The sequence below is a fragment of the Plecotus auritus genome (assembly GCF_963455305.1).
Source record: "Plecotus auritus genome assembly, chromosome: 2".
NCBI lineage: Eukaryota > Metazoa > Chordata > Mammalia > Chiroptera > Vespertilionidae > Plecotus > Plecotus auritus.
This window is the reverse complement of record NC_137771.1, coordinates 166,770,486-166,878,576: the sequence shown is the minus strand read 5'-3', so window position 1 is coordinate 166,878,576 and position 108,091 is coordinate 166,770,486. Positions and strand designations below refer to the sequence as shown.

At 41.4% G+C, this 108,091-nt stretch overlaps 3 protein-coding genes and 1 pseudogene across 8 annotated transcripts; 2 read left to right on the top strand and 2 right to left on the bottom strand.

Annotated features, from left to right (window-relative positions):
• Positions 1–8,778: 8,778 nt before the first annotated feature.
• Positions 8,779–37,930, bottom strand: TIMMDC1 (translocase of inner mitochondrial membrane domain containing 1). Of its 3 annotated transcripts, none has more exons than XM_080658357.1 (8): positions 37,910–37,930; positions 32,002–32,224; positions 29,063–29,228; positions 28,233–28,321; positions 27,673–27,740; positions 24,225–24,303; positions 16,061–16,171; positions 8,779–10,862 (listed from the first exon to the last, which is right to left on the bottom strand). In XM_080658357.1, exons 2-8 carry the CDS (start codon positions 32,208–32,210, stop codon positions 10,712–10,714), a joined length of 873 nt encoding a protein of 290 aa, XP_080514483.1. In that variant the 5' UTR covers positions 32,211–32,224; positions 37,910–37,930; the 3' UTR covers positions 8,779–10,711. The 3 variants fall into 3 exon arrangements, with proteins under 3 accessions (XP_080514483.1, XP_080514484.1, XP_080514482.1); XM_080658358.1 differs by lacking the exon at positions 37,910–37,930 and adding an exon at positions 32,323–32,426; XM_080658356.1 differs by lacking the exon at positions 37,910–37,930 and adding an exon at positions 32,329–32,426.
• Positions 34,882–58,106, bottom strand: POGLUT1 (protein O-glucosyltransferase 1). Of its 2 annotated transcripts, none has more exons than XM_080658344.1 (11): positions 57,953–58,106; positions 57,108–57,198; positions 55,625–55,768; positions 51,770–51,905; positions 47,249–47,370; positions 43,748–43,807; positions 42,277–42,376; positions 40,595–40,653; positions 39,152–39,319; positions 37,910–37,966; positions 34,882–37,483 (listed from the first exon to the last, which is right to left on the bottom strand). In XM_080658344.1, exons 1-11 carry the CDS (start codon positions 58,089–58,091, stop codon positions 37,327–37,329), a joined length of 1,233 nt encoding a protein of 410 aa, XP_080514470.1. In that variant the 5' UTR covers positions 58,092–58,106; the 3' UTR covers positions 34,882–37,326. The 2 variants fall into 2 exon arrangements, with proteins under 2 accessions (XP_080514470.1, XP_080514471.1); XM_080658345.1 differs by having other exon boundaries at positions 57,108–57,161; positions 57,953–58,039.
• Positions 58,107–63,808: 5,702 nt separating this feature from the next.
• TMEM39A (transmembrane protein 39A) lies at positions 63,809–107,433 on the top strand. 2 transcript variants are annotated; one of them, XM_080657798.1, is made up of 9 exons: positions 63,809–64,214; positions 65,583–65,769; positions 80,178–80,400; positions 91,490–91,573; positions 95,524–95,678; positions 100,473–100,821; positions 101,604–101,791; positions 103,674–103,794; positions 106,947–107,433. In XM_080657798.1, the coding sequence occupies exons 2-9, from the start codon at positions 65,657–65,659 to the stop codon at positions 107,178–107,180; spliced, it is 1,467 nt and encodes a 488-aa protein (XP_080513924.1). In that variant the 5' UTR covers positions 63,809–64,214; positions 65,583–65,656; the 3' UTR covers positions 107,181–107,433. The 2 variants fall into 2 exon arrangements, with proteins under 2 accessions (XP_080513924.1, XP_080513925.1); XM_080657799.1 differs by having other exon boundaries at positions 63,918–64,214; positions 65,627–65,769; positions 106,947–107,429.
• LOC308242165 (methylosome subunit pICln-like) lies at positions 83,966–85,516 on the top strand (annotated as a pseudogene). The gene has a single exon. The product of its transcript is annotated as a methylosome subunit pICln-like (transcript).
• Positions 107,434–108,091: the final 658 nt, after the last annotated feature.

Genomic DNA, 108,091 nt, shown 5'->3' with positions numbered 1-108,091 from the left:
AGGGCACATTCCTGGGTTGTGGGCTTGCAGTAGGCAGCCAATGGATGTTTTGGGGGCATGTAGTAGGCAGCCAACGGATGTTTTGCTCTCACATTGATGTTTGTCTCTCTCTCTCCTCCCTTCTTCTATAAATCAATAAAAAAAAAATAGATGAAATACCTGAGACATATAACAGGTTATATTTTACAAAAACATTTTATTTTAGTCTTGTAAAAATCTCTACAACATGATCTTTCTATCTCCACTTTATGGGAGAGAAACACAAGGATCTTAGAGGTTAAATGATTTGCTAAAGTCAGACAGAAGAGTAGCAAAACCAGAACTCAAATTGGACATCAGGCTGAGATTTCTTTCATAACACTACAGCAGCCTATACATATTTTCCCCACAGCAATCTCTCAGTTTCTTATCCTGTTTTCTTTTTATTTCAACTTCTTGTTCACTTCTCACTCCTTTCTAGGAAGCCCCCTCCCACCAGGATGATTGTTACTGGACAGGGGGGTTGGCCCTGACTGGGTCTGCCTATGGCCAGCTGGTAGTGTGTGGGTTCCTGACTTCATGCAGGAAAAATTTCACAACAGGAGTCCAGGTGAATTTTAGAGGACATTTATCAAAGCTGGGGACAGTGAAACAAGGAAGGGCCTAGGACAGTGGTCGGCAAACTCATTAGTCAACAGAGCCAAATATCAACAGTACAACGATTGAAATTTCTTTTGAGAGCCAAATTTTTTAAACTTAAACTTCTTCTAACGCCACTTCTTCAAAATAGACTCACCCAGGCCATGGTATTTTGTGGAAGAGCCACACTCAAGGGGCCAAAGAGCCGCATGTGGCTCATGAGCCGCAGTTTGCCAACCACGGGCCTAGGATAACAGGAGAGGGACTAGGTGGGGAAATGAGTCTAGATTGGGCTGCTTTAGCTTAATAAGAAGTCAGAGAAAAGAGGGCCTTGGGAATAGGAACTGCTGCTGCCCATTGCTGCCCTATTTCTTAAAAAAATGACATTGGTATTTTGATGGAGATTGCATTTAATCTGTATATTGCTTTGGGTAATATGCACATATTCACTATGTTGATTCTTTGAATACATGAACATGAAATATCTTTCCATTTCATTGGGTCTTTTTCAATCTCTTTTAATGCCTTATAGTTTTCAATATATAGGTCCTTCACATTCTTTGTTAAATTTATTTCTAGGTATTTTAATCTTTTGGTTGCTATTGCAAAATAAATTTTTTTCATTTCTTTTTCTGAAGTTTTGTTGTTAGTATATAGGAAAGCAGTGGATTTTTGTACAATGATTTTGTACCCTGCAACTCTACTATATTTATTGCTTCTAATAGTTTCTTTGGTGAAGCCTTTAGGGTTTTCTATATACAGAATCATGTCCTCCATAAAAAAAAATGACAATTTTACTTCTTCCTTCCCAATTTGGATGCCTTTTACTTCTTTCTCTTGCCTGGTTGCTCTGACTAGGACTTCCAGCACTATGCTGAATAAGAGTGGTGAGAGTGGACATCCTTGTCTTGCACCTAATCTTACAGGAAAAGCTTTCAGTTTTTCACCATTATGATTAGTTTAGGGTTTGTCATACATGGCTTTTATTATATTGAAGTACTTTCCTTCTATACCCATTTTATTGAGTTTTTAAATCATAAATGGATGTTATATCTTTTCAAATGCTTTTTCTGTAACTATTGATAAGATCATATAATTTTTATCCTTTGTTTTGTTAGTGTGGTGTATTATTGCTTGATTTGTGTGTATTAAAACATCCTTGTGCCTCTGGAATGAACTCTACTTGATTGTAATGTATCATTTTTTAATGTACTGTGTTTCCCCGAAAATAAGACAGTGTCTTATATTAATTTTTGCCCCCAAAGACACGCTAGGTCTTATTTTCAGGGGATGTCTTATTTTTACATGAAGAAGAATATGGTACACATTTATTATTAAATGAAAATAAAGGAAATTTATTACCTGTATATGGTACGGTAGTACGGTAGTTGTCAACACAAACCAGACAAACTGTGAATCCTACAGTATCAAGAATTTACTCATTTATTCAATGACAATCATGTCATCATCTTCTGGAACATCATCATAACAATCCAATTCCTGAATTTCCTGGTGAATTTCTTGTGACTCCATTTCTTTCAGAATCAGTGGACCAAATCTCTCATGTTTAGCAATAGCACTGTCTTTAAATGAGTACTTCTTGTCAAGGTAGCCTGCTCGCAGTGCATTTGCAATGCAACTGTCAGTGATTTTCTCCCATGAATTCTTCACCCAAGTCACAACTTCTTGCAGTTTAGGTTTCACAAAGTTTCCACGCTGATTTCTCTCCATTCTATTTTCAATGTAGTCATTAATTTCCATGCGCAAATTGTCTTTGAATGGCTTGTTTATTGCAATATCAAGAGTCTGGAGATAGGCCGTCATTCCTGCGGGAATCATTATCTGATCTATTTTCTTTCATGAAGAAATGTCTTCATGTCTTTAGCGCAGTGAGTGCTGGCTGCATCCCAGACTAGCAGACCTCTTTGGCTCCCTCGCATAACAAGCATAACAAGCGGCAGCATTAAATCGACCCACTTCCTTATAACTGCTTGTGTGGCCCAGGCTTTTTTAGTTTCAGGAATAAAAACGCCCAAAACACATTCAATCTTTTCCTTCTTGCCCTTAGAAATGATTAAAGGTGGGATTTTAGTGCCATCCAGACGAATTGCCAAAATACAGGAAACACGTGCACTTTCGTAAGCAGTGGAGGGAATATACGCTAAGGAGGCACCCCGCTGTTCAATTGTTGTTTGAGATGATTGGCCCATCAACACTGCAGTTTCATCCATAGCAATCATGTTGGAAAGATTGTATTTAGAGAAGTCAGCATCATCAATAAAGGACTTGAATGCAAGTGCTCGCTTAATAACTTGAGTATCTTCCAACCTAAACAATGTTGTAGATCTTCTTAAAGACAGTTCATTTCGCTGAAGGAAATTATCTAGCCAGTGTTGTGATGCTTTGAAGTCTTCGGGGGCTATGTCAAACTGTGGTGTCATTGCAAGGGCAAATTCTTTTTTTTTTTTTTTTTAATATATTTTATTGATTTTTTACAGAGAGGAAGGGAGAGGGATAGAGAGTTAGAAACATCAATGAGAGAGAAACATCGATCAGCTGCCTCCTGCACACCCCCCACTGGGGATGTGCCCGCAACCAAGGTACATGCCCTTGACCGGAATCGAACCTGGGACCTCTTAGTCTGCAGGCTGACACTCTATCCACTGAGCCAAACCGGTTAGGGCACAAGGGCAAATTCTTGAATCTGAGCCCTATTCACAACCAAAGCCTTTGCTCTCCTGTCAACAACCCATTCACAGATCAGGTCTTCCAGCTCGGAAAATAATGGTTGCCGACCTGATCCACACTTGCGCTTTTTAGCATTTCCCTTGTCCACTTGTTCAATGAGCTTACCATACTCTGCTCGCCATTTTCAGACCAATTGGATACTCAACATCTTCTCTTTGCAGAAAGCAGTAAGATTTTGGCCCCAAGAGTCTTCCACGATTCCTTTCTTGTACTCCATGGAGTAGCTTTTTCTTTTTGAGCTCATTTCTAGGGGTAAAAAAAAGGAATTGGGGTATCAAGGTGGGGGGAGGGGGATCACTCAAAATGACACAGGGGGGATCAGAGGGGGGAATCAAAATGGCACAGGAGAATCAGAGAGGGGATTACCATTTTAGTAACCCCTTTTGATCCTCCTGTGTCATTTTGATTGTCCCCTCTGATCCTCCTGTGTCATTTTAAGTGATCCCCCTCCCCCCACCCCTGTGCCACTGAACACCTTCACCAGACATCCCCCCTACCCCTTTATCAGACATTTACCCCCTGGAGCCTGCCTGGGGACTGTCACTGGACTTGCTGGGGCCTGGATCCGGGCTGGAGCAGGGTCTGCCACTGACTGAGAACCTTCAGTCATCATGAAGGCGGCCGGTAGCATCAGGTAGTGTCACCAGAGACAGACCAGCACTCACCACCTTTGCCGCGTCCAGTCCGCTCTAATCCTTCTGTTCTTCTACACGCATCTGCGAAAGTCTCCTCCTCTCTCCCGCCCCATGCTCACCGCTCACTCCGACCTCCACTCTGCCTCCACACAGCAGTGATGTCAGGACTCTGCGTAAAGTCACTGGTTGCTAGACGCCAGTCGGGGCAGCCCTAGTGACCAGTTTACGGTAAATTAATTTTCATTCTGATACAGAGCCTGGGCCTTATTTTCAGGGGATGCCTTATATTTCACCCAGAAGGAAACCTGTAAGTAGGTCTTATTTTCGGAGGATGTCTTATTTTCGGGGAAACACTGTATTATTGTATTCAATTTACTAGTGTATTGTTTAGGATTTTTGCATCTGTATTCATCAGAGATATTGGTCTATAGTTTCTTTTTTGTTTATTCTCCTCAAGAGGTTTTGTTATCAGGGTTATGTTAGCCCCATAGAATGTGTTAGGTAGTATTGTCTTTTCTTCAATTTTTTGGAAGAGTTTGAGAAGGATAGGTACCAAGTCTTTGAATGTTTGGTAGAATTCACTAGTGATGCCATCTGGTCGTGGACTTTTATTTTTTTGGGAGGTTTTTGATGATTGTTTCAGTTTTCACTGTTGATAAGCCTATTTAGATTTTTCATTTCTTCTTGATGCAGTCTAGGAAGTTTATATATTTCTAGGAACTTATCCATTGTTTTCTAAGTAACTGAATGTGGTTGCATAGTCTTTCCCGGTAATATTCTAGTATGATCCTTTGTATTTCTGTGATGTCTGTGGTGACTTCTCCTCTTTCATTTCTGATTTTGTTTTTATGAGTCTTTTCTCTTTTTTCCTTGGTAAATCTAGCCAGGAGTTTGTCAATTTTATTAATCTTTTCAATGAACCAGCTCTTTATTAATTTTTTTTGTATAGTCTTTTTGCTCTCTATTTCATTCAATTGTACTCTAACTTTTATTTCCTTTCTTCTGCTGACTTTTGAGCTGCTTTTGTTCTTTTTCTAGTTCTTTAAGATGTAATGTTAGGTTATTTGGGATTTCTCTTATTTCTTTAGATAGACCTGTAATGATTTAAACTTCTGGAAGGACAGGAAAAAGGCTTTCTTGTTGTTTTTTGCTGTGGCCTTCTACAATTTATGAGAAGCACTTGGTAATTAAATTCCAAGATTGTTAGTTCCTTTGATTCCAACAGCTCAGTGAGACAAGATAAGCTATTCTCTAGGCTACATTCTTGCATTCCTCCTCCTCCCTGTTTTTAGAACTCAGGGATGATTCACACCAAGGGGTCTCTCGTTAGTAGAAAGTTCCCTTCTTCCCTCTCCTTCAACAGAGCCTCTTTTGAACTCTTCATAATGTTTGCTATAAGCATGTTTTACAGGCTTGGGAAAAATACTGATAAGACACTTCCCTAGGACATCTGCTGGACTATCTCCTGAAAAACAAACAAACTAACTTTTCAAACAAGACCTAGTATCTGCTCAACTTGAGTACCAAATCCTACTCCCTTCCTTGTCACCTAGCAACAGCAGCCATTACTCCTTAAAAGTGGAAGCTACTTTTTGTTTCTTGCCCTGTATTGATTAGCAGTACTTGGCCCTTTCCCTTTGTGGAAAGTAAAATAAACTTCCTCTCTGCATCTCTTCTTTTATTTGTGAATTCTTTCACAGCCCGTGTCATCCACAAAAACCTAACAACTTCCTTCTTGTTACTGTTTTCACTGCATCCCAGAAGTTCTGATATGTTGTACTGTCATTCTCATTTATCTTTATATATCTTTTGATCTCATCTTTTATTTATTTGATCCAGTCATTTTTTAGTAGCATGTTGTTTAATCTCCACATATTTATGGGTTTCTTTTTGCAGTTGATTTCTAATTTCAAGACATCATGAACAGAGAATATGCTTGATATAATTTCAATCCTCTTGAAATAAATCCAATTTATTTGTAGTTTTGTGACCTGACATATGGTTTATCCTTGAGAATGTTCCATGTGTACTGGAGAATGTATAACCTGATATTCTGGGATGAAAGGCTCTCTAAATGTCAATTATGTCCATTTGGTCTTATGACCCAATTGGGCCAGTGTGGCTCCATGACTGAGCATCAACCCAGGAACCAGGAGGTCATGGTTCAATTCCTGGTCAGGACTCATGCCCAGGTTGCAGGCTCTATCACCATTAGGGGGCATGCAAGAGGCAGCCAATCAATGATTTTCTCTCCTCATTGATGTTTCTAACTCTCTTGCCTTCTCCCTTCCTTTCTGAAATCAATAATATATTAATATATATATATATATATATATATATATATATATATATATATATACCAGATTATTATGATCTCTGAATGCATAATAATCTGGCCACTCAGTGTGTGTGTGTGTGTGTGTGTGTGTGTGTGTGTGTGTGTGTGTGTATTAGTGGCCCAGTGCATGAATTCGTCCATGGGTGAGGTCCAGCCAGCCCAGCAGGGGGAGGGGACATGGGCGGTTGGCCAGCCTGCCTGCTGGTCGAATTCCTGGTCAAGGGGACAATTTGCATATTAGCCTTTTATTATATAGGTTATACACTGAGTGGCCAGATTATTATGCGTTCAGAGATCATAATAATCTGGCCACTCAGTGTGTGTGTGTGTGTGTGTGTGTGTGTGTATGTGTGTGTGTGTGTATACACACTAGGGGCCAGGTGCACAAAATTCGTGCACTGGGGAAGGGGGGGGTCCCTCAGCCCAGCCTGCCCCCTCTCATATACTGGGAGCCCTCAGGGGAAGTCCTACTGAGGTGACCGGGCTGATCAGGGGAAGGCACCAGCCCCATCACCCTGCTGCTGCAGCCACTGCCAGTCACCACAGCCACCAAGGCGTTTTCATCAACACGGACTCCAGTCCCTTCACCATGAAAAAATGACAACTTTCTTTAGGCATTTTCAAGATGTGTCTTTCATAGGATATGACATTTCTTTCTTTCTTTTTTTATCCTCACCTGAGGATATGTTTCCATTGATTTTTAGAGAATTTTGAAGAGAAAGGGAAAGACAGAGAGAAACATCAAAGTGAGAGGAACATTTTGATTGGTTGCCTCCTGCATGAGCCCTGACCTGGGCCCCAGCCAGGGAGGAGCCTGCAACCTAGGCACATACCCTTGATCAGAATCGAACCGGACCCTGTGGTCGGCAAGCCTAGGCATAATCCACTGAGTCAAACTGGTTAGGGCAGGACATGACATTTTTTAGCCCTCCAGCAGCGGACCTTCCCTTTTTTTCTCCAGGAGCATAGTGGAAAAACCCTAGATCACCTTTTTGGATTCTTATACCCAAGTTACTAAGAATATTACCAATGGCAAACAGGGAGCTTAGCCAATGAGCGGTCAGAAAAGGTATTTCCTCTGTAGTTCACACCAATCACCTCTGATTTTTGGCTCTGCCCCTGCCAAGGCCTAAAGCCTCAGGGATTGGGCAGAGGCCCCCAGCTCCCTCCCATCGCCAGCACCACCCCTGCCAAGGCCTAAAGCCTCAGGGCCTGGACAGGGGACCCCCAGCTCCCTCCGATCACCTGATCGCCCGGCTCCGCCCCTGCCCAGGCCCCAAGCCTCTGGCCGGGGCTTGGGGCCTGGGCAGGGGACCCCCAGCTCCCTCGGATCACCCGATCACCCGGCTCCACCCTTGCCCAGGAGCCCCCTGGCTCAGGCCCTTCCCAGGTTGCTCAGGACCCATGGGGGCCTACCTTGGAGTGACCTGGGTACTGAGAAAGTTCCAGGGACTCAGGCTGCTGGGTGTCTATGTATGCAAATTAACCTCCATCTTTGTTGGGTTAATTTGTATACTCACTCTGATTGGCTGTGAGCATAGCAGAGGTACGGTCAATTTACATGTTTGTCTATTATTAGGTATGATGATATATATATATAAAATTTTATATATATATATATAAAATTTTTTTTAAAAGTGGGCAGAGGACCTGAAAATACATCTCTCCCAAGAGGACATACAAACAGCCAATAGATATATGAAAAGATGTTCAACCTACTAGCAATTAGGGAAATGCAAATCAAAACTACAATGAGATACCACCTCACATCACTTAGTGTGGTCACTATCAACATGACAAGCAATAACAAGTGTTGGAGAGATTGTGGAGAAAAGGGAACCCTTATTCACTGCTTGTGAGGATGTAGACAGGTACAAACACTATGCAAAGCAATCTGGTGACTCCTCAAAAAATTAAGAATAGACCCAACAGCCAAAACCGGTTTGGCTCAGTGGATAGAGCGTCGGCCTGCGGACTGAAAGGTCCCAGGTTCAATTCCAGTCAAGGGCATGTACCTTGGTTGCGGGCACATCCTCAGTGGGAGGTGTGCAGGAGGCAGCTGATCGATGTTTCTCTCTCATCGATGTTTCTAGCTCTCTATCCCTCTCCCTTCCTCTCTGTGAAATATCAATAAAATATATTAAAAAAAAAAAAAAAAAGAATAGACCCAACAACCCACCTCCTGGGTATACATTGGAAAAAGTAGAAAACATGCATTCGCAAAGATATATGCATCCCTATGTTCATTGCAGCATTATTCACAGTGGCCAAGACATGGAAACAACCAAAGTGTCCCACAGTAGAGAACTGGATAAGAAGATGTGGTACATATACACAATAGAACACTACTCAGCCATAAGGATGAAAAATTGCCATTTGCAATAACATGTATGGACCTTGAGAATATTACGCTAAGTGAAATAAGTCAATCAGAAAAAGCTAAGAACCATATGATTTTACTCATATGTGGGACATAAAACTGAAATTTGTGAACACAAACAGCAGTGTGGTGATTCCCAGAAAGAATGAAATGAGGGGTGAAGGAGGTTCTAATATATTGTGATGGGAGAAGACTTGACTTTGGGTGGTGGGCACACAGTGTAATATACAGATCTTGTAATGTAGAAACCCACACCTGAAATCTATATGATCATATTAACCAATGCCACCCCAATAAATTTAGTAAGAAAAGAAAATCCTATATAATAAAAGCCTAATATGCTAAGTGACTGGTCGGCCATTCAACCAAAGTGTAATATGCTAATGATATCCGAAGGCCGCTCAACTGCTCGCTATGACGTGCACTGAGCACCAGGGGGCAGACGCTCCGACTGGTAGGTTAGCTTGCTGCTGGGACTGAGCGAAACGGGCCCTGGCTGGCCGCGTCCATCCCCAGCCCCGATCGTGCACTGGTGGGGTCCCTCAGGCTGGCCTGTGCCCTCTTGCAATCCGGGACCCCTCGGGGATGTCGGAGAGCTGGTTTTGGCCCAATCCCGCAGGCCAGGCTAAGGGACCCCACTGGTGCACAAATTAGTGCACTGGGCCTCTAGTAAATAAATAAAATACAATGCCCTAAGTGCCAGGACATTGTGCTACATTTTACATACATCATTTCATTTAACATCCATTTTGAGTTAGAAACTCTCATATTTGACAGATGAGAACACTGAGACAAAGTAAAATGGCTTTCCTACAGTCCCAGGGCTCTGAAGCCACATGACTGCTATTCCAAGCCAGTGGTCTTCTTCCAGAGGCAACTGTTTTAGCCAACACACTAGCTGCTTCACAAAGTATTTTCAAAGTAGGAACTATGAGGTCTAACACTAAAACAAAGCACTAGCAATTTTTTCCCTTTGATACAGTTAGTTCAGTCATTTCGCCCCCTCATTGAGTAAAAGTTACAATCCATAGAATAGCTTCCTTCTGAGGCAGCAAGCTTCTGGAGTATAGAGGCTGTGTATCTATACTAAATAACTTTCATAATATAGCATAGACACTTTGTCAGCAATACTGAGAAACAAAATTGGGCTGTTTCTTTAATAATGCTTATTTACTTTTTGTGAAATTTATCCTTTCTTTCAAGTGACATAGAAATCATTTTTTTAAATTGTTTATTAAAACAAAACACTGCACCCTGGTTGGTGTGGCTCTATTGGTTGGAACATGATTCCATACACTGAAAAGTCTCAGGTTCCAGTTTAGGCACATACCTAGATTGCAGGTTCAGTCCCTGGTCGGGGCACACATGGGAGGCAACTGATCAATGTTTCTCTTACATCAATGTTTCTCTCTCTCTAAAAATCAATGAAACTTAAATCATTTCATTTAACATCCATTTTGTTTTGATTTAATCCTTATCTTCAGGCAAGGATTAAAGAAAATCAAAAGCCAAACACTACTACAAATTTAGGCCCATACTGTTACTAGGACCTAAAGGTACTAAGGTTTCACAGACAATTTGCCTTACCTGATTCTTTTCTCTCCTCCTAGAGATTCCAGAATACACTTTTAAAGAGCTACAAGAATACATATACAACCTATAGATTCAACTTTAATCTTTTGAGAAATTTTTAATTTATTGTTGTAAAATTCAGGAAAAAGATCTATTGATCGATCAATATAGATATGTCAAATACATATACTAACCAATACAAATATATGTATGTATTTAAATTTAAGGATAAATAAAGTGAGAGTACAACAGCCCAATTTTTGGTTTTAAAAAAAGGTAAGAGTAAGTCACTGCCTTTATAGGTGCTCGTGCTTACACCTGTCATCAGCTACCCAAGGAGTAGCCTGACTACTGGCATGCAATGGGCATGGCAACACAGCTCCCTTCAACTCTCCAATGAGTTTCAGGTCCAGAACATTTTCAGTCCTTGTCTTGTTTATCTGTTGATGAGGGGTTTCTAGGAAGATTTAGCAGTGTTTCAATTTTCTCAATATCATCCTTGGGTTGATTTTTCTGTAGGCTACTTTCAATTTCTTCAGGGAGGAGCTCAGTAATTTGTAGTCTGGCTTTCCTATAATCAAAGAATGAAAAGGATATATCAAGTACTGTTCTGCTTCTTTAGTTCATAGAACTATTTTTTAAAATATAGCACTTGTCTTATTCTCCCTGCAACTTATGAGCAAACACTGTTCCTTGCACTTCAAATACAATGGCCTTCTTCTCTCTCTAACCTGTTTCACTCACAAGCCAACTAGAATTCACGCATTACCAAGATGAATATTGCTGCTGTGTCAGCAGAATTCTTAGAGGAACAACATGCAGGAGCTGAAGCACCCTAGCGAAGGTGTGAGCCTTGCAACCTGGCTGTCCTCTTGCCCTCAGGGTCAGGGTACATGAGTCCCCTGCCACTCTGTTAAACTCTCTATTGCCAGGCCTTTCAGAAACTGCACAGAGTTGTAACAATGGTAATCCTGGTATAGAAAAATCAGATGGGACAACACTATAGATGTATATATATGAGGAATTAAAATCCAATTTCCAAATAACAGATCAGTTATTATTCTAAACCAAGCATTACTGTCTTCCTTTCTTTAAGTGATTATCAGGGTCACCTATGACTTTCTTTTCAACTCTTTACAATCACACTTGACCATTTCTTCTTCCATATGTCTGTAGCTAGTGTTCTACATTTTCTACTCACGACGGCAATTTTTTAGACTCGCACTTTGTTTGATTCCCCTAGAGAGGTAGACAAAGATTTTTAACTATTTATTAGATTACTACTACTCAGAAATATATATATTTATATACTATACATTTTTGTTACTATTCCCTTCTGCCAAAGCATTCTTTCATTATGATAATTAATAGTTTTTGTTTTTACCCATTATTGAGGTTTTTCATTTCTGAATAACTGATCAACTTCTCTAATTTTCTTTTTTTATTGTAATAAAATTATTTGTTCATATTTTTCCAAATGCTAATTCTTCCATACTTCATATATCAGATTCAAATAGCCAATATAGGAGGAACCAAGATGGCAGCATAAGTAAACACCTATACTTGCTGCCTCTCACAACCACATCAAAATTAAAACTAAAAGGCAGAACAACTACCACCCAGAACAGCAGGAAAGCTGGCTGAGTGGAAGTTCCACAACTAGAGAGGTGAAGAAAGCGCAGTGAGACTGGTAAGAGGCGCGGAGGTGCAGAAAGTGCTGGTACCTGGATGTGCTGCTCTTTTAATCGGGAGGGACATAGAAGCTCCGCTTGCTCTGAACTCCAGTTCCGGGCAAGACTCTGGGGGACCCAGACACATAGAGGGAGAAACTGGACTGTCTGGCATCAGGACAGGAACACGAGGGCGGCTTTCTCTCAGAGGTGCTCACAGCGACCATTGTTCCTGCACAGAGGCACCGGGCACAGAGACCTGGGGACTTCTCCGGTTCAGGGCAGCCACTGCTGTTTGCTCTGCCCTAGTGATTCCCGGAGAACCCATCCCACCCAATTTACAACCCCACCCAAGCTGTGTGCATCAGCTTTTGCATATGAATGGCCTGTCCTTTCTCCGCCTAAAACCTGTCAAAATGCAGCTGGGTCAGAGAGCTCCAGAACTTCCAAAAGAAGGCCCAAAGCTGGGCAGCAGCAGCCTGCCTTGCCTCACAGCTGGGCCTCGTCTGAGCACTTCCAAACCCCATACAAAGAGGAGGAATCTGCAGCTGTCTCTGTAGCTCCTGCTGGGCGGCCCCAGACAGTGGCTGACCTTGCACCTCCCTGGAGATCCAAGAGCCAGTGTACCCAGTGGTCAGAGTGAGACCATACTGGATTACAACTCTTCACATCCATAAGTGACACACTCAAGGGGCAGAGTCAGTGAGCACCAAAGGCCCAATGAAGGAAGTCCTGCCCCATAAGGGTGTCTCCTGCGCAACAGATCTTTCAGCGTAGACACAGCTGGTCGACACAGCTGGTCATCACATCCAATTGGCCTGGAGGTCAATTCCTCCCAGTGATACCAACAGCAATCAAGGCTTAACTACAACAAGACTGTGCAAACAGCCCACAAAGGGGTGCACCAAGAGCATCCACCTCAGGTGACTGGGGAGGCTGTGCCACTGGGCCCTATAGGACACCTACCACACAAGGCCACTCTATCAACTCAAGGAGACTTAGCAGCTACCCAGTACATAGAAACAAACACAGGGAAGCTGCCAAAATGCGGAGACAAAGAAACAAGACACAAATGAAAGAAATGGATGAAAGAAAAATACCTGATATAGAGTTCAAAACCACAGTTATAAGGTTACTCAAGAATCTTTTAGAAACCTCTGAGAAATTTAGTGAGACCCTCAAGGATATGAAAAAGGACCAATCAGAAATTAAGCATACACTGACTGAAATAAAGAATAATATACAGAGATTCAAGAGCAGACGAGAGGATCCCAAGAATCAAGTCAAAGACTTGAAATACGAAGAAGCAAGAAACACTCAACCAGAAAAGCAAAAAGAAAAAAGAATCCAAAAATATGAAGATAGTGTAAGGAGCCTCTGGGACAACTTCAAGCGTACCAACATCCGAATTATGGGAGTGCCAGAAGAGAGAGAGCAAGATATTGAAAACCTATTAGAAGAAATAATGACAGAAAACTTCCCCCACCTGGTGAAAGAAATAGACTTACAAGTCCAGGAAGTGCAGAGAACCCCAAACAAGAGGAATCCAAAGAGGACCACACCAAGACACATCATAATTAAAATGCCAAGGGCAAAAGACAAAGAGAGAATCTTGAAAGCAGCAAGAGAAAAACAGTTAGTTACCTACAAGGGAGCATTCATATGACTGTCAGCTGATTTCTCAACAGAAACTATGCAGGCCAGAAGGGAGTGGCAAGAAATATACAAAGTGATGAATAGTAAGAACCTACAACAAAGATTACTCTACCCAGCAAAACTATCATTTAGAATTGAAGGTCAGACAAAGAGCTTCACAAACAAGAAAAAGCTACAGGAGTTCACCACCACCAAACCAGTATTATATGAAATGCTGAAGGGTATTCTCTAAGAAGAGGAAGAAGAAGAAAAAGGTAAAGATAAAAAATTATGAACAACCAAGTGACAACAGATACATATCTATTAACAAGTGAACCTAAAAATCAAATGAATAAAAAACTTGATGAACAGAACAGACTGGTGAATGTAATAGAATCAGTGGCATGGAAAGGAAGCAGACTGACAATTCTCGGGGGGAAGGGGTTTTGGGGGGGTGCGGGAAGAGGTTGAACAAAGAGCTTACACCTATGGACGAGGTCAGTGTGGGGGAGAGGCCTGGAGTGGGGTGGGAACTGGGTGAAGGGGAGCTATGGGGGGAAAAAAGAGGAACATCTGTAATAACCGGAACAATAAACATTTAAAAAAAAAACAAATAGCCAATATACTTTCCCTATCTTTCCAACTCCTTTCCCAAAGGTTCCTTTTTTAAAAAAGAAGGCTCTTATGATATCTAAGAACTAGAAATGAGGTAATGCTTTCAATTCTTCATAACATTAAATTTTATTTTGGTATTCAGAAGTTTAAGTGCTTTATTCTAGAACCTACATAACTGCATATCCCATTCACCCTCTTAGTATGGAGAAGAGAAAGGAACAAAACAAACATATATTGAATATTGTGGTATGATTCTGCCCCTAGAATGGCTGAGAAAACTGAGGACTTGAAGTTAAAAAAAACATCTAAGATCATAGACTAATTAGTAGTCTACCTAGAAACACTGTTTTCAAGGTTTCATTGTCTCCAAAAATCAATGCTTTTTCTCCTATCGCACCTAAGTCATTAAGATACTGTTGATTGACTAGTTATCAATAATAGGAAAGGAACAAAGGGAAGTCAGGCCAGGCATTATAGGTATGTCATTGGGCAGCTTCACCAGGAAGCTGCAATTTCATACTACCTGGGAGCCAACAAAGGGAAGACAGACACATGCCCAGTAAAGTTAAGGTGGCATAGGGAAGGTATGTCATTCACACCTGGGAACAGAAATCTTTGGCCAGAATGCGCATGGCCATAGCAAGCCCACAAAAATTTGGGAATATATAATCTCCTAAACAAAGGAATTCTCTCTCTTATTTCCTCTCTTGGCTTTCTAGCATTCGCCTGTGTTTCCTCCATAGACATGTGGCCCTGTGGACCCCACATGCAATGGATTGATGGACTGCAGCAGGGAAACACAAATTGAACTGGCCTGATACTGAATTGGACTGTGCAGACATGGAACAGAAACTCTGGAGACTGGTTTTGATTTTAGCTCTACTGAAGCCCAAGCTATACTTCTTCTATGACTGGATTAAGGGAAATGGGACTTTGGAAACTCAGGGGTTTAATTCCATGCTAATAAAAATCACTCATTCTCCTGTGCAAATCTCGGAAAATTCCTTTTCTCGGGATATTGCAAGAAATCCACCCCCACGAAGACCTGGTGGAGATGAAGACCCCCCACTTCCACCTGTAACATTAGGACAACAGATCTACAGAGATTAAGAATTCCCATGTCTGTGTATGTTTAGCAGAAATGGAAGTTGCAAATAAAAACCTGGGAAAAAATGACTGCTTATCTACTCAACTATCAATGCAGCAGGTGCAGCAAATGTCATCTTAGGTACCCAAGAAGCTGAACCCTGAGAACTATTTGTACAAGGAACACTAAATGGCAGCCTGTTATGTTGATCTTACAAAGTACCAGCATGAAGTCTGCTGTCTGTCTGACTACTGGCCCAGGGAATGACTACATGGAACCGATGAAAGTTTTCATCTTCCACAGTGGTATCCAGTCCATGTCCAGCCACCATGTCTACCTAATTCCTCTGCATCCACAGCAAGAAGCAGAATCTTTTAATGTGGAGACTGAACATGTTCTGCATTGTTTATAGATGTATGTGTACACTGGGATACCACCTTTTACATAAAGCCAAGTAAAGTTCACTCACTGCTGTGCATTTTCTTTATATAATTTCCTTGTGCAGTCGAAAATATAGAAAAGAAAAAACATGCAACCAAATGAAATTTACATTTTAACTTAAAAAAAAATGTATCTAAGGAATATCTTTGTCAGATTAAAAATAAAATTAGTGTCTTCCATTTTTCTAATCTCCTTAATTAAAAAGATGAAAAGACCAGGTAGGGTACAAGTTGAAGAACTCAGTAAAAATAAACTTTCCTTTGAGCTGAATGCTTTATGAAAATAGCACTATGAAAGGCCTAGTTTTAGCATGTTCCTTACCACTCTTCCAGTTTCAGCTCTTGGAGTATCTTTTTATCCTTCTGTTTTCTCTCCTGAATCGTCTCACCATAGTACTTCTGGAGTGCCATCAACAGACTTCCGACAGGAGTACTGAGGAAGAAGCAGAGGGGAAGCTTAGGAAAAACAAGCCATTAGATCAGGCAAGATGTAAGCATCTCTGCTAAGACACGAGCAACACTAACTGAGCCACTTGTTCACTGACAGGTACAGGAACATTTGACAATTAAAGTGTCCTTGTTGAATAAAGAAAAAAAAAAAAATCAAGGTAATTTCCTTCATGGTGTGAACAACAGAGAAAAACAATAACAGTAACTTCCTAAAAGTAAGTGATATAAATCTGGACTATAAATTAGCTATTTTTTTTAATGAAAAATTAACCAGGAAAATATATATTTGTGTCAAGCTCTAGTAAGCAGCTATATACTGAAGGTTCCTCAGAATAAAATCAATATCTGGAATGGTACCAGATCCTCTCAGGGGCAGGTATTTTTGGTTGGAGGAGGAATGCTACTAGCTTTTGGGGTTGAAGCCACCAAAACATCCTAAAATTCAAAAGTCCAGCACAAAAATCTCACCCACAATGCCAATAGTTATCTATTAAAAAACGGATTTACATAAAAATTATCACCGTAAGGAAGAGGGTTTCATTCTTGTTTTCTCAAAGAAAAGGAATTTTTTTTTTAACCAAAATGGCAGCATAGGTAAACGCCTGTACTCACCGTCTCCCATAACCACATCAAAATTACAACTAAAATACAGAACAACCATCATTCAGAACTGCCTGAAATTTAGCGGAATAGAAGTCCCACAACTAGAAAAGTAAAGAAGAAAGCACATTGGGATTGGTAGGATGGGCAGAAGCCTGGATGGGTTGGTTCAACACCTACATGTGGTGTGTTTTTTAATCAGGAGGAATATCTCGGCTGCAGAGACCTCCCGTGAGGAGCAAAGAGTCCCAGCCCCAACACCACACCCCTCAGCCCAGAGTTCCAATACTGGGAAGAGAAGTCCCCATAACTTCAGGCTGTAAAAACCGGGCTTGAGGTCAGGTGGGAACCAGGGGGAGAGGGGTAATAGGAGGAAAAAGGGAGACATCTGTAATACTTTCAACAATAAAGGGTTTTTTTTAATGTGTAAAAAGGAGTTTTTGGCTCTGATGTAACTTAAATTTACTCTGGATACAACTTAAGTAGGCTAATTTAAAAAATATTCTTGCTAGGTGGAAATGACCATTGACAGATGAATGATGAAAACATTAATAAAATGGAATGGTATGCAGCCTTAAATAAAGAGATACTGTCATATGCTATAACATGGATGAACTTCAAGGACATTACGTTAAGAAAAATAAGTCAGCCCTGCCTGGTTTGGCTCAGTGGATAGAGCATTAGTCTTCAGACTGAAAGGTCCCCGTCAAGGGCACATGCCCAGGTTGCAGGCTCGATTCCCCAGTAAGGGGCATACAGAAGGCAGCCAATCAATGATTCTCTCTCACTGATATATCTATCTTCCTCTCTCTCCCTTTCTCTCTGAAATCAATAAATACATCTATAATAATAAAAGGGTAATATGCTAACTAGACCAAACATCTTCTGGACATCATTCCAGATGTCCTTCCTGATGAAGCCAGGGCTGGAGGGAAGCCAGCCTGGGTCTTGGGCGCCAGAGGGAAGCTGGTGCTGGCAGCTGGGGGAAGGAAGTCCTACTCTTGCATGAATTTTCATGCAGTGGGCCTCTAGTCTTAATAATCATAATAATAAAAGCATAACATGCTAATTAGACAGGACGGCCAGACAACCTTCCGGACGACATTCCGGACAAAGCTGGGGCTCCAAGGGCTGAGGCAAGCCGCTGCAGCTGCAAGGGCCGAGCCCCGTGCACAAATGTCATGCATTGGGCCTCTAGTATACAGTATACATAAAAAGAAAAATAAGCCAGTTACAAAAAGACAGATATGATTACATTCATATGAAATATCTGAAGTGTTCAAAATCATAGAAACAGAAAACAGAAAGGTAGTTGCCAAGGGCTGAAGGGCAGGTAGAGGGATAATTAGTGTTTAATGGGTACTGACTTCCAGTTTTGCTAGTTTAAAAGTTCTAGAGATCTGTTGTATAACAATGTAAATATACTTAACACCTCTGAACTGTACGATTAAATATGGGTAAGATGGTAACTTGTTTTTTTTCCACAATGAAAATAGTTTAGTTTTGTTGCTAGCTTCAACAATTCTTATATTAAGAACCTGGTATATTAATAATACAACAAAAATGATGTCAGCAATGGATTATGAAATGCTAAATTTAAAAAAAAATGTAGTTAAAAAAAATGATCCATAAATCTACAGTGTTACCTCTTCCTGAAAAGGGGGTGGGAAAAGGGAGTGGGCAGAAGGAGGGGAAGGGAGAACCCTTCTATTCAAGTGAATGCCAACTAAAAAGAACAGAAGAAATGACAGAATAGCTAATGAATGTTTTGTCTTTGTAATAACTGATTACAGCATGGATCATTAAAAATCACTAGAAGTGGCTGAAAGCAGGCTATTCAGACTTTCACCCCCACGGAGTACTTAACCACAATGGGAAAAAGATACCTTTGCAGTAGAAAAATTTATTAGATATCCAATGTGCATGCAGAATTCTAAAAAGGCTCCCTAAATTATCCTACTCTGATACCACAACTGTGAATATGATATTATGCCCATGATTATATTACATTACATGGTAAATTGATTTCACAGACATAATGAAGGTTACTAATCAGTTGAATTTGAGTCTGTCAAAAAGTAGATTATCTGTGTGAACCCTTTCCAAGCAGAGTTTTCTCTGGCTAGTGTTAGAGTGGAAGTCAGAGAGATTTGAAGTATGAGAAGCATTCAATATGCTGGCTGCTAGTTTGAACATGGAGGGATATTGTGAGTTGGAATGTAAATGCCAATAGGGACTTCTGATTTACTGCCACAAGGGTTTTGTCAACAACCTGAATGGTTTGAAAACAGATTCTTCCACAGAGCCTCAAGATAAGAGCCTGCCTGGCCAATACCATGATTTTTTGCCTGTGAAACGTTTAGCAGAGAACTCATTCAAACCTACCCAAACTTCTGATCTATAGAACTATCCTATCTAATAAAAGAGTAATATGCAAATTGACCGTACCTCTGCTACACCCACAAGCCATGCCCACCAGCCAATCAGGAGCGAGTATGCAAATTAACCCAACCAAGATGGCTGCAGCCACAGAGCGAGCAGGAGGCTTGAGTTTCTCCGGCAATGGAGGAAGCCAAGCTTTCCACACACCCTGGCGGGCCTAGGCCTCCCTCAAGGCTACAAAGTTTCAATTACAGAAGATAAATAAATCCCAACAAAACTGGCAGCAGCCACGGAGCTGGAGAGAGCAGGAGGCTTGAGTTGCCCCTGGCAATGGAGGAAGCCAAGCTCCCACAGCCCTGGCCTGCCTTGGCCTCCACTTAAGGCTACAAAGTTTCAATTATAGAAGATAAATAAATCCCAACAAAAATGGCGGCAGCCACAGAGCTGGAGAGAGCAGGAGGCTTGAGTTGCCCCCGGCGATGGAGGAAGCCAAGCTTTCCCCACACCCTGGCCCGCCTAGGCCTCCACTCAAGGCTACAAAGTTTCAATTATAGAAGATAAATAAATCCCAACAAAAATGGCTGCGGCCATGGAGCAAGCAGGAATCTTGGCTCTGCTCAAGGCTAGAAAGTTTCAATTATAGAAGATAAATAAATCCCAGATACCAGGGCCTCCGCTTGGGTCGCCGGGAGGTGTGGCCGGCCTGCAAATCACCACAGGCCCCTCGCCCAGGCCACCCCATGCCCCAAGGGAACCCCCACCCTGATACGGGACACCCTTCAGGGCAAACCAGCTGGCCCCCACCCATGCACCAGGCCTCTATCCTATCTAATAAAAGAGTAATATGCAAATTGACCATCACTCCAACATACAAGATGGCTGCCCCCATGTGGTCAAAGATGGCTGCCCCCATGTGGACACAAGATGGCCACCACAAGATGGCCAGCAGGAGAGGGCAGTTGGGAGGGACCAGGCCTGCAAGGGAGGGCAGTTGTGGGCAATCAGGCCAGCAGGGGAGGGCAGTTGGGGGCGATCAAGCCTGCAGGGGAGGGCAGTTAGGAGTGACCAGGCCAGCAGAGGAGGGAAGTTGGGGGCGACTGGGCCTGCAGGGAAGGGCAGTTGTGGGGGACCCAGGCCTGCAGGGGAGAGCAGTTGGGGGGGGGACCCAGGCCTGCAGGGGAGAGCAGTTGGGGGGGACCAGGCCTGCAGGGGAGGGCAATTAGGGGTGACCAGGCCTGCAGGGGAGGGCAGTTAGGGGTGACCAGGCCTGCAGGAGAGGGAAGTTAGGGGCAAACAGGCTGGCAGGGGAGCAGTTAGGCATCAATCAGGCTGAAAGGGGAGTGGTTATGGAGTGATCAGGCTGGCAGGCAGAAGCGGTTAGGGGCAATCAGGAAGGCAGGCAGGCAAGCAGTTGGGAGCCAGCAGTCCTGGATTGTGAGAGGGATGTCCGATTGCCCATTTAGGCCCGATTCTACTGTGATCAGGCCTAAACGGGCAGTCGGACATCCCTCGAGGGGTCCCAGATTGGAGAGGATGCTGGCTGGGCTGAAGGACACACACACACCCCCAACCCTGTGCACGAATTTCGTGTACCGGGCATCTAGTGATATAATAAATGGAACTGTTCTACATTAAAGGAATCTGAAAAGACACAATTACTAAATGCAAAATACAACTGGATCCTGGGTTTTAAAAAATTTACATACACATATTATTGTAATAATGAAAGACTTTTGAATATAGAACCTATCTTAGATAACTGTATTGCATCAATGCTAAATTATTTAGTGTGATAATTGTACTGTGATATCACTGGACAATGTTCTTTTTTTTTAGGAAACAGCTCACTGGATAGAAGAATCTTCAGTGGATGTGATGTCATGCAAGCCAAGAAAAGACAGAGTTTCAAGACGGTGGAACTAGCCCTGGCTGGGTGGCTCTGTTGGTTGTGTTGTAGGCAGGTGGACAGACATGAGCAGAGCAAGGACGATAGGCCAGGTACAGAAGGTCGCAAGGGCGGAAAGTCCCAGGTGCCTAACAAAGGACAGTTGTAGGGTAGGACTTAGCCCCCAGGGTGACCTTTCTTTCCCTAGCATATCACTGGTCCTGCAGTTTGGACCCCCTAACCTTTCCTCCCTAGAGATAAGATCTAGGCCTCAGTTGTATTTCAGCTCCAGGCCCAGAAAAGCAACAAAACCAACCTCAGGACCAGCTGCATTGAATAATGACCCCCTGCCCTGGTGAAGACCAACCAATCTGTGGACACCTAGACCCTGAAAGGACACACTGGGAAACTGCTGAATATTCTATTATCTTCCCCTGGGACCTCCCCTAAAATCTCCACCCTTAAAACCCTTAGGATGGAGGGCCCAGTGCATTCTCCCTCCCAGGAGCAGGCCCCCTTGCCTTTCCCTTTCCCTTCTCCCTCCCCCTCTCTGCCTCAGGCATGTTACTATTGGCTGCCTCTCTCCCAAGCTCCAAGGGCCCTTCCTTTACCTCTATAACTTGTTTCTGAAGCCAAATTCTTCTAGGCATTACTTCTTCTTCCTCTGCGATTTACCAAATAAATGTTCTCTTACAGTTTGGGTCTTGGCTCTGAATTCTTTTCTAGGCAGAACCCAAGTACTGAGGTTGCTGAACTCAAGTTTGGTCTGACCACAAGGGTCAGAACCTGGTGCTGTTCCCACCACCTAAAACAGTGTCATCCTGTACACCAGGGGTGGGAATTCTTCCAAGGGCCACCTGGACATTTATAACATCACTCTCAGGCCATACAAAATTATAAACTTAAAAATCAGCCTGCTATATTTGGTCAAACATTTAACTAACTCACCCCTAATGCCTCAGCAGGGCCAGACCAAATGATTTCTCAGGCCTTATACAGCCCTTGGTCCAGACGTTCCCCACCTTTGCTGTACACCAAAAAGGTTTCCAGTTCCATTCCTGGTCAGGGCACATACCTAGGTTGTGGGTTCAATCCACAGTTGAGGCACATACAGGAGGCAACCGATCTCTCCCTCTCAATTCAATAAGAAACATATCCTACAGTGATGTGGAAAAAAGGGGCCACATGCTAACCTGACAAGCTCAGGGAATGCCTGTATGGTGGCTGTGCAAACTCAGAGACCTAAAGTAACCACAAAGGATGGTCTGAAATTAAAACTTTAAATAAAAGCAGTTTATGGAGGGTAGTCATGTCCTAGGCCAGTGGTCAGCAAACTGCGGTTCGCGAGCCACATGTGGCTCTTTGGCTCCTTGAGTGTGGCTCTTCCACAAAACACCACGTACGGGCGCGCACATACAGTGCGATTGAAACTTCGTGGCCCACGAGCAGAAGTTGGTTGGTTTTCGGCTCTCAAAAGAAATTTCAATCGTTGTACTGTTCATATTTGGCTCTGTTGACTAATGAGTTTGCTGACCACTGTCCTAGGCAGTTCCTTCCCTGACAAAGGTCAATCTTTACCTTAACTGAGCCTGTCTATTGTCTTGTTGTATCTACGATAACATTTCATTGGAATGTCAAAGTCACTTTCTTTTCTGGACCCCTGAAAGCACAGGCACCATTCTGTGGAGACCACAAATCCCCTCATTGTTACTGAGTTAATTGTTGGCTGTTAACTACCTTGTACCCACCTAAGTAAAAGAAGTATGTCTATCATTTTACTCTTTATCCAATCCCAGAGGTTTCCCCACTTTGCTTCCTCCCACCTCCCTAATCTATTACCAATGGATTTCATATAACCCACTTACGTCTCCTCTTTTGATTATAACGTATAAAACAGGGTGCAATACTGCCATTCTCCGGAGCATTATCTCTATCCGTTGAGATTCTGCTTCCCGGCATTTGTCGACAGTTTGGCTCTAACTCACAGAAATTCTTCACAGGTGTGAATGTTCCTTATGTTGACAGTGAGGATAAAAAAAAAAGATGGTGGAACTAGAAAACAGTGCTGGATACGACCACGAGATTAAAGAGAATGAGAGCCGAGAAAGGTCACTAGATTTGGTGAGCAAATGTGGACTAGTAACTGTGGACAGTCGGAGAGGGCTACTGGTGAAAATAAAGGTGCCTGCGTAGGCGGAAGACCTCACCATCTCCCGCCCTTAGATGGTACTGATGTGGAAATTTCTGCCAGGTCAATTCAGTTCAACCAGTATCTGATGGTCACAGCATGTGGCTAATCAGGGACACCAAAGCCTTGTTCTCAAGCGGCTTCCAAGTTAATTGGGCATACCAGTATTCAAATATGAAGGTAACCAGAGAACACAGACTGAAGGGGGAAACACTAAGGCACTGGCCTCTTCCCTCCCGTTCCACTTCTTCCTCTGACCTGCCACCTTTCCTCTGCTGCTGGTCAGGTGAGGACAAACAGAAATCCTCTGATGGATTAACCTCAGGCTGAAGTGCCCATTGCCAGAAAACCATTCAGCTGACTATTATATAGTATAATTATACCACATTTTGTTTATTTATTGTCACTGAACAATATTCTTATCCTGGGAGATATACACGGATGTATTTAGGGGTGCAGAATTATGAGGTCTCATATGGTTTAATTGAAAAGGAAATATACATACATCCACATATATACAGAGAGATGGACAACAAATATGGCAAAATGTTAACAATTGGTGAATTCAAGTGAAAGGGTATATGGGTGTTCAATGTACTAATTCATTCAATGTACTTTATTGTAAGTTCAGAATTTTTCAAAGTAAAAAGTAAGACATTTTTAAAAATTAATTAAACTAAACAAACAAAACCGAAATTTTTTTAAATAGAATATGCTTAACTTTCTTATTCCTTTTTCCTGCTCCTTATAAGGACCTTTGTTCAAACTATAAATAGTTTCAGATGTTCGTGATATTTAAAGTTTTCACCCAATGAAAACTGGAAGTAAATGAATAATTGGGGTAGAATTATAATTGCACAGTCAAAGCTACTACCAACACAAGACTAGAGATCTTTGTTCTTTAGAAATGAATAAGATGTTTAACAGGCCAGTCATTAATGAAAGTTGTGTTAATTAGAATCAAACCATGTTAACACTTACCCTAGCAAGGCGCCAATTATGCCACCAGCTACGAAGCCAGGCAGGCCTAAATTTATTCTAAAAAGGCTTCCTGTGACAGCTATTTAAACAAACACAGAAAACAAACACAGAAAAACAGCATTATTAAGTCATCTTTAAGCATCAGAATTCTATTTTAAAATTATCCTTCTATAAAAAGGGCGTAAATACCTATAGTAAGCTTTCTGAGCCCAACATTAATATACTACTACAACCTAGATTTTCTGAGTCTAAAATGCCAATATAGCTAGCGTCTCTTCTATTCTACAGGTTCAAAGGAAGAAATGTTCAGTTTACAAAATGAATTCCTCAGGGTGTTCTATGGATCCAACCTCTTCTCATTTTGCTTCATTTTTGTCTGCCTCCCCCTTAAAAATCTGTAATCTCTTCACTTCCACCTTTCATTTCTTCCTTCTTCAAGGAAAGCTTTCCCCAAATAAACAAAAACCCCTGCAGCTTATGCCTTCCCCTACACACCTCTCAGGCAGGCCTGAAACCTCTCAGGCAGGCCTGAAAACGTGCATCTGGCTTACAATGCCACCTGGTGGCCGCTACACATGTACTGTTTTCTTCCCACTAGGATTGTACATCCAAAATGGTCATTCATTTTCCCCTTTTACTATGGACAACACATCTAATGGCATCTGAGGTGACAACGTTTTTAAATATAACACTTGAGTCCTAGCAGGTTTAGCTTAGTGGGTAGAGCATCGGCCTGTGGACTGAAGGGTCCCCGGTTCGATTCCCGTCAAGGGCAAATGCCCAATTTGAGGTAGCCAATCAATGATTCTCTCTATCATTGATGTTTCTATCTCTTTCTCCCTCTCCCTTACTCTCTGAAATCAATAAAAATACATTTTTTTAAAAAAGGAAAGAAAGACAGGTTAAGTAGGGGCTGAACAAAATTAGTTCTGTGAGTGGGGAAAGGTGGGTTCAAGAAGAGGGACCAGCCCTAGCTGGTTTGGCTCAGTGGATAGAGCGTCAGGCTGCAGACCAAGGGGTCCCAGGTTCGATTTTGGTCCAGGGCACGTACCTCGGTTGCAGGCTTCTCCCAGGCCCAGGCCCTGGTTGGGGTGCATGCAGGAGGCAACCAATGTGTTTCTCTCACGTTGATGTTTCTCTCTGTGTTTCCCTCTCTCTTTCACTCTCCCTAAAAATCAATGAAAAAATATCCTCGAGTGAGGATTAACAAAACATAAATAAATAAGAGAGACCAATACATGTAAAGCAAGTATATGCTGGGCTAAGGAAACCCAAGTAGATTCATAAGGCTGAAGCAATAGTGGTGCATTGGGCCAGATCAAGAATCAACATTACAGTGATAAAAAACTGTGGAAGAATCTCAAGCAGAAAAGTATTATAATCATATTCATATTTTAAAACTAAGACAACAGAGGAGGTGGAATGACAAGAGTAGAAATAGGGAAAACCTAATAGCAACAGTAGGGACAAAGAGAAGGTGAGAGAGTCCATATATATTTAAGGAATATAAATGATAGGACTAGAAGTTTGGAAAGAAATAAAGGGAAGAACCATCATTACTTGGTTTCCACTTTTGGAATTTAACAGGGAACATAACAGAAGAACCAAGTATGGAAGTGGGGGGAGGAAGACAAGAGTTTGGTTGCAATATAAACATTTGAGCCTATAGAACATGTAAAATTGTTCACCAGTTCAAAAAGGGCAAGTCCTAGCAGCTTCAATGCTATTAATGTCTATTTCTAATTTCATATTTAAAATTTTTTCATTAAAATGTTAAGTTCAGCCCTAGCCAGTTTGGATAGAGTGGTGGCCTGTGGACTGAAGGGTCCAGGGTTTGATTCCAGTCAAGGGCACATGCCCAGGTTGCGGGTTCAATCCCCGATATGGGACATGCAGGAGGCAGCCAATCAATGATTCTCTCTCATCATTGATGTTTCTCTCTCTCTGAAATTAATAAAAAAATATATTTAAAAAATGTTAAGTTCAAAGTATATATACATGTGTTTGTCTGTGCATGTATAGGACACATAGAGAATGAGAGAGTACACCCAAAATAGAGCACAAATGATAGAGTAAATGGGCTAAAATATTAATAGCTGAGTCCTATACTAAAGGGTACTGATCAAGGTGTTCCTTGAATCATTTTTATTTTTGTAATTTTCTGTAACTTTGAAATTATCTATCTATATATATAAAAGCCTAAGTGACCGAACGACTGGTTGCTATGACACGCACTGACCACCAGGGGCAGACTGCCTCCTGGTGGTCAGTGTGCTCCCACAGCCAACCTCCCATGGCTGGCCAAACTCCCACGGTCCCTCCCCCTGGCTGGCTGGCCCTGATTGGCCCCAATCAGCCCCGATCAGGATTGGGCGAGATGGCCCTGATCACATGCCAGGCTGAGGGACCCCACCCCTGCACGAATTCGTGCACTGGGCCTCTAGTATCCAAATAAAAAGAAAAAAATGTTAAGTGCAATATATGTGGGTTTTTGTATATGAGAGAATGTACATTAAGTTAGTGTCTGGGTATATATGGCAGTTAACTTCATCTACACTTCTGAAAATAATACTTTAATACAGTAAACCCTCCCTATCACAGTTCCACATCTATGGAGTCAATCAACTGCAGATTAAAAATATTTGGGGGGGAAAAAATCCTAGGAAATTCACAAAAGCAAAACTTGAGTTTGCCACACACGGAGCACTAAGTTGAATCCACATGAATGAAGTGATGTGCAGGCATACCCTGCAGCCTTATATGCAAACACTGCGTCATTTTACATAAGGGACTTGAACATTTTCAGATTTTGGTATTCATGGGAAGGGGGGAACCTCAGGAGGATAATGTCCTGGAATCAATCCCACACAGGTACCAAGGGATGGTTGTACTTTTGTTGTTGTTGTAATTATCTACCAGAGATATAGAGCTTTAAAATAAAATCCAAACTCTTACCATGAAAAATCTGGCCCCTTTCTACTGTACCTCACCAATTTCATCTCAAGCCACTCTTACCCTCATTCACTATGTTCCAGTCATATTACCCTGCTTCTGAGAAACATTCCCTCTGCCTAGGCTACACTTCTTCGTAAGTCTTGCTCCTTCCCATTCTTAAGGTTTCAGCTTATGTCACTTCCTCAGAAAGGCCTTCTCTGATCACCCTGTCCACTTTAGATCCCACTGCCCCACCTATTTGGTACTTTCCATCGTAACAACCTGTTTTTCCCATATACATTAGACTGTAACACTCCATGAAAGCTAAGACCTTGTCTGTTTTGTTCACCAAGTATACCAAGGAATAAGCCCAATACTCTCTATACTAGTACATTATGCATGAATGTTGAATAAGCCAACTAAAGAATTCAGCAGCTATGACTTATATGCCCTTACATATTTCCCAAACCATATTTGAGATTGAAAAACATAAACAAGAACAAAAATGTCTTACCTCCTGCGATGATAAAATGGCTTAGGGCATTTTTGTCTCGGTATACATTTAGACCAGTGTTCACTGTGCTGGGAGACGACAGGAAGAGGAAAACAAAATTTGAAGCATAACCCATTTACCTTCTGGAATGCAACTTTCACTAAAGAGATCTGTATTATTTTAGAAGAGCCTATTATATCCATCCCTAGTCCCAGTCTAGGTCCTTAAATGTGTTTCAGATTGCTAATGTATCTATGGGTTTTTAGTTGTACTTTCTTCCGCTGAAGAAGGAACCAAATTTTGGGAATAAATATTCACTTAAAAATAGAAACATAAGGAAGAGTTTTGCAGAATTTCTCTTATTAAGAAACCTTGTATCTATTTTGATACTAGTTGGTACACCTCCATTCATCAATGGGAAAACTACAACTGGACCAATCTTTTACATAGATAGGTAGCAGTTCTTGAGGGAAAGGTATTATGAATCACTTTCATATCGGTGTTCAGTTTTCATAATCCCACTTAAAAGATGTGCTGATAAAAGAATACCAAGACCCTTTGTCACAATTCAGAGAACTTACTTGAATATAGTCACAAACACTGCAGTTCTCCAGCTCCAGCGCCAGCCATATCGGATGAAGCCTCGCGTGGCAGCACGATGTGCAGATTGCTAAAGTTAATAAAAAGGCTGTGAGGTTCCAAGACACCTTGATACTTTCCTTATTCTAAAACTGTGGTGGAGGAATGTCAGCTATGGATTAGACAGGGACATCTAAACAGAAACAATAGAAAATCTGTAGAAATTCAGTATTGTAGCTTAACACAATAAGTGCCCTGTCAGTCACCAGTGACTGACACTATACTTTCCATCTGGAAGACACTATACTTTCCATCTGGAAGACAAAACAGGCTGGGTACTTAACATGTTAAGCAAAAGTCCCATGTGCATCCTATTCTATCAGGAGATAGAAAAGAAACTAAGAATTTGCCAGTGTCAACCAAGTAATCCATTAATTAAATATCACTGAGAATCTATATAGCAAACACCACGACAGCTATAAGATCAGTATTAGATATGATATGTCCCCATCATATCAGAGGCAGAAGGCAGCCTCTAGATGTTCCGCATTCACGATGATGTTTCAGTCTCTCTCTCCTCTAAAAATCCAATAAAATATTTAAATTTAAAAAAAGAAAATAGAACTATTGTGGTGATCTCTTCCAAAGATAAGTGGTCTGCCAGGCCATGTGTTTGCACATTAGCACTAGTACTTCCATTGTTACTAAGGATAGACTTTGTTTCTTTCCTCTGACATCCTAAACCCTCCCAACCTACCACCTAACTGAATAAGTGTAAAGTGAGTTGCTAAATTAGTGTGCCCTCAAATAATTTTAGAATACCAGTACCTACCACAGCATCAAACTGGTTATAATAAACTTCTGCTTGGCTCTGCTCAATGTAGCGCTGTTTAGCATGTATAAAAGCTGGTATTCCCCCATATGCCCAGCCAATGATGCCTCCTGTAATGGCTGCCTTACAAATATCCTCAAGTTCCTTTGAATTTCTCTGCCGTTCACTAAAACATCAACAACAACAAAAGTTTGGGATTAGTATATGTATGCTGCTCTCCAAAAGATAGTATGATCAGAATTATCCCAAAGGCTAACACAACCACATTTTAAATTATGGGCTGAACCAATTAAATCCTCTGATGCATTAAATAGTGCAGTTATAAGTAACTCAAATTTCAGCCAAAACTAATTTATGCTGTTAGAAATTAGGCTAGTGGTTGGTTACTCTTGGGAAGGTAGTGACTGAAAGGGGCACAAGGGGAGCTTCAGGGATGCTGGTAACAAGTCTCTTGGTGTTGGGTTTATAAAAACCCATTGATCAATATACTTATATATTTTTCTAGATGCATATTATACTCCATTAAAAAGGTTTTTGTGGTGGCTTTTTAAATATATTTTTATTGATTTCAGAAAAATGAGAGGGAGAGACAGAAACATCAATGAGAGAGAATCATTGATTGGCTACCTCCTGCCACTGGGGATCGAGCCTGGGTTGTGGGGATCGAACCGTGACCTCCTGGTTCATAGGTTGATGCTCAACCACTGAGCCACTCTGGCCAGGCTAAAAAGGTTTTGTTTGTTTTTTTAATATATTTTATTGATATTTTACAGAGAGGAAGGAAGAGAGATAGAGAGTTAGAAACATCGATGAGAGAGAAACATCGATCAGCTGCCTCCTGCACACCCCCTACTGGGGATGTGCCCGCAACCAAGATACATGCCCTTGACCGGAATCGAACCTGGGACCCTTCAGTCCGCAGGCCGACACTCTATCCACTGAGCCAAACCGGTTAGGGCTAAAAAGGTTTTTTTAAGGTGCTTTTATTTAATTACTATTACAACTCTACTATACCCCCTGGAAAGAGGAAAAATTTGAGTTGGATGTAGAGATCAGTATTTCCCTTTTTTAATTTTAAGCTAACTTTTAAAAATTACACACATATGGAATTTTAGGACAATGAATGCTAGAATGAAACCTTAGATGTATAAGAAAAAAAAATTAAAACCCTATCTTTTTTAATATTTCAGCTTTTATGACTGTTAAGTGACCTGCAGTCAGGTCACAAGCAATGTGAACCTTGGTTTCCTCATCCATGATGGAGGGGAGCATGAAAGTTACACTGGATTATGTTTCACATTTCTTTCAGCTCTAACATTCTATGGTTTATAAAGCTGATCAAAATAACCCTCCTCTGTTATATACTACATAGGCTCTATCGCAAGTATCTCAAGTAAATATTGGAAGGACCGACGAAGGAGAAAGGCTAACTCATCTTTAAAATAAATATGACGGCCAAAACCGGTTTGGCTCAGTGGATAGAGCGTGGGCCTGCGGACTGAAAGGTCCCAGGTTCAATTCCGGTCAAGGGCACGTAACTTGGTTGCGGGCACATCCCCAGTAGGAGGTGTGCAGGAGGCAGCTGATCGATGTTTCTCTCTCATCGATGTTTCTAACTCTCTATCCCTCTTCCTTCCTCTCTGTAAAAAATCAATAAAATATATTTTAAAAAAATAATAAAATAAAATAAATATGACGGCCCTAGCTGGTTTGGTTCAGTGGATAGAGCTGTCACCTGGTGGACCAAAAGGTCCTGGGTTCCATTTCGATCAAGGGCACTCAAGGGCACGTACCTTGGTGGCAGGCTCTTCCCCAGCCCACCCCTAGCTGGGGCTCCTGCAGGAGGCAACCAATCGACGTGTTTCTCTCACATCCATGTTTCTGTCTTTCCCTATCTCTTCCACTCTCCCTAAAAAAGTCAATGGAAAAATATCCTCAGGTTAAGATTAACAAAAAAACAAAAACAAATAAAAATGATGAGCCCAGTGGGAGTGGCTCAGTTGATTGCGTATCATTCTATGCACTGAAAGGTTGCCAGTTCCAGTCAGGGCACACATGGAGGGCTACTGATCAGTGTGTGTGCGTGTGTCTCCCTTCATCTCTCTAAGCATGTCCTCAGGTGAGGATTAAACAACAACAAAAAAGATGATAAAATCTAAACACAAATATAATTCTGCCAACTCCCTTGCCCCAACTACATACCTCTTAGCAACATAATAAAGCTTCAAAGTTAATTTAACCACTTAACACAGTGTAGTATTGTAAAGTACTTCATGAAATGGCAAACTTTTTACTATTAACTGATGAATAGATGAAATGAATCAAAGAATGAATGAAATATCCCGAGTTTTTCAGTAAAAGTAATTCAATTCAAAGGATTATATCTTATTCTGAAACTTTATTTGTTAAGCCAGCTAATACCTTTTATAAAATGATGACTCAAGTGGTGCTATTTTTACACATTCCTTATTTGGCAGAATAAAAATTTTACAACTCTCTGCCTATCTCTCCAACTTCCACCTTTTGGCGGGGAGGGGAGCTTACTGGTCATGAAATAGAGAAGTTTGGGATCAAGTGAAATCCAAAAAAGAATAGTGAAGTGGGATCCTGCAGATATGGGTTCCAGAGTGGATTATGACACTAATTAGTTTGGTCCCATTCTTCTAATCTGTAAAACCAGGATATTATACTAAAACTATATTCCCTTAATATGCCTATAAGCTGATTTATGAGTCTTACCCTTATCATTTGAAAGCTGTCCTGTCATCTACACAACTTCCAAATGGAAATGACAGGTTGCAAGCTGGAGGTGCAAATATTAGAAGCCCAAATCCCATTTAAAAATAAACCACACCACCCTGTGGTCCTTAGCCCCAGGATAACCCAATGTGGCAGGACACTTTCTCCGTAGCCCCGCCCCAGACCCTAAGCACGTTTACTCTTTGGCAAACAGCTCCCGGAGGCGGTCCCATCCAGACTCCAGGTGCTGGGGTTCTGGGACGTATGAAGAAGGTAGCTTCTGGTCCTCCACAAGGACCTCGGAATCGGCGGCTACAGAACTGGTGGCCACGGCTTCCGCAGCAAAGACCCTAGGGAAAGGACCCAGCGCCCAGAGGATGCTCCTCGGCGCCCGCGGCCGCTCCTCCATGGCCGTCCCCGAACCTGCGGACAGACACAAGCTTGGTGATCGGGACGCACGGCCCCTCGGAGACGCCGTGGGAGAACAGTCAGGATAACTGCAAGAATGAGAGGGTGAATACCCGTGCCTGGGTGCGAACTTATCCACGTCACAGGTCCTGACCATCGGTACCCGACCTCACTTTGGAGGTCCTTGGACACACGAGACAGGAAGTCCTGCCCCAACCAGGGCAAAGACCAAGGGGCGGGGCGACGGCGAAAACACTTCCGGTCGAAGGCGGGACGGAACTCAGTAGTCCGGAAGTGAGTTAGCGGCGAGTGGCCACGCTCAGCGCCTCTGGCCCCGCCTCCGGCCCCACCTCCCAGGGCTACAAGGGCCACACGTCCTCGGGTCTCCAGCAGGTTCCAGGCGGCAGATGCGGTCACAGACTGGCGTAATTTAGCGTAAACACCAGGAAACCCACCGAGATCAATAGGGAAGTGCAATATTCAATACAAGTGGAGCACGGAGAGAGGAATTTTGTGTAAATACAAGCCCAACCCCCGCTATCACGGCAGGAGAAGCCTCCTGGGCTAGGTCCATACATACTCCTACAAGTTCTTGTTTCCAGAAAGAACAGAGGCATTGAAGAGAAGTCAGATACGCTGAGATTTCCAGAACACTGTTTTGAATAGTCAGCTTTGGTAGTTCCTCACAAGATGATGCATCTTCCCCCCCGCCCCCCTTTTAGTTCCTATACCTACTGCTTCTCACAAGACATGACAGTTTCTGGAATTTCCAGCAGGTGTGCGTTTGATAGTCCAGCAATAATTTTCCATCAGCGCAGCCTCTGCTAACATATGCTTCAAAGTAAGTTTTTATTAAAATGCACGTCTTAAAACTAGTCTCATCTGGTTTGTGTACTTCCATTTAATCTTTGCTAGCAACCAAATATAATCTCTTATATTTACCAATCCCTGCACTTCCTTTATTCCTTTCTAGATGTAATTCAAAACTTCTACACCCCTTATTAAATAGAATTCTGGAATTTAATAGCTGGTGTATAGAGCAAGAGCAGAGCAGACTTTTTGGACACTTTTCCAGAATCCAGTGTGGGGTCACTGTCAGCCATGATGATATGTCAAGCATCATGATGCCCAGAACTGAGGTAATGGGGTGTAACAAGAATGCCCTTAGGGTGGTCCTGGAATGTCCCAAAACACAAGCCTGAACCCTCAGATAAGGACTTCATCTGGACACTGATATGAGTGGGACCGCCACCCACTGTGGGCTGTAAGAACTCAGAGCTTCCACCATTTGATTTGATGCTCAAGTTTGGCTATACCAGGAGTCACAGTTGGAGCTGGAAAGGACTTCTGCTCCACCAGACCATGTTGCCACTGTAGCCACCTGGCTTGAGCCCTATGCCTGCCTCTCCATCCACAGACGCACCAGTGATCAGGACTTTGCACGGGTGCTTACTATGCTCCTTGCTATGCTTGCTCTATCATGTAAGCTCCCCTTTCTGTGTGTAACCTGTGTGTAACCCTCTTGGCTCCTTGGGGAGGTCTCCTCTAATAAAGCTGGCGTTGTGGAAAGACACAAGCATGTGTGACCCCTTTGGGGAATGCTCCCTTGCTCAATACAGCTGGAATTTTATAGGTAAGTCCAGAGAAATGACTGACTACACTAGCTGAATTAGTGACAGTGCCAGAAAGATTTCTTTGGTGTCTGGGAGACAGGATTAGATTCAGCTCCCATCATAACACTTATTACATTGCATCACTACTTCCTATTGCTGTCTTGGTAAACTAGCTTTGAGGTCAGAGACCACATATATTCATCTCTTTGTGCAGGACCTAACACAGTGTCTGACAGACAAGGTGTTGAACCAAGAATTCAGACCCCCTGACTCCTGGTTCTGGCTCTAGGTAGCTGATTAGCGCATATAGGCTCAGATGGGCATCTGTATAAAGTCCTAAAGCCTGAAAGACCAAGAAAATGGATGTGCAATCTTTATAGTCTACATGTAGAAAAAACTAAATGCTTAAGGTCCTCGATCCAAGAATCATTCTGAGATAAGGGAGGGCTTGGAGTTGTTGGGTAGGTTTTTGGGGCAGATACTAGTGAATTTATACACAACTCATATGTTCCCAGGACTCCCTACCTTGTAGGTACAAAGGAAATCATATTAACCAGAAAATTTCACTATCTCCTTTGGGTAACTGGAGTTTCATTTGTAAGGTTCTCTTTGCCAGCCAGTACCTCAAGAAGTTCCTAGAACCTTGGCCACTGCTTAGTTATTTCATCTCAGCTCCTAAGTATCTGTCATGCTTCCACACTCCTGTTTCTCCAAGCCCCTGGGTTTTACTCTCTTTTACCACCAGGGAAATACGCTCCTTACCCTGTAGTCTGGTTTTTGAAGGGTCTCAGAGCAATGATAAACCAAAATGTGTTATGAACCCTAGCTGGTTTGGCTCAATGGATAGAATGTCTGCCTGCGGACTGAAAGGTCCCAGGTTTGATTCCGGTCAAGGGCACATGCCTGGGTTGCAGGCTCAATCCGTATCCCACTTCATTCAAATAAACTAAATTATACTTTTTCCTTGAAAAAAAAAAAAAGAGTGGCCTTTACCTCACTGAGGAGGAAGGGTAAGTTTGGGACCCAGCTAGTATTAACAACAAACAACCATCAGAAGTTATAGGGATAAAAATTATTTTCAAAAACATACATTTTACATATTGTTACAAACCATCCACATACCATCTACACTGAGGTAAACAGGTAATTATAAAATCTGAGTAACATTTGCTGTATTTAAATACAAAGATGCCCTTAATGACTTTGCAAAGGGCAGATGATAATTTGCATTGTTCCAATTGTTAGTCTCACACAGTCCCCCATTGGAGCCAACAGCCAGGCAATCTGTAAATAGGATCTAGTCAAGCCAACTGTCTTCATCCATACATCCATTCACCAAGTCACCCTTCCAAAAATACTTCAGGGTCTACTCTGTGTGAGGCACTCACTGTACTGGATAATGGAGACATCAAGATGAGTAAAACATGCCAAAACCGGTTTGGCTCAGTGGATAGGGCGTCGGCCTGCGGACTGAAGGGTCCAGGGTTCGATTCCGGTCAAGGGCATGTACCTTGGTTGCAGGCACATCCTCAGTGGGAGGTGTGCAGGAGGCAGCTGATCGATGTTTCTCTCTCATTGATGTTTCTGGCTCTCTATCCCTCTCCCTTCCTCTCTGTGAAATATCAATAAAATATATTTTTTAAAAAAAGAGATGAGTAAAACATGATTCCCACCCATCAAGAAGCTCGCAGAACAGCAGTCAAATAACTACAGTACAATGTGATGTCATATAATATAGGCATGAGCAAAATATTGCTTCTAACTGCCTAGAGCAGTGGTTGGCAAACCGCGGCTCGCGAGCCACATGCTGCTCTTTGGCCCTTGAGTGTGGCTCTTCCACAAAATACCACGGCCTGGGCGAGTCTATTTTGAAGAAGTGGCGTTAGAAGAAGTTTAAAAAATTTGGCTCTCAAAAGAAATTTCAATCATTGTACTGTTGACTAATGAGTTTGGCTCTGTTAACTAATGAGTTTGGCTCTGTTGACTAATGAGTTTGCCGACCACTGTCCTAGAGTAATGAAAGAGAGGCCTCAGAGAAAAGGTGATGCTTGAGCTGGAACTTGAAGGGAAACATTCACAGAAAAATGTACTTTCAGCTCCTAATCCAAAGGACAGAAAATTTTGTTCCTAGTTTAGTAAGAGAAAAAGTAAAATACAGAAAGAATGACCTCATACTGACAAGGCAAAACCATAATATATATAACTCATAAACCTGGAGCTCTTATCACTACACGTATAGCACCTAAGGACACAATCCCCATTAATTTTCCATGCTAAAAAAGTTCAACTTTAAATATTTGGCTTATTCTATGCAATGGTCTTACCAGTGATATTTAACTCCTCTAAGGTCTTTATGCTTAAATTTTTGTGGAAGGGAGTTTAAAAGGCCATTTCTCACAAACAGAATAAAATCCTGATTTTATATGACTGAATCTCACATTTACTCATTTTGAAACCAATTAATACCAATCTGTTCTTAGGAATCAAAGGAAAATAACTAATTTCTCTGAAGAAAGGTTGGGATTAAGAGACAAGGATGGTTCTAAGTCATCAGACTGTATGAGTTTTAATCTAACAATTTTTCTTCATTTTTGATTATTAGCAGGAACATCCTAAGAGATTAAACTAGTATTTAATAGTAAAAAAGGGGAAAAGCAGATCCTGCAAGGCAGTGAGAGTGTGGGCTGCTGCCAATTGAAGGAGGAAAAATATTAGGGATGTGCAAAGAGTGAAGAGTTGCTGTCCTATGCACAGTTCCTTCAGAGTGAGGACTCCTTCCTAACCTGATTAAGAGGTTTATGTATATTTTTTAGAGACCATAAAAAGAAGGGTATGAAGGCACAAAAGGAACTTGAGATCCAATTGCAATTATCATGCAACTGGTCCCTTTCTATATGGCATTATAGAAACCTCCTGAGTACCAAAGAGTTTATGCTTTTACAGAAGGGGATTCCTATGTCATTGCATGGCACAACTACTGCTTCCTTAGACCTTTCAAAAAATAGTCCCCAAGTGCTTTTCACAAACCCTATAGGGCTTCCTACATTAAAATATAGCATCAAAGATCAAGCCTAGAATATCTGCAGAATTGTGGCGATGAGTTGTACTAGTTCCAAATGGTTGAGTTTCTGCTCCAAACAGTGGCACAAAGAACATCATCCCATGGACACAGTCAGGTTCACAGTGATGTATATATAAATGTGGATGACCTGAGGCACAAGCTGTGATTGGTCCTAAGAAAATGAAAGGTAGAATCGGGTACAAAACCCAAATATCATGATTTCTGGTCCTTGTTCAGCCAAAGCGTTGAGCTGCTTCATATCTGTATTATACACGTTTTGGATCTTTCTCGAGACTTGCCCTGGGTGCAGCATGACAAGGAAAACCAGATATTTGTCTTGGTAACAGTATTCAAGGTATAGGTGCTACATTCATGGTAAGCTTCCCACCACGGGATATCTCAGATCTGCTGCCATAGAGAGGACTTTGATCCGATGATGGCTATTAGAGTTCAGTTTTCAAAATTTTGGGAATAATCTGATCATAACCTTTCCTTCTTGTTACATTATAGGACAGGAATTTAGAGTATTCAGTCAACAGGTTCTCCCAGTAACAGGTGATGTCATCCATCCTCAAGTGGTTCATAATAAAATGGCTTCCTCTAGAGACAAGATTAACAAGAACTTTTAAAGCACAGCATTTAATAGTACTAATAGCTTATAATTGAGTGCTTACCTTGTGCCAAGCACTGTTCAGAGTACTTTATATAATTTAACTCTTTTGATCCTCAGAACCAACCCTCTAGCTGTCATATCCACACATGTGCACTTAGCAATAGAACTTTTTTTCTTAAAAGCAGACATATAAACAGCCAGTGCTCAGAAAAAGTACTCAGTTATCTCAATGATTTCAGTCTACTTCTATAAAATATGGGCTTGGGGCATTTGTGAATGTGTGCTTTAATTCAGATTATCTCTGTATAATAAAGATCCAATCCAGTTATCACCATGGTAACACTATTAATATAACTTTAGCTAGGGCAAAATAGGGATGATAAAGTGGAAAAGGAAAAATGAAGAGAACTTACCTTTCAGCGATTTCTTGAGCTATGTCATCATTTGCTTTTACAAAATGCAACAGTTCCCTAAAATGGAAAGGATTATTAGACTCTGAAATATATAACACGCTTATTAGCACTAAATCAGAAATACCATAGATTACAGTTAATCTCTTGGTATGTGGATGGTAGATTTTTTTTTTATTATTTTTATTTATTTTAATTTTTTAAAATATTTTTTATTGATTTTACAGAAAGGAAGGGAGAGTGATAAAGAATTAGAAACATCTGCCAAAACCGGTTTGGCTCAGTGTATAGAGCGTCAGCCTGCGGACTGAAGGGTCCCGGGTTCGATTCCGGTCAAGGGCATGTACCTTGGTTGCGGGCACATCCCCAGTGGGAGGTGTGCAGGAGGCAGCTGATCGATGTTTCTCTCTCATCGATGTTTCTAGCTCTCTATCCCTCTCCCTTCCTCTCTCTGTAAAATATCAATAAAATATATTTAAAAAAAAAAAGAATTAGAAACATCGATGAGAGAGAAACATTGATCAGCTGCCTCCTGCACGCCCCCTACTGGGGATGTGCCTGAAACCAAGGTACATGCCCTTGACCGGAATCGAACCCGGGACCCTTCAGTCCGCAGGCCGATGCTCTATCCACTGAGCCAAACCAGTTAGGGCAGATTTTGGTTTTTTTAAAGGGAAGATATCAGGGTCCCCACAGGAACAAAATAACAATAACAAAAGTCCCCTCACATGCTAAAGGCAATGTGTTCTAGTTTTGGGACATATCTGAGAAAACAGAGAAATGTTCCATAACACACATAAAAAATCCATAGTGAAGAAGACACTTCCCTCCTGTCTCCTGCTCTGGCCCCTTATGTTTTGGGCCCCTCTCCCTACCTCTTTCTAGCTCCTCCCATCATGAGAGGAAATTTTTCTCAGGTTCACTGGGGGCAATTCTCATGCTGTATCAGAAAGTTTCTTAGATAATATAATAATATCCCTATCTCTAGTCTTTGAGAGATTAGAGTTTTTTCACTGCATACTATCTGAATGATACATTTTGAACCAACCACTAGAGCACTTTTTCAAATTAAATCCCACTTACAGCCTAGTTGGATAAAAGTTCAATAATATCTACGTAAACTGAATAAGAAAGAAAAAGCTCTTAATGGAAAAAGTCATCAGGAATAAATGCCTTAAGTGGCTGGGGACTTAGAGGCAGATTACGGGAGTGATTGGAATCTCTGCTTGGGAGAGAGTAGCTTACTGGACATTGGAGAGATCTGTTTTGACTGGGATATAGTGAACCCATGGCTTCAGCTGTGGATAGAAGAATTCCAGCCACTCATCACCAACGTGGAAAACAAGTGAACCACACAGGAAGAGGTGTTTGAACCGGAAACTTGCAGCTACACCTCGAAAATTAAACAGATACCTGAGAAAGAAAGAGCAGAATATACTTGGTACTATATACTTGCTGCCACAAATGATCTTTTCATTTTCTTAATCCCTTCTCCCCTTCTATGAACCCTCTTCCTTCTCCTTCCATTTTGATTTTTCAAGGACACATCAGCATGTCCCTACTGAGTTTATTGTTCCATAAACTCCTTGCTTTTCCAGGGGCTACAGGTTATTCTTATAAATGTCAGGATGAGAGGGAAGGGGGATACTTTCCCCAGGCAGAGCTAGATAGGGCCAGGAGCTGGGTGCTGAGTAGAAAGGATACAAAGGCTCAGATGGAAATGATACCTCATACTTTTCTATAAGCTATCTAGGCCTCATATCTCTAATTCATCATGCCCACCCCCAGCCTTGTTCTCCTCATGAGGTACCCCATCTGGTCTAAAGCATCCCCAGTTCCCTCTTCTTCTGAAGGCTGGAGAGGAAAACCAGGCATGCCTAATCAATCTTCAAAGAAATACCTCCTGTAAAAAAGTCTATCTTAGCCCTAGCCGGTTTTGCTCAGTGGATAGAGCATCAGCCTGCAAACTGAAAGGTCCCAGGTTCGATTCCGGTCAAGGGCACATGCCCGGGTTGTGGGCACGATCCCCAGTGGGGGACTTGCAGGAGGCAGCTGATCCATGACTCTATCTCATCATGGATCTTTCTATCCCTCTCCCCCTCTTCCTTCCTCTCTGAAATCAATAAAAATATATATTTTTAAAAAACCTATCTTAGAAAAAACATTTTCTTTTCAACATGTCTCATGCATGCACCCGTCTCCAACCAGGGTTGCTGCTCCCTAAAGTTCCCACTGTGCACTGTAATCAGCATTCATCTCTCTGAATCCCCCCAGCATCCCGTTCCTGATCTGGTTTTACCTGTTCTTCTAATTCCTAGTCCTGGCACTTAAATATTTTAGTTATATATGCTTTATTCATGTTGACTCTTAAACTGTGCTATTAACCTGATAAATACATCATCTAACTTCAGCTATTGACTGGGTGGGGGGTGGAGAGAGAGAACCTCATCACCCTGATTAGCACACAGGCTCTATGGAAGCAGGGACCATATTTCATTATCTATACAGTTTCCCACAGAACTTAGGCCAGAGCCTTGTGTGCAGCATGTTCTCAGTAAATAACAGTTAAAGGAATGATTGTGACTTTCATAAATCCCAGCTGGGCCCTGGTATTGAAATTCTCACCCAAAGTGCAGCTCTTCCAAAAGCAAAAGGGAAACCAAAAGTCGGGAGTTCAGGAAGTCTTACTTGTATTTGCAGTGATCCACAAGATGGACATCCTTAGCAGCTGGCTTTCCCAAGGTATCCTTTAAGTGAAAAAGAATGGTAGCATTTATTGAAGACCACTGTGCAGCAAGCAAGGCAAACATTTCAAGAACATGATCTCGTTTAAATCTCATAATAAACATACTCTGGAAGCATTATTACCCCATGTTATAGATGAAGAAGCCGAGGCTTTGAGAAGTTAGATTTGTTCAGGGTCACATGCCTTAAGTTGTAGAGGTCATGGCCTATAGCATATTTCACTCTATGTAAACTTGACACACAGGCGGTCACAAGTGGTAGTTGTTGGGCTTAGAGGTGTAAACCACCCACAAATTTTGTTGGCCATGCAAAGTATTTGAAGTAAATATTCAAACCCACTGCTAACACTTATAGGTAGTAGGATAGTCCTTACAAATATCCAGATTTTGGGCTTTTCTTGTAAAGAGAAAGAAGGTCTGGTAAACTGGGCACCTATCCCCCTCGAGAGCAAAGACTGGACCTTGAGCACTCACTCCTATGGCCCCTGGGGCCTCTGTAGCTGAGACCCCCATCTACGCATGTGCAGCCACCCGAGCAGATGGTAAACTCGTTGATGAGGGGAACAAGTCCTGTTTGCTTCTGCGGCTGCACATGCGTAGATGGGGGTCTCAGCTACAGAGGCCCCAGGGGCCATAGGAGTGAGTGCTCAAGGTCCAGTCTTTGCTGAATTAATACATTTTTTTCATATTTTTATTTTTACACAAAGCTTCTTAAACTTCATTTGCACCCATTCAAATAAAACTATGAGATAATAAATATACCCATCTTAAAGATATACTTCTTTTTTCGCACAAGAAGTTTACAATTTTTTCTCATATCACCCTCGTATCACATCATGTGGAAGTTTCAGATGAGTACATTTCAGGCTTAAAGTTCTTTGAATAAGGCCAGAAGTCATAGAGTTAACAGGACAGAGATGGGCTCCAAACCAAAGTCAATCATTGCTGGCTTCACCTTCTAATACTTGGAGAGTTTTAAATAAATCAAGATGCCTGCACCCCATCCCTAGAGATTCTCATTCATTTGAATCATTTTTAAGCTCTCTGGTTGGACAGTATAGTCAGGGTTAAAAAACACTGCTTTAAAACAGGGGTTGGCAGACTACAGTCCATAAGCCAAATCCAGTTTATTATTTGTTTTTGGTATACAACCCATAAACTAAGAATATTTTTACCTTTCAAATGGTTGCAAAAAATCCAAAGGAGAATATTTTGACACATGAAAATTACATAAAATTCAAACTGCAGTGCCATAAAGCTTTATTAGCACACAGCCACGCTCATGTATTTACACGTTGTTTATGGCTGCTCTCATGCTCCAACAATAGACCTCACGACCCACAAAGCCTAAAAAAATTTACCATCTGGCCCTTTACATGAAAAGTTTGTGACCTCTGGTTTAAACCTTCAAAGTACTATAAAATACTACTCAGAATATGGGTCAGGAAAGCAATGTGAGTTTGAAAAATAATAATTTACATGTATGCTAATACTAGTTCATGGAACTTCCTCTACATTCTTCCCATAACAGACAGGAAACCTAATCTGAAATTCTACCCAGGCAGCAATGTTCTTTGAGCGAGAATATTAGCTGCTTTAGTTTCTATTCAGATGATTGGTGATTACTTTCATAGACTTCCAGGCCTGGTTTTTGGTGTACTCTGCATCAACAAGTTTTGGATTTTTCCGAGATAGAAGAATGAGAGGATCTCGTTCTGGACTTGTCCTATAAAAGAAACACATGACATAAAACTATGTGTTCTACACTGTAATACTGTTCCCAATCTCTGGAAGGTAAGCAGTCATTGGACCCAGTGCAGTGATGGTACACACAGGTGAACAACTCACTGGTCACTTTAATAGCAGAGGAGGGGGATATTGGATACTGCAGCCTTAGGTGGTCCTGAGCTGTCCCCACTTTACCCTTCAGGGATGAGGAGAATTTGGTCCTTCTTTGCTTACATCTGGTTTTTAAGATTATGTTGTTTTGGTCACTACAGCCATATCCCAGGGAATGATTTCCCTTTTAGGAGGGTTCATGTAGCCTCTATAATCAATAGTACCTATAGCTTTGTGACTACGTATTCACCACTCACCAAAATAGCTGCGTGACCTTTGTTGTGTGTGCTCTATAAAGTCTAGTATAGTATTTAAATGAAAAAGAAAAGGCTTAAAAACCCTAAGATTATATGGAGAAAAAGTCCTTGCTAGGGTCCAAGTAGCAAGTGATCTTGACATTGGGGGGTGTCATGGACCCCCTGAGAATGTGATATGGACTCCCCTCTCTAGAAAAAAATGCACATATCCCCCTGTAATTTCAAGAAAGTCCTAAAACCTTTGAAGTCCACACATGGATCCCAAGTTAAGAATCTGTGATCTCAAGATCTGAGCATCAGAGAAGTTGATAAGGAACAGTAAGCAGTGGCTGAAGCTCATCTGCACTTGAAGTCCACTGCTCACAGTAAATAGAGGGTGGGATCTCTGACAAGGACTCACTGAGAAAACAAAACCCTCTCTCTTCATAGTCTCTTCTGTCTTCATCTGTTCAACACACATTCATTATGTTTCTATGTGGCAGATGCTGACCTTGACCCTGGGGATACGGAGCTGGACACGGATGGGGTCCTTTCCCAACCTCTTCCCTTTCCTTCTTCCTCTCCATTTTTACAGTCTCAGTGTGTGCTCTCAGCCACTATGTGGCAGCCACATGGTCTAATGAAAAAGGCAGTCAAGGGGTCCATGGATGGTATTAACTGGCAGAGTGACTGGGCAAGGTCATAAACTACTCCTAGGAAACTGATATCTCTCAGGCAAGAAGACAGCCCATCTTTCTGTTCAACGTTATATACTCAATGCCCATCACACTCGTGGCACTCTGTAAATACCTGTTGAGTTAATGGGTGAACTTTGAATTTCAGCTCAATTAAGAGTGATTTGGGCAAATAATTTGAGTTTGTATCTAGTCTAAAATTCTGTGATTCTATGTTTATGTCTTAGTCTTCCTTATGAGATAGAGTTTGCTATATCCTCAAAATTACTTACATTTTACACATTAACTGTAAGAATATCTTTGTAAAATGTCCAAAAATATAATCACCTTGATCCTCGGAAATATGCTGTGGAGTTTTTCTTTTTCCATGGCCACTGTGCTGCTGACCTGAAAATAGATTTTGATTAGTTTCTATGTTTTTTTTCTTAACATTAGAAGGATGTGTTCTAACCATTTCTGAGGATCGTTCAGAGCTTTACATTTTAAAATAAGTCTGAGCCAGGCTATTCAAAAGAAAAATCTCTAAATGGCATTCTGTTCCTTTTTGGTATTACTTCATTCCTCTGGAGGTGTTAGCTCATAATATCTACAAATCTACTGCTCCATTACTAAGTTAATAATGTTGAAGGAAAAGTTCCCAAACACTAAATGACATGTTTAGGGCTATTCAATTCAGAGGATTTCTTCCCTACTTTAAGTAGAGTGCTGTCAATAAATTAACATACAAATAGGACTGCAGAAAATATCAGAAATTGAATTAAGGGCAAGAAAACAAATCATGTTTTGGAGACATAGGAGATGTCATCAGATTTCGTCTGATTTTGCAAAGCACCCTGGCATTCTTGAAACTGTACTAAGTGCTCCACAAACACAAAGTCCCTGAAACTCAGTTCTTGGAACACACGTTACCCCGACCAGCTCTCCTTGCTGAAACTACTGGCTCACAGACACAGCATTCCTAACTTTCTTCGTAGGAGCCCTGCACAGAACTTTTCACAATGTCTTACTCTGAAAAAGGAGGGGAGGGCTCAACTGGAGTTAAAGAGGGATTGCTAGTCTATATTGGTGTAATGAGACTTAGGTTATAAACTTTTTAGGTAGAGATACTTTTCAGACACTGCTCCATGTTTCCTGGCATATCTGCAGCCCTTTTCTGCTGGTTCACCTTTTCCCAGTTCTCTAGCCCCAAACCAACACTTTCTCATGCTCTGCCCCATGTTCCATTCCACCAAAATACAAATACTACAGCACTTGGTTTTTTGTTTTATGGATTTTCCAGTGGAAAAATGATATGTGCTCATTATATAAAATTCTAATGGAAAATCATCAAATAAAAGCACAGAAAGCATTGTCGAATTCCCCTACTCACAGATAAACAAGCAGTTGGATAAACAAGCAAACTATTTAAGTTTCAAGGTAAGAAATAAAATCACATAGCTTGAGATTCTAAATGGAAGGATCTAAGAAATAAAATGGCAATTCTATAATCCTATGTAATAAAAGCCTAATATGCTAAGTGTCCAGTCATCCAGTTGGCTCTTCAACCAATCAAAGCATAATATGCTAATGATATGCTAAGGCCACTCAACCACTCACTATGATGTGCACTGACCACCAGGGAGCACAGTTGACTTGTCAACCAGTAGCTATGATGTGCACTGATCACCAGGGGGCAGACACTCCAACCGGTAGGTTAGCTTACTGCTGGGGTCCAGCAGATCAGGACTGAGTGAGATGGGCCGGACACACCCTAGAGCCCTCCCACAGCCCCTCCCCAGTTGACCAACTTCCCACATACCTCCTGGGCCCCAATAGTGCACCGGTGGGGTCCCTTGGCCTGGCCTGCACCCTCTCACATTCCAGGACCCCTCGGCGGATGTCGGAGAGCTGGTTTTGGCCCGATCCCACAGGCCAGGCAGAGGGACCCTACTGTTGCACGAATTCATGCACCAGGCCTCTAGTCATAAATAAATTCAGTTGAAGAATATAAGAGGAAGTTACCAAAAGAAAAAAATTCATCTAAGATTAGATTTTAAAACATATTCTATCTCATTATAAATTGTTATTAACTTACAAGGGGGGAAATAGTAACTATACAATGAAGGAAATGGATAACACCTTGACCAGGTGATCAAAATCAACATCACTAATGAGGGGTGGATGGATGAAAAATAACTTATGTAGTAAGTAAATACAGTATTTGGACCAGCAATGCATTAACTGAATCTGATCATGAGGAAATAGATAAAACCAAATTGAAGAACATTCTGCAATCTTCAAAATGTCAATGTCATGAAAGAGAAAGATAGACTAAAAAGCTGTTTCAGATCAAAGGAGACTGAAGAGACATAACAACTGCATGCAATATCTGATCTTGGACTGTATCCTGTACTGGAGGGGAAAAGAACTATATAGGGCATTACTGAGACTATAAAGTGTTGTATCAATACTTTTTCCTGAATTTGGTAATTACAGTGTGGTTATAAAAGAAAACACCTTTGCTTTTAGGAAATATGCAACTAAAATATCAAAGGGTTAAGGGTCACACTCTGAAATAGTCCATAAAAAACAAATTATGCGCCCTAGCAGGTTTGGTTCAGTGGACAGAGTGTCGGCCTCAAGACAGAAGAGTCCTGAGTTTGATTCTGGTCAAGGGCACGTACCTTGGTTGCAGGCTTGATCCACAGCCCTGGTTGGGGCGCATGCAGGAAGCAACCAATTAATGTGTCTCTCTTACATAGATGTTTCTCTCTGGTTCTCCCACTCCCTTCCACTCTCTCTAAAAATCAATGGAAAAATATCCTCAGGTAAGGATTAAAAAAACTATTAAGCCCTGACCGGTTTGGCTCAGTGGATAGAGCGTTTGCCTGCAGACTGAAGGGTCTCAGGTTCGATTCTGGTCAAGGGCATGTACCTTGGTTGCGGGCACATCCCCAGTGGGGGGTGTGCAGGAGGCAGCTGATTGATGTTTCTCTCTCATCGACTCTCTGTCCCTCTCCCTTCCTCTCTGTAAAAAATCAATAAAATATATTAAAAAACTATTAAAATTATGCATGTATTATACATACAGTTTAAATGTCCATCAAAAGACATAATAAGCCCAGCCGGTGTGGCTCAGTGGTTGAGCATCGCCCTATGAACCAAGAGGTCACAGTTCAATTTCAGATCGGAGAATATGCCCAGGTTACAGGCTCGATCCCTCATAGGAGGTGTGCAGTAGGCAGCTGATCAATGATTCTCTCTCATCATTGATGTTTCTATCTCTCTCTGTCCATCTCCTTCCCTCTCTTAAATCAATAAAAATATATTTTAAAAAACAAATTCTGAAATGAAGGCAGGATGGGATGGAACCAAAAGGCCAAGGAATGTCTCAACCATGTATAGAGAGGATCATAAGTAAGCTTGTCTTTGAGATACCTATGGGACATTGATGCCCACTCCATCCTACCTAAAGGACTTAGCTCTAAATTATAAAGTGCATTTATGTTCCTCCAAGTAATGTTCTATCCTCCCCCACAACATACTCATTAATTTTTTCCCTCATTATAAAGTAATTCACTCTTAGAGAATCTTAAAAGTATAGAAAAGTTTAAAGAAGAAAAGGCTTCTATAATCTTCCACAGAGGCACTGCTGATAGAGTGGTTTTTCTGTTCTTTTTCCATGGATACATAGATAATTTATACACAGGTAAAATTGCTTTTGTTATACAGTTTTTTTGTCTCTTATTTTTAACTTAAAAGTCATTTTAAAGTAATTGTTTATATGCTAGTGCTTATTTCAAGAAGACCCATAAAGAGGGACAAACATAACCTCCCTGAAGGACCTACCTTACCAGATCTTCTCTGAAGAGGTCCCACCGTCCAAGACCCATAGGATAAATTGGCCAAACAGCGGGCCCCCCTTCCCAAAAGGTCCAAGCAGGATACATGATATCATGGTACTCTGATGTCTTCAACAGAAACAGAAAGGTCATTCTAAATCAGTTGCACAAGAGAGGGAAAAGCAGCCAACTGCATTCATGCCACAGGATCTGGACAAAGGCCTTGCAAGCCCTAGTGCCACATTGTCAAAGATATAGCTTCCCTAGTCTGCGAAGTCTAGACTCCAGACATTAAAGGGCAAATATGAACTTTTCCAGTTCCCCAAAGTTCTGTTTTTCTAGAGGACATCCACTGTCAGGGTTTTTAGTTTAAGGAAATAATATGCACAATTCTGAATGATTACATAGCTCTCTCATCCTTTAACTGCTATTGCACTTGGAGTGTATACTGACTCACCAGTTCTTGGTTATTTCCTAGATGGGTCTTTTGAGAGCAAGAATTAGGAAATACAGTGCAATAGTTAAGAATGTGGGCTTTTGGTCCGAGCTGCCTCTCTGGCCCCAGCCCGCACGGCCTGTGGCCCCCGGCGTGATTGCCCGCAGCTGCCGCCCGCACTCGGGAGCCTCTCGCAGCCATGCGGTGTGCCCGCGTCGCATCCGGTAGTTACCGGCCCCCGGGCTATGGCCTCCGCGGCGGAGCGGTGGGGGGGGGGGGGGGGGGCGCGCTGAGCCTGTCGGCCCGGCGCGTTGCAGCTCAGAAGATAAAATAACAGTCCACTTGCCAAAACCGGTTTGGCTCACTGGATAGAGCGTCCGCCTGCGGACTGAAAGGTCCCAGGTTTGATTCCGGTCAAAGGCAAGTAACCTGGTTGCGGGCACATCCCCAGTAGGTCCCCAGTAGGAGGTGTGCAGGAGGCAGCTGATCGATGTTTCTAACTATCCCTCTTCCTTCCTCTCTGTAAAAAATCAATAAAATATATATAAAATAACAGTCCACTTTTTAAACCGTGACGGTGAAATATTAACAACCAAAGGAAAAATCGGTGACGCTCTGCTAGATGTTGTGATTGAAAATAACCTAGATATTGATGGTTTTGGTGCATGTGAGGGAACCTTGGCTTGCTCTACCTGCCACCTCATCTTTGAAAAGCACGTACACGAGAAATTAGAAGCAATCACTGATGAGGAGAATGGCATGCTTGATCTGGCGTACGAGCTAACAGATAGATCCCAGTTGGGCTGCTAAATCTGTTTGACAAAGTCTATGGACAAAATGATTGTTCAAGTATCGGATGCCATGTCTGATGCCAGACAATCCATCGATATGGGCAAGAACTCCTGAGATAGAATAAATGGGAATATCTTCACAAAATGTTACCTATTTTTAAAATTATTATTTCTTAATTAAATGAGAGCATGGATGAATGGGTTTACTATTAAAAAAAAAAAGAATGTGGGCTTTTGAGACAGATCATCTGAATCTGAATGCTGACACCACCTCTTTTCCTCTCTAGACAAGTTACTTAATCTTTCTATGCCCAGTTTCCTTATCTTTATAATGGGAGAAATAATAACAATAATACTATCTATATAACAGGTTTGTTTTGAATATTAAATGAGTTATACATGTAAAAAGTTTAGAACAGCATCTGACACATACTGGGAACTCACTAAGTGTCAGTGCTACCCAACTCTGTGGCACTGTTGAACTCACATTAGTTGGTCAATAAATTCTTGGTTACTCTATCAGAGTTAGAAGTACTGATGGGCAGAATGGGGTAAGAGGTGTTATCCCACATCTTTTGAAAAAAGTTTGAAACCATTTGTTTCCTTTTTATGGTTACTTCTGTTAAAACTCTGGCCACTCACTGCCGTTGGTTAGAGCATTATCCTGATATGCCAAGTAGCGGTTCAATCCCCAGGGCACATGCAAGCAACCAATGAATGTATAAATAAGTGGAACAACAAATCGATGTTTCTCTTTCTCTCTCTCCCCTCCACCCTGCCCTCTAAAAAGAAAAAAATTTTGGCCACTCATAAACCTCTAACTCTACTGTTTCTTCCATTGGAATTACACATGCAGTATGCTGTTTTCAGTCTCTCAAATACTTAAAAATGTATTTGAGCAGACATAGCTGCTCAATAGAAGATGCACAATTACTATAAAGTTGACAGTCTAAAATGCCTCCTTTGGCCCTAGCCGGTTTGGCTCACTGGATAGAATGTCCACCCACAGACTGAAGGGTCCTGGGTTCGATTCCGGTCAAGGGCACATACCTGGGTTGCAGGCTCGATCCCCGTGCCAGAGGCAACCAAATGATGTGTCTCTCTCACATCGATGTTTCTCTTTCTCTGTCTCTCCCCCTCCCTCCCATTCTCTCTAAAAATCAATGAAAAAAATATCCTTGGATGAGGATTTAAAAGAAAAAAAAACCCTTCTGAGGGAAGTGAAGATGAAAAGGAAGTTAGTATACTGATGGTCATACTTTATTATCCACAGAAACACCGGTAAACAACAAAGTCCTCACTGACTTACATGGGAGCCTCTATTTGCTCTTCTGGAAGGCTTTCATGACAAACAAGGGGACCAAGCACTTTTGAGAACTGAGGCTAAGTCGTGGGAAATGCACACAAATGTGCCTCAGACCACTTGCAATACAGGAAATAAACAAGTTTGGAAGGAAAGTAAACTGTGATAAGAAAAAGTGGGGAGTAAAAAGTCCCTTTGCTTTGGAAAAACCAAATCAGAGATGATGTTCCTTTTCTCAAAGTCCATAGGGTTTTCCTAAACCTACTCTTCCCCATAGAATCTTCCACCCACTCTCTTTTAGTTCCTCCACCCCTGCCCTCAAATGCATTCAAACTCAGTTTCTAGGGATTCAAGGCCCATCACTGCCAATACACCATTTACAAGAACCTGAGCACTGGCAAGACATTAACTGTCTCAAGTTCTACAAGCCCAAGATGTGTTCTAGTACTCCTGTCCTTCCATAACTAGACCCAAAGACCACCCTCTTGCAAATCCCTCTTGGATATCCCAGGCCTATCCCCTCAATGTGCTGCTTGGACACAAACTGTGTGGAGTGATCTAACACATTCGGTTTCACTGATAGCCATGCTGGGCCCCTGGGATACAGTAGCAGATAAGCCAGATGTTACCAAATACTGTGGCTGATGTATATATTATAGGAGCTAAACAAATATTTTTTTTAACCCACTGAACGCTGTGTCTGTAGAAGCAAGTGGCAGACCTTCCCCACACGCCACGCACGTCTATAAAAACAGATGTTTTCGCTGAAACCGGTTTGGCTCAGTGGATAGAGTGTTGGCCTGCGGACTGAAGGGTCCTGGGTTCGATTCCGGTCAAGGGCATGTACATTGGTTGCAGGCACATCCCCAGCGGGAGGTGTGCAGGAGGCAGCTGATCGATGTTTCTCTCTCATCTATGTTTCTAGCTCTCTATCCCTCTTCCTTCCTCTCTGTAAAATATCAATAAAAAATATATTTAAAAAAAAAAAAAAAGATGTTTTCCCTAAGTGGCAGCCCTGACTGACTTTAAAATAATTTTTCGTGAGAATTTTCAGCTGAAAATATTCAAGAACACCCAACTTGTGAGTAATATATTTATTTTTATAATATTCATTGCAAACTGATTTTTTAAATTAAATTCAAAATATCATGGCGTGTGGGGATGGTTTCCGTTTTGGATGCCAGGCATTTAACTGGTTAAATGTGCTCTCTAATTCCAAGCCCAGAGCTTTCTTGGGCCACTCTCTCTCTCTCTCAAGGATTTCTGAGCCCCACCTCCAATGTCCACTAGGTTCTTCAGGCCTCTCTTTCCCTACCCTCTATCACTACCTCTATAGACATTTAAGCAATCTCACATTACTTACAGACCTTCAACCCTATCTCCTCAGTCTCATTGCTCAACTACTGTGAAACTAACAGGGACACAGACCCAGTTCTGTATCTCAGGCCTCATCCTCACCATGACCCATTAGTCTCTGTCACAGGACAATCATCTCCTGCTCATATCCTAGAGCAGGGTGGGGAACTTCTGGCCCACGGGCAGTATAAGGCTCTCAAAATCACTTGGTCTGGCCCTGCCAAGACATTAGGGGTGAATTAATTAAATGTTTGACCAAATATTGCAGGCTAATTTTTAAGTTGAGAATTTTGTATGGCCCATGAATGATGTTATGAATATCCAAATGGCCCAGCCAGTGTGGCTCAGTGGTTGAGCATTGACCTATGAACCAGGAGTTCATGGTTCAATTCCCAGTCAGGGCACATGGCCAGGTTTCGGGCTTGATCCCCAGTGGGGGGTGTGCAGGAAGCAGCCAATCAATGATTCTCTCTCATCATTGATGTTTCGATCTCTCTCTCCCTCTCCCTGTCTCTCTGAAATCAATAAATATATATAAAAATAATAAATAAATATCCAAATGGCCCTTGGCAGAAAAATGATTCCCACCCCTGTCTTAAAGGATCACCCTGCATCCCCTCATATGGCTTTTCCTATACTCACCTTGCTGAAGGAGAAGACTGGAATGGCAGGCTCCATCCATTTAGGAACCTGAGGATAATCTCGTACATTGATCACCATCTCCATGTCAGGAAGGTGCCCGATAACTTCCAAAATAAAGTGTTCCACACCACTGCATCTGTCAAACAGAAATGCCATAGATTCACCAGAGCAGTGCCTGCTCTAGGACAAGGCAGTGTCCCAGGCACACTTTATTTTATTTTATTTTTTAAATATAGTTTATTAGTATGACATTTTTTTTTTTTTTCATTGATTTTTAGGGAGAATGGAAGAGAGAGGGAAAGACAGAGAGAGAAACATCAATGTGAGAGAAACACATCAATTGGTTACCTCCTGCATGAGCCCTGACCAGGGCCTGGGCAGGGAGAGGCTTACAACCAAGGTGCGTGCCCTTGACCAGAATCGAACCCAGGACCCTTTGGTCCACAGGCTGATGCTCTATCCACTGAGCCAAACTGGCTAGGGCCCCAGGCACACTTTAAAAAAATGTTTTTAGGAGAGAAACCAAGATGGCGGTATAGGTAAACACCTAAACTGCTGCCTCGCACAATTTCAAAACTACAACTAAAAGACAAAACAGACATCATCCAGAACCACAGGAAGGCTGGCTGAGTGGAAATTCTACAACTAGAAGGAAAGAGAAAAGCACACTGAGACTCAGAGGAGCTGCAGGAGGCAGAGGTACTGAGATGCGCGCGGAGAGGACTGGCAACTGAGTGCGCAGCTGGCTTTCTCAAGTGGGAGGGAGACAAAAGCTCCCGACTGCGCTGAACTCCAGTTCCGGCGAGACTCTGGGGACCCAGACTCATACGAGGTGAAACTGGACTGTCAGGAAAGAGAAAAGCACACTGAGACTCAGAGGAACTGTGGAAGGCAGAGGTACCGAGGCGCGCGGGTGGAGAGGGCGGGCAACTGAGTACCCAGCTGGCTTTCTCAAGTGGGAGGGAAACAAAAGCTCCCTACTGCACTGAACTCCAGTTCCGGGCAAGACTCTGGGGACCCAGACTCATACAGGGAGAAACTGGACTGTCTGGCAGCGGGCGTAACTCGAGGCCGCCTTTCTCTCAGAGATGCTTGCAGCGATTACCATGGGACACTGAGACATAGGGGCCTATTAGGGCAGGGCTGACGGGAAACCAATGCTGTCTGCTCTGCCCTGAGACTCCGCCCCATTCAAGCTGAGCACAGAGGCTTTTGCAAGTCTTCTCCCATAAGGGTGTCTCCAGCACGGAAGTTCTCCCAGTGTAGACACAGCTGATCCTCACAGCCAATTGGCCTGGAGGTCAATTCCTCCCAGTGACACCAACAACAATCAAGGCTTAACTACAACAAGACTGTGCACACAGTCCACAAAGGGATGCATCAAGTGTGTCCACCTCAGGTAACTGGGGAGGATGAGCCACTGGTCCCTATAGGACACCTACCACACAAAGCCACTCTATCAACTCAGGGAAGCAGCCAAAATGCGGAGACAAAGAAACAGGTCACAAATGAAAGAAATGGAAGAAAGCAAACTACAGGATATAGAGTTCAAAACCACAGTTATAAGGTTTTTCAAGAATTTTCTAGAAAAGGCCGATAAATTTAGTGAGACCCTCAAGGATATGAAAAAGGACCAACTAGAAATTAAGCATACACTGACTGAAATATAAAATATTATACAGAGATCTAACAGCAGACTAGAGGATCGCAAGAATCAAGTCAAAGATTTGAAATACAAAGAAGCGAAAAACACTCAACTGGAAAAGAAAAAAGAAAAAAGAATCCAAAAATATGAAGATAGTGTAAGGAGCCTCTGGGACAACTTCAGGTGTACCAACCTCAGAATTATGGGGGTGCCAGAAGAAAAGAGAGAGCAAGATATTGAAAACCTATTTGAAGAAATAATGACAGAAAACTTCTCCCACCTGGTGAAAGAAATAGACTTACAAGTCCAGGAAGTGCACAGAACCCCAAACAAAAGGAATCCAAAGAGGACCACACCAAGACACATCATAATTAAAATGCCAAGAGCAAAAGACAAAGAAAGAATATTAAAAGCAGCAAGAGAGCCCTAACCGGTATGGCTCAGTGGATAGAGCGTCGGCCTGCGGACTGAAAGGTCCCAAGTTCGATTCCGGTCAAGGGCATGTACCTTGGTTGCGGGCACATCCCCAGTAGGAGCTGTGCAAGAGGCAGCTGATCGATGTTTCTCTCCCATCGATGTTTCTAACTCTCTATCCCTCTTCCTTCCTCTCTGTAACAAATCAATAAAATATATTTAAAAAAAAAAAATAAAAAAAAAATAAAAGCAGCAAGAGAAAAACAGTTAGTTACCTACAAGGGAGCACCCATACGACTGTCAGCTGATTTCTCAACAGAAACTATGCAGGCCAGAAGGGAGTGGCAAGAAATATTCAAAGTGATGAATAGCAAGAACCTACAACCAAGATTACTCTACCCAGCAAAGCTATCATTCAGAATTGAAGGGCAAATAAAGAGTTTCACAGATAAGAAAAAGCTAAAGGAGTTCATCACCACCAAACCAGTATTATATGAAATGCTGAAAGGTATTCTTTAAGAAGAGGAAGAAGAAGAAAAAGGTAAAGATAAAAATTATGAACAACAAATACATATCTATCAACAAGTGAATCTAAAAAGCAAGTGAATAAAAAAATTTGATGAATAGAATAAACTGGTGAATATAATAGAATCAGGGGCATAGAAAGGGAGTGGACTGACAATTCTTGGGGGGAAAGGGGTGTGGGGGGTGCGGGAAGAGACTGGACAAATATCGTACACCTATGGATGAGGACAGTGGGGGGGGGGTAAGGGCAGAGTATTGGGTGGGAACTGGGTGGAGGGGAGTTATGGGGGGAAAAAGAGGAACAATTGTAATAATCTGAACAATAAAGATTTATTAAATTTTTTTAAAAAAGCAACCAGAAAAAAAAATGTTTTTAGCCTCCTGCATGCCCCCTACTGGGGATTGAGCCTGCAACCCTGGCATGTGCCCTGACCAGGACTTGAACTGGTGACCTCTAGGGATGATGCTCAACCAACTGAGCACACTCGCCGGGGCTAGAAGTTTTGTTTTGTTTTTTTTTTTTAAATATATTTTATTGATATTTCACAGAGAGGAAAGGGAGAGGACAGATAGTTAGGAACATCGATGAGAGAGAAACATCGATCAGCTGCCTCCTGCACACCCCCTACTGGGGATGTGCCCGCAACCAAGGTACATGCCCTTGACCGGAATCGAACCTGGGACCTTTCAGTCCGCAGGCTGACGCTCTATCCACTGAGCCAAACCGGTTTCGGCTAGAAGTTTTATTTACTAGTATATAAAAAGACTCCTAAAAGGGAGGTTTATCATTAGTTGTATCATCAGTCCATGACCCTCCTGCTCACCCCCAACTCTCAGCCCACTGATTCATAATTTGTAGCTCCAGATACTCCTCGTGACTTTCCACCATGTTACTGCAAATACTTGGTATCTAGAACAATAGTTGGCTTTTGACAATCGATGCTTTTCCTCCACCTTCAGCACAGCTCACTCCTGCTAGGTCTCATCAGCCTGTGTCCTGCAGCTGCAACATCCAGAGAAAGAAGAGAAGGGACAGAGCAAAGGCCAGAATAGCCAGTGACATGCCCAAGCCTCACAAAGAGAGAAGACAGGCTTTGAGGTAGGAGAAGGGAGAATAGGAATTGGCAAGAAAAATTCCCAGGCGAGAAGAGCTTGTCATGTGAGGAGGAATTGACCTGGGGGGTCCCTTTAATGGGCTTCTCCGTAAGGACAGAATCAAGTAAGCCCCTATGTAATAAGGTCAGAAGATATATTTGCCTCATAACTCTTACCTTGAGGGAAACATGCAGTCATTTTCTCGGTATAATCTGTTCTTAATGATCTGATAGTGAGTTCCCAGCTTCCGTCTGACTACCTCCGCCATCATCTTCCTTGAGATACCTCCTCGGAAAGGAGTCAGATCCTCTTCTATGACACTAGGAAAGAATGGGAATCGTCAAGGAAAGGAGGCCAAGATGGTGGCACCATTCTGCCTACTTTCTTGGGTTTAGGGTTAGTATTAAAGAACACAGTAAGCTGAGGGAAAGAACAGAGATCAGGAACGAGTACCCTTACCCCCAGAAGCACCTTAGAAAATCTAAAACATCACCAACATCAAAGTCACAACGGAAAAAGCAAGTAAATTTCTCTTCTTCCTCCTCCATCTGGATTGCCCCTCCCTTGCCTGATGCATATTCCACCTTCCCTACACAAGCCACATCCGCGTGCTCCCAGTCAATGCATTCCCACTGACATTCCCTCCTCTGAATCCCACAGAAGGTATAGTTTATGCCTTGCAGTCTGACACTGTCTGACTCCCTTGTTCTGGTCTGTCCCTACCCACCCCACCCCAAACCATAGCAGCCTAACAGCAATAACAAAAAATTACACAATTTTTTTTTCTTTTTTTTTTTAACTGATTTTCTTTCTTTTTTCTTTTTTTTTTTAGGGAGAGAGATAGAGAGATGGAAACACTGATGAGCTGACTCCTGCAGGCACCTTACTGGGGATTGAGCCTGCAACCCCGGCATGTACCCTGACTGGGAATTGAACCGGGGACTCTTGGTTCATGGGTTGATGCTCAACCACCGAGCAACACCGGCCGGGCAAATTACACTATCTTGGATTCCTTTTATAAAGTTCAATACATAGTAAGTTTTTAATAAGTATCATAAGCACCAGGTGAATTTTTTGAGGAGCTGTGGAATAACATAATACGGAGCTAAAGGACCCTGATATTCAGCTGATGCGGAATCTGAGACCCAGAGAAGTCAAGTGGCTGGCCATGGGGATAATGAGTGGGAGTTCTGAGACTAGAAGTGGTTATTGCTTTTTGAGTAATCTTTCTTCCACACTCCAGCCCTAAATTGCATACCTTAAAAATAATCAGCAGGAAAGGTATAATTAGATTCATTTATAAATACGTTCATTCCTTCAACAATATTTATTGAGTACTTGCTGAGAGCCACACCAGGGATACCACGGTGGATATGACATAGACCTTGACCTGAAGAAGCTTTCAGTGGGGAAAAGAGACAAGCACAGGTACTGACTCCCACAAGGAGCGAGTGGCAAGGCTGAGACCACCTGAGGCTCTCCTATCCCAAGGCATTTTTATTCCTTAGAAATAGGAAACCACCTCAGGAACCCCATCTGCTTTCACAAACAGGCTTGGCTCTCTGACCACAGCAGCCAAGGCCTCTTAGAGACCTCAGGGGACTTGCTTGTGACAAGAACTAAATCCTCAAAGACAAATAAATCATAGAACTGACTCACCCATGGTAGCAGCTGCAGTTTTGACTTGAACATGGTTCGTAATTCTCCAAAGACCTGTTAATTTGGTCAATAAATACTTTCCATTTTGAACCTTCAAAAAGGAAGTAAACGAAAGTTAACAAAATACCCCTGAGCATTCTTACTTACTAGTGGCAGACAGGCAGAACCAATAGAAGGCCAGAAGTTTTAGACAGCCCGCTTCCCGCTCCACTGGTGGACACGGAAACCTAGGAAGGATTCCTTCTGTAACTCTCCAGCACTCAAGGCAAGTCTGCTCCTGCACTCGGCCCTCAGGTATCCAAGAAACTGGAAATTTCTCCAGCTTAATGCCTGACGCTCAGAAGGCTACGGATATACTGTACTGGTGAGAGTAACACCGATTCCCACCGTTTACTAATCAAACTGAGTCCTAAAAAGAGGATAAGTTAAAAGCCACAGACATGAACCCTCCCTTCATCTCTTCTGGCAATGGTCTGAGAAAACACACACCACACAGAGACACACCCCGTGCACGGGATTTATTCCCCAGTGTGTTTTAGCGGGGTGCAGAGTTGCCAAGCGCGGGCGATGCCTGCTGTGGATGACCAGAGGAATTCCCTCTCCTCCCCACTATCACTCGGAATCCTGAAGAACCGCTTACTCTCCAGGATCCTGAGCAGGAGAGGCAGCGCCAGACACCCACTCTCCGCCCCAAGCCCCCTTCCTTCCCCACCCGCACATCCTGCCGCCCCTGTGCCCGGTGCCCAGCTCTGCGGGTATCGCGGCCACAGCGGAGCAAAGAGGCAGGAGAGCGCCTCTGCAGGGAGCCAGCCCCGGCTCCGCTCGGCCCGCCCGCCCGGGCCCACCTGACTCCTTCTGGCGGCCCTGCACTGGGGACAGGAGCAGCAGCAGCAGCAGCCACAGCCCAAGCGGGCAGCAAGCGCACCGCTCCATCGCCGGGAGCCACTGCGGAATTCCCACGGAAGCGCCGCCCCGCACAAACATGGGAGCTGCACCACGTGCGCGGGGCGCCCCACACAGAGATGGCGGGTGGCCTCCACCTCCCCGCCCCCAGGTTCCAGCCCGGGGCGGTTTCCCTGGACTGCTCGCCTGGAAGCCAGGGCTTCCTTCCCACCGCTCTGTGAACGCGCTGTTCTGCAGGCCGGGTAGTCCTGCGTCTTTGTTTAGAGCCAAGCTATACGGTTCACTATCTAAGGGGACCAAGAGTTTTGCCTTTTGGCATATTGATTTTAAGCTGATTATCAAGAAACAAAAGACTCAGAAAGAACCTTTGTCTGCATAAGCGATTCCGATAGAAAGGCCTGCTCCAGGAAGGGAATCCTAATGTTCGCCTTAGCCTAGTTTGAATTAAGGGTGGTAAATGCAGGGCTTCAGGCAGGGGCCCATTAGCTAGATACCCACCGCGTCCCAATGTTTCTTGAGTTACCTTGTAAGAGTGTGTATTCCACTCTTCCTCAACTACTGGTAAATAGCCCATTCTCACTTCTGAAATCTAAGATTCCTCATCACCCCCACCCCCGCCTTTCTCCTTTGTTTAAAATGCTACATATGTCCAACGTTGCCTCACTATCTTTGGAATTTTCATGCTTATGTGAGTTCCCTATGCACATGTATTAAAATTTTATTTTCTCCTGTTAATCTGTTTCTGTTCGTTTGGTTGTTAGCCCAGCTAGAAAAACGTAGAGGGTGGGAGGGTGGGAAAATTATATATATATATATATATATATATATATATATATATATATATATACACATATATGTGTGTGTGTGTGTGTGTGTGCACGCGCGCGTGTATGTATATATATATCCCACACTATAGTGTATAGCACTGTTAGTTTGTGTATATATATATATCCCACACTATAGTGTATAGCACTGTTAGACCCCAAGGGCTTGCAAATAGTATAGCATAGGTCTCCTCGTAATAGGAAGTGATCAGACAAGGAAAAATATCAGTGGACAACATCATACTGGACAGTATAGCTGTTTAGGTATATATAGTGACCATAAAACTACAAGTTTTAACCATTGTCTAAAGTGTGCATAGTGACTGTTAGGTCCACACCAAAAGGAGCCAGGCCAAGAGATGCTGTGAGAGTTTAAGAAACGTTATTTCATTCTCTCACACCAGTGCGTCGGTGTCAGACCCGAGGGGGTGGTGAGGTTCTCTTATATAGGGTAGAAGTACGCAATATAGGGTCAGGATGTGGGTGCGAGAGTTGGTCAGTTGGAGGGGAGGTCACCAGTTGGTCAAGGGAGTCAAGGGAGGAGAGTGCACAGGTCGATCAGGCGGAAAAAAGTTCTTCTCATCCTGCTTCTGCAGGCACCCGTCGTCTGCTCAAACCTATGGGAACAGCTTATAACAATATAGATTTCAGAAGAGAGATTAGGGATAGTTCATCCTAAGAGTGACAACTTAAGCTCCGCGGAAATACATGGAAGACCAAGATGAGATCTGTGCCCTCAAGGGGTTTAGAACTAGTGGGAAGACAAATAGGATTCCCAGAGATAACTTACAACTTAAGGCAATAACTAAAGGTTCCTGGTTTCAGTTGAAGGAAAGATCAACATGAACTGGACATCTGGAGAAAGGGGTAAGAGAGGTATATTCCAGGTTGAAAAACAAAAAAGGAAATATTGCCATTATAGAATATTGTGCTGGAGACACTAAAAAGGGAAAAGCCATAATCTGCAGAGGGTGGGGGTAGCACTTGGGGTGATGGTAGTAGTGGAGGCAAAACTTAGGATGCATGTTGAAGAATGATGAAAGACAAAATAATGTTGATTAGTTAGGAATAGGCCATGTCACTCACTTTGGGAGAGGAGAAAATAGATCTCCAACACCCTACCATACAAGACTTCTTTGGGAATCCAAATGAAAACTTGAGTCAAAGTTTCTTTTATTTCTAGGAAGGTGTGCAGAACTTCAACATGAATATTCATCAAAAGTACATGACAAGGCAGTGTACTCCATAAATGAACAACACAATAACTTTCATTTTCAAAGTTAGTCTAAGATGAATATACAGGTGTAGGCAAAAGTAGGGCTACAGTACATGAAACAGTTTATTCTTGCATTATTATTTATTATTGTATTATTTTCAATGTGAGCAATGTAAACCTCATTTTGTCCACCCTTGTAGTGGAGAATAATTTTTAAAACTTCAATAAAAGAGCTTTTCTTTTCCACAAGTACAGTTTTCTGTGATCAGAAGAAAATGGAAATCACCTTGCATTACAATGAAAATATTTTCTGCAGCGAGGTTGGGAGTTAAGTGGGCTCTATGCACAGGAGGAATAAGCTGCATGTGAATCCATATAATAGTTTCACTTCCTTAACAGGTAAGGTATTTTATTCTAGTGGTTCCTAGGTATAATAAGTACCAGAATCCTAGGGCTTATGAAAAATCATAAATTTCTAGGTCCTATGCCAGCCACTAAAATGCAAATACTATGGTTTAAAAGATCCTCCATGTTCAAACTCCTAATGGTCTTCAAATTAATTTCATGCCACTAACAAGAAAAAGAATCCTGAGATGTTCTAAGTTAAAATTACAGTGGCTGAAGAGTGAGCGAAAGAGAAACGTTAGCCTGTTAATAGCTGTAGACCAGCTCTGACAAGGCTGCTCATATTCTTATATATCTGTTGGAATTTAGGATTAATTTCCAGGTGGCTATTTCCATGATTATTCACTTTTTTTTTTTCAATTACCAACATTCAATATTATTTTATACTAGAGGCTGGCAATCAGGGCCGATCAGGTTCCTCGCCTCCCCACTTCCCACTCTCTTCCTTCCCTTACTACCCACATCTACCGCCACCCACCCCCAGGTCCCCATCCCAGCCTGGGGCCCGGCCCTGATTGGGCAATCGGGGCCTGCTGGCTGGGAGGAGGGACCGGGAGGTTGGCCAGAAGGCCCCATCAGTGATCGTGACCTGTGGGCTGGGGGAAGCTCCTGCATTGAGCATCTGCCCCCTGGTGGTCAGTGCGTGTCATAGCGACCGGTCGTTCTGCTGTAACACCGCTTAGGCATATATATATATATATATATATATATATATATATATATATATATATATAATTAGTTTCAACTATACAGTATAGTGGTTAGACATATAATTTACGAAGTGATTCTCCCATAAATCCAGTACCCACCAGGCACTATACAGTGATTACAATAACTGTGCTTTCCTTTCTATCTCTATGACTATTTTGTAACTACCAATTTGTACTTCTTAATGCCTTCCCCCTTTTCACTCTGCCTACTAATCCCCTTCCCATCTGTCAACCATCAGTTTGTTCTCTATATCTATGAGTCTATTTCTATTTTATTTTGTTCTTTAGATTCCACATATAAGTGAAATCATATGGTACAGTATTTGTCTTTCTCTGACTTAATTCACTTAGCACAATACCCTCTAGGTCCATCCATGTTGTCACAAATGGATGTTCATTCTTTTTTATGACTGAATAATATTTCATTGTATATTTGTACCTACATCTTTTTTATCCAGACATTTAGGTTGCTTCCATATCTTGGCTATTGTAAATAATGCTGCAGGGGAGGCCCCTTCTAATTGCTAAATGGGATGCTGCCCAATTAATGGAATGCTTAATAAGCCCAATTTCAAAAAAAAAAAAATGCTGCAGTGAACATAGGGGTGCGTATATCTTTTTGAATTAGTGTTTTGGATTTCTTCGGATAATTACCCAGGAGTGGAATTGCTGGGTCACAAGGTAGCTCTATTTTTACATTTTTGAGAACCTTAGATACTGTTTTCTATAATGGCTGCATCAATTTGCCACAATTATCCACTTATTCACACATGAATTTTCCAGTCTGCTGGTTACAGCTCATCCACAGCAGCAGACACTTCTTCCTGGCAGATTCTGCTGAGCTTATCCCAGAACTAACTCTGCTTCCCCTTTTCCCATTCTCTTTATCTACAGCTAATGTAAATCTTTTAGAACAGCTTAAATCTTTCTCCCTGCCCCCATCCCACCACCGCCTTCTTGATGTATAATTTGCAAAATTTTGAGGCAATGGAGTTCATGTCCCAAGACTAGTCTTCTTTTTGGTCAGCAATTTTGGCTTTTTAATAAACCTTTCTTACAAAAGACTTTCAGCTGTGGAAGTTAAATTATTTGTTAACACCACATTTCCCTTTGCTCACCATGATCTAGCTATACAATTTTGTGTTAAGTTTCTCAAACATGGCAAGCTCTAAGCCACCTTAGAATCTCTGCATAACTTTTGTTTTCTATCTAGATTGCTTTTCTCTCCCATCTTTGCATCTTTGGTTCCTTCCCAACATGCTGAAACGTCATTCCTTCAGACAGATATATCCCTTCAAAATAGCACCCTCCTTATTGTCTACCTCACCCCTTTGTTTCCTTCACAACACAATCTCTATTTTACTTACTAATTAAATGTTTCCCTCATTAGAATACAAGCTGCAGGAGGGCAGAGACATATCTGTCTTGTTCACTAACACTATGTCTGGTTCATAATAGTCACTAAATAAATAAGTGGCAAAGGAGTTTCAATGTATCAAGCTAGGAAACTGTTTACAGAACAAATAAAGTATTTGTTGTCTCAGTGGTTGAGCATTGATCTATAAACCAGGAGGTCAAGGTTCAATTCTGGTCAGGGCACATGCCCAGGTTGCGGGCTCCATCCCCAGTAGGGGGTGTGCAGGTGGCAGCCGATCAATGATTCTCTCTCATCATTGATGTTTCTATCCCTCTCCTCCTCTCCCTTTCTCTCTGAAATAAATTTTTTTTAAAAAATGTGCAAAACTCCTTACACCTACAGGTGAATATGATGAAATTATGTGCGTTGGATTTTGTATATTCATGTCTTCTAATTTCAATTTCCTCTGTAAAATAGGAACAATGGTAGTATCAAAGCATTGAGATTTAAATGAAATATATAAAACTACTAATCTGGTATCTGGTGCCAACAAGAACTCTCAATAATGGTTAACTCGGCATTACCCAATACAAAGAATTTTCTTTTAAGGCTCTTAAAATCTCTAGCGTGAGAGATCTCACACAAGTGCTCCTTTTGACACTTTTACTCTTCTAATACCAAACTACTGGCAATTTCTGATTTCATGATGCTGCTGTCCACCTCCTTACCTTATGTGACAATTCCTTTACTAGAAAGCCATTCTCCTACCAACCGTCTGTCCCTTCTGGGAGTCTTGGTTTTAAACCCCAAGCTCTCTGTGAAGCTTTCCTGGGGAGACACCACCCCCCTCCCACGGAACTTATTACGCTGTCTACATGCTATCTCCGGACCTTGGGCAGAATATTAATGTTGCCTTTATTTTAACAAATTGTAATTTTTTGTAGCATTGTAACATTTATTGTTACAATCTGTCTCTTCCGCTGGACTGTGAGCTCTAGTCCTTTACAATAAGAGCACGACTGGATGCTAAAGCAAGACTGTGCGACGTGGACCCCTTTACTCAGCAGTGACGTGACCTTAGTGACGTCTCCCAACCTCCCTCATCTGTAAAAATGGGAGCGACAACTTGCAGAGCTGTTACTTGGAGTCCACGAGATTACAAGAAAGACCCTTAGGGACTGGATCCCTGAGGCCCAACGAGGAGTACATCCGCCGGCGCTGGCGGGGAAGGCGGGACCAAGAGTTCTGCGGAGCAGGCGCGTCCCACTGCGCAGGTGCAGGCAGGCAAGGCTGGGGGCTCTCTCTAGGGGCTGCGGGAGTAGTTCCGGGAGTCAGCTCGCAGCAGGGGCGCCCGGCCGTCGCGAAGCTGACGTCATCGCCGTGCGCTGCCACGTCTGCTCAGCTCTGCGGTAATGGAGGCTGAGGGAGAGTGCTGACGGCACTTGGCTCTGTTTGTAGCTTTAGCTCTGGCTCTGACTCTGCCGCTGACTCAGGGTCTGGGTCTAAGTCTGGGTCTGGCAACTCGAAGCTTGGACATCTTCTTTTCGACTCCGTGGGCTGGACGGCCTGCGGACAAGCACTTGGTTTGGAGCTCCTCAACGCGAGGAGGGAGTTCTCTTGCTTGGGGTCTCTCGTGTAAAGCTGCTGCCTGCTCCCAGGGATCCCGCCCCACCGGCCGGGCCTCCTCCATGCGTGAGTATAACGGAACTGCCGTGCTGTCCGTCTGTCCAAGGCCTGTTTCGGCTCTCCGGGTTGTGGGGCGGGGACCGCTTGTCCCCTCTTTGGGGGCAGGTCTATTGAAGTTTGTAGTCTCTCGCCATCCACCTACCCCCACTGCATCCTCTCGCCTCTTCCATTCCAGGTTTTTTTGCTCCACACCTTTCCCTTTGAGCAAGGACCAACAGTCCCTGCCTACATGCAGCGGTTTGAATAAAGCTATAGGAATAGTGCAGTCTGCAGCAGTGTTTTGAAAGCCAGAAGTTTTTTGTGTTGTTTTTTTTTTTTTTACGGTGTCATTCTTTAGTTTTTAAGTTGTATTGTGTAGTAAACAGATTTTCGTATCCATATTGGAGGAGCCGTGATTTTGCCAGATTGACGAGGACAGTTTCTTTTTCAGTCAGGATCTTCATCTGTGACTTAACTTTTCACTCTTGCAGTTTCAGTAATTTCTAAGAAATGTTACATACGTTTTTCTGGAGTGGGCATCCACTTGCGCTCCTTCCAATGTTTTCACTCTAACGGATGGAGATACCATTTGAACAGTTTTACTTTTACAGAGTTAAAAGGGTCGACTGGTCCATCATTGTCAGTCCTGACAACAACCTCTGTAGGACAGGGAACACTTTTTTTTTTCCTTTCTGATAAAGAAGCGCCTCAGTTAAAGTCAGATAATATGTAACACTTCTGAGCACAGAACCAGATCGCTTGGTAACAAAACGTAACATTTTGGACAGTGCTAATTCTCCTGTATTTCAAGTGCCTTACTGTGTAATATTATATTTGAATTGGAAGTGTTTATATTAGGTGTTTCTTGTAAATTTGTACCTGATTGTAGTATCTTTCATGTGCTATTCCTTACTGGCAAAAGATACAAATTGTGACTTCCCTGCCCTAGCTGGTTTGGCTCAGTGGATAGAGCATCTGCCTACGGACTGAAGGGTCCTGGGCTAGATTCCAGTCAAGGGCACATGCCTTGATCCCTGTGCAGAAGGCAGCCAATCAGTGATTCTCTCTCATCATTGATGTTTCTATCTCTATCTCCCTCTCCCTTCCCCTCTGAAATCAATAAAAATATTTTTAAAAAGCACAAATTGTGACTTCCCTAGTGCTGAACACACCTTAGATCAGAACTTACGCTTTTGATCTGACCTATTAGAGTTTGAGTATTCATTTCATTAGAATAAAGTAGGTAATAGATACTGAGAGCATTTGTTTGAAAATCTGGTTTTACAAGCCCTGTTCACTCAGTTTTTCTGGGTGTTTTCTTACATTGCTTAGTTTAAAAAATAGTAAACTGACATTTAAATGTGTGTCATTTTTGTTTGTTTTGTTATTGTTCAGAGTTGAAACAGGTTGACAGCCATTAACCTGGGTTGCAACTACAGGTGGCACTGGAAGCAGACTGGTTTCCGGACATGCCCGGTGGAAGGAGGGGCCCTAGTCGGCAGCAGCTAAGCCGTTCTGCTTTACCTTCTTTACAGACTTTGGTTGGTGGGGGATGCGGCAATGGAACAGGCCTGAGAAACAGGTAAAGAAGAAATAAGATTATTTGTAATTTGTAATATCCTGTGATCAGTAAGACTCACATAGAAGTCATCATGCTCTTCAGGTATTTGTTTATGAAGATAATTTCCTGACCCTGAAATAGAAATCCTGCCTTGAAAACTGAAAGCTCAGTATTTCAGAATACTTGGGAGGAGGAGAGTTGTGATATGGGGCCCACAAAGTGAAAGCAGTCCAATTCTTAGTTATGGTTCATAATCCAAATTCTAGTCATCACCTTTTTAGCTATTAAAGGAAGAGAGGGGCCCTAACCAGTTTTGTTCAGTGGTTAGATTGTTGGCTCATGGACTGAAGGGTCCTAGATTCGATTCCAGTCAAGGGCATGTACCTGAATTTCAGGCTCGATCCCCGGCCCGGGTCATGTTGTGTGCAGGAGGCAACTCATCAGTATGTCTCTCTCACATTGATGTTTCTCTGTATCTCCCCCTCCTTCCCACTCTCTCTAAAAATCAGTGGAAAAAATATCCTCGGGTGAGGATTAACAAAAATAAATAAATAAATAAATAAATAAATAAATAAATAAAAGAAGGGAGGAATGAATTAAAGCACAAGGCTTTTATTTTTTGGAGGGCAAATTAAAATTGACAGTTTATATGAGATTCTAAAATTGTAAGTCATATTCCACCAAGGGTCCTACAAATTATTCAAAAATTTGTTTGAAATTAATAAACTTTCAGCTGTAACTTAAACATCTTAAGATCTGTGTCATGTCGTATGAGAATAAAGAACATGATTTCTTTGTTTTGTTTTATTAATTCTTACCGAGTATATTTTTTCCATTGATTTTTAGAGAGAGATTGGGAGGGAGGGAGTATGGGAGGGAGTGGAGAGAGAGAAACACTGATGTGAGAGAGAATCATTGATTGGCTGCCTCTTGCACCGCCCCCCCCCCCCCCCCCCCGGCCGGGGGGATCAAGCAGGCAACCTGTGCATATGCCCTGACTGGGAATCGAACCCTGACCTCCTGGTTCATAGGTCTATGCTCAACCACTGAGCCACATCAACCAGGCTTTAATTGATTTTTCTTAGAGAGGGAGAGGAAGGGAGAGGGAGAGAGAAACATCAATTTGTTGTTTCACTTATTTATTCCCCCATTGATTGATTCTTGTATATGCTCAGATCAAACTCACAAGCTTGGTTTGTCGGGTCAGTGCTCTAATCAACTGAGCTACCTGACCAGTGCAGCTCTGCCTCTATATTAACTCCAGCAGTTCTTTGTTCTTCTGCTTGGACTTTGAGGATTCCCCTAGATCCGTGGTCGGCAAACTGTGGCTTGCGAGCCACATGCGGCTCTTTGGCCCCTTGAGTGTGGCTCTTCCACAAAATACCACGGCCTGGGTGAGTCTATTTTGAAGAAGTGGCGTTAGAAGAAGTTTAAGTTTAAAAAATTTGGCTCTCAAAAGAAATTTCAATCGTTGTACTGTTGATATTTGGCTCTGTTGACTAATGAGTTTGCCGACCACTGGTCTAGATAATTATGTTCTCAAATTGTCCCGTGGAATTCCTCCTCAGTGCCTCAGGGGTTGCTATGGAAGTGCTTTGAGGGACGAAAGAGGCTGGAAGGCCTAGCAATCTAGGCTTCAGGTTTCTTAGCCCTCTCTTAATCAGACTAACTCCTTCTATGAGTTTTAAGTATTGGGAGACCATGTAAAATACCTTTTGGGGAGAAAAAATGAAGTGTTCTGCTATTAAAAAAAGAGCTGAAAACCACATTCCTACGTGATTATGCTTGTACTTAAAAAGTGTGCAAGTAGAGTACTGGGAAGAACTAGGAACATTTGGAAATTACCTCTGCTCTTAGGTGATTTTAGCTATGATCATGTTTGCTTTTCTCTGCCTTCCTTGTAGCCCTTTATCCTGGCTTTCGAAGTTCCAATCATGGTTGCCTCGACCTACCATTCTTCATCTGCTCTCCTCCTTTAACATATATTTCTTCAGCAATTAACTGAGGTGGTGGGGAGAAAAACATATTTTTCAACAGATTAGAATAAAGTGAAAGATCATAGTTGTTCATGGTTTGCAAAGTCACTGTTATTGAGTGACTATTTTGTGACATTTTTACCTAAAGAGGTTATTTTGGGAGAAGATATTCTATATTTGTTTCTTGATGGGAAAGAAGCAGCCTAGAATAGTTTATCATATAAGACCTGGGGTAGAGTTATAAAAAATAGGGATAAAAACCAGTGGTAGACAGCCTAGAACAGGGGTGGGCAAACTTTTTGACTCGAGGGCCACAATGGGTTCTTAAACTGCACCGGAGGGCCAGAACAAAAGCATGGATGGAGTGTTTGTGTGAACTAATATAAATTCAAAGTAAAGGAGCGGAGGGGAGAGCAAGAGAACCCTTCGCTCTTTCGGCTCCGCGGGCCGGATAGAACAGCCGAACGGGCCGTATCCGGCCCGTGGGCCGTAGTTTGCCCACGGCTGGCCTAGAATATAGTTTCAGGCAGGATGTATACAAAGACAGGGTCCAGACGGGGAGAACTCTCTTCTGGAGTGTCTGCAGAGTACTGAAGAGAGAAATAGATAATTGCTTAGGTGTGATATAATTTCAGGTGATATCTTTGATTCTGTAAGACAGGTCAGCTGGAGAAGAGAGCATTGTGCCCGATTGGTGAAGTTAAACTTGAGAATGTCATAGAGCTAGTTTGGTGACATAGTCAAGATTGAAGTCTATAGTTCCCTGTCCTGTTTTCCACCTGTGGGGAGCAGGGATTTGTTCTTAGGACAGCTTGCATAGATGATTGCCTCCTAAAGGAGGAGGATATACTGTGAGTTTCCTAGAGCTTATAGTTGAGGGAGAATCTTATTTGAGAAGGACCGAGTGAGTTTTTCTTTGTTTTGTCCTTGCAGGTACTTTGTTACTAATATCACCTGAGCAAGTTCAAATGATCACTGCTTTATCCCTTCCTATTCTTTTTTATTCCTTTGAAGCCTCCTTGCTTTATCCATGTACTTAGGTAAATTCTTTTGCTTGCTGGCTCCATAAAAGCCAGTCTCAGACCTGGTATGTTAACTCTGTCTCATACAAACTTTATATGCAAGGACGAAGCAGGTATTCAACATAAACCACATTGTTTGCACAGATGCTTTAGGCACAGTGAGCCACTCTTATTATTTAGTGAAACTTTTATGTCATAAGGGAACTGTTTTCCAGTCAAGTTCCAGATGCCAGCTTTGCAAGCAGGCATTTCTAAGGTTGGCTATGCTGAGCACCTGCTTTCCTTTTGGGATTCTGGAGATGGTGTACTGCTAGGCAGAGAGTACCGCTATGGCCAGCCCTCAGTAAAAACTTTGCGTGCTGAGTCTATAATGAACCTTCCTTATAGATAGCACTTAACACATATTGTTGCAAATATTTACTGAGAGTTATGTATGTCCTGTATGACTCCACTGAGAAAGGATTCTTGGAAATGTGCACTTGGTTTTCTCCAGACTTTGCCCCATGTACCTTTTCCTCTGCTGATTTTGATTTGTATCCCTTTGCTGTAATAAATCTTAGCTGTGAGCACAACTATATGCCGAGTCCCATGAATCCTCCTAGCAAATCATCAAACCTGGGCTTGGCCTTGGGGACCTGCAACACAGTTTAAAGGATAATACTCAGTGTTAACATTGAGAAGAGTTCATTAAAGAGAATCTATTACAACCCTTGTATTATAGGCTCAGGGATATAGTTACTTTCTCAAAAACCACAGCTGATTAGTGGAAAATGTGGGAGAACTATTCCACATTGTATCTCAAACATTTGTATCTCTTTGGTTTTCTTTATTATATTTTCATATCCTGTTAGAGGAATACGTCTTTTTTTTTTTTAAGCCATGTCTTGCTGCCCTAGGAATAATTAAAAAAAAATAAATCTGTAATTTTCTTTCTTTCCTCCCCCCCCCCCCAATTCTTTATTGTGAAAAGTATTAAATATGTCTCCTTTTTCCCCCATTGACCTCTCCCCGGCCACTCCCACCCCCCAGCACATGCCCTCACCCCCCTACTGTCTGTGTCCTATGCTTATATACATGCAAGTCCTTTGATTGATCACTTATGGCACCACCTCCCCCGCCCCCCCCCCCCCCCCCCCGCAACATTCCCTCTTAGGTTTGGTGGTCTGTTCAATGCTTCTATGACTCTGGATCTATTTTTGTTCATCAGTTTATGTTGTTCATTATAATCCACAAATGAGTGAGATCATGTGATATTTATCTTTCTACAACTGGCTTACTTCATTTAGCATAATGCTCTCCAGGTCCATCCATGCTGTTGCAGATGGTGAGAGTTCCTTCTTTCTTACAGCATCGTAGTATTCCATTGTGTAGATGTACACAGTTTTCTAATCCATTCATCTGCTGATGGGCATTTAGGTTGTTTTCAAATCTTAGCTATTGTAAATTGTGCTGCTATGAACATATGGGTGCATATATCCTTTCTAATTGGTGTTTCTGATTTCTTGGGATATATTCCTAGAAGTGGGATTACTGGGTCCAATGGAAGTTCCATTTTTAATTTTTTGAGGAAACGCCATACTGTTTTCCACAGTGGCTGCACCAGTATGCATTCGCACCAGCAGTGCAAGAGAGTTCCTTTGTCTCCACATCCTCGCCAGCACTTGTTGTTTGTTGATTTGTTGATGACAGCCATTCTGACAGGTGTGAGATGGTACCTCATTGTACCTCTTGGATGATTAGTGACTTTGAGCATGTTTTCATATGTCTCTTGGCCTTCTGTATGTCCTCTTTCGAAAAGTCTAATTAGGTCCTTTAACCATTTTTTGATTGTAATGTTTATCTTCCTTTTGTTGAGTTTAGAGTTCCCTGTAAATTTTGGAGATTAAACCCTTATCGAAGATAACATTGGTAAATATGTTCTCCCATGCAGTGGGCTTTCTTGTTTTGTTGATGGTTTCTTTTGCTGTGCAGAAGCTTTTTATTTTGATGTAGTCCCATTTGTTTATTTTCTCCTTAGTTTCCATTGTCCTAGGAGCTGTATTGGTAAAGATATTGCTATGACATATGTCTTGATATTTTTGCTGCCTATGGATTCTACTAAGATTTCCATGGCTTCCCATCTTAGGTTTAAGTCCTTTATCCATTTTGAGTTTATTTTTGTGTATGGTGTAAGTTGGTGGTCTAGTTTCATTTTTTTGCATGTATCTGTCCAATTTTCCCAAAAACCATTTATTGAAGAGAATGTCTTGACTCCATTGTATGCTCTTGCCTCCTTTGTTAAAAATTAATTGAGCATAATGGCTTGGGCTAATTTTTGGGTTCTCTGTTCCGTTCCATTGATCTATATGTCTGTTCTTGTGCCAGTACCAGGCAGTTTTGAGAACAATGGCTTTGTAATACAGCTTGAAATCTGGTATTGAGATCCCACCTACTTTGTTCTTCTTTCTCAGGATTGCTGTGACTATTCAGGGTCTTTTTTTATTCCAGATGAATTTTTGGAGAGTTCTTTCTAGGTCTGTGAAATATTGTTGGTATTTTAATGGGGAGTGCATTGAATCTATAGATTGCTTTGGGTAGTATGGACATTTTAATGATGTTGATTCTCCCAATCCATGAACATGTTATGTTCTTCCATCTGTTTACGTCTTCCTCTATCTCTTCTTTCAGTGTCCTGTAGTTTTCCGCATATAGGTCTTTTACCTCCTTAGTTAAGTTTATTCCTAGGTATCTTAATTTTTTTGGTGCGATGGTAAATGAGATTGCTTTTTTAGTCTCTCTTTCTGTAAGTTCACTATTGGTGTATAGAAATGCCATAGATTTCTTGGCATTAATTTTGTATCCTGCTACATTGCCGAATTCATTTATTAAGTCTATTAGTTTTTTGATGGAGTCTTTCGGGTTTTTTATGTACAATATCATGTCATCTGCAAATAAGGACAGCTTTACTTCTTCTTTTCCAATTTGGATGCCTTTTATTTCTTCTTCTTGTCTAATTGCAATGGCTGATACTTCCAGTACTATGTTGAATAGGAGTGGTGAGAGTGGGCATCCCTGTCTTGTTCCTGTTTTTAGGGGAAATGGTTTTAGTTTTTGCCCATTGAGTATGATGTTAGCTGTGCGTTTATCATATACTAGAGGCCCGGTGCACGAAATTCGTGCACGGGGCGGGTGGGGGGGGGCAGGGGCGGGTGTCCATCAGCCCAGGCTGCACCCTCTCCAATCTGGGATCCCTCTCACAATCCAGGACTGCTGGCTCCCAACTACTCGCCTGCCTGCCTTCCTGATTGCCCCTAACCACTTCTGCCTGCCAGCCTGATCACCCCCTAACCACTCCCCTGCCAGCCTGATTGATGCCTAACTGCTCCCCTGCCAGCCTGTTTGCCCCTAACTGCCCTCCCCTGCAGGCCTGGTGCCCCCCAACTGCTCTCCCCTGCAGGCCTGGGTCCCCCTCAACTGCCCTCCCCTGCAGGCCTGGTCACCCCTAACTGCCCTCCCCTGCAGGCCTGGTCCCCCCCCAACTGCTCTCCCCTGCAGGCCTGGGTCCCTCCCAACTGCCTTTCCCTGCAGGCCTGGTCGTCCCCAACTTCCCTCCTCTGCCGTCTTGGTCACCCATAACTGCCCTCCCCTGCAGGCTTGATCACCCCCAACTGCCCTCCCTTGCAGGCCCGGTCCCTCCCAACTGCCCTCCCCTGCTGGCCTGATTGCCCACAACTGCCCTCCCTTGCAGGCCTGGTCCCTCCCAACTGCCCTCCCTCGCTGGCCATCTTGTGGTGGCCATCTTGTGTCCACATGGGGACAGGATCTTTGACCACATGGGGCAGCCATCTTGTGTGTTGGAGTGATGTTCAGTCTGCATATTACTCTTTTATTAGATAGGATAGAGGCCTGGTGCACAGGTGGGGGCCAGCTGGTTTGCTCTGAAGGGTGTCCCGGATCAGGGTGGGGGTTCCCTTGGGGCAGGGGTGGGCAAACTTTTTGACTCGAGGGCCACAATGGGTTCTTAAACTGGACCGGAGGGCCGGAACAAAAGCATGGATGGAGTGTTTGTGTGAATTAATATAAGTTCAAAGTAAAGGAGCGGAGGGGAGAGCAAGAGAACCGGATAGAACAGTCGGATCTGGCCCACAGGCCATAGTTTGCCCAAGGCTTCCTTGGGGTGTGGGGCGGCCTGGGCGAGGGGCCTGTGGTGGTTTGCAGGCCGGCCACGCCCCCCGGCGACCCAAGCAGAGGCCCTGGTATCTGGGGTTTATTTATCTTCTACAATTGAAACTTTGTAGCCTGGAGCAGAGCCAAGCCTTCTGCTTGCTCTGTGGTGGCAGCCATTTTTTTTTTTTTTTGATTTATGTATCTTCTATAATTGAAACTTTGTAGCCTTAAGTGGAGGCCTGAGCCGGCCAGGGTGTGCGGAAAGCTTGGCTTCCTCCATCGCCGGGGGCAACCCTAGACTCCTGCTCTTTCCAGTTGCGTGGCTGCCGCCATTTCTGTTTGGGTTTATGTATTTTCTATCATTGAAACTTTGTAGCCTTGAGTGGAGGCCTGGGCCGGCCAGGGCAGGCGGAAAGCTTGGCTTCCTCCATCGCCAGGGAAACCCAAACCTCCCTCCTGCTCTCTGTGGCTGTAGGCATCTTGGTTGGGTTTATTTGCATATTTGCTCCTGATTGGCTGGTGGGCGTGGCTTGTGGGTGTAGTGGAGTGAGGGTTAATTTGCATATTACTCTTTTATTAGATAGGATAGCTTTTATTATGTTGAGGTATGATCCTTCTATTCCCACCTTATTGAGAGTTTTTATCAAGAAAGGGTGTTGGATTTTGTCAAATGCTTTTTCTGCATCAATTGATATGACTACTTGATTTTTATCTCAATTTGTTTATGTGATGTATCACGTTTATTGATTTGTGGATATTGTACCATCCTTGCATTCCTGGGATAAATCCTACTTGGTCATGGTGTATGATCTTTCTGATGTATTGCTGGATCTGATTTGCTAGAATTTTGTTGAGGATTTTGGCATGTATGTTCATGAGGGATATTGGCCTGTAATTCTCTTTTATTGTGTTGTCTTTATCTGGTTTTGGTATTAGGGTGATGCTGGCTTCATAGAAGGAGCTTGGAAGTGTTCCTTCCTCTTGAATTTTTTGGAATAGTCTGAGGAGGATAGGTTTTAGTTCTTCCTTGAATTTTTGGTAAAACTTCACTGTGAAGCCGTCTGGCCCCGGGCTTTTGTTTGCTGGAAGCTTTTTGATGACTGCTTCAATTTCTTCCATAGTTATTGGCCTATTGAGATGTTTAGGTTCTTCCTGATTGAGTTTTGGAAGGTTATATTTTTTTAGGAATATGTCCATTTCCTCCAGGTTGTCCAGTTTGTTGGAATAGAGTTATTTGTAGTATTTTTTAACAATCCTTTGTATTTCTGTGGGGTCTGTTGTTATTTCACCTTTTTCATTTCTGATTTTGTTTATTTGGGTTCTCTCTCTTTGCTTCTTGGTGAGCCTGGCTAGAGGTTCATCAATCTTGTTTATCCTTTCAAAGAACCAGCTCTTGGTTTTGTTGATCTTTTGTATTGTTTTTTTGGTCTCTATGTCGTTTATCTACGCTCTTATCTTTATTATTTCCTTCCTTCTGCTTACACTGGGCATTTCTTGTTGCTCTCTTTCTAACTCTTTGAGTTGTAGGGTTAGGTAATTTATTACCATTGTTTCTTGTTTTTTGCAGTAGGCTTGTAGAGCTATGAACTTCCCTCTCAAGACTGCTTTTGCTGTGTCCCATAGATTTTTGGATTGTTGTGTTTTCGTTGCCATGATGTTTTTTATTTCTTCCTTGATCTCTCTGGTAACCCAGTCATTGTTTAATAGCATGCTGTTTAGTCTCCATGTGTTTGATTTTTTTGGATTGTTTTTATTGTAGTTGATTTCCAGTTTTATGCCACTGTGATCTGAGAAGATGCTTGATATGATTTCTATCTTCTTGAATTTGAAGAGATTTTGCCTATGTCCCAACATATGGTCTGCCTTTGAAAATGACCCATGTGCACTTGAGAAGAACGTATATTCTGTGGCTTTGGGATGAAATGTTCTGAAGATGTCAATTAATTCCATCTGGTCTAGTGAGTCATTTAGGATTGATGTTTCTTTGCTGATTTTTTGTTTACAGGATTTGTTCAATGGTGATAGTGGGGTATTAAAGTCTCCTACTATGATTGTATTGCTGTCAATCTCTCCTTTGATATCTTCCAGGAGTTTTTTTATGTATTTGGGTGCTCCTGTATTGGGTGCATATATGTTTACCAGAGTTATTATTTCTTCTTGTTGGATTGTTCCCTTTAGTATTATGAAGTGGCCTTCCTTATCTCTTATGTTCTTCACTTTGAGATCTAATTTGTCAGATATAAGTATTGCTACCCCAGCTTTTTTTTTCATTTCCATTCGCCTGAAAAACCTTTTTCCATCCCTTTACCCTCAGTCTGTATGCGTCTTTTTTTCTGAGGTGGGTTTCTTGTAGACAGCAGATATATGGGTTGTGTTTTCTTATCCAATCCGTTACCCTATGTCTTTTGATTGGGGCATTTAATCCATTTACATTTAAAGTTATTATTGATAGGTACTTATTTGTCACCATTTTTATTCTTTACCCCTGTGTTCCTTCTTCGCTTCCTATTTCTTTTTTTTACAGCAGACCCTTTAGCATTTCTTGCATTGCTGGTTTGGTGGTAATAAATTCCCTTAGTCCTTTTTTGTCTATGAAGCTCCTGATTTCACCCTCAATTTTGATTGATAGCCTTGCTGGGTACAGTATTCTTGGATTCAGACCCTTCCTTTGCATGACTTTGTATATTTTATTCCATTTCCTTCTGGCCTGATGAGTTTCTGTTGAGAAACCAGTTGCTAGTCTGATGGGGGTTCCTTTGTAGGTAACTTTCTGTCTTTCTCTGGCTGCTTTTAAGATTCTTACTTTGTCGTTGGTGTTTGCCAATTTAATTATAACGTGCCTTGCCATCGTTCTTTTGGGGTTTATTTTGCTTGGGACTCTGTGAGCTTCTTGGATTTGTGTGTGTTTTTTCTTCCCTATATCAGGGAAGTTTTCTGTCATTATTTCTTCAAACAGGTTTTTTATTCCTTGCTCAGTTTCCTCTCCTTCTGGAACCCCTGTTATGCAGATGTTGTTTTGTTTCATGTTGTCCCAAAGTTCCCTTAGGCTCTCCTCCTACTTTTTAATTTTTTTTTTTTTCTAGAAGCTGCTCTACTTGGGTATTTTTTCCTACCTTGTCCTCTAGCTCACTGATGCGGTCCTCTGCTTCTTCTAGTCTACTCTGGATGCTTTCTATTGAGTTCTTTACAGCAGCGATGTCATTTTTCATTTCTTCTTGGTTCTTCTTCATTTCCTCTTGGTTCTTGCTCATATTGTCGAATTTATCTTCCATTCTTTTCAGCCACCTTATGACCATTTCTCTGAATTCTTTCTCTGACAGGTTGCTTGCCTCCATTTTGTTTACTTCCTTTTCTGGTGATGCCTGCTTTTCTTTCATATGCGGGCTGTTTCTTTGTCTCCCCATGGTCTCTCTTCTCCGGGTGTCTGGTTATGTAGTTTTCTCTCTTCTGCATTGATTTAAAGGCACAAAATACAACACAACCAGGTACAACGCACAAGGCACTGAACAGAAATGTATTCACGATATTAATAACCCCAAATAAAGGTGACCACCAGAGAAAGGCAAATTAGGGGATAGGAGAGAAAGAGGAAGAGAAGAAAGAAAAAGGAAAGAAAGGAGTGCCAAAATGAAATTGGGAAAAGGAAAAAAAAAAGTAAGAGAGAAAAGAAAGAGAATAAGAAAGAAAAGGGGAACAAACTATATATTTGGGGAGAAAACGCCAATAGAACAGCCACTAATCCCAGAAAATACCAGCAACAAGTACCTGGAGATGAATACAAACTACAAGCAACAACTAATATCAAGCGAGGGAGGGAAAACAGAAGCAAAAAACAAAAAAAACAAAGCAAACAAACACAACAAAAAAAAAGAATAAGCAAAACAATTTCACAAGCAAACATAAAAAAATCGATATAATCAACATTCAAGCAAACAACAACAAAAGGACAGAGAGAAAAATAATTTTTTGGATAGTGAAGACAGAGAAGAGGGAGGTGTGTATGAACTCGGAGCAGGGGCTGGGAAATTAGATATATAAGTAGGGTGAAATTTTAACGGGGTAAAAAGAAAGAATAGGACGAATCTAAAGCAGGAGAAGGGTAAGAGAAACAGGACAACAAAAGGGGAAAAGTTAGGAAGAGAGTGATGGCATAAAGGTAGAGTTGAGATAGAGTAGAATGATGCTAAAGGAAAGATGAAAATAGACTGTAGAACACTAATCTCACAAGTCAAATAAAGAGACAATAAAATGATACTTTTTTTAGAAGAAAGGTAAAATAGTAGTAGTAATAATAAAAATAAAAATAAAATGTGCAGTAGTGAAGTTCATTCACTTCCTCTATTTTTCTGTTTGGCACGCCTGTTTCCCAGTCAGGACAGTATTGTGGTTCCCTGCATTCCACTGCTCCTCAGTGTTGTAAGCCAGTCCTGATTTTTAAGCAGGCAGTGTGTCTTACTTTCTTATATTCCTTTATTTGTGATTACACAAGAGTCAGTTTGTGATTCAGCCCCTGGGTGGCAGTGTTTCTGGATTGACCTCTGGGTCTATAGGTCCTCTCTAGCCTGTGCTTAGATCCTGCTTTCCCTGTGGCACTCAATACCGGTTTGTGGGAGTGGGCTGCCCCAGAGCTGGTTCTCCGATGGTCACTCCCCACTCCGATCCCCAGGTTCCAGAAAAACAGCTTTCCCCTGCAGTCTCCTAGGGTGTCCCCAACTGGGTGATCCCATGCACTGGGCTCAGCAATCAGAAGCAAGGATTTAAAGAGGAGAAAGCGCAAGTGTGCGAACTCCGGGGATGCGCGTAAGTCTGCGCAGTCCTTCCTCCCCTTTCCCCCCCCCCCCCCCCCCCCGCCGTGTCCAAGCAGCCGGCACACTTTTAAAATTTTTAGGCTGTCCTTCTGCGTCTGATCAAAATGGGTTGCTTTTTAGAGATCCCCTCTGTTAGCAGCTCTGAGGACTCCCTTCCACATTCACAGATCACGCCAGCCCCAACAGCCATGGATTTTTTTAGGCGCAGACTTCCCCCGGTCCTCCAGCTTCCGCAGTGCACGCGTTTCTCTGTCCTGCCGGGACCAGAGACCTCACCTTATCCCAGGTGAAATCTGATCTTTCCGTGGTGGAGTGTTGAGCTCCTCTGAATCCGTGTGTTTGCGCCAATTGGGGACCGGTGCTCTGGGGTTCGCAGCTGTTCGGTGGGTGCCGCGGTTGTAGATTTTCAGGCTTCTGATAATATCCACTTTCCCCTTCAAGGTGGCGCGGTCTCTGCGTCAAATATGGTGGCTCCGGGAGGGAACCCAGCAGCAGTGTGGGCTTCCTGGTCAGGGGAGCCCCGTCCAGCAGTCCCCCACCTTCTCCTGGAGTATAGCTGTCCCTTAACTCACCAACAGACACTCCCCATGCGACCCTCAGCTGTTCTTTCTATCTACTCCGGGACAAGGCTCAGGACACATCTGTCTATTCCGCCGCCTTTTTTTTTTTTTTAAAGCCTGTATATCTTAACTAGTATTTTAAGAGATTTCTATTTTTCTTATGACTATATTGGTCCGCTGTCTTCTCAACCTAAAGGTATGTATTTGTAGTAAAGTAGGAAAATTATAGTCCTTAAGATTATGGTCTGATAGACAAGACATCCTATTGAATAAAGAGGGGAATATGCTAATTGACCCTCACACCATTGCAACGATGGTGGTGCCCACAGCCAATAAGGAGGGAATATGCTAATTGACTGCCACACCCTCAAAGATGGCAGTGCCCACAGCCACAGATGGTGGTGCACAGTCCCCACAGCCCTGCCGGAGCAGCAGGCACGCAGCACAGCTGGGCCCGCCCCCCAGGTGGGTCCGGCCGCGCCTCGCGCCTGCCTCTGGAATCCCCCAGTCCCCTTAGCTCCCAGCTGCTCTGGATCAGCTCGAGGCACAGGCAAGCCTCAGATGTTGGCTGCCCAGCTGCCCAGGGCCGGCCCAAGGCGCAGGCAAGCCTCGGATGGGGCTGCCCAGCCACCCAGGGCCACCCGAGGCTCATGTAACCAGGGCTGGCCGAAGCGAAGCGCTGCTGGCAGTGGCAGCAACAGAGGTGTGATGGGGGCGTCACCTTTCCCTGATTGCCGGGTTGCCTCCCGCCCCTGAGGGCTCCCAGACTGTGAGAGGGGGCAGGCTGAGCTGAGGGACCCTCCCCCCTCCAGTACATGAATTTTCATGCACCAGGCCTCTAGTAGATATATACAAAAATTATATAATAGTATGAACAGTACAATATTAAAGACATATTTTATGTGCCAGCGAGTCAGCTCCAACTCCTGGTGAGCCTGTGAATTAGTGATGTCCACAGGGTCCTGTACTCAACAATGTTCTGTGCCTAAGACTTCTTTTATGGAGTCAGTCCATCTCACTATGGTCTTCTTTTCCTGCTGCCTTACATTTTTCCCAGCATAAAGGCATAGTTTAGGTGTAATGGTGGCACAGAGGAGAGATGAATTAGTTTTGATTGAGTAAATCAGAGTAAGCTTCATAGGGGATATACTTGATCATTTAAAAAGTCATCAAGGATTTTTTCAGTAAATGTGTATGTGAGAGGTTAAGGAGGATGTTTTTGGAGATGAAGCTAGTCTGTTAAGCAGAGGACCTCATAGGACATACTAAATTTTTTCAATATTATCCTGTTGGTAGTGGAGAGGCATTCATTCAAGAGAGTAACATTTTAGAAAGATCAGACTTTCACTTTAGAAAGATCTCTGAAGGAAGGTTGGAGAATTTGGTGAAAGTGGAGTTGAATTTATGGGGATTACTACAGTAGTTTAGATTAAAAAATAGTAATTGCTTGAACTAAGACAGGGGGTTTAGAGAGGAGGGTACAGTTTGGAGAAAGTTTTATAAAGTGGAATATAAGATTTAGAGAGTGATTGGATGAGGCAGAAGGAAAGTTATAATATGACTGCCAGGTTTCTGATTCAGGCAGCTAACTGGATGGGACATGAACTAGAGCCAGGACCGCAGGAGGAGGAATACAGAGATGTCCAGTAGACAGCTTGGTAACATGGGTCTAAAACTCAGCAGTGAGCTCGGTGGAGAAAAATTTTTGTTTTCAGCATCTAGAGGATAATGGAAACCATGGCCACATATTAGATCACTGAGAGGGTATCCATGAAGGGAGAAGCCAAAGATCCTAGGGTAGAATTTGGGGGAAGGCTAAAGGTTAAAGGGTAGGTGGAGAAGGAAACAGGAGCCCTTTATGCTGTATGACACTGCAGGGTAATCACTATTTGAGCTAACCCTAGTTTTCTCTTCCAGGAATGGTAATGCTATTGGCCTTCCGGTCCCACCTATCACAGCCTTAATCACCCCAGGTCCTGTTCGTCATTGCCAAATTCCTGATTTGCCTGTGGATGGGAGCCTGCTCTTTGAATTTCTCTTTTTCATCTACCTGCTGGTTGCACTGTTCATTCAGTACATCAACATCTATAAAACAGTGTGGTGGTATCCTTACAATCATCCTGCTTCTTGTACTTCATTGGTAAGTCTTAATCGGCCTTTACATTCTTCATGTTACTTAGCCAAGAAACTAGTTGGAAAATCTATGTGTAGAAATTATTTTTCATAATAATTTTTCTTCTAATAAAATTTTTTCCTGTTAAACCAAGATTACTTTCAGAAATATAATGTCATAAGATTGTTTGAAATATAAAATATCTGGCTTTGATCTATGACTGGAGGAGGTAAAAATATAAATGAAAATGCAGAAAACATTAAAATAATTTTTTTTAAATATTTTATTGATTTTTTACAGAGAGGAAAGGAGAGGGATAGAGAGTTAGAAACATCAATGAGAGAGAAACATCGATCAGCTGCCTCCTGCACACCTCCTACTGGGGATGTGCCCGCAACAAAGGTACGTGCCCTTGACCGGAATCGAACCCGGGACCTTTCAGTCCGCAGGCTGACGCTCTATCCACTGAGCCAAACCGGTTTCGGCAACATTAAAATAATTTATTAAAATAATACCATGAGAAGGTTTTTTTATTTAGCTTTCTCTATATCATGTTATATTTGTTGGAAATTTAAAGTGCCAATATGTTTAAATTCTAACAACTCTACTCTTTTAATGACTGTACTAGGATAATGGAAGCTTCTATAACAAATAAGCCCAAAATTTGTATAATTCTCCAAACACATAACAGTCTGAGGTAGTTGGCAGGAATAGCACACTTTCCATATGGTCAGTCAGGGGACCCAGGCTGATGCTGACAAACGTCTTACAATGAGTGGCTTTCAGGGTGGCTGCAGTCCGTCCCTGTCAGCCAGAAAGGGAAAAGAGGAAAGGGAACTATAAAGGAGAGTTTCTTATGGGCCAGGGTTAGTTATATAATTTTCACATGTGCCCTGCAAGGGAGTCTGGAAAATGTAGTCCTTTTACTGAATTCATTGTTACCCTGAATAAAATTGGGTTCTGTTACAAAAATAAAACTGAGAGAAGAGCAAACTCTTTCTGATAAAGTACACGACAATATTTTGTAGGTTTCTTCTATCTTCTCTCCAGTTATTTAGGAGGGGTGTGATAATCTTGATGCAGAGAATGTTCTCCATAGAAGGATATATAAAGTAACGATAAGACTAGTCAAGTAAGTGGTTGGTATTGGCAGTTTTGAATGGGCAATAGAGATACGCTCTAGGAGAAAGAAAACTATTGTCCTGTGTAGTTTATATATGCATCTGTGACTTACAAATGATTCAAAAATCTCCCTGGCCCAGTGAACATAGAAAGGAAGGAAATGCACACGAAAATCTTCAAGATGGCATGGGAAGGGAATAAACATTTTTCTTTTAAATGTTTGTATCAATTAGTTGTTCTTGGAATTAACCATTAAGAATTTTCTTTCCATAGTGACTATCTGCTTACTTAATATTAGGTGAAGAGAATTACAGTTTTTAAAAAAATATATTTTTATTGATTTCAGAGAGGAAGGGAGAGGGAAAGAGATAGAAAACATCAATGATGAGAGAGAATCATTGATTGGCTGCCTCCTGCACACCCCCTACTGAGGATCAAGCCCACAACCCAGGCATGTGCCCTTGACCGGAATCGAACCCAGGACCCTTCAGTCCCCAAGCTGACACTCTGTCCACTGAGCCAAACAGACTGGGGCGAGAATTTCAGTTTCTTTATTTAAGAATTGTAATGATTTAGTGCCAAATTGAATGCTTTTTTTTTTTTTTTGCGTTTTTGTAAAAATTGATTTCAGAGATAAGAAAGGAAAGGGAGAGACAAATAGAAATATCAGTGATGAGAGAGAATAATAGATTGGCTGCTTCCTGTACGCTGCCTGCTAGGGATCCAGCCTGCAACCTGGGCATGTGCCCTGACTGGGAATCAAACCTTGACCTCCTGATTCATAGGTTGACACTCAACTACTGAGCCACACAGTCCGAGCTGTATATTTTATTTTTAATAGTCCCCACCAGAATTATGAGTTTATTGAATGTAGAAACTATACTTCTTCTATCTTTCTTTGACCAGGGTGTTATAAAATGAAGAGTTTGGATTAGATGATCTTTAAGGTTTCTTCTTGTTATATAGCTCTATAAACACCTCACTAGCCTAACAGTGACACTAGCAAATGCTTATTAAAATATTTACTATATTCTTTGCAAGTATTATTTCATTTACTCTTTGTATAAATAGGTAGGTACTAATGTATGACTCCCATTTATGAATGAGTTATAGGAGACCTAGAAATTATGAAACTGGCTCAGAATCACATAGTGACACAGTGAGCACTCAAATCCAAACCTATCTGCTATGTTTAACTTCCTGTATTTATTCTATATTTACTCCATAAGTACATTATACAATTTCTACTTTGACATTATATAGAAACTTCTCACTTGTTGAGTTTTCAGGCTAAAAAGAGCTTTTCTGCCAGCCACTTTTAAAAGTCTTTTACAAATGTTGCTTTGAAACAAAGGGAACTAGTGTTCCTGTCAATCAGGAAGCTGTTACTATGCTGCTGATTCCAGACTTATGTTTTCTTTGCTCTGACATAAAGGGTGACCTTCACTTGTTCATCTCCCCACTTTACTCAGTTTGAATTTAAGTTTTATGTGATACTTGTTTGCAGAAACCAACTCAAATCTAGAAATTCAGTTGCAAGACAGTCTGAAAATGTTTTTAGCTTTCCAGTCTCTGCTACAGAGAGGAAGGCACACTTAAGTGAGGTTATTGTGTGTTCTGGTTCACTGATCAGCCACATGTGATCCTTCTCCCACAAAGTTCAAAATTTAGTTGTGAAGCTAAGAGTAACATATGTGGAACAGCAAATAAGATTTTATCCCATTAAACTGAAAGGGTCCTGAATCAGTGAACTGTTCAAAGATAAATGGGCTTTCAGAGACTTAGTTACTACCCATCACTAAAGGTGTGCAAGCATAGCATGTGGCAGCCTGACAGGGATTTCTAGAAGGGACTTATACCTCAACTAGTGGTCTGTCTCCTTTAAGTTTCCTTCTATTATGCATGCCACACTGAGAAATTTGTCACATTTATATATAAGGTTTTTCTTTTTCCATTTCAAGATCTTAGTAATTATCAAAAAGAAAATGTGAACACCTAAATATGTAAAGTATCATTCTAGCTATCAAGAAACTAGCTAAATGAGTCCTAACCCCAAGAAACATAATCCTAACCCCAAGAAACATAAAAATAATAAGTAGTATAGTAAATTATTGAGAAGTGGAAGACTGATTAATCAAGTATTCCTGGTTTACAGAAAGTTAATCATAAGCTGATGCATTTCCAGCAATTTAGAATATAACAAAATTTGCTTAACATTAAAATATATTAGGCACTTAAATCTTTTTATATTAAAAAATGTCTTAGATGCACTAGTATTGCATAAATGGACCCCCAGACATTAGCTATGGAGTCTAGTAAATTTTCTTGCATTATTTTGGAGGAGTGGGTTGAGCAAGGAAGGGTATCAAAACTAAGGGAAGATAGATTGCTTCCGGAGCAGGATGCAGTAAGCCGGGTATTGCTGTGCTTCAACTCCCTCTCCGTCTGCATCTTGGCCCTCACTACTGCAATGAGCTTCCTCAAAAGTTTCCCGCCACCCAGGTCGGCTGAGGGGCTCTGGCAGCAGCAGCCTGATACCGGGGTGGTGCTGAATGGGAAGGGCCTGGGCACCGGCACTCTTTGCATTGCTGAGAGCCGCCTGTCTTGGTTAGATGGCTCTGGATTGGGATTCTCACTGGAATACCCCACCATTAGTTTGCATGCAGTGTCCAGGGACCTAAATGCCTATCCATGAGAGCATTTATATGTTATGGTGAATGCCAAATTTGAAGAAGAATCAAAAGAATCTGTTACTGATGAAGAAGAGGAAGACAGTGATGATGATGTTGAACCTATTGCTGAATTTAGATTTGTGCCTAGTGATAAATCAGCAGTGGAGGCAGTGTTCACTGCAATGTGTGAATGCCAGGCTTTGCATCCAGATCCTGAGGATGAAGATTCAGATTATTATTATGGAGAAGAATATGATGTGGAAGCACATGAACAAGGGCAGGGGGACATCCCTACATTTTACACCTATGAAGAAGGATTATCCCACTTAACAGCTGAAGGCCAGGCCACATTGGAGAGATTAGAAGGAATGCTTTCTCAGTCTGTGAGTAGCCAGTATAACATGGCTGGAGTCCGGACAGAAGATTCAGTAAGAGATTATGAAGATGGGATTGAGGTGGATACTATACCCACAGTTGCTTGACAGTTTGAGGATGCAGATGTTGATCACTGAAAATGATTTTATGTTGCTTTGGGATTCTGCTCATAACTGTAGGAGAGAACTTTGTGCCTTTTCCTCTGTGGAGGGGGTGTTGATGAAAATATTTTTCCTTCTCCAAAACTTCCTGAACCAGTTCTTTCTTGAGACAGACTGTATGAGACAACAAGTTGTCACCAGCAGAAGAAACTATGACTTTTATTAAGCAAGATGAATTTACTTAACTAAGAGGGTATTTGTAGTTTATCTTTTATCCCCAAACTTTCTGTGTCTAGGTACCTTCTGAATAGGCCTATAATTCCTGCCTTCCATGTATGTATCTTCTGTAACCTAGCAGGGGTATGTGGTGAAAATGCATGGGCACTTAGGTGTTGGTAGACGGGATGGAAGAGAGGCTGAATCTAAGATAGACCCCTTTAGGGCCTAAGGATACCGTTACCCTTAAAAAAAAAGACAAAGATCTCAGATGAATCTGGCCTCTGCTCGTTCTCTACAGGGGTAAGGATCTTTTTCCTATTGGGACACAGATTAATCATTCAGGCATCTCTAGGGAGCCTTTTTGGAAACATCCCAGCCACACATACTAACACAAGTGCTGCTTCTGACTAGCTTTTGCTTTGCTCCTTTCACCATGTTTCACCAGTCTGTTCTATTATAGCTTCTTAGGTTATGTTATATCCTTTAATTTCTAGCCTCTTCATTCAGTTTCTGTAGCAGAACACATGAAATTGGGATGAAGTCCTTAAAGTACTCCACATGATAATTTTTTGTCTTTGTAATAGCTTAACAAATAAATCTAGGTTTTCTATGTTAAAAACCAAACCAAACAAACAACTAAGAGAGGATAAATATTGTTAGAATAAAAAATACTAAAAAGGAAAAAGAGATGATCTGAAGAATGTATAGTAAGCCACTCTCTTGACATCCTTTCTGCTCTGCCTTTAAAATGTATCCCAAATCTGTCCACTCCATCTCCATTGCTACTGATCCTCTTTAATCCATAATCATTTTTCACCTGAATCAAAAGCAATAGCTTCTTAATTGATTTTGCCCCACTATAATATATTCAACACAGAGCAATCAGCGTGAGCGTTTTAAAATACAAATAGAACCATGGCACTCTTTGCCCGAACATTTCTTTTTTTTAATTTTTATTGATTTCAGAGAGGAAGGATGAGGGAGAGAGAGATGGAAACATCAATGAAGAGAGAGAATCATTGATTGGCTGCCTCCTACATACCCCCTATTGGGGATCGAGCCCACAACCTGGGCATGTGCCCTTGACTGGAATTGAACCCAGGACCCTTTAGTCCGTAGGCTGACGCTCTATCCACTGAGCCAAACCGGCGAGGGCCTGAACACTTCTATGACTTACCATCAGGGGAAAAAAATGAGGATTAACAAAAAGCAAACAACAAAAAAAAATGAAATACAAATTGGTAGTCACAAAATAATCATGGGGATATAAAGTAGAGCACAGGGAATATAGTCAATAATATTATAACAATTATGTATGGTCCCATGGGATCCTTGAAATATCCTGGGACCACTTTGTTATAAAGTATATAATTATCTAACCACTATACTGTACACCTGAAACCAGTGCAAACTAATATTAAAGGTAATATTAGAGCACCAACAATGACAAGACCTGGGGGCAGAGATTCAGGTGAGAAATGATTATGGATTGAAAAGAGGGTCAGTAGCAGTGGAGATGGAGTGGACAGATTTGGGATATATTTTAAAGAAAAAAGTAATCGCAAAGGCCCTATGGCAGGAAAATATATGCCTGGTGTGTTTGAAATCAGCAAGAAGGCTGAAATGAGCTGATGCTTTTTTGTCAGTTAGCTCTCTGCACAAATGCAACCTTCTCAGAGTTATTCTGCTCAACCACCAATTTAAATTGGCTCTGTACCTCCCTTCCCAGTCATTATATTTATTTATTCTTTTTAAAGATTTTTTAAAATAAATCTTTATTGTTCAGATTATTACAGGTGTTCCTCTTTTTTTTCCCCATAGCTCCCCTCCACCTGATTCCCCACCCCACCCCTTGCCCTTACCCCCCGCCACTGTCTTCATCCATAGGTGTAATTTTTGTCCAATCTCTTCCTGCACCCCTCACACCCCTTTCCCCCTGAGAATTGTCAGTCCACTCCCTTTCTATGTCCCTGATTCTATTATATTCACCAGTCCATTCTGTTCTTCAGATTTTTTATTCACTTGATTTTCAGATTCACTTGTTGGTAGGTATGTATTTGATGTCATTTTGTTGTTCATAATTTTTATCTTTACCTTTTTCTTCTTCTTCCTCCTCTTAAAGAACACCCTTCAGCATTTCATGTAATCCTGGTTTGGTGGTGATGAACTCCTTTAGCTTTTTCTTGTCTGTGAAGCTCTTTCTCTAACCTTCAACTCTGAATGATAGCTTTGCTGGGAAGAGTAATCTTGGTTGTAGGTTCTTGCTGTTCATCACTTTGAATATTTCTTGCCACTCCCTTCTGGCCTGCATAGTTTCTGTTGAGAAATCAGCTGACAGTCGTATGGGTACTCCCTTGTAGGTAACTAACCGTTTTTCTCTTGCTGCTTTCAAGATTCTCTCTTTGTCTTTTGCCCTTGGCATTTTAATTATGATGTGTCTTGGTGTGGTCCTCTTTGGATTCCTCTTGTACGGGGTTCTGTGCGCTTCCTGAACTTGTAAGTCTATTTCTTTCACCAGGTAGGGAAAGTTTTCTGTCATTAGTTCTTCTAATAGGTTTTCAATATTTTGCTCTCTGTCTTCTGGCACCCCAAAAATTCGGATGTTGGTACACTTAAAGTTGTCCCAGAGGCTCCTTACACTATCTTCATATTTTTGGATTCTTTTTTCTTTTTGTTTTTCTGGTTGGGTGTTTTTTGTTTTCTCATATTTCAGATCTTTGGTTTGATTCTTGGGGTACATTGATCTAGAGTTGAGTTTCTGTATATTCTTTATTTTAGACAGTGTATGCTTAATTTCTGACTGGTCCTTTTCCATTTTTTTGGCATTCTCATTAAGGTCCTTAAAGGTCTCACTAAGCTCCTCGGAGGTCTCATCAAGTTTCTCGGCGGTTTTTAGAAGATTCTTGAGTAACCTTATAAATGTGGTTCTGAACTCTATGTCATCCAGTAGTTTACTTTCCTCCATTTCTTTCATTCGTGACATGTTTCTTTGTCTCCGCATTTTGCTGCTTCCCTGTGTTGATGGAGTGGCTTTGTGTGGTAGGTGACCTATAGGGGCCCGTAGTTCAGCCTCCCCAATCACCTGAGGTGGACGCTCTTGGTACACCCCTTTGTGGGCTGAGTGCAAAGTCTTGGTATAGATAAGCCTTGATTCCTATTGGTACACTGGGAGGAATTGACCTCCAGGCCAATTGGCTGTGAGGACCCGCTGTGTCTATAATGGAAGAACTGCTGTGCTGGACACACGCTTATGGTGCAGGACTTGTTTCAGTGGGGCTTTGGTGCTCACTGAGTCTGCCTCTTGAATGTGTCACTTATGGATGTGAGGAGTTGAAATCTGGTGTCTCACACTGACCACTAGGTACACTGGCTTCTGGTTCTCCAATGGGGTGCAGGTCAGCTACTATCTGAGGCCACCCAGCAGGAGCTACAGCAAGAACTACAGTTTTCTCCTCTTTGCTTGGGGTTTGGAGGTTTTGGAGCTGTCTGACCCAGGCTGCAAGTTTGCTATGTTAAGCTGCGATAGGGCAGGCCATTCATATGCTAAAGATGCTGCTTGGAGCTTGGGTGGGTTTGTAGGTTGTGCAGGGCGGGGTCTCAGGGTGTCACTAGGCTAGGGCGTGGCAAACAGCGATAGCTGCCAGTAAGCTGGTTCTGCGTCTCTGACCACGTCCCTGCATCCCACGCCCCAGTGCAGTAAACAATTATTCCTGCCTGAAGCCCTGCAAGCAAGCCTCCCTCACTTTCCGACCTGATGGCAGACAGTCCAGCTTCTCCCCATAGGAGTTTGGGCCCCCACGTCTCCCCAGAAACTGGAGTTCGGAGTAATCGGGAGCTTGTCTCCCTTCGGGTTGAAAAAAGCAGTGCTCCCAGTTGCCCGCCGCCAGCCCGATTCGCGCGCCTCCATACCTCAGCTTTTCAGTGCTTGTGCACCTCTCAATGCTGTTTTCTCTTTCCTTCTAGTTGTAGAACTTCCACTCAGCCAGCTTTCCCGTGGTTCTGGGTGATAGACGTTTTGTCTTTTAGTTGTAGTTTTGAAATTGTTGTGCGAGGCCGCAGTTTAGGTGTTTACCTACGCCGCCATCTTGGATCATCCGCAACATTCTATATTTTTTAATATTAATTTTTTTCAAGTACAGTTTACCTTTAATATTATTTTGTACTGGTTTCAGGTGTACAGTATAGTGGTTAGATAATCATATACTTTACAAAGTGGTCCCCAAATATTTCAAGGATCCACTGGGGCCATACACAGTTATTACAATACTAGAGGCCTGGTGCACGAAATTTATGCATGGGGTGGGGGATTCCTCAGTCCGGCCTGCACCCTCTCCAATCTGAGACCCCTCAGGGAATGTCTGACTGCTGTTTTAGGCCCGATCCAACTGCAGGATCAGGCCTGAACCAGCAGTTGGACATCCCTCTCCGAATCCGATACCGCTGGCTCCTAACCACTCACCTGCCTGCCTGCCTGATCGCCCCTAACCACTTCTGTCTGCCGGCCTGGTCACCCCTAACTTCCCTCTCCTGCTGGCCTGGTCGCCTTCTAACTGCCCTCCCCTCTTGGCCTGGTCACCTCTAACTGCCCTCCCCTATCAGCCAGGTCACTCCTGACTGCCCTCCCCTACCGGCCTGGTTGCCCCTAACTGCCCTCCCCTGCCAGCCTGGTCTCCCCTAACTGCCCTCCCCTGCCAGCCTGGTCGCCCCTAAGTGCCCTCCCCTGCTGGCCTAGTCGCCCCTAACTGCCCTCCCCTGCCAGCCTGGTCACCCCTAAGTGCCCTTCCCTGCCGGCCTGATTGCCCCTAACCACCTCTGCCTCTGCCCCCACCACCATGGCTTTTTCTGGAAGGATATCCGGAAGGACGTCCAGAAGATGTCTAGTCTAATTGGCATATTACCCTTTTATCAGTAAAGATTATTGACTATATTCCCTGAGCTCTGCTTTACATCTCTGTGATTATTTTGTGACTACCAATTTGCACTTCTTTTTTTGTTTATCCTCATCTGAGGATATTTTTCCCATTGATTTTTAGTGAGGGAGGGAGGGGAGAAGAGAGAGAGAAACATCAGTGTGAGAGAGAGACATTGATTGGTTGCCTCCTGCATGTGCCCCAACAGGAGCTGGGGATCAAACCTGTAATCCAGGTAGTGCCTTTAACTGGGAATCGACCCGCGACCCATTGCTGAGCGGACATTCTAACCACTGAGCAACACTGGTCTGGGCCAGTTTGTACTTCCTAATCCCTTCACATTTTTCATCCATCTCCCAACCCCCCTGCCATCAGCCATCATTTATCACTGTTTTATTTCTTACCAGCATTTATAAGTATTTGAAATGAATTTGCTTCTTAGCTTGTTTATTGTCAATGCCCTTCCCCCTTAAACAAATTCATTAAATATATGGGTTTAGCTGCTGTATCATGCTGGCTAAAACAGAATAGAAGCTTAATTCTCTAATAAATAAAAGTTAGGTAGGTGACATAAGGCCAGTGTGACAATTCTTTGTTTCTTTTGTTCTGCCACCCCCAACATGCTTCTTCCAAACATGATCCAAGGTAGCTGTTCCAACTCCTGTCATCACATCTGGCCGGCAGGAAGGAGGAAAGGAAAAAGACACAGCTTCTTTCTTTAAGAGCACAGCCAGGAAGCAATACACATAATTTTCTATCACATCCCTTAGCCACAAGTGTTTTTTTCAAGGGAGACTGGGAAATGAACCTTTAGTTAGCTAAGAGTCAGTGCCCAGTTAAATTCTGTGATGGCATAAGAGACACCTAGTAATCTGCTATCCCCTTGCCCTCTCACATCACAGTAAAAAGTAGGATCCAGGAAAGCAGGAACCTTGTCTGTCAATCTTCAGCACTATCCTCAGTTTCAAGAATACTTATACTTAGCACATTGTGGGTGCCCAGTACATATTTATTGAAAGAATTAATTGAGAAACTGAACTTTTCCTTCTGGAAGGAGAACTGTGGAAACCTACAGACTTAGACTATCAAAATGAAAATATATCCCAATTCTGTTTGTTGCTACTGACTTTTCATTTTGTTTTTTATTACAGTGATGTTTACAGACTTAGAACTAGAAGGAATCATGTATAGCATAGGTAATACTATCATTTTATAGGAAGAAGTAAGAGGAAAAACTAATGAATGTAATTGAGGTATCAGAGAGTAGGGAGTTTAGGTTAGTAAATGCCCAATTAGATCAACATAAACTCTTAGATCAAAAGAGACCAACAGCAGTAACCCCAAAAGATTAGTAATTCTGATTCATTAAATTTGACACTCATAAATATGGCATTTTAGATAAATTATTCTTGCCATAATTCTGCAGGTTATCACTTATTAACTCAAAACTGTAATCTTTTCCTTTTAATACAATAAACTTTCAAGAAAGGAGAGGAATACATTCCAGATAGTTTAAAATAGTATTTGAAAAGTTAAAGCAACTTGTCATAGAAAGAGAAGTAGAAGATAGGTAGTCTCTTCTTGCTCTCTCAAATTCCTGTGGTCTGTAAGTGTAAGGTGATGTAAGGGAGATCTTTTGAGGAGGCAAACCTCTTCATATAATAGTTCCACGGATACAGATACTTCTTTCTGATGAAGTTATTTGTTTCTCTTACAGAATTTTCATCTCATTGATTACCACTTGGCAGCGTTCATCACAGTGATGCTTGCAAGGAGGCTGGTATGGGCCCTCATCTCAGAGGTAACAGTTCATTCACTATATTCTATCCCTTATAGCTAGAGTTAGTTACTAGAATGGGTTCAGGTTGAAAACATGAAATGTCCAAATATAATTTAAATATAATTATAAATTTATTTTACTCCCATGTGAATTGTGTTGGTTCTTTTTAAAAGGTTTTCTTATATTTAAAATTCACGTGTGATATAACTCGAAAGAACTGTTAGAAATCTCATTTGTCCAGTAGATGCTCATTTCTAGCTTCCAAATTCTTCAGTACAATACAGTCTTTCTAATTTTAATAGTTACAGTAAAATTGGATGAATTTTAGATAACTATTGATATGAAGTTTTATGTAAATAAACAGTTGTATCTAAAACCTTATTCCAAGTAACATTCACTTGAAATTATGTCTATGCTATTTGTAGAGTTGCCAGCAAGAGGCATTTGTTTCAGTTAATTAAAATTTGGAATTTTAAAATAACATCCAAATTGGCATAAGAGTAATCTTGAAGAGTAGAATCTTAAGTTTAGTGGTCAGTGGAGGAAAGAATTGGGACATTATTAATGTGATCTTTTTAAAAATTAAAAGTTGTTAATAGAATTGGCCATTGTTGTAATTTTTTATGTATTTGTAAACCCCAGTCGGGGGAAGGGGATAAGTGTGTTTTCTTAAGATTTTGTTATTTTGTGCCCTGTAAATGATTACCAAAAAAAAGTTAACTTAGTTAAAGAGGCTAATAATTTTAATCTTGGAGTTCATAATTCAGTGTGAAATTTTGAATGAATAGTTACTGTAATCACAGATCACCAAGGCAACTTTTTCTTCTGAAAGCATACATGGGAAGTTTTTGGTGTAAGCGCTAATTTTCAGGAACCTTATTTCTACAAACACAGAGTAATTGCAGATATTAAATCATGTGAAAATCATTTAAAGTTGACTGAAAAAAATTGATATTAGGATCATCTGTTTTTCACAGTGGGAAAGGCTCTTTATAACCTTTTCTCCCAGGTTCTTTATTTAGGTTATGAAAATAGATGTTTACTTTTGGATATGTTGAGAAACTATGTTCTGTCCTTAGAGGAACTCGGTGGAGTGTTATGATTACATCTATTAAAACAGGCAGGGAGTGATTTTGTTTCATCTCTTCAGTTACTTAAAAATGGTACTTGTGTGTGTCAAATTAGTATGTCCAGTTAGTGTGTAAACCCTTCTTCATAACTGGGAATCTACCTTGGAGCTACAAAAATTATAACTTGAAGTACTCTGAAATACTCTATTTTTTCTATTGATAATGGCTTCACAATAGTTTTAACAGCTTTTGCATAAGCTTAGCTGGAGAGTATATTAGCTGTTTGTTAAAGAACCTGTAATTCTTACTGAGAACAAAATATTTAAGCTAATTTTAAACAGATTTCTAGTCAAAGATTTAAATCTATAGTGTCCATTAGAAAGGGAATATTAAATAATTATGGTATATCAGCATAATGAAATAAATAGCATGCAGCCATTAAAATGATGAAAATGTCTTCACTTACTGACCTGTAAGATACTAAGAAAAAAAAGCAAAGTACATAAGACAGGTGGGGAACAAAGTATATTGCCTTATATATGTATAAATTATCTCTAGAAGGACATACAAACTAATAATGGCCTGCCTACTTGGTGACTGAGAGATAAGACCAGTAGGCGGGAAACTTCACTACAAATACTGTAAATGTTTTGTATTTTGAGCAATGTGAATTGAATATTTTACCTATTCAGAAGTTTAAGAGCTATATAGTGATTCTCTTTCTAAAATACTTAAATTTGATGGATAATACCCATCTTAAATCATCTTTCCTTCCTTCTATTAAAATATGTTTGCCTTTTGTTTTGCTTATATCACAGAAAGGACCCCTACTCTGAGAAAGACCAATCATTTTTAAGGAGAGGCTGGAGGTAATTAATTCAGAAAGCTAAACACTGTTCTGGGAGGAATACCTCTCCAACTAGATAGACTGTTCATTCACCTCCACGCCCACCCTACTTCTCTACTTGCTCCACAAGACCAAAAGTTATTTACTGTTCTTTCACCAACCTGAGCAACTCTCTTTTTAAAAAATTGTTTTTCTACATAGAAGAATAGTAGATTTTATTGAAAAAAAAAAAACTAAAATATTAAGCAGAACATTTAAAATGATTACAATGCCATTATTAAGAGAACCACAGTTTGATATATTTCCTTCTAATTAATTTTTATACACATATAGAATATATATATATTGGGGGGACATTATCTGTATATTGTGCGGCTATTTGGGACATTATCTGTATATAGTTTTAAATCCTGTATTTCTAACTTAACATAGTATAAGGCATATTTTTCTACTTCTTACCTGACTAATTCTTGCTTATTCTTTAGATCTCAGCTGAAATATCACTTCCTCAGGTAGCCACCCCTAGGTTCCGGTCTCCTGTTATTTGTTCTCCACAGCAGCCTACTCTTTTCCTATAGCACTACTTGTCACAACTATAAAAATAATTACTTCTGTAAATGTGAGTTTAATATGTGTCTTTTTTGGTTGATCAGCCTCATGCAGACAGAGGTCTTGGTTACCACTGTGTCCCAGGACCTGTTATAGTATATGTCAGAAATAGGCAAAAATTTATCTGAGCTCTGCTGTTCTGGTGACATTGGGCAGAGTAGCCTTTTTATTTTTAATTGTAAACTTTTGAGAAAGGAGGCAACGGAGTAATTCCAGTGGCTTAAATATCTTCCCTAGGCTTTGGAACTATTTGGGTTCATTGGCATGAGGTGTATCACGGGAGTTACATACAGCTATTTACCCTGCTCTGGCTGAGAACAGCTGGAGACTTTCTTACAGTTTGAGGTGTGAGCAGTTCATTATGGTATTAATTCAACTGTTTCTTTGCATTTGTAAGGAATTATGTAAATAGTATATATTGCATATATATTATATATGCTATGTATTATGTTGGGTAAAATAAGAAATGAGTATATAATAGAAAACTGAAAAGCTCCTTATCCCCTCCCATATGTTATTGAATCCAGATAATTTTTTCCCTTATTTCTGGCTTTTGATACTGCTGTTTTAGAGGTTATAGGAATCGACCATTTTCTCTTGCAGTTTGCTCATTCTCTTCTTCCTAGTTCACTTTGAAAGAAAATGGCATTGCAGAGCTTCATGTTTAGACTAATGTTTCTTACTATAGTTAATCGGTTTTAAAAATTTGGGATTAAAGAAAAATATTTGAACAGCTGTGATATAAAGTGATTATGCCTTATTTCCATATTTATAAAAGCCAGAAAAGAAACTTTTGTTTATATAGGAATTTGTCAAAGAAGATATGATTATTTTTTGAAGCTTCAGTAATTTATTAAACATTAATTTAGGAAACAGAATGGGGGAAGGAGTCAAAGAAAAATAGAAACTTACTACTGTTGAGGTCATTATAATCTAGTCTGGAGTCAGATAACTTAATATCTTTATGTACATAGAAATCCCTTGGAGGGTTGTTAAAATACAGGTTCCTTGATATGTGGTTTTGGTCCCTATATCTGATGAGGGAAATCAATAGGAATTAGCATGTTCAGTAAGCAGCCCAAGCGATTCTGATGAATATAGTTCATAGACCATACTTTGGAAAACCCCAATGTAAACAAATTAGATAATATCATAAGAACTTAAAGAAGGTCTCTATGAGGCACTATGGGAATATAAGGAGGAAACAGCTAACTGCCTGGAGATGTCTTAATCTTCAGAAATGAGGAAGATAGGTGAGGTGGGACAGTTTTTCCTCTCTCTCTCTCTCTCTCTCTCTCTCTCTCTCTCTCTCTCTCTCTCTCTCTCTCTCTCTCTTTCTGGCACAGTTTAACTTCCACTAAATCTGCCAAGTCCTTATTTGAGTCACATTGTTTTTGTATAAGGTCATTTATGAAGTGTTCCTTTTGATGCTTCCAAACTTGTAGGCCACTAAGGCGGGTGCAGCATCTATGATTCACTACATGGTTCTGATATCAGCTCGCTTGGTGCTGCTCACTTTGTGTGGATGGGTGCTTTGTTGGACGCTCGTCAATCTCTTCCGAAGCCATTCAGTCCTCAATCTCCTTTTCCTTGGCTACCCGTGAGTACTCCAGTTTTCCCATTTTATTAGTAAGTCTTTTAAGAAATTATTTGGGTCATACAAATGATAGTATATAAAGGGAGTTCAAAAGAGAGAAAAATGAAATTCTTCAAATATAAACCAGGAAATTTTGGAAAAATCAGTGAGTAGGGTGACCTTATAATTTATTTTCTAAACTGGGATACAATTAGATATAAACCAGGACTGCCCCAGGAAGCCTGAGAAGTATAGCTCTCCAACCAATAGAGAATATGTTTGAATTTGCTCTGTTCACCAAATTAAGGCCCCTGGTACTGGCTATATTGGCATAAGTGGTGACTAGTGTTAGTTGAAAGAACTGACTAAACCAGTTTTACCATTTTGGTCAAATTACTTTGAATTTGGCGTTCATGTTACAGCTGTATGCCATATTGAAGCCCTATAAACGTATATACTTTTTTTGACGAACATTTTATTATAAAACAAAATGTCAGCATATGCATATCAATAACTAGAGTTTGATATTTGGTTACAGCCTTTTTTTTAAGTAGAATTCATATGCAATAAAATTCACAAATCTTATGTACATTTACGAGCTTTAATAAATACCTGTGTAACTCACACTACTATCCCAATATAGAACATCATTACTACAAAGGTTCCTTTATTCCCCCTTCCAATCAACCCCTACCCCCTGGTTCTCAGAGGCATCCACTGTTTTGATTTTTTTCTACTATAGATTAGTTTGCCTGTTCTGAATTTCATATAAAAGGAATCATACAGTATGTACACTTTTGTGTAAGATATTTTTTACTCAGCATATTGTTTTTCAGATTTATCCATGTGATTTTATGTGTCAGTAATATTTCATTGTGTGAGCATACCACAGTTAATTTATTTTCCTATTTTTGGATGCCTGGGTTGTTTCCAGTCTGGGGCTTTTATTAAAAATAAAACTGTTGCCCTAACTGGTTTGGCTTAGTGGATAGAGCGTTGGCCTGCGGACTGAAGGGTCCCAGGTTCGATTCCAGTCAAGGGCATGTACCTTGGTTGCGGGCACATACACAGTAAGGAGTGTGCAGGAGGCAGTTGATCGATGTTTCTCTCGCATCGATGTTTCTAACTCTATCCCTCTCCCTTCCTCTCTTGTAAAAAATCAATAAAATATATTTTAAAATAAATAAATAAATAAAACTGTCGCCCTAACCGGTTTGGCTCAGTGGATAGAGCATCGGCCTGCGGACTGAAGGGTCCCAGGTTCGATTCCGGTCAAGGGCATGTACCTTGGTTGTGGGCACATCCCCAGTAGGGGGTGTGCAGGAGGCAGCTGATCGATGTTTCTCATCGATGTTTCTAACTCTCTATCCCTCTCTGTAAAAAAAATCAATAAAATATATTAAAAAATAAAATAAAACTGTTATGCACATTCTTATACAAGTCTTTTTTTGAAAAGATATATTTTTATTCTCTTGGGAGAAATTTCTAGGTGTGGCATTTGCTAGGCCATAAGGTAAGATTATATTAAGTTTTATAAGAATCTACCAGACCTTTTCCCAAAGAAGTATCATTTTATCCTATCAGTTTTTAAGAGTTCTGGTTGCTCCACATTTTTGCCAACATTGATGTTTTCTGTTTTTAAAATTTTTGCCTTTATGTTGGGTGTATAATGGTATCTTATTATGCTTATTAAACTAACTACTTTGCATAATATAGCTAATACTTCATTGGATGTTAGTAAATAGCAAACATTTATTGAGCTCTTTTTATATGCTAAATGCTAGGTTAGGTGCTTATAAACATCACCTCATGAAAACATCACAGTAACTCAGGAGGTAGTGTATTAAGTCTGCTATAACAGATTCAAAATATCACTAGCTTAAAAAGGTTAGAAATGGGTTCCTCTCTCCTGTACAGTATGTGTGTAAGTGATCTTGGATAGCTGTGGCAGCTCCATGGTGTCTAAGGCTCCTGCTATCTTTAGTAAATCAGGTGTGTCTCAACTAAAAATTCTGTTGCTGTAAAGAATGGGAGAACAGTAGCTGTTGGCAGACCATTAGCAGTCTTTGCCAAAGGTAAAGACAGATTAAGAGAATTAAAATCTTACCCCTGGTCAGACATTTAGCGAGAAAGTCTCAGGTCTTTTTTATTCCACAGCCCTTGTTAACCATTACATTCTCCGTATTCAGTAGTTCAAAGTGTCGTTCCTAGAACAGCAATATCAACATCTCCTGGAAGTTTGCTAGAAATAGAAGTTCTCAGAATCTACCCCAAATCTACTGAAACAGAAACTCTGCAAAGTAGGGCCAAGCAATTTGTCTTTTAACATGACCTCCAGATTATTCTGACGCTTGTTCAAGTTTGAGAATCATTGCTTTATACCATTTATGGGTCTTAAGTGTAAGCATGAATTTATATATGTAGTTACATAGTATAAAATCAAGGCATAATCAGATTGTGTGGGCAAGGATGGCAAGAAGGGGCTTTGTATTGATTGTACTATGGGTAGGTCTAATTATATTGTGTAAACAATTATAAATCTGTTGTTTCTATATGTCTAGATTAACATTTTAGGTGCTTTGAGTTGAAAATAGATAATTTAATTATTGTATTTACCAACAATAGCTGATTGAATTCCTTAGAAGGTTAACTATATCTGATTTGAAAGGCTAATTATGGGTATATCAAGGAATATTTTGTTCAAGTTTAAGAGGATTACCATTATCAAAATGGCTAGGAAACCTTTTCATTTCAATTTAGGTATATAAAGAAGCTCCCTTATTCTTTTTCTTAAAAAATATATTCTATTGATTTTTTACAGAGAGGAAGGGAGAGGGATATAGAGTTAGAAACATCAATGAGAGAGAAACATCCATCAGCTGCCTCTTGCACACCCCCTACTGGGGATATGCCCACAACCAAGGTATATGCCCTTGACCAGAATCGAACCTGGGACCCTTCAGTCCGCAGGCCGATGCTCTATCCACTGAGCCAAACCGGTTAGGGCAAAACTCCCTTATTCTTGAAAGCTCTCCACACCCTGTAAAACAATGAAATAGTCTTATAATTTAAACAGATTTTAGGTTGAAATATATTTACCTTCCTTACTTTTCAAAAGTAGTATAACTTTTATCTAACTTCAGTTTAAAAATTAAGTATGAGAAATTTAAAATACTAGATAGTGGCAATAACTACAACTTTATTGTTTATTTATAGGTTAAAAAAGAAAGGGATTATTTTCTGCTTCTAAAAAAAATGTGATTCTCAAATGGCTTCTCAGTTTATAAGTTAGTCCAAAGACTAACAGTTTTAGCACGTACATTTATCTTGAATCTGTCCCTGTTCTTCATAATCTCTGCTATTACATTCTAAACTTCCATCTAGTCTTCTGATAACCCATTTTTCCTTCCTCTCCATTTTTCATTGTAGCTAGAATGATTTTCAAAATGGAAGTTGAATCATTTTATTAACCCTCTTTAAAAGTTCTTTAATGAATCATTCCCTTTATCTTACAGAGTGCACCATGGTCTAAGCCTTTGATGCTAAATTTCCACTTTCTTTCTACCCTGTATTAGTTGTCTATTGCCACATAATGCTGTAACAAACCATAAAACCAAGATAGCATGCTACAATATGTATTTATTCTGCATGTGCTGGGTCAGCTGAAAGTTAGGAGGCTTTCCTGATCTTAGCTGGGTTTAGTCACATGTAGGATTGACTGGCTGTCTGTGATAACTCAGCTCTGAGTCGGGGAACCTGATTGGCCCTGATCACCGGCCAAGCCTAGGGACCCTACCTGTGCATGAATTTTGTGCACCAGGCCTCTAGTTATTTAATAAGGACTTACGGAAGTATTTGAAAAAATTTTAAGGAACCAAAGTTTGGAATAACTAAGAAGTTATGAAAAATACTCAGTTCTTTAACCAAGTAATTCTGCTTGTAGAAATTTATCATACTTTTGGAATTTTTAAAATTATTTTATCAAATAGTTACTGAGTGCCTAGTATGATTAGCCACAACTCTAGGAATCAAAGATATAGCAGTGGATTAAGCAGACTAAAATCTCTGGTTCATGGAGTTTACATTGCAGTGAAGGAAAGATAGACCAAGGGAAAAAACACACCATATAATAAACATGTAAAATACATGAATTGGTAAGTTCTGTGGAGAAAAATAACCTGGCAAGGGGAATTAGGAGTGCCTGTGGGAGTGGGTGGGTGACGTAGTGGAGAGGCAGGGGCACTCGTGACTAGGAAAGAAAACTTATGTGAAGGGCAAGCCATTCGAAAATTACCAGATGTACACAAAGATCTGTGTAGGAAAGTGCTTATCTCATTGATATTTATGGTAGTGGAAAATAAGAAACAGCCTAGGTTTCCAGAGAGAAATGGGTAAGTTATAGTACAACTATATGAAAATACTATAGTATCTTGAAAAATTGTTACAGAAAAGTACTTAATGACAGAAAATGCTCAATACACCCAAAGTTAAACAGCAGGATATGAAACAGTTTATACTGTATGATGCTAAACATAGAAAAAAGTATAAAGTCTATGCACCTAATTATAAAAATGATTATTTTTAGGTGATTAATATTTTGTCATTCTGATTTTCTGTAGTTTTATCTACAATGAATACATATTGCCTTTGTGGGAAGAAATGAGTTAAAGAGCTTCCCAAATAATGAATTTTTCATCAACAAAATCACCGATATATTATGTTCACTCTGGTGGATCATGACTGTTTTACTAACATAGTTATGAGATCTATGTGAGGTGGCATCTGTGGTCTCATTTTCATGTTCACCTTTTTCTGCAGGTTTGGTGTTTATGTTCCTCTCTGCTGTTTCCACCAAGATAGTAGAGCTCATCTTCTTCTCACAGACTATAACTACGTGGTTCAGCACCAGGCAGTAGAGGAAAGTGCCTCAACTGTGGGTGGCTTGGCCAAATCCAAAGACTTCCTCTCCTTATTGCTGGAGTCTCTCAAAGAACAATTTAATAATGCCACACCCATCCCCACCCACAGCTGCCCTTTATCTCCAGACCTCATTCGCAATGAAGTAGAATGTCTGAAAGCAGATTTCAACCACAGAATCAAGGAAGTTCTCTTCAACTCCCTCTTCAGTGCCTATTATGTTGCATTTCTCCCCCTGTGTTTTGTGAAGGTAAGTGGTTCCTTGCTTATATGTGCTTCCTCGATTTGTGTGTGAATGACATAAACTGGGTATTTCTTATTTAATCCCCCTTTTCTCTGTCTCCCCCTTGGCAGCCTGGATGGTGGAGTTCGGCTGCATCTGGAGTGCACTAATACCGCTCCTGGTTGGCGGATAGGTATTTCCATATATGTGATGCACCCGTGGTGGTCCCTTCTTTTTTTCTTTCCCCCCTTTTTTTTAAAGTTTTTTTTCCTTTCAGTTTCCGGGAGAATAAAACTTGTACTTATAGAATCAGTATGTAGTAGTTTAAAAGAGGACCAAGGTTCAATAAAATTTAGCCTACTGTGATTGATCTTAACATGGTTATCAGGAGTTTCTTTGATTTAATCTAACCTTTATCTAAACTTCAATTTACTTCAGTAGAAAAGAAAAATGGTCTGGATGTCACTGGGCCCAAAATCTTTTGGCACATTTTAGTGCCTTTCCTTCACCCGTTGAGAAGCACATCTGCAGCCGGAGTGGTCATTCTCAGAGAGCTCTCACTTCTTCTAGAAAGGAAGCACTTAAGATACAATTGCCTCTCCCTCTCAGCCCTAACTCACACAGTCAGAAAGTCAGGTGGAAGGATTTTGGAGGAGCCTGCTCTTGAACTTTCTGCACGGACAGCAGGACAACCAGTGCATGTGTGACTCAGTGTGGCATTTGTCTGCAGGGCATATGTACACACACCCATCTCTGTCTTCTTATTCACTGGTACATGGGTCATTTCTCTCTCTTCTGATCTCTTCCAGAGTACCCAGTACTATGACATGCGCTGGTCATGCGAACACCTCATTATGGTATGGATCAATGCTTTTGTCATGCTTACCACACAGCTGCTGCCATCCAAATACTGCGATTTGCTACATAAATCAGCTGCTCATCTAGGCAAGTGGCAGAAGCTTGAACATGGGTCCTACAGCAATGCTCCACAGCACATGTGAGTAAGCCAGAGGGTAAAACCATGTAACACCTTTCTACATGCTGCTGGTCATGTTTATTTGCCTTGTATGTCATTCTTGTTCTTGGCTTTGAACATTTAATTTTTAGTTTTTGTCTAATTGGGTGCTTGTCATCACTCTAAACTGAACACAGGGGACATTAACTCATTTCCACCACCATCCCCAGTCCCTCCTTAAATGCCTCCTATCTTTGAACTGCCCAGTCACTCTAGAGTGTCTAATTTGTTTCCCAAGCTATAATCTTGGAGTTTTCTTTCAGTCTTAACCCTTTGCCCAAATTCAGAATCATGATATATTTTTAATTCTCTTTAAAAGACTATACGATCATCTTTTCATCTTCATTGCTATAGCTAAACAGGTGCTAGCTAATCATCTCACACTAGGCAGCTGGACTTTCCTTCTCTCATCTTTTCTTTCTAATAAATGCAAGTTTGTATTTTTTCTGTACTTTTAATTATTTTTTTTCTTTCCAAACTTGCTAATGAATATTTCCCTGCTTTTTCAGTACTTAATGAAAACTGCACCTAATTGATTTCTCTCTGAGTATTCTTCTCATTGTGTCCCCTTGTCAGTCATTTCTCTGCATGGTTCCTCTGACTCAAAATGGCTAACTTAAAAACCCTTTGAGCCTTCATCATGCCTTTCTCTCAGATCTGGACCATCTTCATCTTCCTCCCTTTTTATAATTTGAACATTTCACAAATTTCATCACCTAGAAATTCTTCCCTAATTAAGTGGGACAGATTGAGGTGACCTTCCCTTCCCCTCTCCCCTTCACAGTCCTCCCTTCAATTATCTGCCTTGATGTCTGATACAGATTAGCACAGGCCTTCAAGCCCAGGAACTGAAAGAGATTGGGCCAGGCTGAGAGAAACCCGACTGTGGGCAAACGACAAATTTCAATAAAAATTGAAAATACAATCCACAGTACTAGTACTGTACATCTTCAGGCTCCTGATGGCACATGGCCATGAGGTGTATCGTCACTTTAATGCTGGTAAGTGTGAGCAAGGCTGACGGAACATTTTCTGAACTGGAAAAGCTTCAGGGTGCTAGAATTTTTTTAACATATCTAAAATGCTGTCCCAGTTCTTCTCTTAGGAAACTAACTTTTCCAAAGTCAGGAAGACATGAATTAACTTAGTTTTTTTAAAAAAGCTTAACCTGAAAATTCCCATCCCCAACCCAACTCCATTACATTGATGCTGGAAAGAATGAAGCTTCTTCCATAATTTCCTTTTCCTAGAGAAACCTCTATAAAAATAAACCAAGAAAGCAGTAAAAAGATAAGTCTGTGTCTGTACCTTGTGTGTCTCTGTGTTCTTCTGTCTAGCTTCTTGCATATGTGAAGTGTTCGAAGTGTGTAATAAACTGATTTTCTATATAGCTCTTTGGGTTATAATTCTGCAGTACATGTCATGCTAACTTGACAACCTATTAATTTCTCCACTCCTGTTATAGCCATCCACTTTCTCGTCTTGTTTGTTCCCTCTAGCATTTCCACCAGTAGACTCTGCTCACATGGGATTCAGATGACAATCCACTTGCTTACATTTGATTTTCTGGCTCTTGATGCCTTACTTACACATTTATTTTTGCTCGTTCTCCTAAGCCTCTTAGTCCTTTGCCACTGAGCAAGTTGTATCACTTTGCAGCTTCTCTCTGCTGTATAGCAATGAAGTTATAATAACAAATCCTTTTTAACTCCTTCCAGTTTGACCATGGGAAACTGTATTTTCAGAATTCAGGCAGATGAAGCCTGGAATACTTAATTTCTTCCATAGAAGTAGAGCTGGCTTGCCAGACACTACCTTATCTGTAATTGCCAGTATGCTAACATTGCATTTCTTTCTCCCTTAGTTGGTCAGAAAACACAATATGGCCTCAAGGGGTGCTGGTGCGACATAGCAGATGCTTATATAGAGCCATGGGGCCCTACAACGTGGCAGTGCCTTCAGATGTATCCCATGCCCGCTTTTATGCAAGTACCGCTTATTTCTTTTCAAACATAAGCTTAGGGGTAAGTGTTAGGAGGCCTGTGTGTGTGTAGCACATACTAGGAAATTAGTACATGGTAATTATTGCTTCTATAATAATGGCCCTTGTCCTTTGGAAGTGTCTTCTGAAAGGCAGTTTCAAGGTTAGATACTATTATCTCAGCTTCACCTTTTTTCCCTAGTTACATTAGGATTTGTTGAGTCTAGTAGTATTGATATGAGTAGACAGTTATTTAAGACTTGCCTTTTTCATCTTAAAATTTTTATTTGTAATAGTTTGATTTAATGGTATCCTTATTATATTGTATCTATGTATCCTTAAGCAATATTTAATATAATAATGTAATGGGATGGGTTTTGTTTTTCTGTTTTTGTATCTGTGATATGTATCATCTCCTTAAAATACCTTTACTTCCCTTTGGAAAGTCAGACAAATGCCATGATCTGCAGCCTAACTTACTTTTTTCTGTATTAAAAGGAAAAAAGGCTTAAAAGTTAAAAAGGAAAAAGCAATAGACATCCACTAAACCAGCTTCTCTTCCATTTGAATTTATGCCTTGGGTTATGTTCTTGATCTTTCAGTTTTCCAGAAATTCTGACTCTAGGGGAGAGAAGTGTTTACTTATCTGAGAAAGGCAAGATGACCAATGAGAATGGGGGAAAGAAGGTGCATGCAGGGACCGTTCTTAATAAAAATGCCCATAGTGCAGTGCATTACCTTTAAATGGAGATCATATTCTAAAAAATAATTGGAGACCATCGTTTTGAGATACTTGTATTCTTTTCTCCCTTCCTACTATGTTCCTTGTGAGGTTACATGACCTTTCTAGTTCTGCAGGTGTTTGCTACTAAGGGCCTTTCAATTAAATACTGTGGACCTGAATCAGGGCAAGATGTTTGTAAATACTGGAAAGAGCAGGGCAGGATGGGGGTTGGGAGGAGCATGCGGAAGGTGAAAGACCCTTGAGTGAGGAAACTGTAAGCATCTCCTTCTGGACTCCTGTGGGATTGCCTTATGATGGAGGAGTGGACTGAAGTCACACTGCATAAGCATTTGGTTTCTGTATGGAGTATTTAATTCAGCCAGCTGAATCCCAGAGGCCATTAATTCTGTTGGCCCTTCCTGTCCCCTTGAAACCTACAATAACCAGATGTTGTATTAGAATTTTCTGATTGAAAAATAAGTATTTTCCTTGCTAGCACTGGACAGCTGGAGAATCGGATGGAATCCAAAGAAGAAGTTTTAGGGATGTTAACTTATTACTGATTGTGCATGTCCTAACAGGTAAATCAGTGCTTCTCGAAGTGGTCCTTGGGCCACTTGCATATGTCACCTGGCTCACTCTTTAAAACCAGTGACGGAGGCTGCAGTCCCAGCCTTCTGAGTCAGAATCTCTGAAGGATCCCAGGAATTTGCATTTACATGTTTGGAAATTATTCTCAGGCACACTGACATTTGAGAAAACTTATTATTTTTTTTTTAATATATTTTATTGATTTTCTACAGAGAGGAAGGAAGAGGGACAGAGAGTTAGAAACATCGATGAGAGAGAAACATCGATCAGCTGCCTCTTGCACACCCCCTACTGGGGATGTGCCCGCAACCAAGTTACGTGCCCTTGACTGGAATCGAACCTGGGACCTTTCAGTCCGCAGGCCGATGCTCTATCCACTGAGCCAAACCGGTTTTGGCAAGAGAGAAAACTTATTTAATATGTGCCTGTGACCTATAGCTGTTAGAATTTAAAGCCTGTCCTCACCTTTTTTACTCATTCAGTTTATAGCTTACTAGCACATTTAACTATAATTGCCATACAATCTCAAATTGACTGAGTCCATTAAGAATATTAATTCTGAGCCAATTTTTATACAGGATACTACTGGATATCATGTAAAAAATCCAGGTTAAACATTTTCTTTCTTCCAAAGGACCCTGAGAAGCTAGCTACCTTTTAGAACAGAGCTATCATGATAATTTGGCTTGATTCTCAGATTTGAGCCTTGAGGTCTAAATTAGTTCTTTTAGATGTGATATACTACCATACAGCAATTTGCTACCTGTAACTTCTGAGTTTCTATTCATTAATGCATTTTTATAAGTAAACCAGGATTTAGTCTCTTCAAGTGAAGAATTTGGTTGGAGTGAAAACATTGAGGCCTGTTTTTAGCCACATTCTATTTATGAATAATTTTTCCTTTCTTCCTCATTGTTCTGGTTTCTGCATTCTACTTCTTAATATCCAGAAAGACAAAACAAAACAAAAAACTAGACATAAGTGATGTAGAGGATTTGAGTCAGTGACCATGGTGGGTAAAAAAAAAAATCTTAAAGATAAATTAATAAATTATTGTATTGATATTTCAATTTGTCTTGGACTAGCCCACAAACTCACATTGAATTTTAAATGGTTATGTCTTAAATGGTTATGTTAATACCTACATAATATCTGCAGTTTTTGCCTCTTGACTTGCTAAGTCTAAAATATTTCCCACTTGCCAAAACCGGTTTGGCTCAGTGGATAGAGCGTCAGCCTGCGGACTGAAAGGTCCCAGGTTCGATTCCAGTCAAGGGCACGTAACTTGGTTGCAGGCACATTCCCAGTAGGAGGTGTGCAAGAGGCAGCTGATCGATGTTTCTCTCTCATCGACGTTTCTAACTATCTATCCCTCTTCCTTCCTCTCTGTAAAAAATCAATAAAATATATTAAAAAATATTTATAAAAATATTCATAAAAAAATAAATAAAATAAAATATTTCCCACTTGATCCTTTATCTAGCTCCTATCTTAGGTAAATATAGTTTTGGTTATCTCAAAATATATACCTAAAATATAATCTAAGAAAAATCTTCAGAGGCAGAGTTCTTTTGGGTATAATCCCTTTTTGTATCTCAGGGGTATTGAAATAAAATTTATTTCATCAATAAATTTGAGCAAAAAGGAAAAGGTTTGGGTTTCTACCATAAAAAATAGCCTGGTTTTAAAAAAAAAAAGAAAAGAAATAGCCTGGTTGATACTTAGTAAGAAGATCCATTTTTATTGCATAGAGGAACCTATAAATATGAGATTATTTTAGGAAAAGTGAGAACAATTATAGTCTTTATGAAATAACATTTTGTTTTTTAATTTTCTTACAGTTCCTATTTCATCGCCCATTAAGGCTGTTGAATCTGCTTATCCTCATTGAGGGCAGTGTCGTCTTCTACCAGCTCTATTCCTTACTGCGGTCGGAGAAGTGGAACCACACACTTTCCATGGCTCTCATCCTCTTCTGCAACTACTATGTTTTATTTAAGCTTCTCCGGGACAGAATAGTATTAGGCAGGGCATACTCCTATCCACTCAACAGTTACGAACTGAAGGCAAACTAAGCTGCCTCTCAACAATGAGGGAGAACCCAGATAAAAATATTTTTCATACGTTCTATTTTTTTTCTTGCGATTTTTATAAATATTTAAGATATTTTATATTTTGTATACTATTATGTTTCGAAAGTGGGAAGGGTAAGGGATATTAAATGTATCCATAAACAAGGTGATGTGATCTTTCATGTGTTAGTACATTTGAATAATATACATCTGAGAGGTGTGCCTCTCCAGTAAAGAAATTGATTTGTTTGTATGGCTTCAGAATAACTCATTCATTTATGAGCACATGTCATATATCACTGGACACAGTACTTTGCAGTGTTCACTTTTCTTTCAGTCCTTCTAGTTATCTTTAGTCCTCAGTCGGCCTTATTGCTGCAGAAAGGGAAATCAGTGGAGTTGCCTGCCAACACCCATTCTTTCTTCAGCTGGCTTAATAGAATTAGAATGCACGGGGGAAAGAGTAGGTTGTACATAGTCCTGAGTGAGATTCTCTTGGTTGCCTACTGGGAGGAAGCATTTCTGAGATAGAAACTCAGTGATCTCTTCTGCCCTATACCATTTAAATATACTTTTGAATAAGCTACTGTCCTGAATCTCAGGATATTGCTGTCGTTTTCCCTGTTCTTTTATTTCTTTTGCCTCTAAAGATTATCTTTTTGTTTTTAGCTATTTGAAATAATACTTTTTAAGACAGAAAGTCTTTAAGACTGGCCACATTCATGAAGGAGATGGTGTATGGCCAGATCAGTGGGAGAAGATGAGTGCACGTGCCATGTGGGCTGGAGTGTGGGCAGGTTGAACACACCAGGTACCTGGGAGAATAAGTGAGTCCTCTGCTAAATAGTCATAGACACAGTTTAGCAGCAGCTCACGCACAGTGGCATATTTGGAGTTAAGAGTGGAAGTAAATT

Excerpts from the sequence above, each read along its gene's own strand:
- TIMMDC1 (XM_080658357.1), bottom strand. The coding sequence starts at position 32,210 with ATGGAGGAGCGGCCGCGGGCGCCGAGGAGCATCCTCTGGGCGCTGGGT. Across the intron at positions 29,229-32,001 it reads CGGGAGCTGTTTGCCAAAGA|TGAACGGCAGAGAAATTCAA; the intron begins GTAAACGTGCTT and ends TTGATGTTTTAG. Across the intron at positions 28,322-29,062 it reads ATAACCAGTTTGATGCTGTG|CAATCTGCACATCGTGCTGC; the intron begins GTAGGTACTGGT and ends TATTAACTTTAG.
- POGLUT1 (XM_080658344.1), bottom strand. The coding sequence starts at position 58,091 with ATGTTTGTGCGGGGCGGCGCTTCCGTGGGAATTCCGCAGTGGCTCCCG. Across the intron at positions 40,654-42,276 it reads AGGCCTGGAAGTCTATGAAA|GATACCTTGGGAAAGCCAGC; the intron begins GTAATCACCAAT and ends TTTCACTTAAAG. Across the intron at positions 37,484-37,909 it reads GCTCAAGAAATCGCTGAAAG|AGGAAGCCATTTTATTATGA; the intron begins GTAAGTTCTCTT and ends TCTTGTCTCTAG.
- TMEM39A (XM_080657798.1), top strand. The coding sequence starts at position 65,657 with ATGCCCGGTGGAAGGAGGGGCCCTAGTCGGCAGCAGCTAAGCCGTTCT. Across the intron at positions 91,574-95,523 it reads TATGGGCCCTCATCTCAGAG|GCCACTAAGGCGGGTGCAGC; the intron begins GTAACAGTTCAT and ends CCAAACTTGTAG. Across the intron at positions 103,795-106,946 it reads TATCCCATGCCCGCTTTTAT|TTCCTATTTCATCGCCCATT; the intron begins GCAAGTACCGCT and ends ATTTTCTTACAG.